This window comes from Rutilus rutilus, assembly GCF_951802725.1.
Source record: "Rutilus rutilus genome assembly, chromosome: 12".
Taxonomy (NCBI): Eukaryota; Metazoa; Chordata; class Actinopteri; order Cypriniformes; family Leuciscidae; genus Rutilus; species Rutilus rutilus.
In genome coordinates, this window is record NC_140217.1 from 10,174,178 (window position 1) to 10,316,032 (window position 141,855).

Below are 141,855 nucleotides of genomic sequence, written 5' to 3' on the forward strand. Positions count from 1 at the left end.
AGAATTTTTATGGGCCAAGTGGCCATGGGTTTGAACTGGGAACACATATATGGGTCCTGCATGGTACATGTATGGGCAAAGTGGCCATGGGTTTCAACTGGGAACACATATATGGGTCCTGCATGGTACATTTATGGGCAAAGTGGGCATGGGTTTGAACTGGGATAATATATATAAAAATATATTTTTGATTTATTTACCAGTATGTTGTGACATTTAAATTGTTTTTTAAAGATTATGTTTGTTGTTCGATGTAATAATTTTGTATTAATGTATTTTTTGGAGAGATGTTTTTTTTCAGAGATTTTTTTTAAATTAAAATATATTTTTGATTTGTTTACCGGTATGTTGTTGTGACGACCACAAAAGTGTTGTATTTGTGTTTTAAGAATATTCACAATTATTGTCTTTTATTTGAAACAAGTGATTGTATTAATTTTTTTTTTTTTTAAACAAATATCCCAATTGTTTTATTTTTAATGTGAATTTTCCTGACTTAAAGTGAATTGTGTAGTGTTTGCTCCAGGCCAGTAGGGGCAGTGTAGAGTGACGAGTTACTGTAGCTGCGTGAGTTGCGCGGGTTTTTCATTACTGCAGAGAGCTCGAAACTGATAACTGTCTCCTCGTTTCTCTCCTGTTTTACAGCTGGGTAATTGTATAAAAACACCTCAGAAGTAGCATTTATCTATGCTGAAATGTATGTGAGATATGAGTGAACTGTTTTTAGTGAAATGAGCTTCGTTAGGGTCTGTTTTTGATTTAGTTTGAAATGAGTTGAAACGAGAGGGCAAAGTCCTACAGAGTAACGATCGAGAGACATTACTACTAGAGATCAAGTCAGCTCAACACACACTTTCCCCGTGTATATATATGTACATGAAGATATTTTTTTGAGCTTGTAATGTTAACAGATATGTTTAGCTCACTGTATGTCAGTTTCCCACCATCTGTTGGAAATGTTTTTTTGCTCAATGAGTTTATACAAAAATGTTTACAGTTTAAAACGAGGTTAAAAGTTACACTTTAATCACTTTATGATATGAGTTCTGAGCATGATTTTGCAGCACTGTATTAACATGATACTGATAAAATACTGTGAATGGAAGATTCTAAGTATCTAAAAAAAAGCTGGTGAATATTACCATTGTCTTTACATTTCATTTTGATAAATAGTATAAAATACAAGCATGAAGAGTAAGTGAACATGCATTTGGTGGAAAGAGGTTTATTTTAATATGGATTTTGCACTGACATGGACACTGAAAATTCATTGTAATGTTAAAAAGACACTGAACATGTAATATGTGAAACATACAATGATACTTAACAATAGAGATGTGATTGCTGAAGAAAATTCAGAAAATAAATTACTGCAGAGAGCTCGAAACTGATAACACTGTCTCCTCGTTTCTCTCCTGTTTTACAGGAATTAATCTGATATCCACGGTGCCGTTGCTACGGTACCCGTTACATTGTGACATTTAAATTGTTTTTTAAAGATCATTTTTGTTGTTCAATTTAACAATATATTTCTTGCAGTTCAAAGCGTCAAGTGTCTTGTATTTATCTTGGACTTATATTCATTCCTCATTTTTAGTTTTTCTTAGATTGTTTCCTTAAACCACTTGGCATGGTTGGGCTTAGATAGGCCTTGCATGAATTGCCCAGTTAGGACCCACATAAGATCCTTACAGAGCCCACTTTAAGCCCATAGGGGCATTCACGGTTGAATCCTGGTGCAAGCCCATTTTAAACGCCCTTTAAGCAGGTGGGGCCCAAATGGGTCTGTCATGAATTGCCCGGTTAAGATCCCACATAACACCCTTATAGATCCCTTTTAAAGCCCATCTGGGCATCCACGGCTGGATCCTGGGTGCAAACCCACTTTAAACCCCTTTGGGTAGGTGGGGCCCCAATGGGTCTGGCATGAATTGCCCAGTTAGGACCCACATAAGACTCTTACAGAGCCCATTTAAAGCCCATCTGGGCATCCACGGCTGGATCCTGGGTGCAAACCCACTTTAAACCCCTTTGGGTAGGTGGGGCCCCAATGGGTCTGGCATGAATTGCCCAATTAAGACCCATGCAGTACCCTTACAGGTCCCACTTTTAGTATGTCTGGGCTTCCACGGCTTGCCCCAATGTGGATCCCGGGTGCAAGCCCATAATGGGGCCCACATTTGCCGCCCATGAAGCCCTCATCTGGGCCCCACATGTCATTGCTGGCTGGGAAGCAACAGTCGGTATTTTTCCTCCTACCGCGCCTCATCTTCTTAATCTCCTCAAGTAGCCAAAATGATTAGATTTCGATGGCTTACGTTTCTTCCCCACCACAGAAACCACCACAGGGTCACCAATGCCGTCAAAATTATAATCTTTTTTTTTTTTTTTAAGTGTGGATCACAAAGTAGAAGGAAAACTAGGATGTCGGGTTTATTAAAAGCGCCGCCGTTACGGTTTACAAAGCGTGGAATGGTGCGCTCACTGGGCTGTGATCAGTTGAGCGTATCGCATTCTGCAGAGAAAGGGAAAAGGAAAGGGAGAACACATGACAGAATAACACGGCGGATATCGCATTTTACGTAACATTAAAAATTGACTTTTCAACACCGACCAGATACAATACAGATTTTTAGCGGGAACTAAATATATATATAACGTTTGTCGCGTTTTGGAACCAAACTCTTAATATATTTGCTGAGTAAGATGACATCATTGACACTTTTTATAATCGCCCTCGTAGACTCATGTAAAAGATAATAATCGCCGAGCTATATCGTAGGCTGCTATAGCCTAGGCTTAGGCTATATATATATATATTGCCCCCTCATTTTAAGATGCCCCCCCCCCCCCCCCCCCAAAAAAATAAAATTCTGGCTACGCCCCTGGTAGGAAGGAAGTAGATAAAAGCAGTGTGCAGGGTGGATGAATCGTTTTGGTTGGCCCGGTCAGCGTGCGTTAAATGCGAGCTGAAAAGTTATTTATAGCAGAAGTTTATCTTCGCGTCAGGCGCAGCTTGTTAAAAGTTGGACGAGTAACTGGTCGGCGCATCGCATTTGTTCTCAATCAAAGGCAGGGACGCGGCGAGCTGGAGCAACGAGAGCTTTTCATTCATACGGGCGAATTGCTGTCGTAGCTGTAAACAGGAACGGTAATCAGCTGTTTCTTGACTGTTGCGTGCAACTCAGAGAGCTCGGTAAACGAGATCGACCTTTAATAGAGCTATCCTCCTCGCTCTTAGCTTTTTGGGGATTAAGCCGCGATGCCGAGGAGTCGAGTGGAGGTATCCTAAGTGCAAGGTAGTGATTCACTGATGTAATTTTGTAATGATTTAATATATTAATGTGGGATGTAGCCTACTGTGCCAATTGTTTGTTTCTTCCCTGCTTAAATGTGTTGCACTATTGCTGTGAGTAGAAATAGATTTTATATATTTATTCTGTGTGGTATGTTGTAAGTGAGATCTTATACTGTGTGAAACACTATTGTGTAAACCAGGGAAAGATAATACAGTTAGAAGGAAACTGGTGCAGTTGGTTTTATGCTATGACATGTGTGCTTATGGTATGTTTGTGATTTATTGCAGAGTGCTTTCGGGGTGTAATTGCCGCTTTCCCCTATTATAAATGTGAGAACTGTATTGTACCTCCAAGGTGTATTGTACATTTTGTTTGTTTTGTTTGTTGTTTTCTTTGCTTTCCTGAAGGGGTGTTTTTTTATGAATGGTCTGGCAAACAGTTTCATAACATTGCGCAACACTTACCCAAAGCTAGCCTCTAGCGTAGATTTGGGGTGGTTTCTCATGTATGATTCAGTTTGAGCTTGCCGTGTACAGGGTTTCCATATTGGGGGTGCTGTGTTAACTAAGATTGCGGTATTTGATACACTGTGTGATAGTGAGGTTTTGCTGTTGGCCATTTGTGTGCCTATGGACAGTATTATTTGCCAACCTTCAATATTTTAACTATACCATTTGTGATAATAAAGTAAGAGATTATTTTTTGTACACCAGCCTCTGTCTTCCTTTGAATCCTTTAAGATACCTGTTGAAGGGAACTAGGTAATGCTGATAAGGAAAAGTTTCATAATGTTACATATGATTTTAATAAAACTTTAAAGATTTGATTTAAACTTTTAAGGTTATGCTTTTAAATGAATTTAGTATAAAACTCTGGATGTACTCTGGAACGCAGACTAGATTTACTGATTTACTAGATTTACTGTGAGATTTACTGTGAGATTTACCCCCCCCCCATACAGACTCATCTGGTCTGTAACTCCTCCTCTAGTCTCTGTGAGGGTCTGAAGCTTCAGTTCACACTGTAGTTTATCACTGGGAGGGTCTGGGGCTGTTATATGACAACTTAAACTATTTGCTTTTTTGGATTGTTTTTATCATTGCATAAAGAACTACTTCGCCTCTCTGGAAATGTATGGTGTTTTTATTTAGCTAAATCTTTGTTTACATTTTATTAAATTATTTATTTATTTATTTAATTTAAAAAAAATGTAGTTTTCTATGTTTAGCTGTACACTGTTAGACTTTTCTGTAATTTCTACAGTTATTTACTAAATCCCCCAGTATTATAGGCTACTGCTATTTCTATTTACAGTAAATAACTGTGATTCCCATTGCATCATGGGAATTTTCTGTGACGTCTAACACCACATACAGAGACTTACTGTATTTTTTAAATTTGCTGTATACTACTGTATTTGTCTAACACCACATACAGAGACTTACTGTATTTTTTAAATTTGCAGTATACTACTGTATTTGAGGTAACAGCCTCTCTGGCTGGCACCATTCCATCGTGCTTTTTATTTCCTAATTTTTGCCTTACACCGCGTGTCTACAACGCTATAATAGCCAGAGGCTGTATATATTGGACACATTGAAGCGACCGGACCATTAATACAAAATGCAAACCTGTTTGTCCCTCCCTTGTCAGAAATAGCGCGAGCGCTTGGACTCGGAGTACCGTACGTCAGAAATAACGGCCGCGGCGCATAACTATACACTGTCTGGGATTTGTCGTGTCGCGCGGAGCATCCAGTGTAATATCACTGGGTTCTGACTGTCTTTTGTTGGACCGCGCCGTTCGTGTCTGGCCTGGGGAAGAGACGGAATTCATTTCACCGAGAGAGAGACCAGCAAGCAAGGTAAAAAACATTCTGTGTGTGTTGACAGGATTGTGCCCAGTTTAACCTATGTTATAACGTTACTCGTCGTCAACATGGCGGTAACGAACTTTACCACGGTAAACTGCGCTAACGTTTCATTTTACAGACTTTATTAGATTATTGAATTGTCGAGTTAAAATATGCCAACGAGCAACGCTTAGTTTACATTAACACTACATTAACTAATGTGAAATTCTGTTTGGGTTGTATAATGTTGGCCTACTGATGAGAACCTTTATAGTTTTAGCATTTGTTTGCAAACGAAATGTATCATTTACTTCCATTTTTATATGTGTTTAAAGGCAACTGCAACAAACCGCCAATTCGCGCCAGTGACTTTCAGCAAGATTCCGGAGGTAACGTTAGGCCATTTGTGATATATTTTGAGATAAGTTTGCTGAAATGATTAGCAATATGTGAAAAGTGCTTTGGAGCCACTGGTGCAGACTAGGTACAATATCTTATAAAATCTCTATAAAATTGTCTAACTTCATATCAAATAAGTGACCTGCATCATGTCTAACTTTTTATTTATTACACAGCAAATTAACCAATCAGAAGATGGACCATTGTCTTTGTTCAGTCTCACCAGATTAAATGTATCCAGGTAACCACTGCAGTAAAACTCTCACTAATTCATTCATACCAAATCTAGAATTCTAAACAACTTAAGTTAATATTTTTGCATTATTTTGATATTTTATTAGGCAAAATACTCTCTACCATTGCAGTCCCACCTGACCAGGAAGGTCCTAACATCAGCGCACAGGTGGGTTAACTACTGTAGGAAGGAAAACGATCATCACTCAGCATGTGTCTTACTTTGTATTTGTCTCAAACAGGAACCCCTTCACTGCAGACAAGCTGAAATGGGCTAAAATCATCGATTTCAGTCTTTCTCTCTATGGATCTCAGCATTTTTGGAGAGAATTTAGGATTTGTAAGTATTAAAATTTAATCTGGCATAATTTTATTTAGTTCTTTTGTATGCTATTTATTGACAAAAGCTGTTTACAAATATATATTCTTAAGTTTTTGTAAAAAAAAAAGGAGGTTAAAAATAATTTGACACTAATATTTCTCTCTCTCTCTCTCTCTCTCTCTCTCTGTCATATATATAGTGTTGGAACTGGGATCTCCTCTGAAGGACTGAGTACATTTGTGTTTGTGGACACGCACACAGACCAGGGAACATTCTGATGTTGTCAATCAAGTTCTGAACAGGAACCAATCTTTGGAGCAGTTCATTTATTCAAAGGTGGACAAAACCAATTGTGTTGGCTTTTTAAAGATTATTTTGATGATGATTTTTACTCCTATGTTGTAGAAAAGATGGAGGAGTAGACAGTCAGACATTGAAAATAAAAATAAATGTTTCTTGAGCATCAAAGAGACTTCTTTCAAAAACATTAAGGCAATTAAATACTTTTTTTGGCCACTAGTGCACATGAATCCAACAAATTTTTGTAAATAAGTGAAATTATTTTTAAGGTGGGGTTATGTGTCATGTATTGTGAAAAGAACTGTGTTTTGTCCTGTGTTGGACATTTCCTTTTTGACTGCTTAAAAATGTATTTATATTCTGCAGTTTTATGAATGTAATGGTTGATATTTCATTATAATAATTGTATAAGCTAAACAACCAATGACTCTACATTCATTTTGTCAAATGCTAACGTTTTGTTTTTGATTTTATGTATGTTTTTAACAATGTGTGCAGTGAAGGACAGCACATAATGTGTTAATTTAACACGTTTACACATCTTTGTGCTAACCTTTCTGACATATTTACTTTGTTAAAATCATTAACACAATGAATGAGTTAAAATTAACACAAAAAACGTTATCCCTAAACTCACCCAGGGCCATTAATGTGTAAACATTTCACACATCATTTCCAGCATTGGCATACTGTTTATTTTGTGATATATATGAAATGTTTTAAATAAAAAAAATTGTATTTTGTGATAACTGTGTCTAATTGATTTGTATGTCAGTAGTACTTAATGTACTGTAGTACACAATTACAGTACCATACTGTAAAACTGAAATACGGTTTGGTACTGTAACTCTTAATTACAGTAACTTACTGGCAACAGTGTTGCCAGTAAGTTACTGTAAAAAACCCTGGAAAAGTCTAACAGTGTACGGGATAGCTATGGAAACCACCCACCATAAAAATGAAACCCCCGCATGGACAAAAAATGCTGATTGAATCTTTTTCACATAAATGAGATGTAAGACGACTAAGTACAGTTTTTCAACACTCTAAAGTTTTGAACAGACATTGTTTAATAACAATTATACTTTAGGTCACCGTTAAACAAAATAATTGATATCATACATAAGTCTTCTAAAAGATAAATAGAAGATATGAATGTATTGAAACTTTAAAGATTTCATTTAATCAATCTTTTAAAATATCTAATGTAAACTTTTAAGGTTATGCTTTTAAATGAGAGAGAGAGAGAACCACTCTGTGATTTTGTATTATATTATATAATTTATATACTTTTAAAGAATAGAATGTTTTATGTAAGATGGATTTTATTATTTTTGTTTATCTAAAACAATTGGTTTCAGCAGATATTTTTTATATACTTATAAAGAACAGAATGTTTTTTAACTTTAGTTAGTGTGAGATACACTTCACAGTTTCACTGTTACCTCTGGAATGCGAAGGAGGGGATGTCAGAATGCAGAGGGCGCGCGCATAGACACACAGACACACGCGCGCCCCCGTCGGCCTGCTGACAGACACGAGCGGGGTCCTCTGTTTGAGAGACTTTTTTATTAAGACTTTTAATAATGTATTGAATTTAAAAACATTATTACGACTTTTAATGTATTAAATTTAATTAAAAAACATTTTATAAAGATATTATTTAAACTTTGAAATAAATTTAGCCCTAACACAATGTCTCATTCTGATCGCTGAATAAACCCTAGGAGTCAGAGACTATCAAACGCTGGTGTGAGAGAGAACCACTCTGTGATTTATAGCTCTCAACAGCTTCTTGAACACGTGTTCAAGAGTCGTAACTCTCTAAATGTGAGATGAATTTTATTTATTCATCTAAACTAAAACAATTGGTTTCAGTAGATTTTCAGCAAGATATTATTGTATATTATATTATTTGTGTGAAATATAAAACATTATTATCACTTTCACTGTGCTCAGGAATGCGAAGGAGCGGAGCAGCTCCTGTCAGATATGGGGGTCGCGCGCGCACACACACACACACACACACACACACACACACACACACACGCACACACACGCACACGCACACACGCACACACGCACACACGGACACAGACACGCGCGCGTGCACAGGCCTGGGGTGCACTGGAGAGGCATTCAGGAAAAAACAGTCTTTTCTATTACAACTGCAATCTCATTCATAGGATGTATGGACATCTATATGTTATGAAACAAATATTTTTTTAAAAGATATCATTTAAACTTTGAAATCATTTTAGCCCTAACACAACATTCACCATGTCTCATCTCATCACTGAATACACCCCTCTGAGTCAGAGACGCTGGTGTGAGAGAGAACCACTCTGATTTATGTTTTACACACACACACACAGACACGCGCACGTCTCCTTTACTTTTTGACACACACACACACACAGACACGCGCGCACCCCTACCCCTGCTTTGACACACACGAGCTGGGGCCTCTGGTTGAGAGACTCGTTGCAATTTTTTGTGGACATCAATGGTATGGACATTGTATGGACATTGATGTGTTAAGAGCTTCTTCAACTCTCTCTAAAATAATGTAAGATGATTTTATATTCTTTTTGTTTATCTAAACTGAAAGAATTGGTTTTAGTAGCTTTTTATTTTATACACGTTTAAAGAACAGTGTGTTTTAAACCTTAGTTAAATTATTTTATAACCATTTCATTTATATTATATAATTTATATAGTTTTAAAGACCAGCATGTTTTCAACTTTAGTTTAATTATTTTAGATTATATAATTTATATTATATAAATTATATAAAGGATAGAATATAAAGGATAGAATGTTTTTGTATGACATACACTTCACAGTTTCACAGTGCGCGATGTGAAGGGTGGGAGGGGGCGCGATGCCGAAGGCGTCTGTGACATCATATAACCAGACAGAAACCCATATAACCGAACCTGACACCAACTTCAAAACTACATGATCGAGGGCTAAAAAGGTTAAAATAGGTCAAAACTACATGTCAAAACTATGATTTAGGGCTAGCTAGGTCAATAGGGCAAAAGCAACTGTCAAAATCACATGATCGATAGGGAGGAAGGGCAAAGGTTAATCCCATGACCTCATTCCGGAAGTTCAACCCATCAATCATAAGGTCACCAGAAGTTCAACCTGTCGAAAGGTCAAAGGTCAAAGTCATTAATCATTTTGAAACAATGTCCCTTATAAGGACTTCTCAAGTGCCACTTTAATTTACGGCCCGCGGATGTTGCACTTACTCTGTAACTACGTGAAACAAGGGGGTAACAAGTGTCACTTTAATTTACGGCCCGCCGATGTTGCACTTACTCTGTAACTACGTGAAACAAGGGGGTAACAAGTGCCACTTTAATTTACGGCCTGCAGATGTTGCACTTACTCTGTAACTACATGAAACAAGGGAACAAGGGGGTAACAAGTGCCACTTTAATTTACGGCCTGCAGATGTTGTACTTACTCTGTAACTACGTGAAACAAGGGGATAGCAAGTGTCACTTTAATTTACAGCCCGCAGATGTTGTACTTACTCTGTAACTATACGTGCAACAAGGGGGTAACAAGTTTGACTTAAACAGTAACTACAGAAAATAGTTCTAATTTTGCTTGCCTTGTTTTCACTATAGTAGCCCTTGCCTATTTTTAATTTTGCTTGATGACCCAACAAAATCCTGTCCTCTTTTTCTTTCTTAAGGTAAGTAGCCTATATTGAAAATTCTAAATAAAACCATAGCAGAAACTCATTCCCCTGAAATTCAAGTTTTGTTGTTCAGTAATCTCAATCATGCATTGTGAAATGATAGAATATGTGCCCCATGGTCAGGGACGTGCACAGACATTTTGAGGGGCAGGGGCTCAAGTGAAATAAAGGGCACTTCTCATAATTACGTTTTTCTTTTTTTTTTTCTTTTTTTTACAAAAAAGTGTATATATATTAACGCAACTCTGACTTCCTTTTTAAAAAATGTATTTAAAAAGTTAATTAATTTTATCTTCCTCAAACTCACGCAATTGTTTCATTTTCAAAAGATGCAACTAGTTTCAAGTATATATTTAGAATAACCTAAATAACTGCATCAAGCAGAGGGGCGTGTTTTATTAATAATTTGTTTATTTTTGCACAAGGCACTACATCATTTTAATTGTTTTGGTGTTATCAGAATACATAACACTTTAAAATCAACACAAATATTCACTCTAAACTGAAGAGGGCTGTTGCTGCTATTTTGTTAACTTTACTGAAAAAAATCACTGCAAAAATGATTGACAAAATACAAAAATACAGCAATTTAATAAAATTATTACAAAAAAAAGGTCTTCTACTTCAAAATAAAATCTGTTACTTCCATTCCCTGGTTGTCTCTCCTTCCTCCCTTACAGCAGCAACCTTCTGGGGCCATGTCCCTGTAGATGTTTATGCATGTACACACACACACACACACACACACACACACAATAACTGATGGTGACTGACATGGACTTAGTTTCACATTTGAGGGAGGACTGTATCATCATCATCATCAAATAAAACCTTCAAAATCCACATTTAGATGGAGTTTGTTTTAAACCTACTACACTCTAAAAAATATTCTGTGGCTTAGTAAATATTACAGAAATATTTAACTTTATTAAAATCTCTGAAAATCTTACTTGATTGTTTGAATTAAACTTACCAAAATAATTGAGTAAAATTTCAATAAAAGCCAATGTCATGTATGTGGTTCGTGTTGTATGGAATACTATTTTATAAAGGTTTAGAGGAAATAAAAAAAGTTAAATTACTCATAAATAAAAAGTTAATTTATAAATATTATTTTTAATGTTAACTTATTTCTACTCAGTTTTATGTATTAATGTACCAGATGCAGTTACTCAGATTTACTACATTTTTTAGAGTGTATCCTCCATCTGTTTGCATCTGTAGATTTCTTCTAAATTCACCAATTTAGATTTCTAAATTTCAGGGGGAAAGACTCTTGATGTAAGTCATTAACTGGGGACGTTCTGTATGCAAATTAGGCGTCAACTAGTGATAGTTCACTTTGAAATTAAATGTTGGTATGTTTTAGCTTACCTCAAGGGCATCCAAGATGTAGGTGTCTTTTTTTCCGCAGTAGTTTAAATTTTGATATTTTTAGGTCAAACCGTTCTTGTCTGTCAGTCATATAATGATGGTCACGTCTCAAAGAGGATGCACAGAGTCCAAATTAAAACAATTCCCCATCGTCCAAATTAAACAATTTCCCATCGTAAGTACACATTGATGGCCTAAGACACGAAACGAGCGGTTTGTGTGAGAAAACAAACAGTATTTATATCGTTTTTAGCTCTTATACACAGCCACGTCCAAGTGATCTGAGGGCGCGCGCGCATCCTGGTGTGTGACGTGTACGCAGACTGGTGCATATACACTAGATGTCGCCTTAAAGACATTCGTTCCAATGACCTGCCGTAGACAAGGCGACATCTAGTGTATATATCTATGCTCCAGTCTGCGTACACGTCACACACCAGGATGCGCGCGCGCCCTCAGATCACTTGGACGGACCTGATATTTAGATATACTATTCTTCAATAAATATATTTGTTTGATAGGGAAGCTGTGCGCAAACAGGAATATATATTATTTTTCAAAAATAGAAAAAAAGCACTCCAGAAAAAAGGGCACTTTCTCTCCAGTAATAAAAAGGGCAGGTGCCCAAGCCCCCTTTGATGTCTATGTGTGTGTGCACTGTGCACGTGCCTGCCCATGGTTAAAAAAATACCTAGGCCTATAAATATATTTTAATACCTATGTATTATTCCAAAAAGGTACGTGGTGTATGATAATGACTGAATGGTGTGCGCAGGCACATTTACTATATGAACTGCTGAACACCCAGCGCACTTTACAACCATGTCAGAGGTCTCTCCTGAATCACCACAGTTTGCAGAATCCACTTGGTGATTCGTAATGATTTGTAATTTACCACGTTTTTTTTTTTTTAGCATAGTAGGTCATACATACCATTTAATATTAAAATAGTTAGCCCATGCATAGTTATAAAATACTTACTGCATATATTATTTGTATTTTTCCTGGTTGTTACCCCTTTATTCCCCAAATATTATAAATTATTCCCTTATAATTACATGTACTTTATAGGTACACTGTCTATAATTACCGAAAAGTACGCTGTAAATTCGGTGTATTACTTACACAGCTATGGTCTACTCTGGTTTAACGTTACTCACACCTTCAGTTCCACTAATGCTCATAAATCTGTTTTTATAACAGTAAAATCTCTTTTCATGTAGTCGCTGTGTTATATTGTATCAAGTTTATCAAAATAAAATGTAGTAAGTATAGGCAAATGTTGAACATTATTCTTGTACAAACAGACGCTGTGTTAAGCAGTAGGCTACCAGTTACTACAATGAAGTATTAAATAGAAAAGTATCTGAAACGTCTGTGTATTTGACAAATATTGAATTATTTCACTTCAGCTGTGGTAAAGTCTGCAAACACAGCAGCGTCACGGGAATCAGAACTGTGTCGACTTCACGTCTCCGTTTGCAGCTCCTCCCGCCTTCATGCGGCAACTCTCTCCGATAGGATATTCTTTATGGCGGCCATTTAACTTTCCTTCGAAGGGCGGAGATTCTCTTCCTCTCCCTTTCTATCTTCCTCCCTCTCTTTCCCTTTATCTTACTGTCATGCTCTTTCCGCACTCCGTTCACAAACGGATCCTCAAAATCCTACTAGACTGATCTGCATTGTTTCATAAGCCGATCTAGCAAAAGTTGACGGAGGTCAGTACTTACTGTTTACTCAGTTTAACAGTTACGTTTATATTTTTGTATCTGTGCACAAAAGCGCGCGAAAAACTTCCTGCTTCACTGACTTCTCTCCCTTTCCATCCCTCTTTCCGCACTCCGTCCACAAAACACCTGCAAAATCTAAATATATCCTACTAGACTGATCTGCATTGTTTCATAAGCCAATCTAGCACTTTTCTTCGAGTTGACGGAGGTAAGTACTTACTGTTTACTCATGCATATGTTTACGTTTATATTTTTGTATCTGTGCACAAAGCGCGCGAAAAACTTCCTGCTTCACTGACTCTACGCACTGGCACTGCGCAGTGCCCACAGTTCATTATATATATATATATATATATATATATATATATATATATATATATATATATATATATATATATATATATATATATATATATGTATGTATATGTTGCATGTTTTGGTTTAAAACCGTGTATTGGATAATATTATATTATTTGTTGATATACAAACATCTAATGATTATGTTGACATTACGGTTTTCTTTTTATTACTCTCAGATGGATGAAACTGGCCATGTCAGTAACAATGTTCAGATAAGTCAGGCTACCAAGAATGAGCAAAATAATGGCAAAGGATCAGATGAATCACAAAGAAAGAAGGCTGTAAGGTGTAAATCAAAAGTAAGATTTTCATTTAATTAAGACTAGAAATGTCCTGTTATTTTTTTTATAGATACATGCTATTTGAGAAAATTATATTTCTGAACCATTGTAATATATTATTATGCTATTAGTAGCATTGCTCTATTTAGGCTATTTATTTTTACCATATAGGGAGCCAAAGAAAACCAATGTGTTCAAAAGATTAAAAGAAAGTGCCTTCAAACCACTGGCAATATTTCAGACCATTACCCTAAAAAGAAGCATGCAGGTAAGTCATTTACAATCTGTGTTATGTTAGTAAACTAGAATATATGCCAAGCCTAGCCTTCTCCTAAACTGTCCTTATTTTCACAGTGACAAAGCAGAATGAATTTTATTCCATGTCAAAAAGACCTTGTGGATATTGTTTGATCATCAACAACTGTAATTTTGAGGATCCGTCACTTAAAGACCGGAAAGGGACAGACAAAGATAAAGGTATTTTGGGGAGTTTAAGGGATACACATTTCTAAATTTGTATACATATGTAGTGTATGCATATTGTATACAGATCCCTACTTTAAAGTAACCATGAACTGAAAAGGTAGTCTACTATTAAATATGTCAAATATGGCTTTATGACGAAGACCTAACTATACATTTGACTTTGTCTCCTAGATAATCTTACCAGAGTGTTTGAGAACATGTTTTTCGAAGTTGAGGTGCGGGCCGATTTGCGAGCCTTGGATATGCAAAATGTGATAAAGGAGTTTGCAGAGAGGGATCACTCTCAGATGGATGCCTTTGCTTGCTGCATCCTCTCCCATGGAGAGAAAGGCTCTGTTCTGGGAATAGATGGAAAACAAGTCCCGATTTGTGAACTCACACAGCCTTTTGCTGAATGCCGCACACTAGCCAGCAAGCCCAAGCTTTTCTTCATTCAGGCCTGTCAAGGTAATAAGGCCCAGGAAGGTGTGTGGATGGCAGATGGACAGGAGAGCATAACAGAAGATGAAACATTTGAGGATACTTATATTCCTGCGTTGCACAGTGTTCCTTTAAAAGCTGATTTCCTAATCGGAATGGCCACAGTAGAGCAATACCTGTCCTTTCGCCACACTAAAGACGGGTCTATCTATATCCAGGAGCTCTGCAAGCAGCTTGACATTGGCTGTCCACAGTGAGTTGTGGTCTTTATTTTGATCATTTTTGCATTTGGTGTTAACATCCATTTTGGGTGAGTTTATCATCTTGGAAACACATTGTGGTCTGATCATTCAAAGCACCATCAAAAGATTGGAGTGCATGTGGCTATATTGCATTTATGTATTGATGTGTCCACAACCTACTCATGTAACTTGTTTGTATCGTTTTCTTTTTTTGACAGGAAAAAGGATATGCACTCAATTTTGACAAGGGTGAATAGAGCAGTGAGCTCCCAAACCTTTCAGTGTTCCAAGCAGATGCCTGAGGTTCGCTACACTCTAAACAAAACACTGGTCCTTCCCATGAAGCAAATGCATTTGTGGAAGAAAAATATCCATATTTAAAACTTTATCGAATAAAATAACTACCTTTTAAAAAGCCCTCCAGTTCCTTATCATGCTGGGTCCATAGAAGACTAAGTCATAATGTTTGATAACCATTAGTTAATAATTGACCTGATTTAGAATTCCACTGCTGTATTTAAATAACTAGCTGACAAATCAGAGGCATAGAACAGCTCTGAGACAACTTAAGAGGTTAAATCAATTGGAGATTGAATACATTCTGTATTTATACGGATTTCTGTATTTTTCAACCTGGGACCCACGTGAACTGCGTTGACATCGACATTGCCGCAAACAATGAATAAACAAACGGCAAATGCTGCGTTTCCTAATGGCTTGCTTTCGGTGGCTCCATCTTGCGGCTGTATGCCATTAGAACAGTGTGAATGGATGTTTAGGAATTTCAGTTAAATGTATTGTAAGTTAAAACAACTGCTTAAAAAAAAAAAAAAAAAAAAAACCGTGATAAATACTTTCCATCCAATGCTTGAATATATTCAAACTCAATTTTTGCTGACATATTTTATCCCTTAAAGTGATATTGAATACAACAAAAACTGCTGTTTTAGCTATTATTGTGTATTTACAGAATTATTACCATGTCAATTTTGTCCCTGCCTGTGGAAATGTGCTTTGTGATCTGACATACGGTATACTGTTTCTATTGGTCCTACCCAATGGCATGTTTCTTTGTTGATGAATTTTCATTTTAACTTGATAATGTCGTGCATTTCATTGAGTATTTAACCAGGGTTTTGTATTTAAACTTTTTAAAGACTTTTTACATTTGCAGTTTGGTTAATATGCACATGTCTGGAAAACCCCTGTGCTGTAAACACGAGTTTGTCATTAAAAAATGAAAAACAAATTGGTCTCAAATTACTCATGATTCCCGTCACTTGTACAGATGTGTCAAATATGCTGTGTAACAAATCAAATGTAATACCTGTGGTAAACAATAGCTAATAACTGTTTCTGTGAAACATTTGGGCGATCGGAGAACCACTGTATATATTTATATATCCGTCACGGATAGTTCCTATAGTGCTGGTAGACCCTACTCTGAAGTATAACACGCCAACATCCAGGTACTTTTGCCAATAGTTCTAGGAACTATGAAATGGCAGGGAAAGAGTTAAGAGATATAGTGAACTGGAATTCTTCCTAGTCAAATCTCTATCTGCAATTTAATTATGGATATCTCAATCTGATCTTTGACTTGGAAGATCTTGTTTGGAGATATCTGCATTTAAATTTGATACTGGGAAAATTTTAAATAAAGATACATTAAACTACAACTACTGTGTGTACTATCATTTGATACAATGCACTTATTGTTTACATTAATGGTTTTACATTGTACTTATATTTAAAAAATATCAGAATGTAATTAAAGCTTTAATTAATTTCTGTAATTAAATTTATTATTACACTGTTGACTCTTCCTAACAATTGTACCTAATGATTTTTTTAAGTAGGTATAGTTATTAAAAAGACACCTAATATAAAACCCCTACATTTGACACATACCACTCTGGTCATCCTACCTGATGCCATATTTATGTGTAGACTTAATGTGTATTGCAGGTATACATTAAATTGCATTCCATTTTTGCATGCAGTAATACACCATATTGAAATATTATTTATTATAAAATAATTAAATGAGTGTATTTATATAGGGTACAGAAAGTGTACATAGAAAAGTATAACATTTTGTATCAAGAAATGTGTAAAACGTATCTGCAAAAATACAATAATTAACCACTGTTTATAAAAATAAAAAAAAGATCTCAAATGGCTCAAATTGATTCCCTTTAAGTAAACAGTTTTAGCCCTGATTTAAAAAAAAAAAAAGAAGTCCTTTAAGAACATGGAAGAGTAAAGTAAACATACTGTATATATATTTTTTGAGATTCCCTTATAAATGATCCTATATTAAGATAAAATATAAAAAAGACATATTGAGCCATCTTGGCACGACATAGGAGCTTTCAGTGGTTCACTGGCTGCAGGATCAGTTTCTTCCTCATGGCGACTTCATGGACAGGCATTTGTTTGGAATTGATCCCCTCACGGCTAACCTCATTATTCACACTAAGCAGGATCGTCTGGATGTCGGTACCCCTGGGGACAAAAAAATCAATAAATCATTTTTAAAAAATGTTGATAGTACATCTAGTTCTGATTTTGTACATGTTATCGATTTCAGTACATTTAACTTTCCTTTATCATTTTATATACTTTGTATAGTCAAATGTTCATAATGAACATAAAACTGCTGCATGGAATCTTTGTTACAAACTTACAGTGGACAATGTTTCTCTAGGTTTCGGCAAAGTGACTGAATAAACCAGGAGCCCACTTCTGACTGTCTATAAGAAAGGTGACCGTCAGTGGTTGACCTGGCAATGAGGAAATCCGTGTCAGCTGGGATTGTGATATCAAAATCATCACCATCCACCTCCATCTCTGATTCTCCGCCTTCTGGAGCATCCGCTTGGACTTTCACACGAAGTTGATTTTTTTTCCCACGACATGCCTGTATAAAAAACAGTTTGGGCTTGCCGGCTAGGTTTCCGCAGTAATTGCCAGTGAAAGGCTCCCGTATTTCATCTACAGAAACAACACCACCATCACATCCATAGACTCCTTCTTTTTCGCCATGGGAGAGGACACAGCATACAAAGCAGTCTCCATCTACTGTCGTCCCCAGGTCTGTGAGGAGTTTCTTCATTTCAGCTGCAGTTTTATTTCTGTGCACCACCACCTCAAACCCCAGCCAGCGGAAAACTTTGGCAAGAGACTCTGGGGTCGAAAAGAGAGAAAATAAGCAACTCCATACATTCATCGATATAAAAAATTATAAAGAAATAATATTTATAAAAATTGACAAATAAATATTATAATTTAATGAAAATATATATATTTTTATAAATGTATAAGTCTATAAATATTTATAATTATTAAAACAAATCAACTATTTTCTTTCCCGAATTATTTTCTTATAGTTTCCTTTACACAATAAGTGTAGATAATCCTGCTTATACCATGGTATTTTCCTGGCATTGACAATTTAAAGCTGTAATTGATTTTTGCAGCATCAATACTTTAAAAACAGCAATAAAGGTATCACATTAATATAGAACAATGATTAAACTGACTGGAACTAGCAGCGCATTAAACTGTTTTACTACACACCTTTCAGCCAATCAGAATCAAGTATTTAGACAGACCACCATGGTATAACTTAAAATAGTGGTTACACTTTATTTTTAAGATGTCCTTGTTACAGTGTAATTATATACATTTAAGTACTGAGTAATATTAATTAAAACCAGATACTTATAGGGTTACGATAAAGGTTTGGTATATGGTTAGTTGCATGTAATCATACTTAGTAGTACTATAGTAACTACATGTAACGTGTAACAAGGACACTGTAAAATAAAGTGTTACCAAAATATCTAATGCTAAATACCTAAATACAATGCAAAAATGTTTAAAAGACAAACTTTGGTCCTCATCTGATCCGCTTCTTTCTTTCATGGTCGTAAAATTCACATTGTTGATGATTACGCAGGTACCGCGTGGAATTCGTTCTATTTTGTATTGAGAGACCTGAAATGAAAGCACATATACACACATCAGTGGTACAGAACATACTTTAATTTACATTCATTTGAATATATGATCATTAAATATTGACGTTACCTGTACTGGAGAATCAAAAATGGCATGATCCTTTAACGTTGGAAAACTTTCCAAAATGTCACCCTTAGTTAAAAGGTCTATGAAATTGCGACAAGTTTCCTCCCCCTTTCCAATGAGTTTGTCAAGTAGGTTGATGACTCTCTTCTGTCTTTCAGAGATGTCTTTGAGGTTCATGTATTCACGATCAGTAATAAGTCTAGCCTGATGCACATGCTGCAAGATGAATTCGGCCTCTACAGATAAAGTGTCTATGAGGAAGACTTTATCTTTGCGAATTCTCTGAAGGTATTTTTTGTCCATTTTTCAAAATCAATACTGATGAACTGGAGAGAAGAAGAACATAGATGTTAGTTTATGTCAGAGCATCTTCAGGACAGTAAAATATTGTTCAAATTCACTTCAAAGCAAAGAAACATGTTATACAATAATACGAAGTTGCAAAGAGTCAATAACCTAATAATGGCCAATAGCACTGACATGGACAAAGTGAAATAAAACCTCTGTACATACATTATTAACAATAAGTAACACAAACCAGGCAAGTGGCAGCTTGTGCATGCAAGTTTAAAAGGACTTGATGGTCACAAGGAAACAATTTCATGTTACAACTTACAGCGTTCAGGTGAGCAGTAAGTTCACTTATGTTTTAAATAGATTCATCTATAGTTCGATATAGATATGCTAAATATAATACTTATTTGACAATTGCTATAATAACGTGTTTATAACTTTAATATTAAATCGTTCGTTCGGTTTAAGATTATCTGACGTAGGCTACCGAATAAAATAAATTTAGCCTACTTCCTATTTGTTTTGCTTTCATTTTCCCTTTATTGCAACGAGGTAGGCTAATAGCCTACTGTAGCTTCAGCTATTTATTTGCACTACTTACATCACATTATTACAAAACGTACAAAACGCAAACATCGATCGATCTAATTTGCAATAAAAGCTATTAGCATAGATGCTTGAAGGTATTTGTTATATAAAACACCGACCTTCTTGTCAGATGAGTCTTTCCCTCGCAGAACTCAAAGGCGGCAAGGCGCGCAAGGATGAATTAGTGTGGGGTTGCCAGATATTCTGGGTTGCCTAGTCTTCTGTTGGGTAGATCTATGTGAATTATCAATAAAAATGTACTACCCTTTAACTAACCTTTAGGAAAATATTGATAGTCAGCCTCAAGAAGTCAAGCTAAATTTTGTAGTATGAGTAGCCTAGTTTTATTTTGTATTAGTTTTTGTGGGGCACTGGTTACTTTTTTTGCTGAAACCTAGTTAGCCTAGGCTACTTTCCATGCTAGGTTAATCTATTAATTTAAAAAAATTCTCACAAAGAAAACAATGTAGTTGAAAATAAAAGGAATATGGTGTAGATGGTCATTGATATTTTATTCTTTTTGTCTCCATAACCAGGGTTTTATTGAACAGAGAACTGTTATGGATGTGGATAGCATAGGTAAGTTTATTGGTCCCTGTTTACATTAATTCAGGATGAAAATGGCAGAAAAGGTCTGTTTAAGGTGTATTAAGAATAATAAAAAATGCTGAACAGGATCTGTAAATAATAATGTAGCCTATGTATTTATTAATGAATTATTATAGGATATTGTGCGCATTTACAATGAAACCTCTTTCTCTGTGGGTATCCTCTTTTGTGTATATTGGTACAAGTACATTTATTGATCAAAATCCCATCAATTTCTTAAAAAAATAAATATTCATGTATTTCTCCCACAAAAGGTCTGAATGAGGTTCGTCCTGCAGTGTATCGAGCTGCTCTAAAGCTTCGCTCATTACAAAAACTATGTCAGAGTAAGTTTTTCTGTGTTTAACTTTTTTTGTGAATGCAGCAGGATGCTTTTATATAACATTATATAATCTCGCAAACTTAATATATCTCATTAGTGACTCTCTTTTTCAAACTCCAGTGCACCTGGTGTCACTGCAGGATTTGCGCCCAGTTTTAAATACTTTATGTGCTGGGGAATCAATGATTAGTCTTGCTCAAGAAGATGTACAGCAGCTTCTAGAAGAGCTATTCCAGAGCATTTCACATGAACTTCCTGGTCAGGCAGTACCTGAAGCCACAGATCAAACCACCAGGCTTCTCTTTAAACTGTTTGACAGGTGAGGGGTGACTACTGATTCAACATTATATAGTCTATTTTTGTGTTTATGCATGTGTGATTTCATCTTGCTTTCTTTTAGAGAGCAAACCGGGGTTATTCTGCTCAGGTCTGTGGAGGCCGCGCTGATCGCCCTCTGTGGAGACTCTCTCTCAGCTAAACAGAAGGGTCTGATCTACATTCACTTGATTTTTATCGCTTATTCCGATTCTGTCTAGCTTTCAGAATGTGTTAATGCTGTTTACGATCTTAGTTAAAGGGATACTCCACTTTAAAATGAAAATTATGTCATCATATACTCACCCTCATGTTGTTTCAGTCCTTTATGAATTTCTTTCTTCTGCTGAACAGAAAGGAAGATATTTAGAAGAATATCAGTAACCAGACAGTTTCTGGTCTCATTGACTTCCATAGTATATTTTTTTCCTACTATGGAAGTCAATGAGACCAGAAACTGTCTGGTTACTGACATTCTTCTAAATATCTTCCTTTCTGTTCACCAGAAGAAAGAAATTCATACAGGTTTGAAACAACATGAGGGTGAGTATATGATGACAGAATTTTCATTTTAAAGTGGAGTATCCCTTTAAGTGTTCAGGGTCTGTGCTTGTGTCTCTGTAGCTCTGTTCCGACTGGCTGAGAGCTACAGTGGGAATCAGGAGAGCAACAGGGGCTCTATCAGTCGAAGTGCACTCAGAGTCCTGCTGGAAGACCTCAGCCAGGTGAGAAAAGCAACAGTTTGATCCAATTAATAAGAGCCACTTCTAACAAATACAACACATTTCTAAATGAAAACGTCTGGTTAAGGTTCCAGCAGTGGTTCAAGAAAACCATGTGTTTGGCCATGCTGAAACTGCAGTGTCCTCCTGCTTCAAAGGGGTATTGTACATTCTCCTAACACACACACACACACACACACACACACACACACACACACACACACACACACACACACACACACACACACACACACACACACACACACACACACACACACACACACAATATATATATAATTTTGGTTTGACTGTGTATAGAATATATACATGCAAATATATAATGCCTTTATTTTAGAAAGGTGGTCCCTCACAAGAGGACCATCATATTTGCAAAGCTGTGGCATCAAAAAGTTTAAAAATCCCTGTTGAGGAGATTTTTTTACATTCAAAGCAACATACAGTAGGCCACACATTTTCCCTTGTAGGTATTTGAAGGTAGCTCTCAGTTGCTAGCCCAGATTTTTAACCACTAATCTCTACCAGCTACAGTGTTTGTCACTCACACACATGTAAACAGCCTAAAATCCTGAAATTTAGGGATTTTCTCTCTCTCAGGTAATCAGAGCAGATGTGAGTGAAGAGCATTTTATTAGCTGGCTACAGTCAGAACCCCGCCTGCTGTTATGGCTGTCCACTCTCTACAGGATTTCAGTGAGTGAGGCTGTACAACACAGAGTCCGCTGCCATGTCTGTAAAGCCTTTCCTATCACTGGCCTCAGGTGGGTTTTAAAAAAAATATTATTGCTATACATCCTTGCAAGGTTTGAAACTGGTTTACTGGCCCACAGCTCTGGTTGTAATTTTTATGTTTCAGGGTTCTTTTACTAAAACAAAAAATTGAAACAAAATAAATGAAACCTAAATAGTAATACTAACAAAATGACAAAAACACATAGCAAAATTACCAAAAAATTTACAAGAATTTAAACTGAAAATATAAAAATAAAAGTAAAAGTAATTTCTTTTTTACAAACAAATAAAATAAAATTTTTAAATATTAATAATTATACTAAAATGATACTGGAATGTTTGTATTGGGGCTGACATGCGTGCTGTCTAGATGAAATGGATAGTGACCTGGTACGACCGTCTCTTCTCATAGGTATCGCTGTCTGAAATGCCTGAATGTACACCTCTGCCAAAGCTGCTTTCTGACTGAGAGACGCACCCGGAAACACAAGCCATCCCATCCTGTACTGGAATATTGCACTCAGGTGTACTACCAAGCATATAATGTTTTACATACTGTGCATCTATTAACTAGGGATGTCAGTTTAATGCCTTAATTTGCTGAGTAATTAAAATAATTGATTTTAGTTTTTATTGTTTTATTTTTCATTTATTTAGACAAAATATTTTAGAATTTTAAAATGTAGGCATTTATCAATTATATCAGTATTGAACAGAATATAGTATATATAACACACATACTCTTTTAATTATGCCTTATATAATGTGTGTTATGGTTTGTTCAGCCATCCTGGAAGGAGTCAATAGCATCACTGGCCTCCAGCGCTCGACACGCTTTGGTGCCTCGACACACCCGGAGAGAAGCAGAGAGGAAGAGAGCCCTGAGAACAGGGTCCAGGTACACATTGTGTGTGTGTGTGTTTTTTGTGTTGGAAATAAATCAAACCTTTAAACTGTGAATAATACATGTTTAACAGAATATTTAACTGGTTGTTGTCTGCGATGTGTGTTTTCTCTGGATTGAATAAACAGACGGACGACAACTGGTTCAACTCTTAGTTTACTCTCTGATAAAGAGATAAAACAGTCTTATACAATGTTTGTCTTCGCCCTCAACATTTCTGTAAAATGAATTTCAAGTGCACTGCAATTAGCACGTGCTTCAAATTCACAGATGACAGCAAATTAATCAAACTTAAAGCAGAAACATGAAAATATACAAACATATATGGTAATGTAAGAAAAAATGATGTGGACGTCGAAGATCTCAAAAATGACGTTTATTACAGAGCATAGCAGTGGCAAGGTTCACAAAGCACCTTGGGTTCACCGGCGTCAGAATGAACCCAGAACATCCAAATCTTAAACCTTTTATCCTGTTACAACTCTTAATGTAAGTTGAGATGCCCCATTGTCTGAGAAGGTTCTGTGTGTCCCACACCCAGTCCCATTCCACAATTGACTATCATTTGCTCAGGATGTGATCAACCCAAATGGTCAAGAAACAATATAACTTGACTGCCTTAATCTGTATGATAATTAAGCCATTTTGGGGATGAGCTCATTCTAAAATATATTTAGGAGTGGAATCTGGGTCGAGGCAGACTACAATTTCTTACAGTAAATAATCTCATAAATATGATTTAGAAGAAGAATTTAAGTAAAGTGATTTTTAAGGAAAAAAATAAATTAGATTAATCAGAGCTTATTAGAAACCCACCTCTCCCATGCATGCAAACACAATGCTGAAAGATAAGAGGAGGTGCAAAGACGGAAATTAAGAAAATTAAAGGGGAAGATGCACACATATACAGACAGTCACTACAGGTATACATTTGAACTTTTTTGTGTAATTCTGTATATTAAACGTGTAGAATACTTTCTATACCTGTTACACATGTGTTTGTGTGTCTGCAGTGCCTCCTCTCCAGTGCTGCAGTTTGTGGAAGATCCAGACATGCATAATGCTCCTGAAATAAATCTGACTGCCAGCCCTGCTGCGGTTACAGTCGAGTCTAAAGCCCTGCAGACGGAAGAGATAGAGGTTCCTCAGGTAACTTACCTGCAATGTTTCACAATAGAGAGACCTCCCATTCCAATAAAGCATTGCAAAAATACACAATATATAAATAAAATATTTAGGCTTTTATAAAGTCTTTTTTTCTTGTGATTTCAACAAAAGTTGTATTCACTGGTGGCCAAAAGGGATTTCTGGCCTAGGAAAATTGACCACCATTTATTTAAAGTAACACGCTAACTTTTTAGGACTTTAGCTTACAGTGGGTACGGAAAGTATTCAGACCCCCTTAAATTTTTCAGTCTTTGTTATATTGCAGCCATTTGCTAAAATCATTTAAGTTCTTTTTTTTTCTTCATTATTGTACACACAGCACCCCATATTGACAGAAAAACACAGAATTGTTGACATTTTTGCACATTTATTAAAAAAGAAAAACTGAAATATCACATGGTCCTAAGTATTCAGACCCTTTGCTCAGTATTTAGTAGAAGCACCCATTTGATCTAATACAGCCATGAGTCTTTTTGGGAAAGATGCAACAAGTTTTTCACACCTGGATTTGGGTATCCTCTGCCATTCCTCCTTGCAGATCCTCTCCAGTTCTGTCAGGTTGGATGGTAAACGTTGGTGGACAGCCATTTTCAGGTCTCTCCAGAGATGCTCAATTGGGTTTAAGTCAGGGCTCTGGCTGGGCCATTCAAGAACAGTCACGGAGTTGTTGTGAAGCCACTCCTTCGTTATTTTAGCTGTGTGCTTAGGGTCATTGTCTTGTTGGAAGGTGAACCTTCGGCCCAGTCTGAGGTCCAGAGCACTCTGGAGAAGGTTTTCGTCCAGGATATCCCTGTACTTGGCCGCATTCATCTTTCCCTCGATTGCAACCAGTCGTCCTGTCCCTGTAGCTGAAAAACACCCCCACAGCATGATGCTGCCACCACCACCATGCTTCACTGTTGAGACTGTATTGGACAGGTGATGAGCAGTGCCTGGTTTTCTCCACACATACCGCTTAGAATTAAGGCCAAAAAGTTCTATCTTGGTCTCATCAGACAAGAGAATCTTATTTATCACCATCTTGGAGTCCTTCAGGTGTGCTTTCATGTGTCTTGCACTGAGGAGAGGCTTCCGTCGGGCCACTCTGCCATAAGAGCCATATACATGATTTGTATAGTCACAGGAGCAAATCACTCCGCCCAAGTAGCAGTGCTTCGCCTTCTGAGAATATAGTGCCTGTATACGGTTAGAAGATGGCTGTGTCTCATGTGACCTTGTTATTTGTATACGCTGTGACTATACAAATCACAACATGTAAATAGGAAAATGTTGGTGTTATTTTGTCACTTATTGGGAGCAGTATGCTAGCTGGAGCCGTTTACCTCCAGTCTTTGTGCTAAGCTAGGCTAGCGGTGGGTCCGTCAGACAGAGTTACAGCACGCACGGAGATGAGAAGGGTATGTATGGACTTATCTAACTCTGGGGGATACGGTGAATAAGATAAAGTCCCAAAAAGTCAGTGTGTTCCTTTAAATAAATGGTGTTGACAAGTACAAAGAAATTATGAACACAAGCAAAAACAAGAGAGAACCAACAAAATATTAAAAACTGATTATGTTGTAGTTAGTGTATGCTTTTTCCTGTGAGCTTTTTGTTTTTCTTTTTTGCATAGCAGACCAATACTGTATTTATCACTTTGAAATAGTCTTTGTTACCAGCAGACTGAGAAAAAGCAAGAAGAAACCACTTAAGTCAAGATCTTGAAACAACAACAACATGAACAACATATTCACTGATCAATGTTTACATGTGAATTAAAGCCTAAATTCAATCTGTTCATTATATAAATTTATCGTGGCTCTTTAGAAAAATCTGGACTAAACCTCTCAATTCATATGGATTACTTTTACGATTTCTTTATAAACTTTTTGAAGCGTCAAAGTGCTAGTTGCGTAGCTGTCTTTGGAGGGATAGAAAGTTCTCAGATATCATCCAAAATATCTTCATTTGTGTTCCGAAGTTGAACGAAAGTCTTACGGGTTTGGAATGACATGAGGGTGAGTAATTAATGAAAGAATTTCTGGGTAATCTATCCCTTTAATCTTTAAAGGGGTATTATGTAGAATTCAGAAAGCCTTGTTATTAGAGACACTGGTGGCCATTAAGTGAACTGCAGCCAGCAACTTACTGCTTGTGCACACAATTTATAGTCATGCGAGTGAACACCAATAGTAATAGTTACACACCAATAGTAAACGACAAAATCAAATCCTGCCCTACATTTTTTTTTTCTCGTTCTAGAAGCTGTTTCACTCATCCATTACAATAGGGAAGAAATGGTCTAATTTAAGAAAAAATGAATGGGAGAAAATGCTTGTTGCACTCTGGAGATCATCATAATGCTAAATGATCACCCTGTGAATATTTTATTTATGTTTATGATGTTATAGAGAGAAACAACCGATCTCCAAAAAGACCTCAGCGTTACCCAGAAGGCCATGAGGGATCTGCAGAGAGATAAATGGTGAGCCTTTTTTCAAAGTAAATCTTTGAGTATAGAAAAGACAAGACAGTCTTGTGTGCCATATGTGCATATGTTTGAACGTGTGTATGTTCATTTTAAATAACTGCATTTTTGTGTTCAGGCTCCTGGAGAAAGAGTTTCAGGTGTGGAGAGTTGCAGCCCAGTCAGAGCATGATTCACTGGAGGACAAATGCACTGAGCTGAAGACCATGATGGAGACGCTCAACCAAAATAATCAGCATCTGGAAGACGAACTGGACAGAGTCAGACATGTGAGAAGCGGCATAAGGAGGGCATTTAGGCCTAAATATAAGATATATGTATTTGAATTGCAAATAAAATTTCCATCCATTTGAATTACAGAGTTTTAACATGAACTAATAAACTTGAAAGTCACCATGAAATCAATATAATATCAATATCAAATAAGATTCCAATACACTGTAGAAAAAATTATATGATCAATACGTTTTGACAACATGTTTTTGCATTGCTTAACTCGTCAAAATAAGTTAAGCAATTTTCTACTTTTTTTTATAAGTTATACAAGATTCAACTCATTTTTTAAGTCAGTTTAATGTAATTTGACATCCAAGTTGATTGTACTTAAAAATTCAAGGCAGCAATTTTCTTTTTTAACAGTCTAATAGCCAATGACAGTGATCAAATCAATGCCCGATGGACAAAATCATGTCCCAGCCTACATTTTTTTCTTGTTCAAGAAGCAGTTTCACTTGGATATACCTCACGATAGGGAAGAAAATATTAACACATCTTCCATTTCTTGCTGACTTTAATGTGATGCATATTTGTTAGTCATAAATGAAACAGATAAGACACAGGTGGGATTTCTAAAAACTGAATGTGTTTTAAATACACAATAACCTGTTTATATATTTATCAGCAATAATTCCAATGTTTTAATCTCATACATTTTTACATTGAATATTGCTTATTTAACAGCCTGCCATATTTTAACCATGCTCATACTTTTTAACTGAATAAATTGAGTTGTTTTCACAATGAACAGATTAATGCTTATTCTAATATAATATATATATATATATATAAATGCATTTGACAATACGATTTTATGATTTAAATTAAATTAAATAGAGGCAAATGGTTAATAACAAACTATGGCATGGCTTTTTGAGTGCAGAAACCTTACCTGTTTCATTTATGTATGACTGACAAATATCACATTTAGTTTATGTTAAAACTGTGCAATCCAAATGGACTTTAGTAGGGGGCAATATTTTTATTCATTTATGTAAAACATGAATGTAAAACAAGTTCTTTAATTGTTGTTTGTTGTCGTTGTCACAGGTGTTGAGTCGTAGGGACAGAGATGAGCCCAGAATTGACTTTCATTCCCATTCAGACCTTCGACCAGAACATGATGACAGCATTAGTGAGAACGACTGGACACAACCAGGCTGTTTAAAACCTCATGACAGCTCCAGTGGAGAAGAGGAGATTGAGAAGGGGAGAGAAGGAGGAATAGAAGCGGAGGAGGAGACTCTTTATGAGGTATCAGAAGACATCTCTACGAATCTGGATGACACAGATAGTGTTTTGAACCAGGACGTCCAGACAGCTTTGAGGCAGCAAGAGGAATTTGAGGAGGAGGGGCTACAGGAGGAACAGGAGGAGGTTCTGCTTGAAAGACAGGATCTTTTTTTATTCCATCAGTCCATGTCTGATTTAGCACTGGAAGAGCATTCAGGCTCAGACGACTCACAGATGGACGACGAGGAGGAACTTTGTGAGCTTGTACAGCAACTTAGAAATGAGCTTTCTCTATATACAACCACAGGTTTGTGCAGTCATTTTTATTATGCTTGCAACTTTGTAGCTTTGTTGTCCTATGATCCTACAGAAATTATTCGAATATGCTGGTTTTGTGCTCAAGAAACATTAATTATTGTCAAAACTGTTGTGCTGCTTAATATGTTAACATGATACACTGCCATTTAACATTTTGGGGTAAGAAAAAAATCTTTAAAAAATATATAAATTAATACTTTTATTAAGCAAGGGTGCACTACATTGATTCTAGTGACAGTAAAGACATTTATAATATTTCTATTTCAAATAAATGCTGTTGTTTTGAACTTTCTATTCATCAAAGAATCCTGAAGAAAATGTATCAAAGTTTCCATAAAAATATTTAGCAGCAAACCCTGTTTTCAACGTTGATAATAAGAACCATTATTAATAATTGCACAAATAAGTAAATATATATATATTTAGTATCAATTATCCAGTCTTCAGTGTCACATGATCCTTCAGAAATCATCTAACATACTGATTTGCTGCTCAAGAAATATTTTTAAATTATTATTATCAATGTTGAAAACAGTTTTTGCTGCTTACCATTTTTGTCGAAACAATGAGATCATTAAAACATTTGCGGTAAGATTTAAAAAAAGAAAAGAGAGAAATTAATACTTTCATTCATCAAGGATGCATTAATGTGACAAAGTGTGACAAAGTGACAGTGAAGGCATTTATAATGTTACAAAAGATTTCTATGTTATAAATGTTTTAATTAATTGATTCAATAATGCAAATAAACGCTTGACGTTTCTATGAACTGGTTTCAACATTGATAATAATAATAAATGTTTCTTGAGCACCAAATCAGCATATTAGCATGATTTCATGAAGACTGGTGTAATGATGTTAAAAATTCAGCTTTTCATCATAGGAATAAAAATATTTTAATATATATATTCAAATAGAATAATACTATTTCCGCAGTATTTTTTTGATTAAATAAATGGAGCCTTGGTGAGCAGAAGAGATTAAGTAGTAAATATAAATGTGTTTGTGCTATTTTTTTGTTTTCTCTCCATCAGGGTCTGTCTTTCTACAGAAGGAAATGCTAATGACGGCAGCAGAGGGAGTCAGAGACACCGTTTCTCATTTAGTGACTTCCGTGAGGACCACCAGTTTGGCATGATGGCAGCCAATCATGGGTTGCAAATAAATGTTCCCTCATTTCCAACCAGTACAAGCCAATTTTGTAAGTCTCATCCCATTACAAGGCTCATAATAAATTCAAATTTACTAGCTCAATTCACAATTTAATGCAATCTAAATATAAAGAGGTTGCAACTCTTTTTCAAAATCTAAATGAGTCATTGGTTAATATTAGGCTATTATATTCTTGTTCCTACATGAATATTTGATTTTGACTGGTCTATTGCAATTCACTGGTCAAATTGTTGGCATACCATCTGTTGTCCAGGGCAACAGTGTATAACGGGCTTAATTATAGCCCATGTCAATAAATTATCATTCATCTCTAGTTAATGTGTGATTTTATAGTGAATTTATAAGCTGTTTTTTAATTGACTTTTAATACACGACATTTTGGATCTTTTTTTATTTATTTAAATAATGTCCTCATAATGTTTATTTTTTTTGGACAACACATGCATAATATTTTGCATTCAGTACACAGTAAATTTGTTATATTCTCATGTTATGCAATACATATTCATACAGAGTGTTTTTTTTATTTTAAAGGTGTCGTGAACTGCATTGTTTTTGTTTTGTTTTATGTTTCCTGGGGTGCACTTATAATGTCACTATATGATTTTTACATCAAAAATGGTCATAATTTAGAAATAAACAGCATTTTCCTATAGTCCTCTGATTTGAAGGCTCTGCTTTAAGGGGCGTGTCTGTAAACGTGTAAACGCCCACTGTTGTGATTAGCTAACATCTTTGCATATGAAATAGTTAAGTATATTATATGTGGACCCTCTCGAAAACTTTTAGCATATTTTTACTATTACAGCTCTCAAGGTTAACTAATCATGAAAAGTGTTGATTATAGCATTATTTAGATCTTGGCATGAAAGGTCGCACTGATGATCTCGTCATCGTCGATTTCAGCACACACTAACGAATGCATTTCATCATAACCATACCTGTCAACCGTTTTTCCCGGGATTCTCCCGTATTTTACCTTGCTATCCCGGTTTCATCCCGTTTAAATATTATTAATCATTAAAAGTATTATTAAAAGTATTTTTAATCTTTCTATAAAAAAAAATAAATAAATAAAAATCCCAATGGGCTCAAACCAATTAAGCGGAAATCCCGCCCTGCAGCTAATTTAATTGGTTAAGGTTACAATACCAACTAAACTACTGAAAGAAGTGTTACCTGTAGTGGAAGAGCCTCTCCTTAATATTATTAACTCGTCTTTATCTTTAGGTCATGTTCCAAGAACATTTAAACTGGCAGTTATAAAACCACTCATTAAGAAACCACAATTAGATCATAATAACCTAGCAAATTATAGACCCATTTCAAATCTTCCATTTATGTCTAAAATATTAGAAAAAGTGGTGTCCGCTCAACTGGGCTCTTTCTTGCAAGAAAATGATATCTATGAGAAGTTTCAGTCTGGTTTCAGGCCGCACCATAGCACTGAAACTGCGCTCGTTAAAATCACAAATGATTTGCTTTTAGCTTCTGACCAAGGCTGTATCTCAATATTAGTTTTATTTGATCTTAGTGCTGCGTTCGATACTATAGATCACACAATACTCTTAGATCGACTACAAAATTATACTGGTGTTCAAGGACAAGCATTAAGCTGGTTCAGATCATACTTATCTGACCGCTACCATTTTGTCAGTTTAAATGGAGAAAAATCGATCATAACTCCAGTAAACTATGGAGTGCCGCAGGGATCTGTGTTAGGCCCTCTGTTATTCTCAGTATATATGATGCCACTTGGAAATATTATAAGGAAACATGGAATTAGTTTCCATTGTTAGGCTGATGACACTCAAATATATATTTCATCACGGCCAGATGAAAACGCTAATTTATCCAAATTGACAGAGTGTGTTAAAGATATAAAAGATTGGATGACGCGTAATTTTCTTTTATTAAATCCAGACAAGACAGAGGTAGCCTACTACTTATCGGTTCAAAAAACCGCCCACAAAACCTTTCACAATACAACTTTAACATCGTAGGATGTCCTGTTACTTTATCCTCTACAGTAAAAGACCTGGGTATTATACTCGATTGCAACCTGTCTTTCGAAAATCATATTTCATGTTACAAAAACAGCCTTTTTCCACCTTAGAAACATTGCTAAGCTACGTAATATGCTATCAGTTTCTGATGCAGAAAAGTTAGTTCATGCATTCATGACCTCGAGACTAGATTACTGTAATGCTTTATTAGCTGGTTGTCCTGCATCCTCAATAAACAAGCTACAGTTAGTCCAAAATGCCGCCGCTAGAGTTCTTACTAGATCAAGAAAATATGATCATATAACACCGATTTTATCATCACTGCATTGGTTACCTATAAAGTTCCGTATTAATTACAAGGTATTGCTACTGACTTATAAAGCCCTAAACGGCTTAGCTCCAGTCTATTTAACGGATCTTCTATCGCCCTATAATCCATCGCGCTCTTTAAGATCACTAAATTCAAGGCTTTTGGTCATACCTAGGATATCCAGAACCACCAAAGGAGGGAGAGCATTTTCACATTTAGCCCCAAAACTCTGGAATAGTCTTCCTGATACTGTTCGTTGCTCAGACTCGCTCTCCCAGTTTAAAACTAGATTAAAGTCGCATCTCTTCAGCCAGGCATTCATATAATATTTTTAATCTTACAGTTCAAACTACAATCCGGCCTCTAGTTCATAAATGCCAGAGGAGAACTGGCCCCTGACTGAGCCTGGGTTCTCCCAAGGTTTTTTTCTCTCTCCATTGGGTCACCTGATGGAGTTTTAGGACACCATTAGGTCACTTGATGGAGTTTTTCGGTTCCTTGCCACTGTTGCCTTTGGCTTGCTCAGTTGGGGATATTTTGGGGATATTTAATTTGATTTTATCAATCAATAAATTCCACTAGAAACAAACCTTGTTGTATTATTTTAATTTAATACTGTGAAGCTGCTTTGATACAATCTGTATTGTGAAAAGCGCTATACAAATATACTTGACTTGACTTGACAATGACAGGTACGGTTAGGGATCAGTGTTTGGTGTAGGCAATCAGTACTGTGATTCACATGACCAATAAAATCTTTAGAATCGGCTGCAGGGCGGGATTTCCGCTGAAGTAGTTTGGGGGGGAAAACGCTTGCATTTTAGGAATGCGTGGTTGAACTTTATTTTAATGAAGTTCCAGCTCGCGTGTGTAAGACATTGCACATTTGTTCGCTTCATTTCACCGCAGATTCTTTTGTAAACAAGACACAGGTCAAGGCTGGTTGCAGACAGAATGATATTAAAAAAACTATGCTGTGCCTTCTATATTGGATCCGACAGGAGTGGTGCAACACACTTATGTGAGTAAAATGTATTTTATTTGTGCTTACTTGCATTGTTACAGATCGTTTGATGTCTACTGTGATATCTACATGATTAACGATAACTTACCACGGTGTCACAGGCTGGAGTATCCTTTGTATTTGAGGTGCTGTCGGTTCATTGTCCTGCGATTCGTGATCAGACTCTGGGTCGAATTTGTATGGGCAAATCATTGCGTTTGCCATTTTTTCACATTGGAAGTTTTCAAAACAATTCCCCACATGAACTGACGGGGGTCGAAACTCATTATAATATGCAAAACTGTTATCCAATCATAGCAGTGGGTGTTTACTTCCAAGTCTTCAATGCACATAAAAACCGAGCATTTCAGGAGCTAGTCGCTAAACCAGGGTATTAAATAGCCTATTACTTATTCATTATGTTGTTTTTGAATGTAAAAACCATGCAAACGTCATAAGTTGACCTTAGACAACAGTATAAACATTTTTTAAAAAGCCAGTTCATGACCCCTTTAACATGGTTACTTATATGTTGTCGCATTACTGTTGAGTCCATATCGGAAAAGTCTGTTTGCAAAGCCTGCGCCGAAATTGCCACTGATTTACCAAAGAATCCACAGTGAAATGTACCGAATACAAACAAATAATGCTCAACTAAGACATTCATATTGTTGAAAATAAATAACCACATTCCTAGCATTAAAGGGATAGTTCGGCCAAAAATGATATTTAACCCATGATTTACTCACCCTCAAGCCGTTCGAGATGCATATGTCAATCTTTTTTCAGACGAACACATTTTCAGTTATTTTTGAAAATGTCTTAGATCTTTCAGTGGTTATAGTGTGAAGCTATGGGGTCCACCTCTTTCAAGTCCCAAAATGTGCATGCATCCTTCACAAAAGTAATCCATCCGGCTTCCGGGTGCGCGTTCACGGAGATGGATGCTGGCGTATGACGTAGGACGTAGCGTAGGAAGCGGCGTGACGTAGAACGAACGTGACAGCGCAGCCAGCGAGCAGAGCAAAACAAAACTCTACGTTCATTCTACGTCACGACGCTTCCTACGCTACGTCCTACGTCATACGCCAGCATCCATCTCCGTGAACGCGCACCCGGAAGCCGGATGGATTACTTTTATTACTGATTACTGATTACAGTTATTACAATAACTGAAAATGTGTTCGTCTGAAAAAAGATTGACATATGCATCTCGAACGGCTTGAGGGTGAGTAAATCATGGGTTAAATATCATTTTTGGCCAAACTATCCCTTTAAGATCCTTTGGAAGGTAATGTTATTTTTAGTCCAGTGATCCCTGCTCTTCTCTCCTCGTCATCTCACTAACAAGCCAGTGGACAGGGCCAAAGTAGCAATGATGAAGTAGGCGTAGGCACATTCCACACGTCGTAAAAGTTTACTAACAAAAATGACTTTAAATGTACAGCATTCGGAACTGATAACATGTATTTGGTGTCAATTCTCATTCTTCATGATCAAAATTTTGGGATTGTACAGAACAAAATTAAGATCACAAAGAGGAAAGTTTTTTGTCAAGTTCTTTATTAGTGTTATTTGTTGTTTTGGCAATATTTCCATGGGAACATGAGATGGCTGTAAAAGGGCTCAGGGTTTAGATGATGAGTTCAAAAACCTGATGGTGCAGATCAATGATGGTATAGAAAAACACTCTTATTTCTCTTATTTCAGTGACATTTACCAAAATTAGAGCTCCCTCTACTGCAATAGCCCCATTCTATTAATAATAATAATTCATATCACAAGTGCCTCAATTATGCCGTCCCACACAGATGACAATGACATTTTAATTTTCAGAAGCTGAGATTTTCATAGAAACATTCATTTTAAGTAATCAGAAGCTTATTATAATGTCAAACATAGATGGCCGAGCATATAAAAGACTGCCTTATTAATAATCCGCTAGCTTGAGATCAATTTCATTGTTTGTCTCAGTTGAGAATTCTTTACCAAACCATAGGGTTTGTGCAATGTTTCCCCTTTGCATAGTAAGTAAATGTTAACTGTTTTTCCTTTGACATGCAGATACCTTGAAAAGCGCAGCAGGCTGTGTGGGCTCCGCCCCCAGTGCAATTACATCATGCAGCTCTCTGATTGGCCAGTGATGGCATTCAGGTCAGGGCAGATCTACAAGGCCCAGCCAGTTAAAAGTTTTTTAAGGGGAACAGTAATTGACGTCATTATGCATATATGACAGTGGTGATTTCATCATGCAGCTGTATACGCTGCTAGCCTAATGGATTGATTTTTTTTTACTTTTTCATTTGGGTTTCTTTGTTTCATTAATACTACAGAAAGTGCCTGCAATATAACATGCTGAAATAACAAAAAGAAAAACTGTAAAGTTATGCCTTGAAATGTTTGTCCGAAGAAGATATGGGTCCCTCTGATAGGACGTAGTCATTTAGCCCATCGAAACACTCATGGTGTGTTCCCCACCTACTGGAAGTTCAAATCATTTGTCTTTTTTCAATTAACAAATATGTAGGTCTTACACTGGTGTCCCTCCTCTGCCATGCGAGGTCCACAGCTGAAGCTGGTCATGCCTGGGTCGGAACCGGAGATTGGGGCGTGTAAATCGGAAGTCATGCCCCAATGAGTGGTACCATCCACTACCAGTTATCAGGGTTGCTAAACGGCTCGAGACCAGAGGGCAAAGAAATGGGGGCAGCGCTGGAGAAGCAGTTCTACGTGACTTTGGATTAAAAATGTTTGATCATTAAGTCTCTTTCTTCTCTCGCTTTCTGTCCTTTTTTATTCAAGTAACGCCAACGCTGTCGGCAACGGCGTCAGCAGCAGGAGAAGGTACAGTCCAGCGGGTTCTGACAGAACCCAGGGGCACACTAGGCAAGGATGCAGTTCTCTTAGCCTTTAGATGGCACTGGCGTTAGGGTCATATCGTCTTTTCTTGACATTTCTTGGTGATGAGGACAAACAGGACAAAACAAACGAGAGGGGGGTTAGTGCAGGCAATGCCAGATACATCAACATACAATTTGCTGCCCATCTGACTGCCTTAACCCGCAGCAACCACGTGGTTTTAGTCTCATCAGCTACTTAATCAAATCAAATCATTTATCAAAAGCTACCCGTAACATTTTAGTTTGACTCCTAATGCCGTTGGGTTGCGGCGGGTAAAAACGTCTGTCCTTCGCAGCGGCAAGGAGAGACACAGAGTGTCCCTCCGTAGACTGCGGGTGAGTATGTGTTAGAAAGACAACAAAGGATGCGGAAAAAGAACATTACCTCCTGGGAGAAAAACACGGACATAGACATAGAGAACAGCAAGAAAGAGTTGTACAACATCGAGGGTCAGAAAAGGACATCACACCCACAACATGAACGACGACGATACCACCAGGAACAACAAGAAAGGCAACAAGAACTGCAACAACACCAACAACGACAGGGGTTTGACACAACCTCCCCGTAGCGTGGCTTGATGTGGGGCATCCCAGCAGTTTAACATGCACCTGTCCATAGAGAGGTTACGTGGGAGACGCCACTATCGCTGTGTAGGGGGGGTGACTGGGGTAGCATGCAGGTGCAGTGCAGCGCGTGTGTCTGTACCAGGTCTCTGTGAAGCAGGCAGTAAAGGCAGCGGTGCCGGGCGAGTCCGGGTGGGGGGTGAGGGCTCTTGGTCTGTTCTAGGTTTTCAGGGGGCCCAGGGCCTTCCGGGAGATAAGAGGGCGTGGCAGCCAGCCATGGCACAAAGGCTGCCTACGACACAACCTCCACCCCTCTCCGCTCAAACTCTCACCCTTTCAGACAACGGAGGGGGGATTGAGAGAGAGATCACGGCGAGGAGAGCGGGTCAGAAAGTCGTCATCCCTTCCCACCCCGTCCCGCCCCAACAACCCACCCCGTTTCTCAAAGCAAGGAAAACAACAAACATCCCTCCCTTCCCTTCACTTGAGGTGAGCCCAGCCTTTGTGCGATGCTCTGATAGCACTCCGCTTTAGCTCTGGCGTGGTGCCAGTCCGCATGCAAACTTTAAATGGGCTCAGTCAAGATGCTATGTGCAAACGAGCATGCTGCGGTGAGTTAAGTCCTCTTGGATAACCTCAAGATCTTAAAGCTAGCTTCCCAGAACTTCCTCCTAGTTGGGTCTAGGCTGGCCATTAGAAAGGTTTTACATGTCCGCAGACAAACAGTTGCTAATCTACATTCAGATTCTGTTTTTGAACCAAATGCACCCGTAAAGTTACGCTAACAGCATGTTTGATGTTACACACATTTACTCGAATATTTAAAGCTACACTATGTAACTTTTAAAACGTTACTTGCAGAGGAACATTGTTTTGGTAATTACGCGAGTTGTGCTTCGGCTACGCTATTCTGCACGGTTTAATCTGATGGCTTGAGGCCAATAAATTAACCAATAAATACCAAAAGAAAAAATATTTTGAGCAGCTTACAACAAAGTTGTATTTGGTTTTAGAGATTGGCACTGTTACCAAGATAAACTTTGTTAAATCAATGTACAGCGAATGTGATGCTGCGCAAACTAAACGTATTTCTGAAAAGCCAAGCTGGTGTTGATTTGTGTTTAAGTGCGGGCACCGTCACTTTCATTTTTTGTTACGAGCACACCTTCCACTACATATAGTAGTAGCCTGACCTTCTATATATTACTTATGGATATGATGTAAACAAGCACAGACGAATGACGTAACTATACAGTTTCCCGTGAAATCCAGTCCTTCATTTTGAACAAAATAAAAGTTGTTACATAGTGTAGCTTTAAGTAATCATACAAGGTTACTTTCTCCAACAATTCCCACCTTACTACACAGATTGGTCATGGCATTACTGATATTGTAAACATTTGAAATGTTAGCATGTAATTACAAAAAAAAAGGCTACACATCATTCTTCTCTTTTATATTTTATATTATATATCATTCATAACTGTCATTAAACATCTTGCTCAGTATCCATTTTATCATTTTGCTCGCATGCATGTCAAGCGATAGGCCAGTCTGCACGAGGTTCTGCTACAGTCTACAGAGCGCTAAACCAATTAGATTACGTCTTGACGTAGACTAAAGCTGTTTTTTTGTTGTTTTTGTTTTTTTACATATGTAGCCAGATCATTTTTGAATTGGTTGTTAAGAGCTAAACATCTAGCTAGCAAATGAGGTAAAGTCGTGTGTAAAGATATTAGCATACTTAAGAAAATGTTACGTTTAAACAACTTGCAGGATGTTAAAATGGCATATATTGTTACAGAAAAGTCAAATTACACTTAGCGTCCCTTAGGATTAACATTTTATCATAGCATATAGCTCATAATTGAAGACTTTAAATGATGACCTAGTTTTAGTATCTGTTGTCTGTAGCAGAAGCCCAGGCCCTTGTGTGTGAATGTGAGCGTGTAGTGGTAAGTGTTGTGTGCATGTGCATGTGTGTGTGTGTGTGAGTGTGTGTGTGTATGTTTAAGTGTTAGTGAGCCTGTTCCAGGCTGGCAGGCAATAGGAAGCATGCGGTGCAGCTCTTACTTAAATCCCCATCCCGTCCCCCCCAGCACTATGGCTGCCATCAGGATGGCCCCTGCGATGGAGCCTATGATAAGGTTGGTGGCGCTAGGACCTGTAGAAGGGCATGATGGGAGAGAAACATGACGTAAGCTACAGGGGGCACCTGCTCAGCATGCAGGATACACACATCAAATGCTGGACTTCACTTATGTTATACACTCTTTTAGTCATGTGATTACTGTGTGACAGGAAAAGCTTGGGAATCCGTAGGGTATATAATGCTCAACTAACTTACCATTAATAGTGTGTGTGTGGGATGTTATTGGATGTGGGTATGGAGAATTTAGGGGCTGCAGATTTTGGCACAGAGAGGCACAAGTTGGTTTATCAGGTAAGATCTTAAAGCACTGAGGTGTTTTGAGCTACGCTACCAACGCAGGACTGACGAAAAAAAATGCACAGACGCGCACACACACAGACGCACAAAGAAACACTAACCTACAAACACACTCATGGTAAACTTTCACCCACTCACGCACACATCGGACCTAGTTAGAATGGAATATTTAGCTCAGCTCAGAAAGTGGGCCAGTTCTGAGGGGATTTTGTGTCAGTTAAAAATGCCATCTTATGTCAACGTCAGTCCAAGTCATCTCATGTTTTTCCACCTTCCTCGGTTGTTCTTCGTTCTTGATCCTCGCTTTGAATCTTTTGTTCTATGTAAATGCCCCACATGGACCAGAGAGTGAAGCGCCACAACACTCCATTAACACAGGGTGATAGTAAAAATATCCATGATAATAGCAGCCAGGGGAGAGGAGAAAATAAGTGATAGACCAATCAATCAGTCCAATTACACGACAAAAATTACAAGGCACCATCACATTCAACACAACGGACAAAGCCACTGGGAGAACACGTACACACAACCGCACGTACACAGGGGATCACAGGATCTCCCTCTTGCTGGGGGAGTGGCATTAAAGGGTTAAGAGGTGCTTACTCTATTCCCCACCCTGTGCCTCCAAAAATCACCCCCAGGGCCAGAATGGTCCCTGCCACTGCCCCTATCAGCCTGTTTGTGGCCACGCTCACTGTGCAGAGGAAATAGGGGTGATTCAGCAGAGAAAATGTCACTCAAGGCCCCATTAAAAAATTGTTTTACACGTACTAGTCTTTGCAAAAGTCTTGTGAGTGGGAAAAGTCACAATATCAAGATGGGCACCTACAAAAAAGCAGTGATCCTTGGAAATGGCTTTGAAGTGGATTTTGGAGATAAATTGTGTATGCAATTGAGGACTAGTCTGTAAGTTTTGTGTATGTTAATGGGAAGATTTTTATGTTAAGGAGAGGTCACGAACCCTTGGGACCCGGGTCCTCGATGACAGGCGGCTCTTTCGGGGGGTCGTGCATGCTGCAGTCTGTTCCTGCCCAGGTAGAATCACAGGTGCAGGTTGCTTCATTATTGCACACCTGAAACATGATACACAGTAGGAAAAAAATGTCAGTATGCTCTACTGTGGTGTAAGCCCGGAGTTAATATTTATAGAATAGCCAGTTTTTAATAATAGTGAATAAAAACAAATAAGCATATAATTTTGTAAGAGTTTCTACATTTTCATCTCTCTTTCCTACAATTTGTACTTGTGCTGAATCTTTTATAAATATAATCTTTTATATTTTATACACCTAACTAAAAATAAATCATATTATAGCTATGTTCACAAACCACTATAATTTGAACAGAAAAGCAAGTACTGTATGTGTGTTTTGGCATGGCAGCCAGTTTAAATAATAAATGACCATTGCATTACCTAATGCAGTAAAAAATAAGTTTTCTTCAAATTCTGAATGGATTATATATCGCCTGCCTAGAAAGTACGTAAAACCACTTTCTTTATAATCACTAAAAAGCTGTCACTCTCAATTCATCACGATCTCACAAAGTTCCGCGAATCAATTAAGCTGACTGCAAAATTAATCTCTTATTTAGCCTACATAATGTTTACACTTTGCTTGTTATAAGTTCATTTATTACAAGAGGATTTGCGAGTGTGCAGAACTGGACTGGACAAAAACGCCTGCGTTTTGAACAGTGAGTGGATTCTAACATAAACACGTCTGATTGGCCATTGCATTCAAGAAGTCAACAGATATGTTGACAAAGTACATTGAAATTCTTGGAGAGGCTGCTCACTGCAGACCTAATGGGTGGAGCTTGATGTTCTGCTCCCCCTTGCTGGAAGTAATGGGTGGAGCTAGATGATCAAACCACACCCTAATCCTACCCATAACCCTATCGTTAAACGTAACTCCACCCATTAGGTCCACAGAGGACCGGAGCTGGATGTCATTTGGCTCTGCAGTGAGCACCACTTGAATTTTTGACGCTCTCGTCTCAAGGGAGCAATCACCAAATCAGTTTCAACAATATGCTATTATTACAGAGAAAACTGATTCTAGACCAGTAGTTATGGGCAGCTTTCCCTTCTAAAATATTTAGAAGCAGCAACAGTACATGGTTTTAGTGAGAAAATTCCTTTTACGCCTTCCCCAGCCTTACAAACGTTCCGCCTATGAGTATTAACATTTTCTTTTGTTCATGTCTTACTAACCCAAAACTGTTGAATGGCAGTGTAGCTTCCATTATATTTTTGGAAGGTCAATTGCAAGCGGATTGCCATATTTGAAAGGCCTTGGCATTGAAAAGTTCAAAAACCCCATGCTTAAGTGATTTCAGCAGTTTCCTCTCACCAAAATGCAGGACATGTCAACAAACTCCCGACGTCAGCAAATCCCAAAACACTACAGGCAGAGAATGTGTCTGATTTGCTATTTTACTGACTGACAATAAGAGGCAACCCAAAAAAATGTTAAGCACTTTTATGCATAATTGAAATAAAAATCAGCCCCCTTCTTACAGATTTTGGATACCCATGACAATGTCTTATTTTTAGTTGTCGTGGAATAGATTAGAATTCCTCTGGATATAAATTGAATGCATGGGATGAATTAAATCCCTGTCGTTAACATTCTGGATTAAATTTGTAAGTGGATTTGAGTGGATTTCTGGCTTTAGTGGGTGGGAATTCAAACAGGATTATTTTCAAGGGTGACTGTTTGGGCTGTCATGGTACCAGAAATTTCAGTTGCCTGTACCAATTTCGGTACCAGAGCAAAAACGGTTGAATTAAGTACTTTAAAAAAGTTTGTCCCGTTTTGTCTCGTACCTTGGTTATCGCTGTCAATCTTTGCAGTTTCTGATTCAATCACGCATTTAAACAGTTGTCACTGCAGTGTATTTAGGAGCATAAAAAACTAAACTTGTCTTCAGATTGTGAATGGTTAATGAACAGAAAACAAGAGAAGAGCCCTCCCTTTATAATCACTTAGGCTGTCAATCTCAAAAGAAAAAGAAAAGTGCAAGCTCACCGAATTCTTCGCTCTCGTGAAGACTTTTATAAACTTATAATAATAGAAAAAAAGTCTTAATTGTACAATGAATCTGTTTGCACTTTGCTGGTTATAACAAAAAGATTTGCGAGTGTGCAGCTTGCGTTGAACAAAATCTTTTTTGCAATGTTAAGCAGATTCGGACTGACTAGCACCTCTGATAGGGCATTGCGTTCACACGCTAAACAGAAATTATTGTGATTGGCTAACAAACACGCTGTAAATAAAATACTTTGACGCTCAGAGAGCGCTCAAACAAACACGAACAAGAGTGTTTGAAAGCAGAGTCTATTAGCGGGTACCAAGTACTCAGCACTACCGAAACTGCAGAAATACTGGTTCCTTCAACTAAAAAAAAAAAAAACCCGACTGATACCAGTACGTTTGACAACCCTAGTGACCGTGGTGTGAGATAAGTCCAAGCAGCAGTGAGTATCAGATGGTGATCACTCACGCCGTGAGAAGAGCAGACTCGGCCACTGGGGCCAGACGGACAGGCTGTGAGATTCAGGGAAGAGATGGGAAGACATTTCCGCTCAAGGCACATCATAGAGGGGCCGCACGGCATACCGTCTTCCACATACCCTAGATCAGTGTCATCATCCAACAGCACATGTCCCCCGCTACAGAAGAAGAAGACACAGAAAATGTCAAAAGACGTTTTTCAGGAGATTCGCCCTGATTATTTAGTGCGAAAAGATTTGCAGAGATCCAGGAACAGACCTACAGTCCACCAGTCGCCCCTGATGGTTAAAGGTGGTGGGAGTAACGTCACCTTTCAGAGTCCCGATCCTTGGGATTCTCCCAATATTAGAGCACAGCAGGTACCCGCAGAACACATCGCTGTAAATCCACAGGATTTGGAAAGTATTAGAGATGATGATGTGATCTTGTCTAGACGGTAACCCATATTCTGCAAATTTCATGTGGGATTTTTTCCGTATTTATTGGCAAACATTTGCTGCTGTTTTAATTTCCTTACACCCACGTAGATCAAGTTGTTGCAGATATTTTCAGTAAACATATCATATTAGTATCTATATCAATAAAACAAGGTGCTTAACTCAAATAAATACCAATGCCAATCACTGGTAATGGCAAAGATGGGGTTAATCTGTGATCAATTAAATTCATCACATTTTATTATTCTAAAAACAAAACAAAAAACAAAAAAAACAACAAAAAAACAGCAAAAAAACAGCAATTGTCATATCTCGTTGAATTTGCAAAAAAACAAGTCTTGGCGTTAACGTTTGTACAAATGGCAGTGTTTCACTGGTTTATGATATTTTATATTTTAGCATTGATACTAGTTAAATTCCATCAAACAAAGTCTGCAAATTACATCATGATTGGATTCAATTTATAAATTAATATTTAGCCCTACTTCTAACATTACCGCATCAGAACAGCATTAACATTACCTGGTTTACATACATAAAACTTAAAGGGATATTTCACCGAAAAATGAAAATTAACCCATGATTTACTCACCCTCAAGCCTTCCTAAGTGTGTATTACTTTCTTCTTTCAGATGAATATAATCAGTTATATTAAAAAAATGGCCTGGCTCTTCCAAGCTTTATAATGGCAGTGAATGTAGGATGAGATTTTGAAGCCCAAAAAAGTGCATCCATCCATGATAAAAGTAAATCCATACGGCTCCGGGGGGTTAATAAAGGCCTTCTGAAGCGAAGTCATGCGTTTGAGTAAGAAAAATATCCATATTTAAAACTTTATCAACTAAAATAACTAGCTTAACTCCGATTGTATTCGTTTGAAAGAAGAAAGTCATATACACCAAGGAAGGCTTGAGGGTGAGTAAATCATGGGGTAATTTTCACTTTTAGGTGAACTATCCCTTTAAGAAGACACAAAGTTCTCAATGCTTTCCATCATTTTCAGCAGGTTTAAAGAGTGTGAAAGGCATTTATTGCAAAGCACATGCCTGAGAACTTTGCAGAACAAGAGTTACCATCTAGACTTACTTGACCTGGTTTTGTACCATGGTGCCACATATTCCCACTCTCCAAATAATTGGGGGAACTGACTCACTGTTTGCTGCAGGGCACCCATTTATCTCCATCTCTCCCACAATTCCCTTTTTCTGTCCCCTCTGTATTTAACTTCTCATAGCAGTGCTTCTCTGACCCTACAGTCTCTGAGAGAAGAGAAACAGACAGAAAGAATGCAATTAGGAAAAAGAGGAACCACAAGAAAGCATGTATTGAAAGGCAGAGCAGGTGGTTTGCAGCTTTTTTAGTGTTTTCTTTGGCAAGAACAGTTGAGTAAGTACTCTGAAAGCATCAGTTTCACTTACTTGAACCCCAGATGTATTTACACTGACTGTCCCGGGTCTTGCATTCACCACTGTAACAGCGGCCCTGGAATAGTAGAAAATAAAGTGTGGAGGGTTTGATCAAAAACAGCCTATATTTTGTTCTGCCATTCTTTCTGAATTGCTTTATATAGATGTTCTCTGACCTGATTGAGCTGACACGAGTAGCCATCTTGCTTATGAAGATTAGGGGGGCACTGTAAGAATAACAAAGATCTTTAAAAGATATTTAAATATATATATATTATTGAAGTATTTTTGCAATAAAAATGAATAAATAAGATACCCAGTATTTTTACTATTTTGTTCAGCATTATTCAAGTTTTAGTATTTCCTGATGATACTAAATGTGATTTACTTGAACAAAATGTAGTTTGTGTGTCCAGTAACTACAGCCTTGGTGGGAAGATTGTGAAACAGGTTATGTAATAGTACTTGACAAAATGAGAGACAACTGACAACTGCACTATCAAAGTTAATCTTTCAGCCCTGCACATTTTTTTACAAGTGTTAAACTGCAGGCGGGCTGTCATTTAGTGAACAACATGCCTTCTGTTGTGGCAGTTATGGCGAATAGAGGGGCTTGAGTATGACATCATTATCACTAGCTATGTTTCCATCCAAAGTTGCAAATTTAACTTATGTGCAAATTTTTTATATCGCATAAACATTTGCAAATGAAGCACTGTTTCTATCCCATGTCTATCCCAAAATACTTCCTGGGAAATTGCCGCAAAATATCTACAATAAAAATGGAAATTGCTGCAATTGGGGAAGCCACTGTGGCTCTTTTTTCTTATGTACATCATAAATGACTTGCGTCTCAGAGGTGTGATCAGTGTTTTAGTGTAGACAATCAGTACAGTGACATGACCAATTCAATCTTTAGAATTAGCTGCAGGGCGGGATTTCCGCTGAACTGGTTTTGGGAAAAAAAATCACGTGTCTCGGAGCGTGCAGATGAAACGCAATAAATGCTGTCATGTTATCTATCTTGCATTCGAATACCTGGGTTTTGGGATTGTAATCATGTGAGACTCCACATTTTTAAACAGAATTAAACCAAATCATTTTGGTGACAGACTTTGACTCTTTCATTTCTGAATGATCAAACCAACATTTGAGATGCTATGCGATGAAATTGGTCACAATGGTTTGTCCAGTTATCCAATCACATCCACTGTTGAGGCATGGAAAAGTGATTTTTTTTGTTTGCGCATTGAAGGATTTATTCGGTAAATGTGTTTCCATCGTAGTTCATTCAATTATTTTTCTGATACAAATATAATCCAAAAAAAACAAGTTTTTTATGCATATTTTAGGAACTTATGTGCACCTTGGCATTTCCATCCAGATTTTTTTATACGATATCCCAAAATGCACTTAAAAATAGGTGGATGAAACATAGCTATTGTGATTTCCATGTAGATCCTGATGCATCTTCGGAATAATTTGTGGCTCATTTTCAGGAAAACTGTGCCAGTTGTGTCCTATTGTGTAACCATGACTTACGATAAGTATTATTTACAGGAAAAATCAGATATGGGATATTTCATAGAATTAACTTTCACTTTAATTTATTTATTTGTGTAATGCATTTTTAATTGTGTAAATTTAATTTTTTAAATGTTTTTGTTCCATGGGAATATCATAAAATTTGCTTATTCATCACCATTACATTTTAATGGTATATACAGAAATTGAGCTTTTATTGAAAATAAAATATGCTTTTAATGTGTAGTTTTATTTATATAAAAAAAATATTAAGCACTTGTCCTTCTCTTTCTGTTTGGAAATGTTTTAATATATCTAAAGTCATATATAAATAATTGACATCATATAAAGAACATAAAAAATGGTGTTTAAAAAAATAAGAGCAAAACCTGTCCCGAGTCTCCTGAACAAGTCTCTGATATGTCACAATCATTTACAGCATATCGACAGCTGTATCCCCGCGGGTAGAACTGAAAAAGGGACAGAGATTGAGAGAAACAGCTGATCAGTGCATTGTAAGACACTCAATAGTTGAGGTTGGTGGAAGTCATGATGAATGGTGAGGCAAAAGTGAAGTGTCTTACTAGGCATGTGCCGTTGCAGCAGGGGCCGTCACTGCAGTGCGCTCCATTAGACAAAGAACATTTTTTACAGCAGTCTTTATAGCACTCCTGCACAACCAGAGAAAAACATGTGCGCACAGACCAAAAATAGCAAAACATGAAATTATAAAAAAAATGAAATTTAAAAAAAGTGCTTACCATTCGGGCTCCACAGTCACACTCCTCTCCCACTTCCACGTAACCATTCCCGCATTCTGTAGCCTCAAAGAGCTGCCGACACAAAGCACAAGATTTATCCAGCATCATGTCCAATGATTTTGCTTGAACTTGATTTTTGCTTTAAGTTTGCTGTCAATGACAATCAGTTACAAAACATGTAAGAACTGATGACATTTGGTGTCACTGAGGTAAAACCTGCTTCAATGTTTCAACTTCAGCTTTCTGTTGAAAACCTATTTTTTGTGGGTTGCGGGTACATGAACAGAACAAACAGAGAAAGGCAAGTAGATCCAAAAATAGATTAGTAGGAGTGTAGGATCCAAAAATAGAGCAAAACTGTAACATACATTATTAAAAAGAAGTGCACGCCAAGACAGCAGGATTTTAAAAGAGAGTAACGTTTGGAGCAGAGGTATGGAAGCTTGTTTCTGCCGTTTAAACTCGCAATTGAGAGAGAAAAAAAGTCAGAATTGTGAATTATAAACTCGGAATTGCAAGAAACAAAGTCAAAATTGTGAGAAAAAAGTCAGAGTTGAGAGATAAATTAGCATTTTTTTTTTTTTATTCTATGGCGGAAACAAGTTTCTATACAAAAGCGATGCAGTGTTTATTCATTTATTAGCTGAAAAAAATAGAAGCTGAGATGTTAAAATTATTTTACTGAAAAAGTGCTTTGAAAAAATATAAAACAATTTTTTGGATTATTTTTTTCCCTGACAATTAACGGGGGAAAAAATGTAATGAAAAAACAATGAAAACTGCATGACGAGATGGTGATTGTAAGCGTCAAGCTAACTTTGTGGAAAAACAGGCCGTTGATATTCACTCAAGGTCTTGTGCAGTTCTTTTTATTTATGCACTGCACATTTGCGGTCATGTGTGTGCAGGTGAAGTGTTGTGTTTTTATTTTATTTTACATGTTTTTGTATGTTGTCCAAACTATTCTTCAAGCCTACCTTGTTGGGTTTGTTAAACAGACATGAAGCGCCGCCTCTTAGAAGGAAGTTCCTGTAGTCAGAGATGCTGCATTTGGAAAACCTGCGTGGGTGTTGCACTCTATGGAGGAGAACAGGGGAAAATAAACCTACACGAATCAAGAACTAGAAGCTAAAATGCCCGGAAGGTAGTCGGGAGAGGCTATAGAATAATGTGTGTGTTTAACGATACCCAGTGTCTTCCATTATACATCCCACCCATGAATCCATGCAGCCGCACTCCTCTGAGAGAACACAAGAGTGAGCGAGAAAGTCTGTGAGTTCACTTTAAATCCTAAACTCATAGAGTGAACAAATAAGAAATGCAGTAGTTTGACACCAGGTGGTGAAACAGACTTACTCCTCCTGATCACAGGATCCCATTGGATACCAAGATTCTGTGCTAAACTCTGAGAGAGAGACATAGCCATTGTCCATGTGCTGCCAAACTGAAAAAGAGAAACAGATACAGCAGTGCACGACTCCAAAAGTAACGTCACTTCATTTGTCATTTGAAATTGCTGAAAGGTTTAACTTTAAAATGCCCTGTCTACCTAGAATGCTGTGTGTGCCCAACCTCACCTCATTAACACCGATTCCTCTTCCTTTGGAGCAGACACCACTAATATATGCAACACTGCTCCGGCCATAATGAAATGTCACATTCCTGCAAGAAGAAAGAGATTTTTTTTTTATTATCTTTATGTCACGTGTTCCCTTTTTCTGTAAATGCAGTACCAAACAAAGGTTTTCAGCCTCATTCATTCTTTGGAAACTGTGCCATTTGTGCCAGGGATATATTATTATTATTATTACTAACCCTAAACCAAACAGTAATGTGCTATTTTATTTTTAACCCCAATTCTGAGATTGAATAGATCAAAGATTGAATTCTGAGATAAAAGGACAATAATAATGGCTTGTTTTTTTTAACCTAATATCATTGCACTTTTGCTTTAATGTAAAAAACTGATCACTACAATGTTTTCCCAAAACAGATGTACTATTGATTTGACAAAACCAATAACGGTAAGCGTAAAAAAAACAAAAAATAAAAAAAAACAGTAGAAAGTAAACATACAGCCCAAAATATATAATGCAAAATATGCATCGTGATATATAGCATTTGACATATACAGTGAAAGCAAAATATTTTATTTTCAATAAAAGTATTTGTTTTTTAATTCAATATAACTTAAATGTAAAATATTGTATTTTCAATAAAAGTAAAAAACATTTATTTTTTTTATTCAATATAACTTATTGAAATGTAATGATGATGAATGGCGATATGCAAATTGGCTGATAGTCAGATAAAAAACAAATATTTAAAAAGAAATGCTTTATTTTAAAAGATATTTTGCATTATATACTAAACAGAGTTAAATAAAATATTGTGACTCTAGTATTCTGTTAGCACACATAAATAGCACCTTTTCCTGAGAATGACCCACACATATTCAGAATTCTACAATATCACAGAACATGAATCATCATCAAACAATGAAAAATTCACAAAAATCTTTGATCTTGTCCTGCAACTCCCACAACTGAACCGAATCCTTGCTGTTACTCTCAAACCAAGCAACTCACGTGAAGAGGTGCACTGCATCGGCGTTAATGTTGATGGTCTGCTGTCGGTACTTTGAAAAATCTCGTAACATTTCCAATGGCTTCACGCTCAGAGGAATCCGGTCCCTGTCAGTCCAAATCTCCACAGCAACCAATACCACACGCGTATTCAGCTGCTCCTTAAAAATCTAAAGGGAATTTGATTTGAATCTTAGATTAAGATGAACACAAAATAAGTGGATATTAGGGTAACATTTTGCAGCAAAAAATTTGGAAACATACAGCATCTACAAAGTTGACCACTGATTTGGCAGAGTTCCTGGTGTGCTTTTTACTCTTATGCCTTTTAAACTGTAAAAACAAGAGATTAAAATAGAAAAGCAGTTTCAAGGTTCTGCAGTACATGAAAAATATGGTAAGATTTGTTATTCAGTGCCCTCTAGTGGATCATTTATGCAGAAATTTGTACTTGAAAAAATGTACTTGTAACAAATTTCCATGCTTTTATTCAGAAATGGATAAAGACATTTTCAGACCATTTTCTGGATAAACTCACCGTGTTGTGGTCGGCGACAATCATTATTTCCAGATACTTCATTTCCTCAAAAACGTTACGTGGCATCTAAGAAAATGATTAGAAAATCCAAATGATACATTGTCGAAGTATGAGGTATGAGCATTGAGGAGCACATGGAAAAGGTTGAGGGTCATTTTCTTACAGCTCTTTTCCTCCTTCTCTTTAACCAAGGCATGCTAGCGAAAATATGTTTTTCCTCTTCTTTTTCCTCAACTGGGTCACCAGCAGCTGAGGGAAACAGACATGAAGGTAACCATGGAGATGAGGGTGGTGATATAATATCTTGCTACATGTCTTTAGGACCTTGGCACACTTACCCCAGTCACCTGGGACAGAGGTCACATGGAGCGATGATGTTCGTCGCAAAGTGTGGGGTCGTGCCTCTGTTTCCTAAAAGGAACAAACATTTTGACATTTGTAGACAAGACTTGTGAATCAAGGCCGTATGTTGTGAACATTGTTTTTTTAAGGATTAAAAAAGATTTCAGTGAATAAAGTAAAAGAAGGGGGTTGTGAAGTAATCGATTTAAAAACTATTTCCAAATAATACTTTAGTTTACACTTTATTTTAAGGTGTCATTGTTACAGTGTAATTATATATTTAAGTACTGAGTAATATTAAGCAACTACATTTACTTACTATAGGGTTAGGGTGTGGTTTAGGGTTGGTTGCATGTAATTGTGCATAATTTACTGTTATTACTACAATAAGTACAGGTAACATATGTAACAAGGACACTGTAAAATAAAGTGTTACCATATTTTATTTTAAAATATGCACACATTTAATCGTACGTCTAATATGTCAAACGCAAAACGTAACTTAGTTTTGAACTTTAAGAATCATGTAAACGATAACATATTTTCAATTCAAAACGATGAAATTTGATTTGAAAAGTTGCGTTTTTCGCATCATTGCATATTACTGTCGGTCGTTTAACATTTCTAATCTAAAACAGTTGTCAAATCATAAATGTTTAGCTACTTAAATCACACCATGCACTCTTTCACTCGCACTCGTTTTCTGTGAACAGTAAGGCCTGCCTTCTTTGATGTGATTGGCCAATCATTGGTTGATTTGATTTGGTCATTTCTAATTATTGAGAGGAACCTTGTCCTCATTAATGTGGTGGTTACGGCCCTGGTGTGAATAATGAATCCCAAAAGACGATAAGATGTAATGATGTGATCTTACCACGGTGTGAGTCAGTTTCAGAGGCTCGATGAGATAGACAAAATTACCATCATCAAACATCCCACTAGAAGAGTGAATCACAGAAAAGAGAGTCAGGGATGTCAATTGGAAAACGGATACAAGGACAGATAAAACCTCAGTGAGTCATATCGCTTATCAAGTGACAAGAAAACCAAGAAGAAAACCACAGCCACGCTTTTACAACCGAACAAACCCTTCTGCTCTTTCCCTTGACTGCTCTCTGTGACACTCAACCACACACTAACATGGTGACATTCAAATCTTTTCATGTGTACCAACTGCCATCTGGCCTCACAGTGGGTCTCCAGGTTAGACTTTCTCTCTTTATCTCACACACATGCTTACATACATACAAACAAAACAAAGGTTTCTTACTGAAGTCCATTGCAGGTGGATAAAGCTACACGGGAGTCTTCTTTTCCTCTCACGTGGCCGTGGTAGTAGCAGTGTTCACCGCCCTAAACAAACGCACATTCATCACTGCTATGTAGTGGTTATTTTCAGGGTTCTGTCTGATATAGGTATGTGCTCTTTGTGTCTTACCCTGGAGAGAACTGGCTTGTCATTCTCATAGTGGATCTCCATATAATCTGAAGAGAGCAGATCACTGAAATAGACGTGTGAGAGAGAATTTAATCTCACATTAATTATCCAACAACTAAATAATAACCTCAGCAAACATTGAGTAATGTTATGGCAAGGTTAATTATGGCACCTGTTCATTTATTATTAATAAGACATCCCAAACAATTTACAACATTATTTGATTCTATTTCAATATCTATTATCTTTAACCAAAACAAAAAACGTATCCTTGCTTAATCTCCCTCTGAAAGCAAAAAAGAATGGCCTCAGTGTAAGGAAAGTTTATTATCCAAAAACTAATTGAACATCTCTTGTAACTGAAAAGCCATTTTGTCCCACAGGACCCCTTTATTTTGTGACTAAAATTGCTGCATCGTCAGAATAAAGAAAAAGCTCCTCCGAACATGCTGCTTTAAGATAATTTATACATAAAAGAAAAAAATAAGGGACCTAAAATACTCCCTTGAGGAACTCCACAAGTAATTGATAATGAGCTGGCCAATACACCTTTAATATCAACTCTCTGGCTTCTGTCTTCAAGATAAGACTGTACCCACCTAATAGCTTTCTCATTGAAATCTATCGCCTTTTAGTTATACAATAAAAATGCATTTTTTGCATTTATAAATGCAGAATGATAACATGGAATTTTCCCCTTAATATTCACACAGCCAAAACGCTTAAAAAATTGATGTTTTGAAGGTTCATAACATTCAGAAATAATGTTTTCATAACGTTTGCAACACGCTCTTAGAACATATTTTTGTTAGCTGGGAAGCTACTGCCTCAGATCCCATGCATCCGTATCAGCTGTTGTGGGCTGTTTGTGGACCCGAAGCTGCATCATGTCATAACTGATTCTGACACACAGGTTTGTTAAGGCATGGTAAATACACAAAAATGCAATAAATATGTATTTGAAATAACAAATTGTGGCTATATTAATGAATATATTAACAACAGCATCAGTAGCTGAAGTCACAGTGAATTTTTTTTTTTTTAAACAAAGCAGTCCTTGAGTCCTTTTATCCCATGATCACAAACATTTCTGTTGTCGCAGCTGGTCCTATTTTTATAACGGTCACAAGCTGAAAATTATTCAGCCTCAATGCATTGTAGCTTGCAAAAAATGGACTTTCACAAACATCATTATCTCACGAAAAGAAAGTAGGCAGCAATAATTGTTCTTTATGAAAAAAAAAGTGTCTAAAAATGTTCTAGAAAAGTGAAAATCATGTGCACATTGGAAGGGATAAAAACACCTTGACTTTTGTTTTATGCACTAAAAACCCAAGACATTTTTAAAATAATAATTTTGTGTTCCACAGGCAAAATTGAAAAACTTCATCCCTTTGAACAGTTAAAAATGTAATCCCTGGCCTTGGCTATTCCTGGTTATTATGAAAATCGAACAGTTTGGCAACTTTTTATCAAATAACCTACCTGGTCATGCTGCTGAATTTTGAATGGAGCATATAACATTTTAATTGTGCAAAAAAACAAAAACAAAATTCGTGTAAAGCCGCCGTCCTGAAGAGTTTAGCTCCAACTTGCCTCAACACACCTGCCTGGAAGTTTCTAGTATGCCTTGTAAGACCTTGATCAGCTGCTTCAGGTGTTTATTTGGGGCTGGAGCTGAACTCTACAGGACAGTGGCACTCCAGGAGCAGGATTGGGCATATGCAGTGGTGTAAAGGAATTTATGCAGAAAAAAAATTCAAATTCTTTCAATATAAGCTGCAATCTTCTGGGACCATCACAACTTTCAAAAAACAGCTGAAGACACCTTTTCTGCAGGCACTTAAGCACTCCAAAACCAAGGCACTTACTACTCTAAAACATCCTTGCTTTTTTCTTTTTTTTCTCAGCTCTAGCTTCCCAGCTTTAAAAAAAAAAGGTCTGCTAACGTTTCTAATATTTTCCGAATGTTTTCTCAATGTTCAAAATGTTTTTTTCTTTTTTTTAGTTATGCGAACGTTAAGGGAACATTCAATTTGATCATTCTTCTAAAATTGTGGGAATGTTACTTTTGAATCTTCTCTAAACATTCAGACACAAGTAGTAACATTTAAAAAAAAAAAACATAAGACGAACGTAAGTTCCTGTCAAGGAAAGTCTGTTCACTCTGCACCATATTTGCAACGCCTCCGTGCAGCTATTTCGGGCATCCAAGACCAAGTCCTATCTATTTGCATTTGGGAATCCTGAAATCTCAAAAACTGCTTGCCGAATTCAAAATTAAATGACATATTTCAAATCAGCAACAAACATTTGACACGAACTGTCCCATAAATGTTGTTTCTTTTGCTCAAATGGCGTTAAAAGAGCTTATTTTTCAGGCTAGACGAGCCAATGCGCATGTGCAGTCCTAAGGTTTCTATGGGAACCGGAGCAGCTGCAGTGACGCAATGATTTTACCTATCAGCGATTGGCTCTTTTATTTAGAAGGCGGGACGTGTTCCGCCATATTGCACGTTGCAGTTTCATAAGTAATAAGAGCAACTGAACATTTGAATGATGTTTAAATAATGTTTTTGTGCTAACATTATAAAAACCAGATAACTTTAATGTTTAATGATGAACTTCAATGTTTTAACTATTAATGATACTGGACAAATGTTTATTTATAACTTTGAGAGAACCTTGTCAGAACATCAGCACAAGTTCTGAGAACGTTAGCTGGTTTGTTTCCTAATCTATCTTTCTACTTTGTATACTATGAATGAATATTGTTAGCTCTATGACAAATCGCTGGTGATGTTCCTCATTTGTAAACAGCCTTGACAAAAGCATCTGTTAAATGAATAAATGTAAATGTAATTACTAGGGTGGCAGTTAATCTCAAATAAAACACCTAGCACCTTATATGCTGTTAACCATAACACTGTGACGACGCAGCATTCAGTTTTTACAGGGAATAGTTTAGATGATTTAAACCACAATGTTCTTAGCTCTTCGACGAATACCTTTAACGTAAAGGTGCTGACAGACAATAAATGGCAGGGAGGAGAGGACCGAATAGGAAAGTGGCACACCATTCACACAAATTTTCGTGATAAGCAAGGAAGAACTTTAGCGAGAGATTTTAGGATTTTAATACAAAAAGGAGAGAATATAGCTGTGTTCAACTGAACACCAGAGCAATACGGTGTTCTTAAAGGCAGACCTGTCTTTTACCAGCAGACACACACACTTACTTGTTCAAAGTGAGGTCCAGAGTGAATGTGGTGCCAAAGGCGTCCAGCTGGAAACTTGCTTGGGCCAGGTGGACATCCTGCGGCCAGGGAGATAAACAGGGGCTCATTAACACTTCACAAAACAAACATATGTTGCTACATCAAATGTGCCGGCAAAGCCTTCAAATGTATGGTAAAATTTCATGTCTGTCTTGCACACACATTAACCCATATGTTCAAAAAGCAAATCTCTGCAAGGGCATCTATAGATAAAACACCTGCTCTAGTCTAGAGCATCATAAATCACACAGCTGTGCTGTATTACAGCAGAAATACTGCATTGGCAAAAGTAAAGTGAGAGTGTGTGCACAATGCAATCCCATAACGTCTGTTCAGTATGGAGAGCGAGGGAGAGAAAACTGCTTCTTTTGCGAAAAGTGCATTAGATCTGTGAGGGAGGGCCTGTGAACCTGGATCAACTCTGAGCATTGGACATGCATACTGCACCATTCCCAGCAGCTGCTAGAGGTATGAAATGAAGCAGCTTCCTTGCTTCACAACTCCTTAGCGCATGAGTGTTGAAGACCTAAATGCGGGGGGGGAGGGCTCTTCATATTTTACATCTCACCTGTCCTTCCCCGGCCTGGTTCCTCGCCCGAGTGTCCAGATCATGATACGTGCTCTCCGAATCCTCATTCAAGTAGTAAATGAGCCGAGAGGGATATGTGACGGTGACCTCATGCTCTTCCGATTTTCTTCCCGTGGAATTGCCCGGTGCCGCTGCTGTCGCTTCTCGCGGGGTCTCAGACACGTGCTGATCCCTGAGATCCTCATTCTGCACGGCGCTGGAAACTGCAGGATAGGAGGAAACTGTTTACTGCTTTACAGTCTTCATCTCGGAGAAGGATCCCGTCAATTATATATGAACGTGTGCCAGCCAGCAGTTGCAGCCCTGTGATGCTGCAGAGAAGCTGCGCACAGATCTCTCTTATGCAGATCTCAGTGTATCGAACGGAGGCACTACGGCTTATAACCAAATAAAACACTGAAATCCGATCACACATTTATGACAGTGGATGAGAGGGCGAGACATGAAACATGTAATGGCAACAGAGACATATTGACAAAACATAACCATATAAAAAAAAATTCTCAACTTTATCAGCTGGACATTTGGATATCTGATATCTGAATTGTAAAGGCATTAGACACGCATCATGTCAGCTAATGATAATCTATTGGCCAAGGTAATCGAATTAAGATTCAGTCCTTATACCACGTCCCCATACAACACCATACTAATGGGGCTGTCAACCCTTAGAGAGGCCTTCAAAAGCTTTTACCCCCCTCTGCAGAGATTGACATGTATAAACGGTCGTAAACACAGTTAAGTAATGGAGGCTGCTCAATCAAAGCCTACACAGAACCTGCGTATTTTGCTGGGAATTCCTGCCGCAACAAAAGGCGTTGGAAAAACAATTTGCGCTAAAACTAACGTACTGTAGAGCAAATATCGAATAATATTATGTAAATTATAAAGTTACGCAAGGTAAAGGTTATACTTACCCGTTGAGATTGAGGCGATAGAAGATGGCACGGAAAGAAATATGCTAGCGAGCAGACACAGATGGAATATCAGACGCATGATTCATATTTGAAGACTAAATAAAATGTCATTAGCGCATCAATTTACATCGAGTCCATTATTATGAGGGCGATTTTAATGCGTATCCCGCGGGAAGTGGGGGAAATCCTTCATGCAGCATCGGAGACTGAGGGGTGGGTAACACGGTTGGGATGCTGAGGGGTGGGGAGGACTGGGAAAAAGGCGAAGGGGTGGTAGCACGGGTGGATGGAAGGCGGTGGCCAAGCAGCTCATATCGTAAGGGAAGCCACTGCGACTGCGCAGTGCATCTTCTGCTGCGCTGACGCGTCATCCATCCTCACTTTGTACACAGAAAATCAGAGATTTACTAATGACTTCTCAATGGTTATAATACATTTAGACAACTAGAATGGTTGCACTCTAGCCCACAACCTACGCCTGAAATAAAAGCTTTGGTCTTTTATATGTTAATAAACAATTAGTTAATACGTTAATTAAAAGTGTATCTACGTCAGACCACATGGACAGACAGATCGTTCAAATGTTTTTGGGAAATACATTTTTTAAATCATTATTTACACACAAATTTTATATTTATTAATTTGCATCATATATTATTATTGCTGCCGGCAACACTTTATTTTGATGGTCCCTTTGAACATTCTGTTGACCACAAGTAACTTTGCAACTACATTTCAACTAACTCTCATTAGAGTATTATAGTAGACTGTCTGCTTAATACCTGCTAACTCTTTATTTTGTCGGTCCTCCAACTGACATTCTACTGACTATAACTTTGCAAGTACATGTCAGCTTATTCTAACCCTAACCCTACCAGTCTACTAATACTCTACTAACACTCTAATGAGAGTTAGTAAACATGTAGGCGTAAACATTATAGTCAACAGAATGTGTTAAAGGGACCATCAAAATAAAGTGAAACCTTGCTGCCTTATATACAGATGTATTTTCCTATTGCAATTATATATTTTTTCTTTACATTTTTTTCTCAGCCCACACCACTGAATTTTGCAAAAGAAATAATCTGCTAATGCACAGTACTTGTATCCCAAAACTGTAACTTGTTTGTATATATTGCTCTCTGTGAAGTGTTTTATTACGTGTCTACAGACATATGAAGTGTTGGCCTTGTAAAGACCTGTTATGTATTAAACATTTCCACACTGCAGCTCAGGAGACACTGTATTTCATGTCTTCTGCCATACAGTATAGAAATAAAAAAGTAGGTTTTTTTTTAAGGGGGTTTACTTGACTAAATTAAATGCAATACTTAAAAAAAAAAAAGTGCCACTTCTGCTCATTTTCATGGAAGATGCCTTCACTATGATGCTTTGACCTCATCCATTTGGAACATCTAAACTTTTTTAAAGGGCAGAGTGTAAAAGGCCCATAAAGGCACTTGTATTGATTGTTTGTGAGAAGGATTGAATGGCTGATTTCAAAAGAGCACATTCACCTTGTGTAGGGTGCGTATTGTTGACTTAAGCAGTTTTGCATGTGTTGTTTTGTATTATAAGAGACAATTTGATAAAGTGCCAAAACCCAAAGAGAAAAAAATGCTAATATACTTATGAAACACAAAACTATTAATTATAAATTTAATTTACAACCATTAATATCAACCTTTGTGAAAATACCCATTAGAAACTTAAAAAATATACTCATTACAAGTTAAGAAATGCGTATGACAAATAAACAAAAATATACAGACAAAAATGAACTTCAACTAGAAACAGTCAGCTGAAATTCAACTGTGCAAAACTATACAGCATTTGAAGAACAGATGACAGCTTATGCTCATGGCTGGTATCTGATAACATTCAGTCTGCTATATTTACAGTGGCGGTCCTCCCCCTCACTCTCTTCTGCTGACTGGCACTGAGCATTGTATTTATTTGTTTAGAAGAGGCTGTAATAACTGGCTGAATCGCCAGTTTAGAGGAAGCCGATGATCTAAGTGTGGCCCTAACAGGGTTCTTGTTTCTGGGAGATGTCCTACATTCTGCAGATATATGGGAGCTAACAGTTTGCCGGAGGTTGCTTTGCGATTTTCCTTTGTGCTGTGGTTTAGATGACTTCCTCTTAGTCCTGTAAGGGGGTCCTGATGGTCTCTTCGCTGGAGTCAAAGGTCCAGCCCTTCGTAAGCTACGTCTGATTGGTGTTTGGTCAACTGGTGTTTGTTGGCGGTGTTCCTCTTGTTCCAGTCCTCCAACCTTATAGGAACTGCTTGCACAAGAGTGAGAAAGTGCTTTGGAAGAATCATCCACATGGGCTGATGGAGTGAGGTGTCCAAGGAGGAAACAACTGCTACTTGAGATAGAGGAGCGGGTGAATAAGGCTCTTCGGCTGCTAGACAAAGAAGAACCAGGTTCCGAGGGGCCACCGCTCTCCAGAATAGAGTCTGAGGTGGAGGTACATAGATCAGCCATGCTGCTCCTACCACGACCCTTTCGAGATCCTCCTGATGACTGCCCCTGCTCCAGGCCCTGCCTCTCCTTATTAATATCCGGACTAAGGCTACGGAACAGCTGCCGGACATGTGAAAGAGATTTGGAATTAGAGGGTAAAGACATGCCTTTTGGTGGACTCTTCAAGATCCTATTGGTCAAAGGGTCGTAGAACTTAAGAGGTGTCTTTTTGTACTTGTACTTCGGTCCAACATCACTATCACACGACTTTCGCTTCCTCCCTGCTTTCTTAATAGGGGTGGGCTTGGAGATTCCTTGACCCCCATCTGGGGAAGAAAGCACATAGACCACAGTTTTTGGCTGTAGAGGACTCATTAGCTTGCAGTAAGAAGCAGGAAGCTTTAATGCACAGAGCCTGGTCTTCATGTCAGGGGTCCTTTCAGGGCTAGGGCATTGCTGGGGCTCGTCACTGAGTGTTGAGAGGAATGTTTCTTGTGTTGATTTGGGTCGCACTACAGGGTAGCTAAGAGGAATGGTCTGTGTACCATGGCTTACCTTTACCACCTGGCAACGTGATGCTAGTCTGTAAACTTTTTGCCTCGTTCTCCTCAACGAAACAGCTGAATGTTTGGGGTCTTCTTCATTGTGTTCCAAAAGCGGCAAGATGTCTGTAGGCTCCCATCCAGCAGTGTCTACTTGTTCTTTTTCTTTTTTGTCCTGGTTCTTGTTCTTTCTCCTTTTCTTACTGTGCTTCCCAAACACAGCCAAGGATTCACTGTCAAAATAGCAACGGAATTCGCCTTGTTGGAACTCTTTCACTATAGAGTCTATCTTCATATCATCTTCAAACATCACCTGTGTCCAAGTTTTTCCAACAAAAGACTGTGGTATGTGGGGAAGATCGGGAAACACCTTCTCAGCAGCACTCTCCTTGGTTTCTTCAGGTGTTCCTACAGAGTTTAGGGCTGTGTCCAGCTGAGTCTGGTATCCTTGGTCTTTAAGGTTTATATGCACTTCCAGTAATTCGGCTAAATTCTTTTCTTCACCCTTTGCCTTTCCCAAAGCCACCTGTACTGCATTGTCCCATTCTTCACTGCCTTCAGATTCACTCATAGACTGAGGACTCAGAAGGAAGCTGCCATCGTCCTTTTGCTGGTCGACTTTGAGACTGTAGCCATAACAGTATTTTTCAATAACCTCCTCTATCACATCTCGAATCTGGTCAGATAGATGACTGAATGTCTGTTCCCTATGAAGGCCTTTCCAATGTGGCAGTCCTGAAATCCACACTGTGGACTCCTCAGCCACTGGTTGAAAGGTAGCAGGCTGGTCCTTCGAGGTAATACTCTTTGCAACTGGTGGGGCATGGGATGCTGTAATGGAGTCGCTCCCCTCATTATCCCTATTGGTTTTCTTGTGAGCTTTCCTGTGTTCAACAGCTCCAGCCTTGGTGACTTGTGGCTGCTTTGAAGCACAGGGGTGTCCAGGGTGTGTTTGTGAGATTTCTTTCTGAACAGGTAGTGTCAATTGTGATGTATGTGGTTTTTCATTGGCAGAGCTGCCACTAGTCCTGAGCAAAAAACCCTGTGTGGGGGAATACTTTTCAGGGGGAGGTGGTTCAGGCACCATTTTTCCTATTTGGGAATCAGTTTGTATGTGTGTAGTTGCAGTGAGGTCAGTCACTGCTGGAATTGAGGCTGCAATTTGCAGCATTTGGCACGACTCTTCATCAGAGGTAGGCATCTCCTCTCTAGTCCCAACAGAGACTCCATTATCATCTGATCCACAGTACACCTCTGAGAGCACCTCCTTTGGGACAAGTGGGGTGGTTAGCAAAGGTAGATCAGCATGGGTAGGCCTACAGAGAAAAAGAAGTGTCAAAAGCAATGACTGAACTTTTTTTTTTCAATTCACAAAACAAAGTATGTAATATATCACGGGAACATGTCAACAAGGCTAAACAAGAAATCTGATATATTAAAACATGGGTAGTATACCGTGTATCACTGTAGTGATGAGGATGATGCTGGAGCACATCCTGGAGGAATCTCTCTAGCAAACTTCCAGAAGATACATTTGCTCTAGCAGCTCGTACCACTTCTCTATGTTGGGCACTCAAGATATGCTGCAGAATACAACAATAAATTGTTTACAATAAAGCCCTAATAACTCATAATAGTAATAATTATAAAAGCATAATATTAGAATACGAAAGTCACGAGATCAACTAACATGTACTATAACGTAATATATTTTTAGTTCTTATTAGCCATTGATTTGTTTAAATAGAACTACTAATCCAAGCTTAACAAACACATTGAACAAAACAGTAATTAAAGGGGGAGGAATGATGAATGCCAGAGAGTTACGCACCTGTTCCACACTATTGTACAGAACTTGACAGCAGCTGCAGTAACCTTGTCTTTGGGAGCCAGAAGGACCAGCAACAGGCTGTTCTCCTCTACTAGTCCTTCAGATGGGGTAAAAATAGATTTTGATAAATAATATTTGTTTAAATTTGCAATTTAATTACTACTGAGAATCCATAATGGAATGGCTAGTGGGTTGGTGCAAATGTTGAATTTATTTTCAGAAGACTCACCTGCCGGACATAGCAGCTGGACACCTCTCTGCATCTACAACACATGAAAAAATATTTACATGCATTCTCTGAATCAGTGGTTCTCAACTAGTTTTGCTTCAGGATCCGGATGTTGGACATCAGTGGTGACCCAACACAGTACCAAATCTATTTATCTTATAAAAGTTAAGAAAAATGGCCTTAAAATAAAACATTTAAACTTATTACTATTTATTAGGTAACTTAAGACAACAATTTCTCATTAATAATGTTCATTCTCAATATTTATTGTAGTCTTATCTTTTCTTTTGTAGTGTTGTTCATCATTTTTAAAGATAAGGACATGTCTCACAACCTGTCCATGGTGAGGCCCCTCTTTGGCTGCAACAGTAGAGAAAGGTTGGCTACATTTGAATTGGCTCTTGGTGGACTAGCACAAAAAAAATGTCCAACACTATCAGACAAGGATGTTAGGACAACTGACAGACATCTCTTAAGAGGGCAAGAAAAAGAACCCTAGTCCATGTGAAGTTTCTGGCCGTCACCCATCTTGAGACCAATCCCTAATGTTTCGATCTGGACTAGGGGTGGGCGATTACTGGTAGACATGACTACCTGGTAGAAATTTGTCAGCTGGTAGTGATTTTAGATTATCATCTCTATTGTGGTTATGCTCATGTGACGCTGCTGTGCTGTGTGGTCACGAAAGCTTGTGATAGTGATATTAAACCTGCTGCTGTTTTTAATGTTAATCAAAAAATAAAGGACAAAGAAATCACTCACTGCTCTTGACTGAAATACTTTTGTAACTTTAATAAAAATTAATCTATATTTAATTTATACAGTGAAGACTATGCACTGTTACATTATTAAGTGTTGAAATCTGGAAGTGGTAGAGGGTATTTTTATTTTTTTATTTTTTGTTTACCTTCGTTTATTAAAATGCATTATCATTATGAGGCATACGCAGCAGTCATAAATCATTACAATTCAGGTCTAATTAATTTGTTGAAACCTGGAAGCCACAGAGAGAACACATCATTATTTTATTTATTTATTCATTAAACAAAAATATAGTACAATATTTATACTTAAAAGTATTCATTTTATTTTCATTCATTAAAATGCATTATATCAGCATTATAGTGCATGGCAGTCATAGTCATTCAAGACTTATTATAATTGGTAAAACCTGAAAGCCAATGAAAGAAAACATTGATATGTTTATTTTCTTTAGACAATATACAATATCACTAAATATTACACAACGCCTATTATTAAATACTATATACAATGCTGGTTGTAATGCCGTAAATGACCTACCTCTCGCAACTTTCCCTACTCTAGTCTCTCTTCAAAAATAACACTTTTATCAAGGTAAAATCTACATATAGTTCCCAAAAAAAGTATTGTTTAACAGACTGTCGATTCATTAAATGATAAGCTATTTCCTCACAAAATTCAGCGTAGTGAAGGCTCTCCTCCATTGACAAACTTTTATTTGTTCAACAATCTTTTATTGTTCTTTACTGTCAAGGTGAAATTTGTGGTTGGTGCCCCACAGTTAAAGGAGTGTGACCAAAACACTATATACACTATACTATATAAAGTGTGACCAAAACACTAACACTATATAAAGGAATGTGACCAAAACACTATACACTTTTTTGGTGCCAGGTGTGAGAAACCCATCATAACTGTTTTTTTTTCTTTTTGTTTTCCCTTTTAAAAGTTCTTTATTAAAAAAGGTAAGTATTCATTATTAAGTATTCATTTTATGATTATTTAGTTGCTATTATTATTAGTCCCACTGGCTCTCTGGTGCTCAATGCTTTAAATAAATAAATAAATAAATCTGAAATTCAATAGTTTGAGATTAGAGAACCTTACTTTTAGCAGAGGACTGTGGTCCTTCCTCCAAGGGCATGGTACTGTCTTTAAACAATCACACAAACACAGAGAGAAAGTAGCTTGCATGGTTTATTATTGTATTGCACACTGTACAGATATTCAAAAAACTAGATCACGTGTTTACATGTTATATACGCAATTTCCTCTTGCAAATGCGTTTAATTTTTCACTTTTTTTGCATTGGACATAGCAGAAAACATTTCACTGCCAGCAATTACTGCGTTGTTGTGCATTTTATATAAATACACTTTGATTTCAACTTGAGACAGTAAAATACCCTTGTTTCAACGAACAGACCTACTAAATAAGTGTATAAAGTTACTCACCTACATGGAGGAGAGGATGCCTAATAAAGTTTCCGTGTCACATCACCGCGTTTATGTGCACAGCCACGTGTAGTAAGTCAACCGTAGTATCTAAAGATATAGAATACATTAACCAGAATTAGAAAGACACTTAAAGGCCTCTTATAAATGCACTTGCTTATTATTATGCTTGATATATAATATATATTATATTTAAAACAAAAAATACATTTTGTATCTTAAATAAGTTAATACTTCAAAACACAAATCAACTTCTCTTCAATTTGAAAAGTTTTTTTTTTCTTTACTGTGTTCAGCTTTTACTACTCGTCGTGTAACGTTACATGTGCCGGCCTGCAAACATAAACACGGCCATTTAAACAGCGCGTCCCAGAATTACCACAGAAACCCACTTTCACTTAAAATGTATTTGAAAACGCTTGAATTTTAAACACTGTATCAGGATACAAACACTGTTTAGGATCACACAAACTGCAGTTTGAACTAGCCCGCTATGCTAACTCACCTAGCAAGCTAGTGACACTTAGCATGACAACGTGGAAGGTGACAACAGGACCGTGACATGGTAAATATCCACCCTAAAAATGATCTAGAAAATATATAAACTTGATTAGGCTGCAGTCTTCAGCATGCTGTCACCTGGTTATGGATGTTATTCCACTTAGATCCCATCGGTATCCGTATTTAGCGCAGGTCTGCTCGTGGAGTGACGTAAGATTAAAGCGCGGGAATCCGCCCACTAGTAGAAGTCTGAGACGTAATTTAGTCAATGGAGCTTTAAATTCAACGCTGCCAAATAACCTTTACAAAAAAATTCTTATTGCATCCATTGATGGTAACATTAGAAATATTGCAAACTACGCAGTTTTGCAAAGGAGTTCTCATGGCCATGCTAAACCTGGCAATGTAAAGTCAAATACATGACATACTTTTTCGTTATAATTGGCTGCAACATATTAGAAGTTGCACTGTTGCACAGCATTTGATTCTAAAAATGACTGGATTAACTTCATAAAATACTTGGTCTTAAAAACAGCACATTAATACTAACAGCATTTGCCAAATATTTAAAATGTTAATTTAGAAGACAAAGTATAACTTCAAATTCAAATAAAAAAAGATCAAGAAACAAAGGTGCATTTGAAGTGCTTTTATTGGATTAATGCTTTGTGCTTTTAGATCTTGTTGAAGGCTGCCACATCCATTGACTGCACATAGTCCTCAAAGGCTGTGATGAGTTCCTCCAGCTGGTCTGTTCCAACTTTATCATCCTCCACAACACAGGCAATCTGCAGCTTCTTGATGCCATAGCCGACGGGCAACAATTTAGCTGTACAGGAGAAGTCAAGTAACAATTAGTGTATTAAAATACTAAATTTGGACAAAACTGTAATGGATCGAAAGGCATAACATTTAATCAGTTTTAATGAACAGTAGTTACAAGGGATGGAATAGATTGACTTACATTGTCCCCAGACTAAACCGTCCAACTGAATGCTGCGTACACACTCCTCAAGCTTGGCCATGTCGGTTTCATCATCCCAGGGCTTGACATCCAACAGGATGGAAGACTTGGCGATAAGGGCAGGCTCTGCGCAGACATTAAAAAGACAGTGTCAATCAGAAAGAAAACAAAGGAATCCAGCCATTACAATTTAACGACTAGTGTATGTCAGGTTAAGAAGAGTATCAATCACAAGATTCAGTCGAAAGATGGTGATGTGAAATCATCATTAAACTAGTCAATGTTGCTATATGTACACTATCGGTCAAAAGTTAAGTACAATTACAAATAATGTTTTTGAAAGTAGTAGCTGATGCTCACCCAGGCTGCATTTATGTGAAAAATAATAATAACTTTAAATTGTAATTTATTCTTGTGATGGCAGTCTTTTTGGGGTCACATGATCCTTCAGAAATCATTCTAATATGCTGCTCAAGAAACAGTGTTTAAAACAGTTTTTGCTGCTTAATTTCACAAACATTCAAAAGGTTTTTTTTTTTTTTTATAAATAAAACTAATACCCAAGCAAGGATGCATTAAATTGATCAAAAGTGACAGCAAAGACTCCTAATGTTACAACGGTTTTCTATTTTAAATAAATGATTTTCTTTCTGCCTTTTATTCAAAGAACCCTGAAAAAACCCTGGTTTACACAAAAACATTAAACTGTTTTTGCTGCTTAATGTTTTTTGCTGCTTAATGTTTTTGTTTTTTCTAAATCAGCATATTAGAATGATTTCTAAAAGATCATGTGTGACTGGAGAAATGATGCTGAAAATGCAGCTTTGCAATCACAAGAATAAATTACATTTTAAAATATATTCAGATAGAAAAGTTACTTTAAAATTTTAATTTCTCACAATATTCCTGTTTTAACTGTATTTTTGATTAAACAGTCTTGGTGAGCATAAGAGACGACTTAAAAAAAAAAAACTTTTGACCATTAGTGTATATTTAAAAGACAACAAATACATACTTTTTGCCTTCTTTGCGTTGTATGCTGCAAGCCTCTCCTCCTTGATTTTTTTGGATTCCTCATCCTGCAAGGAAATCGATTATTAATCAGGTGTGCAGACCGTGCACAAACATACAGCAACTGCCTGGACATTTTTCTACTAACTGGCTTTCAGAAACAAAAGGTGTCCATCACAACATCAGCCGAAAGATGGTGAGAAAATCATCATGTGACCAGGTAGTTGGATCAAAACACACCATCAGTCCTGCTACTGTATTTACCTCTTCCTCATCAGAACCAAACAGATCGATGTCATCGTCGTCTTCATCAGCCGCTGCGGGAGCTGCTGCAGTCGTGTCCTGCACACCAGCAGGGCCGTACTGACCGAGAGGCTTCTTCACACCTGGAAGGCTGAAGGTAAGAAGAGGAGAGTGAATCCATGTAACTGCATGAAAGCCCTTGTGACAGTCTTATATCTCCCAGCCAAATCAGAGTTTAAAGGATTGTACATCATTCACTCAGGCGAAAGATGGTGATAGAGTAATCATCATATATTGGGGGAAGTACCTGCAAAACATTAAATATTACAATCAAACATCATATTACCTGCCCTTCTCCTTCTGGTAAGACTTGATGTGGTTGTACCACCGCAGAGCGTGGCAGAGGTCAGCTGAAGGGGCACCAGACAGGGCATCAAACACTGCAATATCAGCCTGAGAGGGCACATACCTGCCAAGAAAATGTGTATTGAGCAATCAGATGTGTGGAGATATTGGTGTTTTTCATCCTTAAGCAATTAGAGAGGTTTATGAATGGAACTGATTGCAAAATGTTTATGCATGGATCAACAGTACAGCAAAGAAAATATGGCACCTCACAAAATCTTGGGGGAGGGGGAAGGGTACTACTGCAAATACAGATCCAAGAATGATCATATATGTCTATATTAGTCATAGCAAAGAAATTAATGACTTCTGCCTTTGACGTTTATCACGGCAATCAGAAATGATTATAGTATTACAGCATATGGAAAAAAGTATACATGAGTTGTTACAGGACAACTGAGACATAAATAGACTCTCAAAAGAGCTTACCCCTCGATATAACTTTTGTCTGCCAGAAACTCATTCAGAACTTTGAGTCCAGCAGGTGTTTTGAGATCACCAAAGCCCATTGTTGGAAGTTACCGGTGAGACCTCGTGTACAGACGTTGAGCCCTGAGCTTGGAGGAAGAGCGAAGGAACGAGAAAAGAACGTGAGATGGTCTTTATACGTCTGACGCCATGACTCCTCCCACGCTGACACATTTTATAAAAAATATACAAAAATAAGACATCTTTGACAGTCATTTGCGCTAGGTATGCAAGACGTACTTTTTGTAGATAATAAGGATAGCAAGATAAGCATATACTGTTTTTCACAGATACAACAACTACAGAAAAACGTGTTGACTGGTTGACTTTTAACGTGAAGGAGAGAAGGAAACGACCGCTTTTATGAGCGGAAATGACGACTATAAATGTAAAAGGTCAACACAAACCGTTGGCTTTATTATTTTAAAAATGTATTTAACATATTAATGTATTTTTACATACATGCACGCATGCATGTTCTATATTATAGAATAATATGATCCAATTAAATGTTTTTGTCATGTTTCAAAGATCGATGTGAATCGGCTATTTCCGTCATCTCCTCCGTAATCACCCGAGTCACTCACAACTGAACCTACGGCAGTCGCGCTGTTCTGGTCTAGAAGGCCAAATAGCGTCAAGGTAAGAATTAAACATTGCATTTGGTCTAGATTAGAGTGTAAACAGTGTTTTGTCCAGACATTTGCTTTGTGAATAACTGCTGGCTTTATAAACGCATGCGAAACATGGGTAATTTACAGCAACGTTCTCCCCTGTCCTTGAAGCCACTGCGCCTCTGAGTGTTAGCCTGCTAACGTAACTAGTGTGTGTAGAATGGAAATGTCAACAGCATTGGTTTTGAATTTTAAGTTTTAATCTACTTTGCCTTTACAGTGAGATATAGATATATGATATACTTTGCCTTTACATCAAATGGTTCTTTTATAAATCTTTGTCTTTGTAAGGATACAAACACGCTATGTTGCTGTTATAAAATCTGGGGTTTTGTAATCTTTGCCATAGAACTTATTGTCTGCACTCTGCAGAGATTTGAATGTATAAGGAATTTATTAAATAATACTGTTATTTGCACACCTAAGATCTGATTATAAAGAAATATTGTGACTATTTCTTTGTAATTTCCTTGTGTTACAAGGTACTGTGGCATATTTATCCATTGTTAACCTAGATACTAAGCATTGCAATAGTGGAGATCAACATATTACGTGTGCTTCTAATCGCTTGCCATTTTATTCTACAGCGACATGTTGCGTTTGCCAGCAGTAAGTCGGGCTTTGGCTGGGGCGGCCCATTCCAAGGGCTCCTTTGCCACCACCAACAATGGTAATTTGCTCTATGCATTCTTTTTTTTTAATCTTTCAAGGTTAAGTGTGATGCCCATTTTTAAGAATGCTGAGCAACTTTACTGGCTGGTCAGTCACTTACTCACACTTGCTTGTTTTTGCGACAGCGTGGACATCAGTTCGGGCCTCAAGCAATATGGTTGAAGTGTTTGTAGATGGAAAGCCTGTCATGGTGGAGCCAGGGACTACTGTACTACAGGTAATGATGCAGAGACCATTTCCTTTTAATAATTCCATGCAAGGATTGTACATTCCATGTTGTATGTTGACATGCCAACTGTGTTTAGGCTTGTGAGAAAGTTGGTGTGCAGATTCCTCGTTTCTGCTATCATGATCGTCTGTCAGTGGCCGGTAACTGCCGCATGTGTCTGGTGGAAATCGAGAGAGCGCCAAAGGTAACATGCACCATTGAAAGTATTAAGATTATGACATCATTACGCATTACTGATTATTATCAAAATACATGACAGGTCTTACTTTAAGCACGTTTTTTCCATATGTTCTTCATCAACAGCCTGTTGCAGCGTGTGCAATGCCTGTCATGAAAGGGTGGAACATTTTGACCAACTCAGAGAAAACACGAAAAGCCAGGTTTGAGAAGTAGTTTCTTGCTTTACAAATACTTCTCACACAAAGTTGTCATCATCACATATAATATTTATAAAAAAAAAATTTGTTTCTTATTGTGCTTATGATAGAGAGGGAGTCATGGAGTTCCTGCTTTCCAACCACCCTCTTGACTGTCCAATCTGTGATCAGGGAGGAGAATGTGATTTGCAGGTAAGAAAAACATTGTTTACTGCAATTTGAGAAAACGGGATTGTCAACTTGAGTATGCACTCCATCCTGATACATTTTTTATGATCATCTTGATGTTGTGCTGGATATATAGGACCAATCGATGATGTTTGGTGCTGACAGAAGCCGTTTTTCAGAAGACAAAAGAGCAGTGGAAGATAAGAACATTGGACCGCTCATCAAGACTATCATGACCCGCTGTATACATTGCACACGTTGTGTTCGGTGAGTTGGAGATCTATTATTGTACAAGCTACATAAATGCTCAAAATATATGTTGTGCAGGGCTCAACAATAAGGATTATTTTCTGATGGACCAATTCAATTATTAGTAAATGTATTATCAGAAATAAAATGTTAAAGGGATACTCCACTTTAAAATGAAAATTCTGTCATCATATACTCACCCTCATGTTGTTTCAATCCCTTATGAATTTCTTTCTTCTGCTGAACAGAAAGGAAGATATTTAGAAGAATGTCAGTAACCAGACAGTTTCTGGTCTCATTGACTTCCATAGTATATTTTTTTCCTACTTTTTCCTACAAATTTTTTTTGTGTGTAACTTTACAGTTTTGCCAGTGAGGTTGCTGGTGTGGAGGACCTGGGAACTACTGGACGCGGTAACACCATGCAGATTGGTACCTACGTTGAGAAGATGTTCATGTCTGAATTATCTGGTAACGTGATTGACTTGTGTCCTGTTGGAGCGCTGACGTCCAAACCTTACGCCTTCACTTCACGACCCTGGGAGACCAGGTACGATTCTGAGAGAGCATTTGCTCTCATGTGTACACTTTCATTAGCCTGGCTCCACCCTCCTACGTACTTCCACTCAATTTTCATTTTCCTTCAGTACTCCGTCTGGGTTTGCGGTATATTCATGGGTTTTCTCCGGCCAAATTTTTGCCGGTCCAATCAGCGAACAGAGGGAGTGGCTGAGAACAATGACGTTGAGGTCGTGCGCTAGTTTGAGTTGTAGGGTTACGTCACGACCAAACGTTAGCGATTGGTTATGGCAGATCCAGAGTGGCTCTGAGCAGATCCAATAGTTTTTAACTTTTTTTATGCTGCCTTATAATCCCTGAACATAGATGTGAAAATGCACTATCCTAAGAAAACAAAGTTTGGTCTCTTTTTAAAGAAGACACTCTGAAGTGAAACCTCTTCAAAATTGAATATGTAAAAAAGTTTTAGAAGTTTAAATTTACTGTAAAGCACTAAAGATTTACTGTACTAAAGATTTTTTTTTAAAGTCCCACTGTAGTCAATAATTGTATCCCTTAAAACTCATCTTTGATCACCAAAATTACATATTTAAATAAAAAATGTTCCTTTAAATAATTTCTTCATGCCTTAAAAAAGCTTGAATGTAACTCTACACCCTTACCTCATTTAGTATACACGGTTCTATGATGAATATGCAAATTAGCACTGCCTCCACTCACTCGCACCAGCTCAGAGATCCACTTGTTGACGATCACACGTTGATTGGTTACAAGGTAGTTTGTGACGTCAGAAACACCAGCGATTTCAAACCAAATTATTTTTACTCCAAAAAAAAAAGAGATTTTGTTTAGGCTCTGTACCAAAAATAGCCATCAGGTGTCACCCACATTCCATTGAATTTTTTCTTCTTTCATAAATTAATACATTTCTGTCACAATATCACTTCTATCACAAGACAATCACCAAATACAAAACCTTGAGTCTCAGACCTTTCCAACAATATGTGTTTTCTCAAGTTTTGATTATAAAGTAGTGCAGTCAATTTTGTAATATGAAACATGACACTGCCCACTAGGGGGGAGGAGCCTGCTAAAAGGAATTTAAGTATTGTTTCCATGGTAACTCAATGTCAGATTTCAAAATGGTTTTCACAGGATGAATACTGAGTGTGTCCCGCCAGCCGGACAATGAGAGTTCAGGGGTTTCAATAGTGAGTTACTTGAATATGTGTACACTTTAATTTTTAAAATGCTGTTCTCATGTGTCTACAGAAAGACTGAGTCCATTGATGTGCTGGATGCTGTTGGCTCCAACATTGTGGTGAGCACCAGGGGTGGTGAGGTCATGAGAATTCTTCCCCGTTTGAATGAGGATGTCAATGAGGAATGGATATCCGACAAGACCAGGTGAGCGCATAAGCTCTTAAAATAAGACAACGCCCCTCTCTTTCTTCATTCACACACACTCATGGTTAGTCTACTGTCCTGTCTCTGGCCCACCCTCTATAAGGTTTGCATATGATGGACTGAAGAGGCAGCGCCTGACCCAGCCCATGGTGAAGGATGCCAGTGGACAGTTGGTTGCCACCACTTGGGAGGATGTTCTTACACGTGTAGCTGGAGCAGTGAGTGATTGCAAATTATAAACTAGAATCATACATGTATCTGTTTTCTGTATTTGCAGACAGTAGATTTCACTGGTTGTGATTTTTGTGTTTTGCAGCTTCAAGGAGTTCAAGGTTCTGAGGTTGGAGCTATTGCTGGTGGGATGGTAGATGCTGAGGCACTAGTGGCTCTGAAGGACCTACTGAATAGACTGGACAGTGAGACCCTCTGCACTGAGGAGGTCTTCCCAATGACTGGTTCCGGGTGAGTCCTTATCCGATAAGAATGATGTCTGCCCTGATTTTAGTAATATCTCTTCTCGTTCACACTGATTTCAAGTAATTATTATTGGATTTTTTTCTAATAGTTATATCCATAATATATTGTGATGTTACTGCAAGCATTGCTGTTACTATTGGTCATCCCAAGGGTTAGAAATTTTCAACAAATTGCTTACTTTAAGGATTTGACTTGTGTAAATAACCACTTAGCAGCCACCCAGAACACCCTAGCAACCATATTTCAACATGCTAAAAACACTCAGGACACTGTTAGATCGAATGGAGTCCCCACGTCAGAAATGTCAAATCCAGCCCCGGACGCCAGATCTTGTCAAAAGATATCCGTTTTGTCTGGTGTGCAACCCAGCAAAACCTGTCAACAGAATGTCTTGTCTTTTTCCTAAAGACTCTATTAGCAGCCTTCTAGCAGCCTGAGAGTTTGATTGAGAAAGCCAGGGAAGAGCAGCAGAAGACGAAGTGATGATAATAAAAAGTGCAGAGTTTATTGAATAATCTTAGTTGCCTGTTTCAAAGCTCAGACTTGATCTAGATATTACACTACTCAATGATCTGAATTTTTCTGTCTAAGTGTTATTATACCAAATTATTGCTTTACAACATTGACCCTTGAAATGGAGACTTTCTTATCTCCTACTCGTGAGGACAAACATCCCTTTAAACCACACATTCATACGATTTAACAACAATAGCAAGTATTGCAAGAGCAAGAAAATAAGTCCATAAGACTTTTGTTTAATTTTTTATGAAAATCTGAAAGATTTCTGTCCCTCCCTTTGAAAGTCCATTCCACCTAAACTTTCAACCTTCAAAAAGTACATGAAAGTAATCGATATGAATCAAGCTATTTAATCCAGGTCTCGGCAAGAATTGTTAGATGAATAGATTTAATTTAAGCTTTTATTCACATTCATCAATACACATAGATGAACACAAATATGGTCAATGGCAGCTTGTATATACTGTCTCGACACGTAAGAACAATCCTCATTGGTTCTCGCGTGTGAAAAAAATTATGTTTGAGCTTCAATTAATAAGGATTACGATATCTTTATGAACTTGTTGAAGCTTAAATTTAGGTGTAATGGGCTTTCAGTGGAGGTACAGAAACCTCTCTGGTTTTATTAAAAATATCTTCAGTAGTGTTTAGAAGATGAACAAAAGTCTTATGAGAATGGAATTGGGGGTGATCAATTGATGACAGTTTTGGTGAACCATCTCTTTAATCTTACTATTACGGATTTAAACTAATTTTGCTCTTTTGGCTCCTTAGAACCGACCTGCGCTCCAATTACCTCTTGAACAGCCGTATCACTGGCATTGAGGAGTGTGACCTTCTGCTTCTGATTGGAACCAACCCACGTTACGAGGCACCTCTCTTCAATTCACGTGTCCGCAAGAGGTAAAACCATTGCACACTCTTGTTTGCAACAGTTGGAACCAGTTGAGCAGTCATTTCACTCCACCCCACTTTTTCTTTTTATCCCCATTCTTCAGTTGGTTGCATAATGAGCTCGAGGTGGCCATGGTTGGTCATAAGGTGGACTTAAGCTACAGTTACAACCATCTGGGTGAAACCACACAAGTTCTGCAAGAGATTGCTGATGGAACACACCCTTTCTGCAAGGTAACATTATTTAATAATGTTGGCGTTTAGCATGACATCATCAGAAGTTGACTCTTGAATGAGAAAGTATGGTTTTGTATTTCAGGTCCTAGCCCAGGCCAAAAAGCCCATTGTAGTGGTGGGTAGCTCCGCTCTCCAGAGGGATGATGGGTCAGCAATCTTTAAGGCTGTGTCCACAATTGCTCAAAATTCTCGAGCCATCAGCGGTGTTGAGGAGGGATGGAAGGTTCTCAATGTGCTGCACAGGTCAGATACTGCCATAAGTGTGTATGCATATGTGGACCTTTCTTTGAGTATCATTTCTGTTCTATATTGTTCTGTGTGAATAAAAGAATTGTGAATGTTGACCCTTTGCTTAGCACAAGTACTGACCTTTTCATATAAATGTAACCTTAGGGTGGCCAGTCAAGTGGCAGCCCTGGACCTGGGTTACAAGCCTGGTGTTGATGCAATCCGGAAGAACCCTCCCAAAGTACTGTTTCTCCTGGGAGCTGATGCTGATTGCATCACCAGAGCAGATCTTCCCAAAGACAGCTTTATCATCTACCAGGGTCAGTAACCTAACTTGCAAATTTTGTATTCTATACCAGTGATTCCCAGCCCTGGTCCTTGATTACCCTCAGCACTGCACATTTTAGATGTCAGTCTTACTAATCAAACACACCTGATTCAACAAATCAGCCTAGGGTTAAAGGGATAGTTCACACAATGCCCTCATAGTTCACTTGCCCTCATGTCATGTCGTTCCAAACCTGTAAGACTTTCGTTCATCTTCGGAACACAGATTAAGATGTTTTTGATGAAATCAGCGATTTCTGTCCCTCCATAGACCGCTACACAACCACCACTTTGATGTTTCAAAAAGTTCATAAAGAGATCATAAAATTAATCTATATGAATTGAGTGTTTTTTGGTCCAGATTTTCTGAGGAGACTTGATTGCTTTATATGATGAACAGATTTAATTTAGTCTTTTATTCACATATAAACAACATTGATCGGTGACCATAAACAGAAGCTCAACCGAACCGCATTGGTTCTTGCGGAAGCTCAAACATGCTGCGTTACACACGAGAATGAATCTCATTGGTTCTTGCAAGTCAAGCGACCATGCTTGAGTTTCTGTTTACCACAACTGATGTTTGAGTAGATGAATGTTTATACGTGAATAAAAGCCTAACTCAATCTGTTTATCATATAAAGTGATCATGTTTCTTAAGACCGCTCAATTCATATGGATTCATTTTACAATTTCTCTAATCGTTAAAGTGGTAGTTGCGTAGCTGTCAATGGAGGGACAGAAGGCTCTCAGATTTCATAAAATAGATCTTCATGTGTGTTCCAAAGTTGAACGAAAGTCTTACAGGTTTGGAACGACATGAGGGTGAGTAATTAATGACAGAATTTTCGTTTTTGGGTGAACCTTTAAGACTCTCAGACCTCAGATGGATGTCAGATAAGAGAGAGGGAGAGCGGAGAGAAACCACAGCTCTATACTCTTGTTCAGTACAGCAATCTCATGGCAAACGGCTTGCATCCAAATACAGTATATTCTTATAAGTTTAATGGTACCACATGCTTATCCAGGTCACCATGGAGATGTAGGTGCACTCATGGCTGATGTCATCATGCCTGGTGCTGCATACACCGAAAAGACTGGCACATACGTCAACACAGAGGGTCGTGCCCAGCAGACTAGAGTGGCAGTCACTGCTCCCGGTATTGCACGCGAGGACTGGAAGATTTTGCGTGCCGTTTCTGAGGTACGCTCCTTAACTTGTACTTTAACAATGTACAACCTGTTCCTCATATTGTTCATATACCTTTGCTGAGCTATTCTTTAGAAGAAAGTGTAGACTGTTCATTACAAATTCTTGTTTTTGTTTGCTCAGCTGGCAGGAATCACACTGCCGTATGACACACTGGATGAGGTAAGGAGAAGGCTGGAAGAGGTCTCTCCTAACCTGGTGAGATATGATGATGTAGAGGAAGCCAATTATTTCAAACAAGCCCATGAGCTTTCAAAGGTTTGTGTTTTTTTTTTTGTGTGTGTGTCAATTTTTGTTTTAAATCTCCACTACTTGAACTGTTCACTAATGTTCTCCTGGTCTCCTTAGGGTGTGAATCAGTCATTGCTTGCGGCTCCTATTGTCCCTCCTCAGCTCACAGTGAAGGATTTCTACATGACCGGTAGAGTAACAAATATATTATGTTGGTTTAATGAGTTATATTAAGTTTTTATGTTTAAATAGAATGCTGTAACCAGGTGTATGTCTTTGAATCTGCCATTTACCATTGCCTTTGGTTGTCTTTCTCAATAGACCCCATAAGCAGAGCCTCTCAGACAATGGCCAAGTGTGTGAAGGCTGTGACCGAGGGGGCAGCAGCAGTTGATGAGCCCTCAATTTGTTAAAACTCCTTCAGGCACACCAATTTATCTATAGTAATGCACACAAAAGTAGTCATCGTCAAGTACATGTACAAACACATACCTGGATTTTAGCATTACTTTGCTGTTTGTCTCTTGTGTCTTACATAGTCAGACTTCACCAGAGCAGCAAAATGTGTGAAATTATCATATTTAAATAGGCTTTGAAGGTTGTTGTAAAGTTTTCATTCCCATGATTAAGTTGAATGAGGTCTGCTTTGTTTTGGAAAGCTCTTATTATAATAAATAAAAATGTATTATATCAATATACTATTGTCGCCATTCACATTGCTGGTCTAAATTCTTTAAAGTAAGGGTGTAGTAGAAAACCAAATATTCTGTTTTGGTAGAAGCTAGGCTAGGATGGAAGTGTAAGGGGAAAATGTTTTCTAAAAATAAGCATCTTGATTGGGTTTCCTTCTTATTAATGAAGTTGGATTAAGTGCAGTGTAAAGCCTGTTTTCCTCTGAAAATATATACACTTATAATTTGAAAGAATTCTATCTGTTGAATAATCTTAAATTAATTTATATTAATAACAAAGTAATGGATTGTTATGGGTTTTACTCAGTTACTGATCAAACTTTACCTGCCCTTGATCTTTACTTTACTTTTTTTTTTGCTACTATGTTAGGATCATGCTGACATCACTGACTGAATAGGGGGCAACACAAGACACTTAGAAATATCAGTAACACCTGCTTCAGAGTTTATATCACAAGTCTTGTCACCTTGATGATATTTATTGATAGCAACGATGGGAAAATATGACTGACAAGAATGTTATCGTCGCACGTTAGATTGCACTGAATTTGAAGTTGGTGATGTCATTCCAGGCATGGATGAGACGCGTGAGAGGAGGCTGTCGGAAAAGACTTTGGGGGAGATCCCTCAAAACTTGAAATCAATGACTGCGGCTTAAATAAAACTTCACGCTGGTCCGAACACTTCTGACAGCTGGACACACAAATGTTCAATCTGTATTGTATGTTTGCGAGATCTGTCATCTTTCTAAAAGCCGACAATGAACATACAAAGTTGAATTCCAAAATGGTTGCAGAGGTTGTTGTTGCACTGTTGGCTGTTGTCATGTCCCCCCAGTGCCTGTAGTTGTGCTGTAAGAAGCCTCGCATCCGATGACTAAACCAACACCCCCTTCTCTTTGTGTACGGCTAGTTTTATTTAACTAATCGACAAAGATGTGCCAGTAGGATTCGTGCAAAATTATATCCACGCGTTAAAAAACTAAATCTGCTAGCGTTACATGGAAAGGTAGAGGCGGAATATCCCCGCTGAGAGGAATAGCCGTCGACCGTATGAAAAGATCAGCGTAGCTAGTTTAGCACAGGCCGCAGTGATCGGAGGCTGAGCTGCTGCCGGGAAGCAACGGACTCAAGTAAAGGCGGAAGACCGCTTATCACGCACTGCAAGGCGGGTGTCTCGCTACTCGACTCGGGGGGATTCGGGAAGTTTCACAGGCCAACGGTAACTACGAATTGCGCAGAAAATAAAGGAATGTATGTCGTCAAAATGTGTATCTGATATCAATTTTATTGTAATATTACTAAAACGTAAACTCACGAAACTAATCAAAATTTAACTAATAAATAAAACCCCGAAACTTTCAAATGTCTCCGGTCGTCGACAACGCTTATTCTCATTTGACAGGTATTTTGCTTATTATCGGTCCCGAGTGTTTCTCACAAATAAAATATTCCGACGACCGTTACAAAGTTTCAAAATACGTTCGAAATATTTGTACGACGCAACAAAGAAATACATTCTGTCGCTCTGAGTTTGACCGTATATTTCGGAAAAAGAATTAAATAGTTTCTTCAGGCGCTACACCCAACTTGCTCAATCCTTGCCTCAAAAGTAACTGATAGTGCTGCCCAAGTACATGATAGAGTAGTAGGCGGGTTGTCCACCGTCCCCTTGCGTTTTCAAAGTTGCTTTGCATGTCAAACGTATTGTACTCTGCCCAAACACTTTTACGAGCCATCGTTTTATGATTTAGTGTTTCACCTACTTAAAGCTCTGCTTACACCAGCTGTTTTTCTCAAGTGTCATTGATTGCTTGAAACAGGGGCTACTTTTCCTTCTTCCTGTCACTTTAATATTTAATGGTTTGAGCTGTTTATGCTGAGCAGCCTACACACTGCATATTTTCATGAGTGCTTTAAAAGGCAGAGTTCAGAATTGTTAGGTGTTGGAAGTGACTGCAACATATTGAAAGCTATTTTAAATCGGATGTCACTTGACCTGCTGTCATTTTTATATTCATGGTTTTATTATAGCTGTTTGACTTGTATAGTTAGTACAAATGCATAACATTCATAGTTTCGTATACATTAGCGAGTGCTAGAAACTCATTATGAAGGAGCACAATAATAATGGAAGAGCTGAGAGGTTTGATTATCATTATGTCTCTGCAAACTATGCTGTTTAGGGGGAGCTGTAGGGGAAATTGGAGCTGCAATTGAGATCAATAAAATTAATATTACAGTAAAGGCTGGAATACACTACACGGAAGAGATTTTAAAGCGCTAGGCATTATACACTTGCCGACTTTGTAAATGATTACAGAGAAAAACTGAGCATCACGTGAAAAACTGACTGAGGATCACACACTACCAGACTTTAAAGTCATTCCGAACACAAAAAACAAATGCAGAAACATGCACCTCGTTGCATGGAGACGAATGACAAAGGAGAACAAAGTGTTCAAAATCAAAATATCAAAGATGTTTGATATCCTCCGACTAGATAGAATATCGTCTGAAGCTAAAAAAAGAGTCAGAAATCTGGAGAAAAAACAACTGCCCAAAATCTGCAGAATGAAAACTAACATCGACTTCTCCAAACTGCAAAATGAGGGGAAAATCTGGGCAAAAGTCATGTAGTGTGTATTTCAGCCTTAAAAGTGTAGTGCATTTTATACCTTTATACCCTAATTGTACAACATAGACATATAAATAACATTTAAATCATTTAGAAACAGAATTACAACTGTAAATGTAAAGCACAAATGTAAAGTTTTGATTTAAAGTGAATGTCTCATTGACCAGTTGTTCTTCGTGCACTCCAAAAGAAGCTGAATTTGAATTTTGGTAGTTGACGCAATGCTTTCATCACACTTTTGTCTCATTCACATACCGCTTCTTTTTTTTTTTTTTTTATCAGCTGATGTTCCGTAGAGTTCCAGCCCTGGGATGTATGAAGGCAAACACATCCACTACTCGGAGGTGGACCACAAGCCTCTGTGTTCATACAGTCCAAAGCTTTGCAAGCAGCGCAGGCTCAATGGTTATGCTTTCTGCATCCGCCATGTGCTCGAGGACCGGACCGCTCCCTTCAGGCAGTGCGAATATGTAGCCAAGTACAATAGCCAGCGCTGCACCAACCCAATACCCAAGGCTCACGACCGCAAGTAAGTTTGTGGATTAACAAATGTTCAAAGAAAAGATGTGCATGTTTAAAATAATACTGAAAACAATCTGTTTGTCTTTTAGGTATTGTAATAGTCACCTTCAGGTTATGGGTGTCCTCCCCAAGAAGGAGCGAAAGAAGAAACAAGATACCATTGAGTCTTTGGCCCTCAAAATTACCGTTCCATCCCTGGCTCTGAAAACTCACAAAGGTCTCGAGCTTTTACCTCCATCCCCACCACCCTCCCTGGCTTGTCTACTCCCCTCAGATCCCTTCGCCTTTTGCAGGGGAGAAAAAATGTTAAAATCAAGTGGCACATTCCTGAAGAAACCCCAAGAAAACCAAGCTCTGAACCATAAGCAGAAACAGCAAGATCACAGTGTTCCAGCGTTCCCAAACCATCTCAGAACCTCCGCTCTTTCTTCAACCCTTCCACATTCTTGCCTCCCTCCTCCGCAGACTGGAAGAACCACACAAACAGCCATAGTTCCCTCCTCCCCTAACGCAGCAACCCTACAAACCCCTGCAGTTCGTTCAGGTCCATTATTCAAAACCTCATCCACACTTCCGGACAGCCATCAGGGCTCAAAAGACACAGCTCCAACTGATAACAAAATTAAACTGGACCTCAATCATGCGTTTGATAAAAAGGTTTCCCCTGCAGTTTCAGGGATGGCACCAAGCCGTGATGACATACACGGACAATTAATAAAAGTGCGCTCAGTTGCTATGCGGCAACAAGCTCCATGTTTGCAGAAGTTCCATAGATTGATGGACCAACACAAGGGGAGGTACCAAGACCTGAACCCACATTTAGGTAGGACATTTTGACCTGGGATTTTGACATTTAAAAATTTGTTTGGCTTTAGTTTGTTTTAATGACAAACACAGCTTGTGTTCTAGGGCTTGATTGGTCAGAAGACAGTGAAGAGGAAGATGGAGACTTGGGGAAGCTAGTGTCATATCAGTGCCAGAGACTACAAGAGAAGCACTTTGAAGAAAGGTACAGTAATCCATCAGTCTGACAATCATCCATCCTCCACCTAATTTAATGCCAAACGCAAAGATTAACCCATATTATAATGTAGATCTCTGGAATACTTGATTCTGATCGGTCAATTGTCGTATTCTGCAGCTACATTTTTTTTTTAATGACTGCTAAACTGCAACTTCCCGTATAACTCCATGGCTTCTTTCTCACGTAATAGAAAAAATATTCTCAAATCAATATTTATGTCACACGAAAGAGTAAAGTACAAATAGAACTTTCAGTTGTTTCAGTGATCTTTTAAAGTAATTTTTGGAAGGTAAAAACTAAAACAGTGGTTCTTAAACTTTTTGTCTCCAAGGCCCCTATTGTCCACAACAATTTTTGAAGGCTCGACATTCAAATTCTGGAATCTTGCAATTTCATCTACAGAATCTAGGAATGTTCTGTATGTTCCCACACTTTTTAAGAATTTACATGACTTTTACAGTTGTTCATTACGGATAAGGATTAATTAATAATATCAACTACTTACTAATTTCTACCCGATAAAATATTTTAGAACTTGGCATACTGCAAATACAAATGTATACATTATAAAATGCGGTTTTATGCAGCTCTAGAATTAAGGGTTGAATAAAACAAGAAATATCTTATAATACCAAAAATAGATAATGTAAGAGTCCAGAACTCTGTAAAGTCTCATCCAGCACATCCCAAAGACTTTCAATGAATTTAAGGTCTGGACTCAGAGGTGCCAATTCATGTGTGAAAATGATTCTTCATTCACCATTCTTACACAATTTGAGCCTGATGAATCTTGACATTGTCATCCTGGAATACGGCCATGATGTGTCTTCCTACATGGTTGTTTAAGAAATGAAAAGCTACACGCACCTTCAATTAGGGTTAGAAGAACTGTTGGCAAACATAACATGCCAGAAACATAATCACTGCAATAATGATCCAATCATTGACTCGTAAGCATTTGCCTATTTAAATCCGTGGCATGAATATGAATGCTTATTTCCATTCTGTGACCCATCAGTGTATCTGAACCCACAGTTTGAAAACTGCTGATCTAGAGAAATCTCTTTCCCGTCTCGCAGTGCCAGCAGTTCCCGTGCTGAGCGTTTGGCAGGCTTCTGCTCATACCTGAGACAAAAACACACGCACCTTTGCAGGGAGCAGAGGGGCTTCAGGAGAGAGAGAAGATCCCAGCATGCTCTTCGTAAAGCCCTGCTGCAGGCAGCAAGAAAGGAACCTCAACACACCGCACAGCTTATTCAGGAACAACATAATGAGACCTCCACACCCTCCAGGTAAAAAAACACATGCATTAGGGGTGTAACAATACATTATGTGTTGATGCGATATGATGTATTGATGCAATGCATAAAATATCAATAACTTTTCAACAACTAGAGTGCCTCATTTTATTGTTGAAAGTTCATGCTATATTTTGGCTTCATTTCAAATTGACTTAAAGAGGATCTATTATGCTTTACAAGTTTACATTTTCAACTTTCTTTAGAGTGTAATGTTGCTGTTTGAGCATACAAAAGGTCTGCAAAGTTTCAAAGTCCAGTCCAAAGGGAGCTATTCTCTACATCAGTAAACTCTGAAATGCTTCGATTGTAGTCTTCCAGGAACATAGACGTCACAATATTCTGCATGTAAATAATTCCCGCCAGAGGCATACGGGAAAAAATGGGACGAGGCCTGGTTGAGTTGTGTTTGTAGTGTGTTTTTCCACCCCGGGCCTAATGCGGTTATGGAAAGAATTGATCAATAACAACACATTGATCCAGCTGACCAATCAGAGCACATTAAGCTTTTTGGAAGGAGGGGCTTCATAGAGAGAGAAATTTAACAGAGCGATACTGACAGACTGGGAAGAGAGGTGCTGCAACAGTATAAAATATGTGATAAAAAAATAAAAAAGTATTGTTCAAGCATGAAAACCTGTTCTAGGTTCGTAAAAGGGCGTAATGTGTCTTCTTCTTTTTTTTTAAACAGGCGCATAATATCTTAACAATTGATATCGCAGGCCCCTGAATCTTATCAATTTATATCCTAATAGTATCTCTTCAAGATTTGAGATATCAGCAAATATCGTGTTGCTGGCTAAGAGTATTAATACCAGATCTTTCAAGTATTGTGATGCAACGTCCAATCTACACCCATGATGTGCTCGACATGCTTTCATGTTGCAGTAGTTTGTTTTCTTGTTTTAATTCCACAGCACTGCAGTACCAATGGCTGGAGATGACTCAGGTTTATGCTTGGCTATCGTGAAAGGTGAAGACTGCAGAAATTCAGCCTTACCGTTCACCAGGCACTGCTTTCAACGTATCCTCTCAAAGTTCTTAACAATAGCTGACTGCTTTTGGCTGTTCGTCTGCATTCAGAGCAATTTTTCCTGTGACTTCAACTAACCATCTGCTTTGGTGATTGACCGATCGACTTTGGTTCGTTCCCTGTGTTGTGTCCTTAATGGCACTCTGTAGATATCCTTCAGAACCGTTCACAGCAGCTGTTCTCAAGCTGCACTGCTCGCTTTGCAGATGGAGCTCAGTGTTCCATCCCTGTCTTTGACATCACGCACCAGACACCACTTTGTGATGAGCATGCCAAGAAAATGGTGAGAAACAGAAGACTGTTTCATTGCGTAATAAACTTTTTGCTAGTAACTAATATAACCATATGTGCACTAATGGTACTTTACAGGACAATTTCCTGCGAGGTGATATCAGCCGGAGAACGTACCACCACCACCAGCAGATTCAGCGGCACAGGCCACTGAAGAAAGCCAAGCCTCCAGCACTCAGTAAGAAGCATAAGAAGAAAGGCAAGCGAGGAGCACCAAAGCGCCCTCAGAAACCCATTCCTCCTGCGCTACCCCAGGGTAACCTGGGAATGCCTTCCATTTTGTGCCTGCCCACTCAGCCTTCTGGCATAAGGTGAAAGCCGAGTGTGTTTGTATGTGTGTGTTTGCGTATGTCTGTGAATGCGCACTCATTGTCTTTGTGTTTTTCAGGAGCCCTTTAACTCCTGATTTAAGTGCAGATGAATTTCCAGATGACATCACCAATGACATCAGTGACATTCCACATGATCTAGAGTTGAATCAGGAGGATTTCTCAGATGTTCTGCCTCGACTCCCGGATGATCTGCAGGACTTTGATCTTTTTGAAGGTAAAAGTGCTATAATATTATGGAAGGGTATTGATACAGGTCCTTAGATTCTGATTCATTTCTGTATATTTCAGTTATAATGTCTATTTTGCTTAAAAAAGTGGACATTATATTTTATTTATTTATTCATTTATTCATTTTTGTATAAGGGCCCAATAAATGCAGTTAAATTCCTATGTTATTTAACAGATAAACAACCAAAAAGTTGGTAATGTGTAAAGTTATCATAAAATTATAAACTCATTAACATTTAATGTACAATATATCACTGTATTATACATAAATTACGATATATATATATACACACTACTGTTCAAAAGTTAAGACGTTTTTGATGTTTTTAAAAGAAGTCTCTTATGCTCACCAAGGCTGCAAAATACAGTAAAAACAGTAATATTGTGAAATTTGATTACAATTTAATAAAGCGGTTCTCTGTTTTAACATATTTTAAAATGCAATGTATTCCTATGATCAAAACTGAATTTTCAGCATCATTACTTCAGAAATCATTCTAATATGCTGATTTAGTGCTCAAGAGACATTTCTTATTATTATCAATGTTTGAAAACAGTTGTTGCTTAATTTTTTCTTGTGGAAACCATAATGATTCTTTTGCTGAATGTAAAATTCAACAGCATTTGAATAGAATTTTTTGTAACATTATTAATGTCTTTACTGCCTCTTTTGATCAATTTAATGCATCGTTGATGAATAAATTATATTTGAAACTAATTATTTAAAATATTCCATCACTATAACTTAATTCAGTGAAGGATCCATCCGACTGATTTTTATTTTTTTACTTTTAATCTGTCTGATTCATTTGACTGATTCGTTAAGATGACAGAAAGTGTCATTTGTCCGTGATTGAGACTTGCACTGGTTTCACTGTTATCTTGTGCAGCCACAAGAACAACTCAATTGAAGCTTTTATGCTTTTTTTTTATGCTTATTGCTTTTATTTTGTGTTTTTTCTGCAAACTTGGGATAAATATGATGATCTCATTTGCTGTGTGGGGTTGCAGGAAAAAGAGTAATTCAGGCACAGAGTTAAAGATTGGGCTTTTAAGAATTGATATTTTTACCCTTATAAACTTTATACTTTCTATGTCTATTCTTTTTTCTGGTAATTCTTTTCTGACTTTGTTTAAAGTCATTTTATATTCGCTAATTCATGTTTATTTGTCATATAGGTAAGAATAGTGAGCTGTTGCCCACCTCTGAGGAAGCCGAGGAATTGGTTCGCGTTCTGCAGGCCATGAGCTCGTACCCAGAATCCCTTGCATGTCTAAGCGGAATGGCTGAGCTTGGTCCCGTAGAAGGGGTAGATTGTCGTAGCATGCCGGGGGGAGTCGTGGATCTACTGAGTGTGCGGCTATCTGCTGAAACCCTTTCCAGCCTGGAGCTGGACCCCAGTCTGCTCCCCACCTCTGAAGACGCTTTCCCCCCATCACCTCCATCACCACAGCCCCCTCTGACTCCTCCATCCTCAGTGGGGCATCTCACAGACAGCACGTACACACAGAGACAACCTCATCTCCTAGCTAAGATGGATAACTCCAAAGCAGATCTGAGTGATCTGGCCCTTTGCAAGGACGAGGACATCTCTCATGGCTCGTGGGGCGTTCTCGCCCTCCCCCTCAGCGACTCCTCACAGTTTCACAGCCTTATTGCCTCAGACGGCCTGCTGATGTCCACAGCCCTCTCAACGCCAATGACCCCCGTGCCCTCAGCCCCCTGTCAGCCCAGTTCGGCCCTCTCTGCTTTTCATCAGAGCAGCCAAACTGTCCCCGTCAGTCGCTCTACACCCGCATTCTCACCCTCATCACCATCGTCCCAAACCAAGCACCTTCTCCCCCCACTGTTCAATCACTGTGGGATCCCAGCAGACTTACAGCCGCACCACAGTACAACGGCGCCCCCTATGGACCAGGCCTGAACTGCAGGCAGAACCAATTATTTGCTATGGTCAGTGTTCAGGGAACATGTTGCAGGTGAATTTTTTTTTTTTTTTTTTATGTCAGGGTCATTGTGTTTGTCTCCTCAGTCCTCTGCATCTTTTTCCCTCACAAAGAAAGAACATCAAGCAATAAATTTCCTTGTTGGCATAAATTAGTTGCTTTTTTCAAAAAGCAAGCATAGATGGATTTTAGCCATTAATATCACTTGTATCCTTAAACACATATTTAATATATTTATAGAGTAGCAGTCTGCACAACTAGTTTTATTGATGAGTGAAAATGTGTGGTAACTGGTGAAAATGTGGTTCTTGTTTAGAGGTAATGGGCAAGTTTGTCAGTGGCAAACACAAGAGGAAAGGTGTCATGGTTGTATCACTATTTTGTCCCGTGTGATGATTAAAAAGCTCATTGTTTTGGCAGATGGTGTTTGTGCTTTTAGTAGCCGTTAAACTATGGGGTCTTGCTCTAAGTGTAAGTGCCTGCCATAAAAGCTGTGTAACACCTTTATAATTAGTGTATTGCAAATCAACAGAAATTACACTTTGCGTTGTCACTTAGTAAAAACCTGTGTGCACAAAAATACACACCTGAAAATATTTAAAGAGGCATTTATTCCCTGTTTTTGAATCCTCACGCAAGTAATTACCTTCTCACATTACCGTAAAGTTACTCAAAGTGTTAAACTTTGATTCTGAGTGTTCGATGTGCTCCTGTGTAAGGCATTTAGCTGAAGTGATAGCAGTTGTGGGAAATAAATGGTGTAAAGCTATAGTTGGTTATCTTGTCATGGCTTTTAAAGAGAGTAGTTATGATGCCTTTTCCCTCATGTCATGCCAAGTCTACATGTGCATTTTCCCATTTATGTTCTTTGCTGATGCTTTCTTACCAAAGCGGCTTCCAAGAAAGCCTCTTTTTATGTCCACAACAGAAAATATCTTTATATCAGTATATCTAACTGAACCAATATAATGAAATCATGTTTGGGCAGTTAAGCTTTTAAAGAGAACAGTTAAGTATAACCTTGATTCAGTGTCATTATAAAACGAATAATGATGTAAAATTGTGGTTTGGGTAGACTTGCCGTTTTACTGGATAATGCTGCTTTTATCAACAGGCATACTGACAGATATCCTTGCACACAGAGGGTTGTCTCATATACTTTTTATACTTATTCACTGAATGTATCAAGTCAACAAAAAAAAAAGTTTATTATAACCTATTAAAATGTTATGGTCCTCTTCTTTGTTCAAGGTATTTTTATGTCTTGACATGTTTACTTTTGTTACTTAAGTGCTTGGATGTGGGCGTGTGTGTAGACAATGTGTAAGAGAAATTCTATTTGTTTTATTTGAAATGTGTGAATTAAAACTGCTATGAACACGACTTTTTGTGCACTCATTATTTCAATGTGCTGTCAGCAGCAATTTGCAGGTTTTGTGTTGCAAAGAAAACAATGTGATGACACTTAAAAGACTATCGGTCTATGTAGGCCTACAAACTAAAATTACCAAGCACAGAGATGATTCATAACTTACTTACTCATGGCTGGCTTTCTAAACAGATTAAAACTGTAAGATTTTAAATTGTAATCTTTTAATGACTCATTTGAATGGAATATTGAGAACATTACTTGAAAAACAGAAGAGGGAGCCAAATCATTATAAAATGCTCCAGTCTTTTGCAAAGAGGATATTAGTTATGGGGATTTTGATTAGTTTAATACGCACGTGTCTTTGTGTCCATTGAATGCTTCCCTCAAACGACTCGTTAAAAGGCTTTACGAAAAATATTTGCGTTTCTACAATTCTACTGTAAAATCTCTCGAGAAATGACAACAAAACATGTTTTTATAATTCGATCAGCTGTTGAATCAGCACTAAAATGACATATTCGTGAATGAATCACTCGTTTGATACATTCGATCAGTTCTTAAGCACTAAGCGGTTTAACCTTGTCAAAAAGAGCGCTAAATGTGGAGGACATACATGTACCAAATATCCACTGGAGAAAACGAAACTGGCAAATGTCTTCAATCGATTGTCAGCGATGAACAGCTCTTTATTGCCCACGCTGCTTCTGAAAAACAAATTTAGCCTATCCTATCAAAGATGAGGACACTTTTCGGGTGGGGGAGGGAATAGTTTTGCTTCAAAACGGATTCGGTCACTAACGAAAACCTACTAAATGACAAGTTGGAGAAGGAGTAAAGTATTGGTAATAACACAAGATTCTGTCTGATATCAGAGAGCGAAAGTAAGAGATTTTTTGTGCATTTTTCCACTGCTCGACATGCAACAAATGTTTAAGAATGACGACGATACTGCTCATAATGACTGCGGATGCAAATCTACTTTCCTTCATCTCACCGCTAAGAGGGGCGCGAGGATGCTCCTCCGCGCGAGCCCGGGGCTCTGGCGTTACCTAGCAACGGCTCCCATACTGTACTCCCGCACCAAGTGCCTGGCTGCCTTCGACTCTGGCGCTGTTTCTATTTCTGTTGTAGCGTCGCAGTCTGCTAAAACATTCATAGCACAGTCCTCTTAGCATGTGGCTTCTGCGGTAATGTTTCAGTTTGAAGCACGCACTAACCCTACCCAACGCGCCGTAGAGTGATACTTACAAATGGCGCGTCAAATGATGGGTGACAGACCAGTTAATCATGGGCTGCCGTCTCCGGGGACGCGCTGATTGAGTCTGAAGTAATGGATGTTATTATGGCCAATGACACGACAACTGCGACCTCGTGCACGGACGTGATTCCCACATATAACAATTGTTAAAGCAGGTGCCGAGAAACTGATAGCGCGGTTTCTCTCACGCTTTTTGGTAAGGGGAACAAGCAGAGCTGAATGGGGGAGGGATAGACTGGCACAGGGAAATGGCAGTTGCATAAACTGTCACAGTGATGAGATCTTATCATTATGACTCTCTAGATATGCCAGGACTGCTGTTAGGCCACGACAAGGTTTAACGCCCCCACGATTCCACATGAACAGCTTCTACAAGCGCAATCGTGTGTAAGTGTATCAAAGTGGTCCAGTGCACAATGGTGCATCACACACGTAGCCTATCTGTTAACGTCAAGGACTCGAGGCCTATTCTTGACCCACGGGAACTGAGGTAAGCTGGTGAGCGAACACATTGCACAATGCTTCAGAAAATCGATCATCCTTAACACCCACACAATTTTTCACTCCAATAACCAAATGCTTTTTTAGCTGTATCAGCCTCTTTGTTGCTGTTATATCCTACTCACATATTGTGAGTTGCTAATATTTTGATTTTTAAATACATCTAGGGGCCTATTTAAAATGAAATGTTTAAGATATGTGAGTGTCATGGTATGGATCACTGTAAATTGGGTCCAGTAGGCATACACTGACTGAACTATTAACAGAGGTATTTTGTGTATTTTAAGTCACTATGGATTTAAAGGTCTGGGGGTTGATTTAAAAAAAAGAGCTGATACTCCGATTCTGAGGTGAATCGAGTCAGTCGACTATTAAGAGGTTGGGAGTCCTCAGAAGACTTATTTCATTCAACACCAGGGCTAATATTCAACTAATACCCTATATGAATAAAGCTAATTTAGACATCAAGTGTTCTCTTTTTTGCACAAGGCGCCTTACCTTAGTCAGTTCACCCAGTGTAGTCTCATTTTAACTAACCAAATTACATTTGTTTGTTTGATAAAAAAACATTACAAATCTAGTCTGGTTAGTTAACTTACAGATGCACTATTATCATGGCATAAAAGATTGTCTGATCTTTGACACTATCACTGTAAAACGTTAGTGTAGGATTTACTTTGAAACAATTTCAGAAATTGCTAGTTCATTTCACATAAAATGAATACTGAAATAGTATTTTCCTCTAAAACAGTCCAATAACCTTTGTTTTATTTACAACTTAAAAAAAAAAAAAAAGTTTGTGTAGTAGGCTATTGTAGTCTTTATTATAATTTACTAATTGAATTGAAATTTGTTCAACTTTATCTACACAATTTTGTACTTGTTACAAATAAAAACTAAGAAATACATGAACAATGAATATTATTTTTCATATATTTTCTATAATTTTCACAATTATACTTATTGTCAGTTCAAGTTTTTTTTTTTTTTTGTAGTGACTACTGCCTAAAATAGCTGAAAACAGCCATTAGTAAATCACACATCTCCCTTTAACAGACAATTTTGAAATTCCTGAAACCTGAATCGGACAGCATTAATAGCAATGGAATTTTCTATCAATCTTTCTCTTTTTTTCTATAAGTGTTTAGTAATATATATATATATATATATATATATATATATATATACTAATCAAGCCTCTTTTCTTTTCTTCTATAGAACAAGTGCTGGATGGGTGATCTGCTGCAAACTCTCTCAAGTGTATCACCCGGATACAACAAGCTGGTAAATGGCACACTTCCGCTGAAACACACCTCAGAACAGACAGCACGTTGTTGTCCCTGCAGGGAACATCCACACGAACAGAGCATCCTGTTCCTACAGTTGGATGCTGCCCTCATGTCCATCCAGCCCTCAAGCCATTATTTATCTGTGGCACATGCCATCCTGTGCCAACCTCAAGAGTTATAAAAGGAAAGTAGCTTGGGACCCTTTTTGTCCTGTGCAGATTAAACAGTAAAATTGCTATTGAACAGGGAAGGATAAGAATTCAATTTTGATCTCATGTGTACCTAACGCAAACAATAAAACCCCACATACAGTTGACCCAGGCGCCTGGAGATTCGAACCATTTTTAAAAGAGCAAAGATTTGATCGGGAGGCTGTTAACAAAGGATTAGCCTTTGTTTATCAATAATTAATGGGAAAGAGCCTTTCTCCATCTACTCCATCATCAAAGTAGTTCACTTAAATGAGAGTGATTTAATTTTCACCATCATAGAGCAGAAACAATTTAGGAACTCATTAATGGTTATTTGAAAGAACATTAACTAGCTAATCTTATATAGGATGGGATTAAATCTCTAAGTATGGAACTGATGAAATGAAATAATAATAAACGCTCCGTTTGACGTCGGGCTGCAGGGGAAGATAAATTAAAAGGGATGGCAGATTCTGAGAGCTCTCTGAAAAGAGATGAGCAGGTTACAGCAATAATGCTCTTTAAGCAGTGCAGGTTGACCTTCACAAACTCCTTCTTTTCATCCAGATCTGACATTTAGTGACAAGATAATATTCTCTGTATTTCAGCAGCTCTCTTTCAAACACACAGATAATTAGCTTCCTGCTGATAGAAGTTCAGGATATTGGTCCCCTGTGGAGAGGTAATGTGTTAATGTTTCCTAGGGATGTCGCATCGAGGGATTCATTTAACGAAGAACCGCGTGGAGCCCCTGCAGCTTGTATATCTAACGTAACTCTCACACAGATTTCGCATTGTCTCTTTCACAATTGACAGCACCATTTCATATTGTTCTGAAAGGCAAAGTAAATAACTAACATTTGACTCGAGAAACACTTTACGGTACTATGCAAGGCACGCCGTTTTGCAAAGCCGCTGGGGTACATGGAAAGGACAAACCTGCCCAGTTGTTACAGAAAGAGCTTTATAATTCCACTCAAGCATTATAAATAATTAATAATGATAAATAATTGAAAACTTGGGAATGGCACAGGTGACCTTTTTTGTGTGGCACTTCCACACAAAATTCAGTAATCTTTAGACCAGCTATTTATGGTGTTAAAGTTTTCTCCCATTACATACTGCAATGATGATTAAAAGCAGGCAGACATTTTTTGTGAAGTTAGCTTTCTCTGCATAGAAAATCCATCAATAGTAACCATGAGAATAGAATTCTCAGGGCAACACCTCCAAAGAGCAGCATCGGGCAGCAAGCTGCCAGTCATCCACACAGCTGGGTCATACCAGATCAAACTGCTTTATTTGTGGGGAAGACCTCTGCCAATACCAATGAGCTTATATGTGTCGAACATGGGCAAGTTCACCCACAGCTTTGATTCATTTTTGGACTTATTTTGTGATGAAAGTTCAGGTGGAGGTTTATCCTTCAGTTGTTTCCTTTTATAATAGACTTGTTACACATCACAACACATTTATTACAGTATTATAAACCGCTCCAAGTGCCATTCTTATATTCGTCAGAAGTAGAATAGAATGTATTGAGATAAACACAATTAGAAAACTGTAAAACCATTTGACGTTAACATAACATAAAGTACGAGATTTTTCCAGTCAGAAGTTCCACTGCAATTTATAATCTTATTGCTTCGGTTTTCAAACACAAGAGATAAACAAAGCCATAACAATTTCGACAAGGTCTTATCTATAAAGAATATTAAAACAGATATACACATCCATTGTGCTCTTTTCGGTCTTTGATGGTTTCCCTCCCCCACTTTTATCCACCTTACCCCATCGCAATACTCAAGTCATTCAGGTCAGGAAAATATTTGAACATTTCAACTAAGCTTAAACTGCTAAATGGAGAACAGCAGAAAACAATCATTGACAAAACATCATATATAAAGTCAGTTAAGTATTGGGAGCCAAATGTGAAATACTGTGCGAAAGCCTTACTCTTCCACAGTGGCTAAGAAAAGCTGTAAAAGTGGCAACCTTTTTTAAAAGCTTTCCAAACTACAATGTTTGGTATTTTACATTTGGCTCCTTATATTTAAGGCTTAATCTTTGACGTGAGATAATCTGGCTTGATCATGCAATAGATTAAAAAAAAACAAAAAAAACAAACCTGAGTCGGTTCATCAAATTTCCATAAATGCACAGCGCCCATTTCTTTAAGTCTAAAGACCACAGTAACTAATCTCTCAATGTGTTATTGTGAAACTCAATAACCAATCCACTGATTAAAAAAACCAAATGACTAACTCAGGTTATAGCCATTGGCTTCTTTAAAAACATTAGTTACCATGGATTATCAGTGAATACTGACACTGCATTCTGATAATTATATTGATATTCTATTTTAAGATATACATAATATAGGCAAGCCCTCAAAACATGTTTGGCTAACAGGCTAATATAAAAGGTATATCATGAAACTATTGTTAAATAGTGTTGAATATTGTTCTATTCTCTGAATTCTGCTTTCATGCTGTTTGCGGTAAAACATGCCAGATTGTGCAGAGGATTAGCATTAATCTAATAATTTATCCATATATAAATTGCTAAAAGTATAGATTGCAATTTCAGAGGAGGTAAATGGGCGAAAGGTGTAGATATAGAAGTCAAGTTCATTTAAAACTCAAGCCTGTGAACCTCTCCGAATTCATTTTTCTCAGTTTGGGAGGCAGATGTCCATCCATTCGTCCTCCGATTCCGATTCCACCCACCCCCCCTCCAGCCAACCTTTGCAGTTTCGGTGGCAGATCTGTCACTGATTGGCTGATGTGTTCAGTCCCGCCCACCAAGCCCAGCTTGGGAGCCAGTCTGTCCTCCATGGCACTGATTGGCTGAAGCCTCTCTTCTGCCACACCCGGAGCTGAGCTGATTCGCTGGAGTTTGACCGGCAGGTCACCCAGGTTGTAGGTGATCTCCGAGCTCATGCGCAGAAGCTTGCGGGGCATGCCGTCCCGCATGGGGGGGTCCCGTCCCGTAAGCTTTTGAAATTTGGCAGGCATTTTGGTGGTGGGCATAGGGGTTGCTATATTGATAGAGCCCGTTTCTGCATCGCTCTGAAGATCCAGACCTTCCAGAGTGCTGCTGCCCTCCGTCACCCCACCTGCGCTGTGGCATAAAGAGGGGGCCGTCAGAGGGGACGACAGGAGCAAACTCTCCTCCTGTTCTTTAACACTGTGCGGAGGTGTGGGGACCTCAAAAGTGCCGTGAAACTGCGAATAGTCGACCTTGAAGAAACCCTCCTCCAGAGAAATTACCGGGTAGAAACGGTGACCCCACAGAACCTCGTCCTCGGTGTACGAAGTGCGAGCCTGGCATGTCATACCTAAAATAATACAAAGAAACAAAACTAATTTAATGAATGAAACAATGTCAAGTCACCTTTATTTATAAAGCGCTTTATTCAATACAGATTGAAGTATTCATTACTTCAATGAGCTCATTGAATCTGCATTAAATTATTACATTGTTTAAATTAATGCATTTTAGCTAACTGTGACTTTGTATATGTACATTTCTGAAATACGTAACTTAGAAAGTTACCTCTGATAAGAGAACACTCTAAACTGTAATATAGACTCATGCACTTTCTGTAAAGCTGTTTTGAAATGATGTGTATTGCGAAAAGCGCTAAACATATAACCGTGAATTGAATTGAATTTCAGAGCAGCTTCACAGTAATAAACAGGGAAATTGAACAGAAACAATGATGCAAACATCAATAAATTCAAATTCTGCTGTAAAGCAGCTCTAAAAAGACCATAGTGTCATTATTCAGCTCAGTGTGGGTTCAGGTCAGTTCAATTACTGTGTTAAGTTCATCAGTTCAATTCAGCAAAAAGACAATACTGTCGTTATTCAGCTTGAGTGTTGATTCAATTCAGTTCAGTAACAAGTGTCGCAAAATTTGTCAATTATGAAACAAATTAGATTTAGCTATAAAGTAGGTCTACAAAAGACAATAGTGTCAATTCAGTGCAAGCTTTGTTCTCATCAGATATTGTCAGTGTAATCAAATTGATAATATTACTGAATATTAAGTGTCTCTTAGGGTGTGTTCACACTTTTCAGGTTTGGTTCGATTAAAACGGACTCTGGTGCGATTGCTCTGTTATTGCTGTTAATTTAATTAAGTGTGAATGCAGCCATCCGAAACCTAGTGCGCACCAAACAAGTGGACCAAGACCTCTGAAAAGATGGGTCTTGGTCCACTTCAAAAAGAACTCTGGTGTGGTTAGACTGAAATATGAACTCAACACGGACCAAAGACATCGAAACGAACCAAAAACATCCTAAAAAGGACAGAATCACTCAGCAGATCTTCATTTGTGTGCAATGGAGGAATTCCTGCTGCTGTTTTGTCTCCTTTACACATTTTATAAACTCTTCAAGAGTTCTCATCTGTTGAAAACATCACACAAAAATGAGCGCATTTAGCCCAGAACACAGCGTTGGTTTTGATGCTTGTCATGTTCTGTCTTTAGGTTTGGTTTTAAAAATGACATTGTGAATGATAAGCGAATCAGGACTAAATGTATTATATTCTTTTTTTGGTCCAGACCAAAATAACCGAACTACAAGTGTGAACACATCCCTAAACCTCAACTAAGCAAGCCAAGGTGCGCGCACGAAGGTGATGGAACAGCTTATTAATAAAATCTACATCAAACTTTGTACAACAACAAATATGTACTGTGCAACAATGGTTGGGTGACTAAAACTAATAGATGCGTTACTGACAGGGTACACACACACACACACACACACACACACAAGCACATTTACTGTTGAGCAACACCCACGGGAACGTCTGTTCACGGTCCATTTGGTTGCATGAAAACAAGAGCTTTATCTGTGGGAAATTCATTAGATCTGTGTATCACCCACACCAGCGAACATCCCTCCTTAATTAAAGCGTGCAAAAGCCTTCACTATAAAGAGCTCATATTTATGAACCCTCTAACAAGCGAATGGATTTGCAACATGCCGTTCTACATAAGTCAGCAGCAAGAAATCTAAGATAAGACAATTGCCGACTGAAAAACAACACCGTGCTTGACGTAGAGTACACTTGATCACACAAGAAAGGTGCGCTTTTCTCCCGTCTGCGATTGCTAAGACTGTCCCTTGAAAACCGTCCGTGCCTCCATGTAGGAGTGTGGTTCTTTGTCAGAGAGGAGAGGAGATTTGAGATGTTTGCAGGAGAGATACTATGAGGATCTAGACAGGGATTTGAGCATCTGGATGAAGATGTTTAGAAAGCGCCGGGACTGCTGTGCTGTTCTCCTGACAGAAGGAAGCAGACGCAGACTAAAAAGAGACGGTTGCCGAGTGCACATTATAAACCTCAGACCTAAATATAAAAAAGCCAGCAAGACAAAACATACATTATAGATTTTTGAAAGTCAAGATCATTCTTTTTTTTCTCACGTAATGCCGCCTACGACTATCACACACCTACACACTCTCACACACACAAACACAGGCGCGGTTATCCTCCCTTACTACAAAAAAAGCCCTGCTTTCTGAGCTGACAAATCCTGGGCTTAGCAGCATAACATAATATTATTCATCTTATGAAATATTTAACAGGCTTTCTGTTGTTTGCCGGGAGAGGGGAAGGTAAGGTCTCAGTCGAAGTTGAAATCAGGTCTGGCTCCCTGCGATTTCGGCTTACATAATCATACCATATTCTTCCATTATGCCAAATTTCATTTCTGCATTTGGGAGGACCGTTCGCGCACATTAGCTTCCACCAGGAAAAAAAAAATGGTACCGCTACACTCCAACATCTGACAGTTATGAGAACAATTTATATTTCCAAGAGGGATAATCTGTTTCTATGGTGACCGTCATCAAGTGTTCGGTTCCATTGCCACAGAGGTGCACTGCCTGACCTGTTTCTGTCATCTCTGTCTTTCTCTCTTTCTCTCGCTCATTCTCCTTGATTTTCCCTATACTCGCTCCACATTCCCTCCTGTCCATTTTAGTGTCTCTTCCTAACACACCTATAGCATTAACCATCATTATCATCGCGACTCTCTCTCAGTCCCTATCTCACACTCTCCCTTTCACTCTTGTTGTCTGTCTCTGTGGTGTGAGATAACAGTAAACTCTACTATCTGGCTGTTCTGAACGGTAATTGGCCATGCAGCTGTGCCCAATTCTCCCCTGTATCTCACCGACACACAGTGTGTGGTCCTGGGGGGATGAAGCAGTGCTTCTCTTTTGATTTGCTGAGGCCCTTTGGGACGGTTGCACCGAGCTGCCCCGTTTACTTGCACTGCTGAATGCACAAGAAATAAACTTTCTGAAATTCTGAAACCACGGGCCAGGAACTAAAAATAAAAAGTCAATAAATAATGGCAATACTTTTTTTCTTCCAAGCCTAAATGGTTAATGTTTCATGCCACTCAATATTTACTAAGATACTAAGTGAATCCAGCCTAGTGCTATTTTAGTGTCACCGAGATCCTTTTATAGTGTGAATTCGGTTTTCATATCTATTTTTTAGTTCAAGTTTTAGTGATTTTGTTTTTGTCATTTTAGCTTTTGTCAATACACATTTTTGCTTTTGTCATAGCACAATATAGTGCTATTTATCGAATGATTGTGTGATATGCGAGTGCTATTTTTATGAAATATATATATATATTTCATAAAAATAGCACTCGCATATCACACAATCATTCGATAAATAGCACTCTTCAACAGGCACACATTTCAGATGCTTTATCTGATTTACAGCGTTTAAATGTTCAATTTGTTATGTCAGGCTTTCAGAGATGTGTATTGATTGCATTTAATTGAAATGGTTTTGACACCATCATCATAGCGTCAGGCACATCTGTGTCATGTTTTTTTGTCAAAACAAGTCAAAACAATCAAGAATCTCATTACATTTTTAAGTGTTGACATGTTGAGAAAATAGTTTGAGAAAAAGCCATGAAAATTGAAATTGAAAATCAGAAAAAGAACACTTTAAAATGTAATTTGCATAACAGGGAAGTGAGTGGAAGCTCTCCACACAGCAAAAAAAAAATATTTCTTTGTCTTGTTTTTCATCAGAAATAACTAACATCCCAAGAACAAGATACATTTATTTGAGGTATTAAAACTTCAGGGAATGTATTTTGAATATATTATATAGACAAATATTCAAAATAACCTCAAAGATCTTCCTCTGAGGTTTTGACCTTTTCCATTCAACATTGCAAATTTACCTTGAACGCAAAATTGGAATTTTGCATAAAACATTCATGAATAAAGCACTGTTTCCATCCAGCGAGACGAAGAGAACAAAATCTTCCCTTTCTGATAAACTGCTGCCAAATATCACTAAGAAAAATCTAGTTGCTGCAGTAGGAGATATAGGCCTACATCATAAATGACTTGCGCCCTCAGAGCGTGCAGAAGAAACACAATAAACGGTCATGTTATCTTGTGTTCGGAGGTAGATGCCTGCTGTTTGGGAATGCAGTCGTGTAAAACAGACCTGGGAGGTAATAATACTGAACCACTTTGACGACACACTTTGGCAAAGGCATTTCAGAATGAACAAAACAACATTTCAGATGCTATGCAACGAGACTGGCCCACAATTCAGTCCAGTTATTGCGCAGTTATTTAAAGGAATAGGTCACTTACAAATCATTAACCAGACAGTTGATGTATTTTTTTCCTACTATGGAAGTCAATGGGATCCATCAACTGTCTGGTTACAGACATTCTTCAAAATATCTTCCTTTTGTGTTGAGTAGAAGAAAGAAATTCATACAGGTTTGAAACAACTTGAGGGTGAGTAAATAATGACAGAATTTAATTTTTTTAAGTGAACTATTCCTTTATAAAATGTGGTGAACAAATAGGAATTTTTTTTTTTTTTTTTAAGAAAAAAGACCGGACCATAATAATAGAACACTTGATACAAATGATAGAAATGCTTTAAAATTAAGGCTAACTTGCAGTTCACTCTAATGTTGCGGTCTTATATCGAGCAATGTTTTATTCTCAAATAGTTTTATATTCACCATACCAGTGTTTCTACAGCTCAGCTGATGGAAAATTGCTAACAATGCTGATGTCAAAGGTTTGAAACACATCTACTGATAAAATTAATTTCATGCATTTTAGGTTGAATTAGAAAATAAAAATTCAAGGGTCCAACAAAAGTGCAAGTGCTCTAATTTATTCATTTAAAGATCCTGCTTTATGAATTTACATCAAGGTTTTTATGTCTTTTGAACAAACTGCCAATAAGTTGAACTGAATGACACAAATTGAATAGAGTCTTCATATTCCAAAAATCCATTAATATTTCCAGTGGCTAAATTTATGTTAGTTCAAGTAATTTTTTCTTAACTCGCGCAGAGTTTTTGCTTAGGAATATTTTTGCTTTATTTAAGAGCGCCTTTTTTCTTTTTTCTTTTCTTTTTTGGCAGTGTAATGTGAAAAGCTGTACATAATTTGACAGATGTGAATGCTGGCACAGCTGTCATGTTTATCTCTGAGGGCAATGGATGGCTCTGGGCTGTTCCTCTGAGACTCCTTGGCCTTGAAGTCACTGCCTCTGCTTGAAGGAAATTAATGCATTAATGTCAAAATCTTCCTCCTGCCATTTTGTGAGAGTCATAGGAGACTGGGATTAGTTGTCAAACTTGTTACTCCAGAGAATATTTCTCAGGGTAGCTTTATTAAAGTCATTTTCTGTACACACCTTAAAGTCTCGGCTACAAAACAACTATTCCCACAGTTATTGTCCAGGAAGAAAGATACAGGTCATTGAACACACCTTTAGTGACAACATGCTCTAAAAGCAGTGCTGGGGACAAACAAATCTGCAAATATTGTACCTTCAGAGACACTACACTCAAAGGGACATTCTTTGTACTTTTTTGTCTTTTTTTTTTTGACTAAAAGGTTCATAGTAGTTACTTAATGGCACATATTACTACCCCAAGATGCTGATTTTTTATAAAGCTTCCTAATTTTGTTTTGGAAGTCTCCTACAACAGGTTTACATGCATCCAAGATCAAAATAATTTTTCCCCCATAATATACATGGGACATTACCAGTGTAGGGGAAGCTACTCTGAACCTGTGGCTTGAAGAATGAAGAATGTTTTAAGTAAAAGATTTGGGGTTTTAAACAATGTAATGAAATGCAATTATGATTTCAAAGAGTAGCCTATTGTTTTATCTTGTAAACTATCTACAAGATAGATACTACAAGATACTATCTTCAAGACACACACAATACTAAAATTTAGCCTATATCTCAAGCTGACTGTCAAAATTGCTACAAATGCCATACAAAATGCTACAAATTGCTAGCAGCCATATCACCCTGTAGCCCAAGACTGGTTGCCCTCTGAAGCTAAGCAGGGCTGAGCCTGGTTAGTACCTGGATGGAAGACCTCCTGAGAAAACCAGGTTGCTGCTGGAAGAGGTGTTAGTGAGGCCAGTAGGGGGTGGTCTGTGTGGGTCCTAACACCCCAGTGTAGTGATGGGGACACTATACTGTCAAAGAGCACCGTCCTTCGGATGAGACGTTAAACCGAGGTTCTGACTCTCTGTGGTCATTAAAAATCCCAGGATGTCCTTCGAAAAAGAGTAGGGGTGTAACCCCGGCATCCTGGCCAAATTTGCCCCTTGGCCTCTGTTCATCATGGCCTCCTAATCATCCCCATATACTGATTGGCTTCATCACTGTCTCCTCTCCACCAGTAAGCTGGGGTCTCATTTATAAAACTGTGCGTAGGAACCTTACTAAAAGTGTACGTGCGCCCGAAAGCCAAAAATGGCGTACGGAAAAAATATTCAGACTTATAAAACCGTTCGAACGCCAGAACCTGCGCAGAATTCAGTTTAGAAATCCCAGTCAGCGGAAGATTGTGCGCACATGCGTCTCCTCCCCGAAATAGCCATATATGGAGCTTACAACGCCTAGTTTTACTATGCAGATCCTCATCTGCATATCATTTGCATATGATTATTCATCCACGTGATGACGTTTAACGGTACAAGACACATTACATTAATAAAAATCAAGTAGTTGCCTATCCTTGCCTTGTTTTTGAATACATAAATCAAATCAAATACATTTCAGAGAAAGTTTTTGTCAATCTTTTCCACTGGCCGAATTGTATTTTTAATTGATTTATATTTTTAATGGAAACAGATAGGCCTTGGGCATTATTTGCACGAAACTATTTTCTCAGACAATCTGGTATTATCATGATAAGCAATTATCTCTGTGGTTAAAACATTACAACACAGCACGCCACAGGAAAAGTGTTCAAAAACATCGCATCCACAACAAACATTTATATTGATTGAATATAAAAAATGTTGTAACTTCTCAGTAATGATTTAATGTTTAAGTGTTTAGCTCCATTAGTTTGAATGGCATATTTAATCTAAATGTTTATATCAGAAGTAAAACAGTTTAAATCATTATTTTCTTTATTTACGGCCCAACGCGCTCGCTGGCGCAGACATTTACGAAGGGATGGATATTTGCTTCAAGTGACAGGCGATTTCAAGTGAAATTATATTTGTATTATCTTTCTGTATATGTTTAATTTTCTTTAGATTTTCTGTCTAAAAGTGACCAAAAAGACACTTAACTCCAGCTCACCATTGGTGTCGCCAAACTGCTCCATCTCCAAAACGTTCGTACGCATGGGTCAGAGTTTGCGTGCAGGTGCGCAAATTTTCCCGTCAAGTTTGTTTTTATAAAGCACAACTTATGCGTCGGAAGCGGCGTACGCCTCTTTCAGGGCCTGTTTTGTGCGTACGCAACGGTTATAAATGAGGCCCCTGGTGTGTGGTGGGCATTCTGGCGCAATATGGCTGCCGTCGCATCATCCAGGTGGATGCTGCACATTGGTGGTGGTTGAGGAGATTCCCCCTTCCATGTAAAGCTCTTTGAGTACCTAGAAAAGCGCTATATAAATGTAACGAATTATTATTATAAATGTAATCAATGCAAGAACAAAATGTATGCGAATTAAATTGGATTTAATTGGAGTAAATTGCTCATTTACTGTGAACGCGTCGCTCTGAGACGCGAATCATAAGCTGCTCGCGTGAACACACTGCGCTTCGCTCTGAAACCCACCGCAACCATTTTAATTACATCACAGTCTTTGACGTATGATTAGCGCACTCGACGCTGACAGTGTTTTAATCTTTGGTTTGAATAAATTACATACAAAAGTGTAACCTTTATAGTAGTCGATTCATGTGAAATAGCAACCCATTCACGAGTTCACACTTACATGTAATTAAATAGAGTAAAGGTTATGCGTATTTGGCGTGCTGTCTGGGGGTAGGGGCTCCAGGCTCGGAATTTTGGCCCGAACCCAGAGTATTCCCCCCATCCCAGGTTGGGATAGGAATAGTTCGAAGTGAGGAGATGGGGTGGTGGAGGAATGCTGAAAAACTCTCATAGAACAGAAGTAAGTCTGCTGTATTTATACCTCCTGATGCTAATTGAGTTGACTGGATGAGCTCCTCCCATGTTAATTGTGTTAATTATCTGAACGTGCTCCTCCCGAACTTTGTAAATAAAATATCATTCATCAGTCAATCTCTTCTCGGTGAACTGTAAAGCCGCAAGATTTGTGATGAAACAATAGATGGCGGTAATGCAATTTTAGTTTGTGATCTAATAAGATGACGCTACGCTGCTTCAATGCATTGCAGGTTTGTAGCAAAACGGAATGTAGCTTTTAGTCGTGCTACACCGCTACTTGCTGAAAAAAAGTAGTTAGCTACACTGATTTAAAAGCAACTGAGCAACTCAAGCTACTGAAAAATTTAGTTACGTTTGTAGCGTCGCTACTTGTAGTTAGCTACTCCCCAACACTGCACATTACCTAATTTCTCAAAGAGTCTGAAAATGATTTGTTCGAAGATTCAGTCTCTCTAAAGCTCTCCTTTCTGAGAGCCTACTCTGATGGCCCAGTCTGTTGTGATTGGTCTACCGCTTACAACGTGTGTCTGAAACAAAACGCCTAATACCATATCTGAATTTCAGCTCTGGATGCTTCCTCAGCACTTGATACACAGCGACACAAACAATGGCATCGGTTTTCCATATCAATTCCAGTGCGAGTCCTCATCCTTTTGAAGTGCATGCGAAGTGGAATCGCAGGACTGAAAACAGCATCTTCTAGACATGTCAACAACACAAACCAAACTCTTTCAAGCCTCAGCTACAACTACAGTGTTTGAGATCGGGTGACGCATTTTGCACATTTTACCTGACAGTGTGGGGGAATTATCAGATGGTACAATTCATAAAACATCAAAAAGATAACACCATTAAAACCATCAAACCATTATTTTGGCAAGTGGATTCAATTATAATTGAGTTATATTTTAACACATTTGATAACTTGCCCCAATAAAAAAAAAATTAACAAGCTCCTAACCTGATGTTTATGGATTTTTTTTTGTACTTTGATTCTATAATCAATTAACCATTAACTTAAACCAGTGTAGATTTATGTTGTTCCCTTCTTAATCCAAGAGCTATTACAAAAATGTGACAATATTGATATTTTAGTTTTGAAGATAGAAATCACAAAAATGATTCAAATGAGTAAAAATTTCAATGTAACTTACTGAGATGTAGCCGTTGTGACAACTATATAGCCCCGGTATCCGAAATGTGAAATATGAGCTTTCATATACAGAGAAGTGTCCAAACAAAGACTTTAATCCTGAAGATTAGAATGGATGGACACATGGGCACAAACACACATGCATAACCAATTTGTGCTGTATTCCCACATGCACGTCATAAACCTAGACATAATTACAGGGCATAATTAAAAATGTCTAATGAATTATTTGATAAGACGTAATTAGTATTTGATTTGTGAGGCTGATTAAAAACAAGTTTTGTCTCCATACTTCAAACAGCCGGTGAGACTTTACTGTATGGAGACCGCTTAAGAAGGGGCCGATTTAGTTGCTATGGAAACTGATTCACAATGGGGAGAACAGAGTGCTGACTAACTGTACATTTTTTTTTTTCCTTTTCCTTTCTTTTTTTTTTACCCGCAAATCCCTTCACTTTTTGTAGGCGTAATTTTCAGATGTGCCATCAATGAGGAGGACCGGACAGCATGATTGTGTTTTCTTTATTATTTTAATTAAATGAGATTATGGAAGCGTATGATTCTGAATCTAATTAAGTATGTACATACAGTGTGTTTGCTGCAGAGATTTTCCATTGCTGCTTGTGCGAATGCTGTTTCTTACTGTAAGTGCGTGCTGTCTCGTATATGTATGGATTGATGTGCTGCAGGGTGAGAAAGTAAAGGTGAGCTGTGATTTGATTGACAGGTGGCTTAATCTCTAAGCATGCCAGACTAAAGAAGCATGAGGCAGAGAGCAAAACGAAAGAATAACTTTGTGTATCATCTCTTATATAACATGTCTCTCTCTCTCTTTCCATCTTTACTGCAGTAGACACCAACATCCATTCTTTTCTATCATAAAAAAGCCGATTTGCACCAGCAAACTTGCTGTCTCGCACACACACACACTGAACCACACCACGCAAACACCTTCAGCCTGCACAAATATTCTATTAATATACGCACAAATAAATGACACGACATTAAAAGAAACTTGAATTAGCATTCTGTTCACTGCATTGGTTTGTAAATAGTGTGCATGATTCAATCAAAACAAACATGAGCTTAATATTATTGAAAATATATTAGCAATATGGTGGAAATGTACTGTGAACCACAAAGTGTATAATGTGAATCAAATTTCAGCATTCATGGTTTTTGCCTGTTTTTTTTTTCCCCCTTCCTTCCTTTCTTTCTTTTTTAAAATCCTATTTGCTGCTTCATGCATGTTACGAGTAAAACTCACCGGTGGTCTCCACGATTCCCTCTAGGATAACCACAATCTCAAATTGCTCTGTTTGCATGGACCTGAGCGAAAGGTCGTAGAATGGGCTCTTGGAGTCGATCACATGGCAGATTGTCAGAGGAGACACCAAGAAAAGCTGGTCGGCTCCGGTACTGAAACCAACGTCCAGCTCCAGTTGATCCAGAGGCAAAAACTCTCCTTCAGGAGTCTGACGGGACTAAGGGGAAAGGTAGGAAAAAAGAAATACTTAGGATAAATCAATTAGATTGAGTGTGTGTGTGTGTGTGTGTGTGTGAGTGAGGGAGATAAAGACTGGGTCTAATGAATATACACTCTAAAAAATAAAGCTTCTTTATTGGCATCTACGGTACCATGAAGAACCATGGAATATTTCCATTGCACAAAAAGCTCTTTATAGTGGAAAAGGGTTAATTAGATTAATTAAATATTCTTCACACTGAAAGTTCTTCAAAAAGAACTGTTCACTTAAGGGTTCTTCGGGGAACCAAACATGATTATTTTTACGGCACTGCTGTGAAAACCACCTTAATTTTAAAGAGTGCACAGTGATTCGAAAGGGAAAGTTGCATCCAGTCTCATGAAGCGGATCAATACTTTGTCCTCTGTAGGTGGACATCAAATTACAGGTCTTTCTCATTTGTCAAGGCTTGAGGTTAAAGAATGAATCTTAGCTTGAACACTTTAAATATTCAATTATACGCATTTGTTCCAAATCCACTCGTCAAGCTTGATGTTTCTATATCTCTAACATGGAAAGTCTAGTAATGTAACCCGCACATAATATGTTGTTCTATGTGACTTGGATTCGTCATTTTCTCTCTCCTGTTAACTGGTTCCAGTCGTGTACTCACTTTGAGTAGTTTGCAGCGTATTTGCGCGGAGACCATATGGCTGTTCCGCAGGTTACCCACTCGGAACATCAGGGTCAGTTTGCCGTCACGCATGGAAATAACCGCGTGCTCGCTGAACATCAGCGTCTCTGCGCGTTTCTTCGGCTGGGACATCTTGATGAACATGCAACCGATCAGAAAAGCGTCCACTATGGAGCCTAGGATGGACTGGAAGAGGAAGAGAATGATGCCTTCCGGGCACTTGTCTGTAATGTAGCGGTAACCGTATCCGATAGTGGCCTCAGTTTCGATGAAGAACAGAAAAGCGGAGGGAAAGTTGTACACATTGGCCACGCACGGTGTGTACTTGTCATCGTGGGCCTGGTTCAGGTCTCCACGTATAAAGGCAATGACCCACCACATAGAAGCCATGAAGAGCCACGCCACCGTGTAGGTAAGAATGAAGATGAATAGATTCCAGCGCCATTTGAGGTCCACGAGTGTGGTGAACAGGTCCGACAGGTACCGGCTGGTTTCTCCTCCCAGGTTCCCGTGCTGGACGTTACACCGGCCGTTCTTGTCCACAAAGCGCTGACGTTTCCTTTTCTTCTCGGGGGCCTGGTTGAACCCTCCGCCGCTGGACGAGGTGGTCACCACCTGATAATCATCCCCAAATTTTTTCCGCAACGCTGACATCCTTCACGCTTATTAAAGTTGTCCTAGATATACGAGAAAGCTTTGCGTGCTTGTTCCTGAAAAAAAAAAATGCTGAAGGGTTTCTTTACACTTCAGATACACCAGTCTCCCACATTTCTGAGCAGATCATTTTAAAAAAAGTTATTTTTAAGGCTCACCGCAGGAGTTTGTCAATAACAGCGCGTTTGTCCAGGGATGGAGCGATGCAGATCTTCTTGTCTTCTCCGAATCCGCATAACTAAAAAAAAACCTCATTCAGCCGAGGCTGTAAAATGTGGTGAAATATGGATGCGAGTAATTTGTAATCTCAGATTGGCTTGGCGCAGTCTAGCACTTCCTCATCCACCTTCATCCACTCCTCCTGTTTCCCCAGGTGTATCGCACCAATTTGATAAGATGGTAGTTGGTAGACGCCCGAAGGATCCTATCCAAGTTTTAACTCACCGCCTCTGCTGTTCCTCTCAGCTGACAAGCGTTGATATCTGATTCTGTTCGTCCTTTCACTGTTCTCGGTTCCTGCGCACTGCGCGTCTCCTGCTCTCCAACTCCATTTCCAGCCCCGACAAATAAGAGAAACTTCTCTGAGAGGGTGGTGGAGATGGGAGGTGGGGGAGGGATGAACACGTGTTCTTGTGTTGGATACATCTTTTTTTGCTGCACTTGTAACATGCTTCTCTGAACAATAGTGCTGCATCGAAAATTCCTTTATTTTTTATATTGCAGTAGGCTATTTATTATTATAAATACATTATTGTTGTTGTTGTTATTATTATTATTATTATTATTATTTTACGAATTCATGCACCCTCCTAATCTTTACTCATAGTAACTTCCCCTCCCACTTGCAGCGACATATCTTCTCTGATGACGTGTTTACTGGCGTGAGGGCGGGACAACCTGTCACTCACATGTGATCACACCAATAGCAAACCACAAAGCACTTTTGTACTTCAACAATATATATATATATATATATATATATATATTTTTTTTTTTACGAATTAATGGCATATTTTTCTGTTATTAATCAAGATGAATCGCACCTAACATTAACGTTTTTAATATATATTTTTTCACATTAAATCTCCAAATGAATGTCGAAACAACATAAAGACAGTAGCCTATATGTAACATTTTGTGTGAAAAAGGCCAGTATCAACGATACCAATACTACTGATGTCTCTATGATCTTTTGTCAATTTTAGCCATTCAATATTACAGCATAATTAAAAACTATCAATTTTAACATTTATTAGGCTTTAGAAAATATACCAAATAATTTAAGTTAATTTAAGGGAACTTGAAACAATCTTCACATAATACCATTATAATAAATGCCACATTTGCCGGTGCCCTTCAATATACCAGGGCTCAATCTTTACTTGCCCTATCAAAATGCACAAAAAGTTATTGTTTTCGTTAAGATTTTCAGGTAGGCCTAACAAGTAGGATATATACAGAAATGTAATAACATTATCAAACACGTTACAGTCTTCATTGCATAAATTCTAAATTAAATATACATTAATCCTTATTAAAGCTACAAAAGTTATTCAGTCAAGAGCAGTGAGTGATTTTCTCTTTTTCTTCTGTTCTTTGATTAACTTTACTGACAAACAGCAGCAGGTTTATTAGCCTGTCACACATGTGGATCTGACACGCATCCCATTTTCTCACAACTCTTTACTTTCATTTAAGTCTTCATTTAACTTATTTAAGACTGTGCTTGCAAGGATGCTGACAAAACAGTGCACACGGGTCGAGACGACAGGAGGTTCACAGACGCGCTTCACCGCACTGCGTTTTCTTTTGTGTCTTATTGGGGTTGTATGGTTTAAAAGCATTTGCAAGAATAAGAGCGTGATATAATGTAATGCTAAAGGATGAGGAATATATATATATATATATATATTTAGTGAGAGAAGTCTAAGCAATTCTGTCCCGAAATGATAACTACTATAATCTAATTTTATAAACAAGACAAAGCAAGAATAACACATTGAAAAGACAGAATTTGCCCCAGGTTTGACGTCAAAACGTAAACAGACATGCTCACCCTGAAGGTCATCAAATATTTTGCACCAACATACAATTGATCATAAAATAATTCATATCCAGCCTTTAATATATTTGGCCCTTTATGTGTCAGAATGATGGATGAAGAAGATGCAGGTGATGAATATACTGTCACATCAGTGCCAGATAGAGCAGGGGAAACAAGCTTTCTTTAACAAAACACATTCTTCATTTGATAAAGCTTCTAAAGCAAACTGTTATGACCAGCAATACTTAATCTTGAAGAAAAACACTCACTCTGAACTCTATTTCACACCTGTGTGTCCTTTTCCATCTCTTACGGTTTCAAGCCAGGCAGGGTGCTGGAAGATAAGGGCGCAATAAGTGTGCTATTTTGGAGTCATGCAAATGACTTCCAGTCTGAAATGGACTGACTGTGCTGCTCTGCAAGTGTCAGCACTATCCACAATGGAAGACTGTAACAGAACTTCATCAGGAATATCTCTTCATTCACACATGCACAGTATAAGCTCTTTTGGAAGCAAAGACAAGCAGGATGTGGCTATTTTGAGCTTTTGCTAAACATACATGAAAATAATTATTTAATGGGTTTTAATATAGATATTCTTTTCAATTGAATGCCAAAAGGTGTTATATATAAGGAGAAATGTCTTAAAGTGCCCCTATTAAGCTATTTTAAAGGTTCCTAATTTTGTTTTGGAGGTCTCCTACAATAGATTTACTTGCATCCAAGGTTAAAAAACACTTTAATTTTCTCATAATTAGATTGTACATCACCTCATTTCTCAAAGAGTCTGAAAATGGTTTGTTCAAAGATTCAGTCTCTCTAAACCTTTCCTTTCAGAGAGCCTTCTGTGCTCTCATTGGTCAGATGGCCCAGTCTGTTGTGATTAGTCTGTGTCGGAAATTAAACACCAATTACATATTTGAATTTCAGCTCCGGGGGCTTCCTCAGCGTTTGACGTCGTTTTTTTAGCATATAAATTCAAGTGCGAGTCCTTATCCTTTTGAAGTGCATTCCAAGTGGATTCGTACCACTGAAAACAGCGTCTTCCAGGCCTCAGCTACAACTACAGCGTTTGAGGGCGGGGCAAAGAAGATGTCGTGAAGACCAGAAGTGGGCATTATGCAAATTTGTTACATAGGTATGTTACATTACAGGAAGTAAGACTGGAATTGCTGATGACTTCTTTCCACAGTTCAGATTCCATTCTTTCCTTTAGGAGGCAATAACTTTGTCAGGCAATTTGATGTTTAAAACTTTGCAGACATTTTACATTCACAAACAGCTATATATATATATAAAAGCATAAAAGGGGCACTTTAAATGATTGTATACTCTCATGTTTCTAGTGATAAAGTATGTTTGTGAGCTGTTTAAAACATCAAATTTAATCAAAATACAAAATTAATAACATTCAATTCGATTCACGTTTATTTGTATAGCGCTTTTCACAATACACATCATTTCAAAGCAGCTTTACAGAAAGTGCATGAGTCTATATTACAGTTTAGAGTGTTTTGTTATCAGAGGTAACTGTCTAAGTTAAGTATTTCAGAAATGTACATATACAAAGTCACAGTTAGCTAAAAATTTATTAATTTAAACAATGTAATAATTTAATGCAGAAACAATGAGCTCATTGAAGTAATGAACTTGTTTGCTAACAAATGATTATGACATTTAGGAAATATAGCATTGGTGCATGTTGATTCAGTGTTTGCGTCATCTAAAATCTTCGCTGGACTTGGCGCCGTCTCTTCATAGGTGTTGGGCATCTGAAGTCTTCATAATAGGCTGGATCCAAACTAGAGCTGACATACTCTCTAGTTACCTCAGGATGGGCATCCCAAGATAAAACAGAGAAGCAAATCGAAAATAAATAGCGTAGCTGCTGTTCGTAACATCAAGCAAGAATAATCATGTGCGTTTGATCTGATATAACAGCATATGGGTAGGAGATGCATTATACGAATGCTAGGCTAAAGAGATGCGTCTTTAATCTTGATTTAAACTGGGAGAGCGAATCAGGAAGGCTCGAACATTATCAGGAAGGCTATTCCAGAGTTTAGGAGCCAAATGTGAAAACACTCTCCCTCCATAATGATGCTATAATGCTATATATATATATATATATATATATGATGCGCCTGCCAGAACCCTATAAGGTTCTATAATTCTAAGAGTGCATTCTAGTTTAGACTATTTTGTTTTTGGAAGCATTCAAATCCAAGTGCACATTAGGATGCTCTGCTTGTAGTGAAGTATCAGGTTAGTGTAGAACAGGCTTAAGGGTGTCTGCGCCAAGGACAATCCAATACACAGCAAACACCAACGGCATGCTTAGAACAAGCATCAGACACAACATGCACTTGTCTAAACGCTGCAAAAGCACATCCTGACTGTTAGCGTAGCACAACTGCTTCACGCCAGTCGAGGTTTTCCTCAAGACACATGCTTCCATGCCTTAATGACCTACAGATATAATTACACCGCTGGAGGAGGACTGACGGAGCATAATGAAATGTGATGAAACGTGTCCAGACAGCTTCTAATGATGTCACTGGTGAGAATGACACATAACAATTGGAATAATGCGAGAGGAATTTTACCACCACCGGCACTGTAACTAAAAACGCCCTCTCTGACTCTGAAAGTCGGACTATTTGTTTACTAAATAGATTCATCGGCACAGCGGGATGCTAATGACAGGTTGGGAAGGTCCAACCAGTAACTGCTATTCCTCTCATGTGATAATCACTAGATGGCAGAGTTCGTCAGAGTGATGCTTTTAAAAGCCCTGACATTAAACATTCTTGTCCCCAGAGATTAGAAAGAGAAGTCTGTACCAACAGATAAATATCAACCATCCAACTTGCCTTTTAACTTCCAATAAATAAATCTGAAGCATATCATACATTTTTGGTTTAAGATCATGTTTTAACGGAACTGCTCTCAGATATTTGTTAAGCAAAATGCATCCTGTTATTTAACAGTCACCATGATTTTGCCAAGTTAGATTCCTGGACTGATCCTGGAACAACATTCCTGTCAGTCCCTAAAATCCGAGGACAATGATAGGTGAATAACACTGGTGTAGAAGCACCTATCTCGACATAAGCTGTAAACTTGTCCCTCAAATCTGATTGGTTGATTGGAATGATGTTCCAGGAACAACAAAGATGTTAATCCAGGAACATGTTGTACTTAGTGAAATCACGTTCACCGTTATATAACTAAAGACACAATATATTATTTTTAAATGAAAAATATAACTGTTCATACTGACAATATACACAATCTGCCTGGTATTTGTGTAAATCATGTTAAAATGCAAGACACGTTTTAAAATATGCACAGCTTTTAAAGAAAATGGCAATTTTGTTCATAAAAGGAAGATATTATATTACATCAACGCACAAATTTAAATGTTATTGCCAGATGAGTCATGCATCATAGGTATTTTTAACAGATTTTTAATATCATAAGGCTGAGACTATATTAGATACTTTGCAATCATTTCAAAGTATCTATCATTCTATCAGAGGAATCATTTCAGATTCCTCTTTTGCCTTGTTTCCATCTTTTCTAAATCTCTCCATGTGTTTCTATCTCCCCTGAGTCTCTCCATATGCCACATTTATGTACTCTTCCATATAGCTTTTATTCATAATACGAAGAGACAAATATAAATGTCATTGCCAATAGGAATCGTGCATCATCACACTGTAGAAAGCGATTTTTCAAATACAACAAAGATTGTACGTTAGATAATACCATTTCGTTTTTTCTACTTCAAAATGTCCTATTTGATTCAATGTTACTTGCTGTTTCTTTGTGAAAATTGTTTCTACACCAATTTTTTTTTTTCATCATAAGGTTAAGGATGTATTAAAATACATAGACATTTTGCTTTGTCGTTTTTTTAAATCCTGCAATCGTTTCAGATTCCTCTTTTGCCTTGTTTCCATCTTTTCTAAATCTCTCCATATGGAAAATTTCTGTACTCTTCCATCTGTAGTTTTATTCATTATTATGTTACATTAATGCACAACTATGCTATTGCCATAAAGTCATGCATTATACACTGTAAAAAAATTATAAAATTAAAATTAAAATTTCACAGTTTATTTAAGTACAATTTACAAGAAAACGCTATTTCCGTTTTTCATGCTTACTTGTCATTTTGGTAACACTTTACAATAAAGTTTTAAATGTTAACATTATTTAACCACATTACTTAAAATGAAAAACACTTTTACAGCATTTATTAATCTTAGTTAACATGAATACAACAAAAAGTTGTATTAGTTAACATTAGTGTGAACGAACATTAATAAAGGTTAATAAATGCTGTAAGAATAACTAATGTAGTTTACTAATGCTAACAAATGAAACCTTATTGTAAAGTCAGTGAAATTTACTAGCAATTTCTGAGTGAAAATGGTTTCTACTCCAAACAGGCATATTTTCACTTCTTGATTAACATCAACATATGGTTGAGCTTCTATTAAAATACCCTGACAGTTTGATTTTTTTTTTATCTCTCTGCAACTGCTGAATCTCTCCATGCATATGACAAATTTCTGTATACTCTTCCATCTGTAGCTTGTTCTACCCATAGCCACCCACACTACTTCTTCTCTCTCTCTCTCTTTTTGCCTCCATCCCCCTCCACCACTGAGGGAAGCAAGCGCTCAGTGAAAGCATTTGAAGAGAGCGCATTTCAATGTGCACAGTAACACCCAGACAGGAATAGAACTATGTCCTGAGAGCATCTCTCTCTCTCTCTCTTTCTCTCTCTCTGATAAGTCTGATGATTCATATACACATATGGTGATACAGGACAGAGAGGACATGTAAAATAGTACTGCTCAAAACAAAAGGCCCTTGTTTGACGGACTCACTCCATGAGGTGCATTGTGGGATGTGTGTACATTGCACAGACCCTGTTTACCTGGCTGTTGATTAAAAGGGCAGGTTTGAGAGGATCTAAGCACCCTCCATGATCGATTCTTCCTCCCACCGCTGAATGCTTCACAAAAGGGGCTTTTAGGACTTAATTCGCCTGATATCTAAGGGCTTTGATGCTGTTAAGTGCATGTTCAAGACACATTTAACCCTGAAAGAGCATGAAATATAACATGACTAAGATGTGGTGATTTCAAAGCAAAATGAATACTATAGTTGAAGGACCACTATTTATAGTGCAAGTACAGTCAATTGCATGGATTTTCACCTCACAGTGTAAACAGAAGTATATTAAAAAGATTATCTATAACTGCCACGTTGCACACCCCCTCAGTGGCGTCTAATGGAAATATTGCTCCCATATATTTCCATGGTAATCCTGCTGTTCTATATCCATGTTTACATGCACAACACTCATTCCTGAGGGTTTATGTGGTTTCATTAATTATGGATTTCCATTTTCAAGTTAAACCCAACTGTGAGCCACAGCACAGTGCTTCAAATGTAACCACATTGGGTTGATTGGGTTGTTTAGCTTGATTATTTGATTCAAATGTGTGAACCAGATCTTGTTTAATCAACATGGCTGTAATTATTACACTATTCCTGCATTACATGTTCACACTACAGTAAAGAGAACAACCAGTGGGACCCCCTTTATTTTGACACATTTCAGGAGCAACTCTGCCCTCTGCTGCATGTGTGACTGCAGACTAAAAAATAGGCTCAATTCTGTTTTCAACTAATTAGTCTTTAGTCATTGCGTGCAAAACACATTTAAAAAATAATGAACATCACATTTAATACCTCAAAGACAAATAAAATAATACTAATTCAACTAACTAATGCAAAAGATATTTAATTAGTTTTCTGTTGCGCCAAGCCATTTCAACATGTATTCTGACCTAACCAACATCTAGTTTATAGTGCTTATTTTTAATTACCAGTAAGGGATCTATTAATGATTAGTATTTTTTCTTTCTTTCAATTACACTAAAAGTTTTGATTAAATAGTTGCAATATAGTCCAATAGTGGCACTATTAAAGGATAATTCCGGTATTTAGCACTTTGAGTCTCTTTTCTGGTTTGTTATGGATGAACTAGAGTGATGGACAGAAATTTTGACAATGACTTTGATTTTTGACTCGTTTAGAATCGCCTTTGACCGCTTCAGAGTGGCTGGCTACGGGCATGCACGAACATGTCCTTAAAACAACCCTTAACGTTCGTTTTCAAAACCGTGCAACTCACCGAGTGGTTAGTGGTGTTCGTTGATGATTAAAAACAAATATATCGGCGCGATGTATGATTTCAATCCGTGTTATTTGCTATAGTGGAACTATTTTTTCAGATACCTCACAACCGCGTATAAACTTCCGCTAAATATTTGAGTCTGAAGCGCAGTAATATCAACGAGCGATGAGTCCTCCAATCGAAATCAATGTGATTTTACAAAATGCCAAATAAAACACGAGAGAAACTGTATTTCGCTATACTTGTTTTTAATCATAACGAACATCACTAACCACTCGGTGAGTTGCGCACAGTTTTGAAAACGAATGTTAAGGGTTGTTTTAAGGACATGTTCGTGCAGGCGATTCTAAACGAGTCAAAAAGTCGAGACAGGACCCATCGTCAAAATGTCTGTGTCCACCACTCTAGTTCATCCATAACAAACCAGAAAAGAGACTCAAAGTGCTAAATACCGGAATTATCCTTTAATTCCACTAATTCTGATAACTATTCCAGTTTTACTAGGCTATAATATTATTTTGGGTACGAATCTCTTATTAACTATTCAAATAGTTACACTTAAAAAAAGAAAAGAAAAAAGATTGCTGCCTTAAAGTCCCACTGTGGTGAAAATCAAGCTTTTAATGTTGTTTATGTCTGTGGCGTTTTTAATGTGCTTTAGACAAACCCAGTGCAAATGAATAAGTCAACACCATTGCTGAGTATTTTCTCCTTAAAACTGCAGTGAACCAAAGACGGTATCAAAAACGCGTTTTGAAATAGCTGGTGTTTCTGACGTCACAAACTACCTTGTAACAAATCACATCAACTTGTGATCATCAACGAGTGAATCTCTCAGCTGGTGCGAGTGAGTGGAGGCGGGGCTTATTTGCATATTCAAAGGACCGCGTATACTAAATGAAGCAAGGGTGTAGAATTCAACCTATTTTGAGGAATTAAGTTTTTTTTCAGAGAAAAAAATGTAAATGTCATTTTGATGATCAAATATGAGTTTTGAGGGATACAATTATTGACTACAGGGGGACTAAGTGCAATCCACTTGGATGTTAAAGCTATTTCAATTTAAACTACATTAAACTGACTTTTTTTTTTTTTTGGTCGAAAAAATAAATAAATAATTTGAATCTTGTATAACAAAGTTGAAAATTGCTTAACTTATTTTACAACCTATTCAGTATTATGAGAGGGTATTATACAAAACTTCTTTCCCAATTTTTACTAGTAACATTTCTTATAGTTACTAATAGCTTTTTTACTTGCTATAATAGTAAGAATGGTTACTTTATAGTTCAGTTAAAAATCTTACTAACATTAAAAATGCAATATACATGTTAAATGTCTAAATAAGTACTTTTGAATAGTTACAAGTTATAAAATAATAAGTACCCTATTATATAATTACTATGTAGCTTCTAGTTACACTTGGATTACATAACCCAAAGTGATGTCTGAATCACATTCATACGTTTTAATCTGGCAACATTTCCATTTTGTTCCTAGTAACAATATAATAGTTATTTGTCACTACTGATAAAGTGACAAGTAGCAAAGAAATAACTAGCCTACTAGTAAGTGATTAAGTATTAATTAACTCAGTTCACATTCCTCACTATTGGAATGAATATGAACAGTTACTACTGACTATTAAAAAATAAGTATTGCCTACTAGAAGCATACAGAAAGATAATAGTCAGTTCAAATAAATAAATATTACGTGACTTTAAATGTGGTTGGTAACAGACAGTTAACTTTTCAACTAGTTCATACCGACCTCGGCATCGTTTTCAGATTGTGTCAAAGGGGGCGCAATACGAACGAAAAGCCCTGTAAACACTGAACTTCTCAGGAGTCATACCCCTGTCCTCTGCACACCAGAGCCCCTAATTACCTCCACAACAGGTCCGAGAACAACCATCCTCTCCACTGCATGTCGGCCGACAAATTCTGTCAAGATCTTGTTTGCTCTTGTGACTTTACAGAACTGAAGGAAACTTCAGCCGGTGTTTTTGTACGCACCTGCTCCTCTCTTCCAGGGGAGCCCGGAGAGTAGTTCAGAATGAATTCAACAGTTTTCAACGACACGGAGAGAGCTTTGTTTTCCAACAGAAGCAGCGAGAGCTTTCTGTCGTGCTGTAACGTGTCTTCAGTGGTAACGGACAGCGGGTTTGTGTCCACGACGCTGGACGAGCGCAGTGTGTTCATCATGCGCGCGGTGCAGATCGCGGTGATGTGCGTGCTCGCGCTCACCGTGGTCTTCGGCATCTTCTTTTTAGGCTGTAACCTGCTTATTAAGTCCGAGGGCATGATCAACTTTCTGGTCACGGAGAGAAGACCGTCAAAGGATGTCGAAGCGGTCATCGTTGGATCGTACTAGTGCGTAAAAGTTTGATGGTCAGATGGGATGCAAGCATTGGTAATGTGCGAAACTGTCCGTATCGTCCTCCTGAAACGAAGAGAGGTTATTCCCTGACGGTAGAAGACACTGGCACATTGCATTTATGATTCAGTATTTACCTTTTTCACTGGGAAAAGTGCAGTTTGTGAGGAAAGTAAAGGTGAAAGTGTGCCGTGAGACCTGGTGACTGAAATTAATATAAACTATAAAAGTGTAAAATCTCTCTTTAACATGGACTATTTGGCCCACTTTATGGACCACATGTGATTATTAATGCTTGTAGAACAAACTGCTGTTTTCAGAATGCTAATTTATGTGGGTAAACAATGCATGCATTTTGAGTGATGTATTTTGTGCAACATTCAGTGACAGATGTATTTATTCTACTACAGTATGTTCTCCAATTAATTTACTGTTAAATTACATTTGGAAAGTTTTATATATTGTCCAGCAAAACTGATTTGCACTGTGGTTTATGGGTGAATACTGTATTGGTATACTGAATTCTGTTGAATAAAATAAATAAATAAATAAATAAAAAAACCTTATGGAACTTTATTACAGTGACATAAATTTGAAACTGATAAATGTAATGTGTCAACTGTGACCTCAAAAGTTTTTTTTTTCTAATAATAATTATATAAAAAGACAAGTATAAAACAATTGAATCATTATTACATTGTTGTCATTTTCTGCAGAAGCAAATAACACTATACGTGTGTGTCATCAGATGGAAAGGGGAATATGGACTAATACAGTTATGTTTATAGCCTTTGGCAAATAATCTTGCATAAATCAACAAAATCAGATCAATAGTGGTTCATCCATCATGCTTCCAGTTTCGTTCTTATATATATATATATATATATATATATATATATATATATATATATATATATATACACACACACACATACACACACACACACAATTTAACAGTTATATTATCAGTAAAATAAAATAATTTAAAATAAGTGAAACAATCTAATTAATAAATTAATCTTAAATATTCATATTCATTTTACACCGAGGTTCTCTAAAAGTTTTCTATATCCTAAAACTATATCCAAAAAAATCCCAGATATGTAATGCAGTCTGACTTTTGGTCCCTAGTGTAGACACAGACCACACCTTAGTAATATTCCAACAAGACCCTACCTTTCTTTCAAATATTTTATTTTCATTAGAAAAAAAAAACAACCTCAAGAATGCATCTGAACTCTTATAGCAACTTGCAGAACTACATCATTTAGTTAACTTAAACTAAGGTGACAATCAGTTTACTTACACGGCACACATCTGTTAACCTGTACAGATCACCCCATTACCTTAACCTTGTATGTCCAGAGCAGTGTTTGTATACCTTAGGCATATTTTCACTCCTCTACACACATCAGTGCGTCAAACAGCTGTGCAAATGATAAACACCAGAATGCAAAAAGTGTCATGAATGGGGCCAGCGCTCACTTTTTGAGTTTTTACAGAACTCGCATATCATATGAACTAAACTCTAAAGAGTTGACAAAACTCTCCTTGCCTGTGTTTGCAGGGTTGTTGAGCTGCTATAACGGCCAATCAAAAATAGTAATTTTAGTTATTTTGGTATGTGCTTTTGTCATTTTAAATATTGCTATTTTGGTTTATTTTTTATTATTATTATTTCTCATTTTATTTATTTCCAGTGAATAATTTTTGTGCTTCAGCTAAGGCAACATTTCTCATTTATATTTTATTTTAGCTTTATTTAAAATAACAGAAATGTGTGTGTGTGTGTGTGTGTGTGTGTGTGTGTGTGTGTGTGTGTGTGTGTGTGTGTGTGTGTGTGTATATATATACATACATGCGTGTATATATATATATATATATATATATATATATATATATATATATATATATATATATATATATATATATATATATATATATATATATAAGTATTAGACTCCTTGTAAACTAAAACAATCAATAGACAGCCTGAAACCAGTAATATTATGTGGAGTCTAAACTTACTGCTCTGATTCTAAAATTTGGTTCCACGGAGCTCTTCATGTGGAATCAGACCAAGGCTAACATCAGATATTTTTATCTCATTCTAGCCAGTATCCAAGCAACAGACACAATCTCTGTTTTCATTCAGCTTGTCCAACTCCATATCCAACACAAAGCCAAAACGAGGCAGATTCTAGGCTATTGTTGATTGAAAAAAAACGTGAGCTCTCTCTCTTTGTTTGGTTTGGTTTTGTGATGGCGGAGTTCATGGTGCAAAGACTGAGATGATTGCATTAAAGAAGTCAGGTCTAATGCCATCACCAGATCAGTGGGTAAAGAAAGACAGATGGGAAACACTAAGCGAGGGGGAAAAGGCCAAACACTGAGCTGGCCCATTAACTGCCTTGATGGATTTGCAGACTAAAACTTGGAAGAGCATCTGCTGGCTTAATTCGTTCCATGGATTTGTCACCTTATACAAAGCAAGCCAAATTGACTGATATTAAAAATTTCAGCTCATGCTGTGTTGTCGTCACGTTGCATAGTTTCAAATACTTCCAGCAAAACAGTATATTTTTTCCCTCTCGGATCCAAAGCTATTTTTCTTATTCACTCATCTTCTTTTCTTGTCCTTTTTACAAATAGAGAAAGTGTTATTACTATTTTATACTATAATTATACATTTATTGAGGGGACATTATATAAAAGTTAAAGTTAATTATATAAGCTAAATGTTTTAAATGTAAGTAATTTTGTTATGTGCTTTTATCAGTTTATTATTATCCTTTTTTTTATATTGCCCTTTAGGTTTAAGTTATTTTTATTTCAGTTTAAGCTTTTATTTCAGTTAATAATTGCTTCAACTTAAACCTATTTCAGTTTATTGCCAAGGAAACATTTCTAAAAACTAATATTTTTTAATTTTATTTTAGCTTTATTTCAATGAGTTTTAGTTAATGATAATAACCCTGAATATTTCCCAGTGGCCTGTATACAAATTCAGACATTTGTCAACAGTCTTGCATGCTAACATCAGATAATTCACCATTTTACATATCAATAATCATCAACCACCGATATGTTTGTGATGTCATGCTTGCAATTCCATGAGTTTAAGCCCAGGGCTGAAACTTCATACACCTTTCTGAATTGCAGCACTGTTATTAGTTTGTATTGTGTATTTTCATTATTTTTTTATTTATTTTTGTCCTCGTACGACAGATCAGGTATCAATTTTGTTAGACGCACATAGCGAGCCGTGAGTGTAATTTTTTTATTCCGTAGAATGATTACATGTCTCGCTGCCCTTTCATGAAAACTAGCCTTGAGGGTGACAAGTAAAAAGGCGTCAAAGTGAATGCTTCATATTGACTGCCACTCACATTCACGTCTGCTCTCTGTAACACTGCGCCCTTAGGCCTTACCTGCGATCTTTATAAGCGCTCACCCGCAAACTGCAAAACAGACGTTTCTATTAGGTTCATGTCTTTGTGAATTGCAGCACATTATGATTTTATTTGGAGGCCTTTTTCCCCATTTTACGAGAAAGGATATAGGCAAGCACACATAGTGCTAGTGTGAAAAATGAAAAACAAAGCAGAAAAAGAACAATTTATTATTTAAACTGCAAATTTATTGCTTTTTGCATAAATAAATTCTTACAATATTCATTCTGCTAGCGTTATTTGACACAATATCCCACCTCTAAGCAATGAATATTCCAGTGTTTTGTTTTAACATCCCTGATTATTTAAATGGAAGACAAGCAAGCAAACCGGTCAACCTCCAAGTAATGTGGTTTTAGGGTGGAATATTGTGCATTGTCTGTGACGGTTGCACTGCACGGCTGAAGGTGATTGAGATGGTTTACTTCTGACAGACCTTCACCTCAACAGAAACAGCATTAAAAGAGACACATTGTTACAAAGTTATGCAAGAACATGTTTTGTAAGGCTAAAAAACACAAACACACGGAGAGAGTGTATTCAAGCATGCACACAAAAATCTCTCTTTTACCTTAAAATACCCGACTAATGAAGGTGCAACAGGTTTTGAAGTGGATAAAACAACAAACAAGAATTAAAGGGATAGTTCAACCAAAAATGAAAATTCCGTCATTAATTACTCACCCTCATGTCGTTCCATACCCATAAGACTTTTGTTCATCTTAGGAACACGAATGAAGATCTTTTTGATGAAATCTGAGAGCTTTCTATCCTTCCATAGACAACTAAGCAACTGACACTTTGACGCTTCAAAAAGTTCATAAAGAGATCATAAAACAAATCTATATGAATTTAGCGGTTTAGTCCAAAATTTTCTGGAGACACAATCGCTTTATATGAACGGATTGAATTTAGACTTATTACATGTTATACAAAAACATTCATCAACTCACACATCAGTTGTGGTAAACTGAAACTCAAGCATGTTCGCTTCACGTGCGAAAACCAATGAGGTTCATATTCTCGTGTGTTACCATAGATATGGACAAAGCGTCTGTGACGTCACCCATAGACTTTCTGAAGAACGGTTTTGAGGCCATTTATGGGGGGTATGGGCGGCGCCATCTTGGTACGATATTTCAATACAAATGTTCAGAAAGGATACAGAGGTGGTATGATGTGTTGTGTCAGATCATGGCCGAGACGTCAAATTTCAGGAATTCCACTCGGCGCAGCCTATGCTCATTATCAGCTGTCAATCAAAGTTAACCACGCTCGTCTAAACTAACGAGTTAGAAAAAAATTCACCCCCCTCACAGTTGTCAGGCACTCGGAACCTATCGAAAAATTCAATAAAAGTCCATGGGACCAACCTGTAAAACCATGAATTTATGCTGTGAAAACAGACATTTTAACATGGGGGTCTATGGACATTTGCTCCCTTTTGGGACCTGCCCCTAGCGGATTTTCGATGTATTGCAGTTTTTCGCACTTCCGGGTAGGCTTCATTTTTCAGATTAAAATGTTGCCGCTTGTGTGTTACGCAGCACGTTTGAGCTTCCGCAAGAGATTAGTTCTCGCGTGTCAAGCAGGTTCAGTTGAGCTTCTGTTTATGTTAGCGGATCAATGTGTATGTGAATAAAAGACTACATTAAATCTGATTAAGACTGATCGAGTCTCTTCAGAAAATTTGGACAAACTTTTAGACTGTCAAAGGAGTTCAAAAAGAGATCGTAAAACTAGCCCATATGAATTGAGGCGGTTTAGTCAATTTTCTGAAGAGACTCGATCGCTTTATATGATGAACGTTGCATATGGACTGTAAATAGAGGGACAGAAAGCTCTCAGATTTCATTAAAACATCTTTATTTGCGTTTCAAAGATGAACGAAAAATCGCATGGGTTTGGAACGACATGAGTAATTGATGACAGAATTTTCCTTTTTGGGTGAACTAACCCTTTAATGTCTATTTAAATGTACTAAAATGGAGATGGAAATGTCCTGTAAAGGAAAACAAATTATCAGAGCCACATACACATAGGCGGCAGTACATTAATACTTCATATTTACAAGAGACAGATCAGTGCATTAGAGCTAGCTGAAATGAGTCGCTACAGGGCCTGCTAATCCAATGAAGAAGAAAAAAGTAATCATGGCCTGGCAGAGTCTGCATCAAATAATTAAAGTCATAAATTAAATCCACACTTCTACACTCTCTGACCTTCTCCCAGGCTCTCAACAAAGCCTTAACACGTCACTCTCCATCAACCCCAAAACAGCTATTGTATTAATGATTTCCCCCATTAAAATGCTCAATAGAGCAGCAACTTCCAGCTTTAATAAAGCATGACAGCAAAGGGACTCTAGTCTTTGCTAAGAGGAGGTCATAAAATGCACATCCAATTTATTAAGAAAGACTTAAATGGCATCTACTGTATGTTGTGTTGTCCCACTGAATGAATGACATCAAAAGGGCAAAAATACTTAATGCACTGCTATTATAATGGTAAAAAGCTGCTGCAACAGGATTCTGTAATAAAAGCCTTTTATCAGACAAAATATCAGGGTAACAAAGAGACCCTGACATCCATAATGTTATTTTACTGAAATGTAGTCCATTAAGAAAAAGTCATTGTGCGTTTATTGAATTTGTCAAATTAACATATATGAAAATGAGAAAACCTCTATAAAAAATTAATAAAAAAACATTGGACACCAAAAGTGTCTCACACATCCTGAAAAGGTGAAGCCAAAACATTTACCCCCTAATCGTTGGCTGCAAAAACCCTGCCCTCTCCTATGTAATCGAATGGGACATGAGCCAAACTAAAAAAAATCCAATTACACTTTACACAAATCAATTTTTCCCAAAGATGGTTTCTCTTATTTTAGGTAGTTCTTATCACGCTGATGCATGTCAAGTGTGTGTAAAAAGGAGTGTAACGTCATGATTGACAGCTGTGCTTGCGATTAAAGGAGTAGTTCCCTTTAAAATGAAATTTACCCCATGATTTACTCCCCCTCAAGCCATCCTAGGTGTATATGACATTCTTCTTTCAGACGAATACAATCGGAGTTATATTAATAAATGTCCTGGCTCTTCCAAGCTTGAAAATGGCAGTGGATTGCAACCAACAGATTGAAGCTCAAAAAAGTGCATCCATCCGTCAAACTCCAAACGGCTCTGTTACTAATAAGCTAGTTATTTTACTTTATAAAGTTTTAAATATGAATATTTTTCTTACACAAACTCGTTTTGCTTCAGAAGGCCTTTATTAACCCCCCCGGAGCCGTTTTGAGTTCGTTTATGATGGATGGATGGATGCACGTTTTTGAGCTTCAATCTGTTGCAATCCACTGCCATTATCAAGCTTTGAAGAGCCAGGACATTTTTTTATATAACTCAGATTGTATTCGTCTGAAAGAAGAAAGTCATATACACCTAGGATGACTTGAGGGTGAGTAAATCATGGGGTAATTTTCATTAAACAACTCCTTTAAGTCTGCGGGAGCGAGAGTATGTGGCGGGTTCTCCACTGGGCAGACACTGGCTCCAAATTACATCATCAGCGCAAGATGTCAGCAGCCATTTGTGGGACATCTTGGTTTAATTTTTCTACAGTGAAAGGAAGTAGAGACACGTTGTCCATTTTTGCCTAAACGACTGAGAAATTTTAATGTAATAAAATTTTAAACTAGCATTTATTTATTTATTTTTAATCTGTAGTTGTATTATATTAGTCAAATTATTTGACAGTTCCTCCAGCCATTAAACTTGGAATTGCCTCCTGATAATTGCAAGTTAAATGACAGTTGAAGTCTCCGCAGTTGGGCGGTAGTTGAGACGCATCAGGTGAGATACCATATAAAAGTGAGAGTAGCCACTATTCCATTGAGTATTGCCATACTGTAGCCCATGTGGAAAGAGTGTCCGGTCATTCTTCTGCAGAAACAAAACAAAACACCCAAATGGCATTAGTCCACATCGTGACTATAACAAAAATCTGAATTGTTGCTTATTGTCCTTGATGTTGTAAATTATGTTTAAAATAATTTACATTAAAATACATATTTTTTGTTGTACAACTGCATGGCGTGTTCTTTGCGTAGCCTAAACAACTAAATCAAGTTGAGAACTGTTCCTGCAGTCTGAACACATAAAACTGTTAATTGAATAAATTATACTTCGAAAGCGAGAAACAACAGTTAGAACGGGGTGGGAGCATTCTAGTATTACTAAAGCAGTCACTACAAATGTACAGTTTTAGGCAACTGTTTGAAGGCTGGAATACACTACACAACTTTTATTATTATTTTTAAAACACTAGACATCGTACACTTGCTGACTTTGTAAATGGTTAAGGCCCTTATATATACTTCAAGAGAAATTAAAGAACAAACTGGTGTGAACAAAATAATTTCAAGAAAAATCAGGCCATCAAAGTTCGCTTGGAGTTTGTTTCAGTTGCCAAAGCGAACTTTCCGGAAAAGCTTACTCTTGCGGGTAAACACCTTTGAACTACCACTGGTCCATGGCAATTGTTCTCTGGGCCTCTGCCTTCTTTGATGTGGAAATCTTCTCTGGTTCATTTCGCACAGAACATATTTACATATTCATCTAATCTCAGCAGCGTTGGGATGTTCGCTGCTGAGGTATTTCGAGCTTCTATTTACCCCTAAAGAAAGGAATGAAAAATAACTTTGCTGTGAGTAAATTGGGGCCTTTACAGAGGGCATCATACACTAAACGACCGAGGACCACATAGTACCAGACTTTCAAGTCATTCCAAACACAACAAACTTGCGCAAATAAAAGCGCCTTGATGTTATGGGACACATTAAAGATGAAAACCTGTTCTAAAATTGCCTTAATCTTAAACCCATTACCATTCATAATTTTTTTTTAAATTGGTAAATTGCCTAAACTCTGCAGACTGGCTCTGACTTTTCAGCAACTAGAATAGGCTGTAGTGTAAATCATGTAGTAGTGTATTCCAGCCCTTAGTTCAGACGCATCATTGGTCTGGACTCCCACAAAATCTTCAATATAATTAACAAAGCAGTTTACTTACACTGTTTATTCCTCAATGATCATTATTGTTAATGGTTTGTTGTGAATCCAAAATAGCCTCTTGAATTCTAGTGATTCAAAGTTTTTTGTAAAAATACTGCAAAAAGCAAGCGTCTTTAACTACTATGTACCAACATTTAAAAAATAACTGTATAATTTATAATCTATAACTATAATTTAATCTATAAGTATATTGTTGAGTCTTGACCCTTCCCCCACCCTTAAAACTAAACATGCCCCTAACCTCATCCGTATCCCGGCTCAATAGCAGCGTGTTTTGCAATACAATTTGAACACCATAAGTACACTGCACATCATTTTTCTTTATATAAGTAAATAGTAGTTTTGTGATAAAAAACACAAACTAGAAGTCTCTGAAGCAACAGAAGTAGACATAAATCAACACACTTCTAATCATAACAGCTGTAATCATAATCTAAATTATTTATCTGATTAATCGTTTGGCTACATGATGTACTACCCCTTTTTACTTTGCCACTCAATCGATCTGTTACTCTCGAGAGGTGTGTGACTAATGCAGGAAGTTTAAAAGCACACGGAACAAACAAAACTGAGGACCATGTATGGAACATGGACAAGGGTATTGATCATATCAGCTGGCCATTACTCTACTCTAGTAAGTGCAGAGGCCCATAAAAATCCCATTATGAGGCATCAAGATGTCCCATGTTAACCACTCCCATGAGTTCTCTTTAATGGCTGATTCAAACAAGTTTAGAGTAGAAGATCATAAGCCGAACTGGCCAACGACATTCATTTTTTTTTGTTACTCTGTTCTGTTCAAGAATACAATAAAAATGCTATATGACATTTTTTGTGGTGGGGTTGGAGGGCATAAAGCCAAAAATGTGATACAACTGTCCTGATATCATAATAATCATAAGAAAGAAGATCTGGAATTATTATTATTAGTATCATCATTATCATTAGTAATAGCTTTTGTAGTATCAGTATTACCCTTATGTCAAGGTCAAAAAGTATTAACATTTTTACGACAAGGCAAGTATAGTTCAGGCTGTAAAATGCCATGTGTCCGAGTCCACATTATATTATTTATTAGTAAATTTGTAAAAAATAAAAAAAAATTATATATATAAGAATGTTACTTTCTACTTGATGGTTAAACAACATGACAAATATGTCCATAAATTGAAAGTTTTCTTGAAAAAGCCCAAAGTTTTCTTCGTTTAAATATGACACCAACATGAATAGAATGAGTACATCTGAGGCACAAGCATGTTTAAAACGATTTTTTGCCACTGACTCAAATAGAAATCTCATTCTCTATAGTAAAAATAGACACACACACACACACACACACACACACATGCACACACACACGCACACGCACACGCACACGTGTATGTGTATACATATACATACACACACACCAATCATATGGGTTTTCACTGGTCTTGGTTATTTCTGAATCACATCAGCTTAACTAAATTACTGTGACATGTTATTTTTCATTGTAACAATTCTCAACCAGGCATATCACATGCTCATATAGGGCTGTATCAGCTTGTGTCTGTTAAATCTTTTTTTTTTCTTTTTTTTTTACATCAGGAAACATTAAGGTTTATCTATCCGAAAGACACAACAGACTTACTGACACACTTTGGACAGACGGCAGCCTTGACATGGAACATTAGGGAGCCAGACACTTCCAAACATATCAATAGGAAAAACAGTTTGGGACAGATTATAATTAAGGCCATCCATTCAGATAATTTACGGATGTGAGATCTAATCAGGGAACGACTCGACTAAAAATCCAAAGCACCGAAAGAGACTAAACTAATTTCTATTAGCCAGTTAATTCACCAAATCAATTGTTGTGGCATGAACTCCCTGAACCTAACCTACAACGGAAGCAGATAATGCAAAGCTTATCTGCTGAAGACGGAGCCACCAACAACTGACTGTGACCATATGCCCCAAATGATTCAAAGGCTGGGTTTCTTTGGAAACAAAGTGATGAGAGCATTATACTAAGTGTGTGCACGTCTGGAAACAACCGAGGAAAGCTTCTATTATCATCCAAGTCGTTTAAGGATAATCCTAGGGGCTAATTGCTAGAGCAGTGCTGTGACATACAGTGAAAATTGACATGGAGAATGCCAATGGGACAGGGTCTGTGTCTATCACTGCTGTTGAACTGGAGCTATGCAAGCATGAAGGGAACAAGCAGACCCAGTCACAGTTCTGTGGGGGTCAGTCAATACCACCCCATCCAGTGCTAGCTGGTCGATAGCCTGTTTGCGTTTTGAGCCGGCTGTGCAAGTTGGGTTTAGGACAGACATCGTCAGAGCACCGCTGTGTGATTAGATAACCAACTCGCTCGCCGATGGAGTGACCCTGGGTTTTATCGCCAAGCCTCCAGACACAATCAATAACGATCCTCCCAAACAGCCAATCAGAAGCTGGCTCATAAATTCATAAATTGGAACACAGCCTTAAACTCATTTGCAAACTCAAACTTAGCAAAGGAGACACGTTTTAGCTGGCTTCAAATGGGGTCTTTTCATCACCTCAAATGAACAAGAAGCTCAGAGGTGCCATCCAGCATGAATTAAGTATAGTTGAAAAACAACTTCAAAGAGCTCTGCTACAAACTTTGTTCCATAATGTAACAGAATGCATTATTTTAGTTAAGTTTTAGTTCACTACTCAATATTCAATATATTTGATGTTATCATTTGAGTGTCCTCTGAAGACTTTCAAAGCTTAGGTCTTCAAATGACTGGCTCATTAAATCCAAATAGAGGTAATTTCTAAGTATATAAAATCTGCAAATGGCAACAGCTTGTCACGACATTCCCACTCTACACGTGCTTCCTCCTACCTTGTGTACACCAAGCTCCTGGTAATAAACGTCAGAAGTACTAAGGTCACTGGAAATAAAACTGAATTCTCAGTCTGATGGGCTAACAGCAATTCCTCACACCTGCCAAACATTTCCTTATTTATGCAGTGGGTAAACCACTGAGAAAGTATGACTAATGCTTCCTGCACCTACTCTCATTATTTTTACCTTGTCATTTGGCTTATTTACTAGCCATAGAGATGAAAGAGCTTCTGTGGTTTTACCAGATCCAGTGTGCACCCAGCTTCATTTGCTAAGATTACAGATGACGGCAAATATGGATGGACTTACAAGACTGACATTAAATTGTCCTTATTTTGCAAACACAATGATCACAATATGTATTTATTGCCTTAATAATGCATTGAAAGAGCATAATTTTGGCTGTCTAGCTGAAAATAATGACTTCTACCATCTTTAAAAAACAAGCGTGGAATCATGGGAGTCCACCTTCACAGCCGCAATCCGACAGGATTCTCAATAAACCATTATTAAACATTACACTGTAAAAAAAAATTACATCCCCAAGTCAAATTTCAAGTGACCGTTAACATCAACACTTTTTAATTAGTCTGATGTATTATTTCTCATTGAGCCAATGTTAACAGACTATTGCAACAAGAATTTCACTTGGGCCAATTGAAAAATTTAGATGTTATCGGTCACTTGAAATTTTTGATTTGGGAGGGTTACATTTTTTTTACAGTGTAACATAATGATCACTGAGGAATAATTAAAAGATTCATCACAGTGTAAACTGCTTTGTTAATTATATTGAAGAAATCATGTTCATGGATGAGCTAATGATAAAGGTTGCTCAGCTGTCTAATAAAACACATAGTATATTAACGCGTCTTTGGAGTTTCAATGGTTTCTATACAAGTAAAACCGGAAATCGAGGGTAACGCAAAGAACATAATTGACAGGCGATGCAATGACACTGGATAAAATTGCTGATTTCTCTGGAATTAAAGGGGTCATATAATGGTACATGCACTTTTACAAGTTGATTGTACTGAAATGTGTGTTGGCAGTGCCTGTACACAACCATCATAAAATGATAAAAATCAATCCAGTGTTTTTTTTTAATCTCCTTATATGTTTTCCCCTCTCTCAAATCAAGCCGTTCGCTTTTGTGACGTCACAAAATTGACGCCCCTCCCACGATTGTTGATTGACAGCAGCGTTTCAACACAGACCCGCCCTCGCACGTGAGCGAGCTGTCTGTCATCATAGTCCGCGCAACAGCAATGCTTTCATGTTTGCGCGAATCATTTCACCAGACTGCTTTATAAATGAGAACATTGAAAAAGGTATTAGCTCCTGTCTGAGTATGTGTTGTTTATGTGCCTAATGACTGTCATAGTCTCACAGACTGGTTATTTTTTAAACAAATCAGTAAAATGTTAGTGCTTCAGCCATAAATAACGTTACGCATCACGGACAAGCCTACATTTACCGGAAAAAAGTTTTTCATGACCATTAGCTGTAACATCAATCTGTCAATGAACTAACGTATACATCAGTAAACACATAGCGTTCGTATCTCACTACTCTACCCTGCCAGTACACACAAAGATAGATCAAAGTGACATTACGTTAACCAACCATTCAGAAACGTCCTGTTTTCCAACTCCGGTTCAAATTGATACGGTTGCACAGTGTCCTCAGAGACTCCCGCTGCCATTCTTCAAAATATAACGTTACCCTCAACTGTTGTCAAGGCAACACTCCACGTGTGTTGTGGCAAAACGCCCCAATTTAGACCCTAAAGAATCATATTAGCTTGTACAAAAATGGCATTATATGTTTATACATAGTTTTTAAACATAGTATATATACATAGTTTTTAAACATTCGGGATAATACAAGTACACAGGTCAACAAAATACTTTTTTTATTTTTATATATTTGAATAAAAAAAAATCATACATATTGTGCCTTTAAGGGGCGGTCACATGACCAAAACTTCAGCGAAGGTCCACTGTACATTGTCAATGGTGTAAAAATCCCAGCTCATGTAAAAATGGTGTAAAAATCACAGCTCACACAGAAGTCATTTTCAAACCAAGCAGCATTGTGTTGGTCGACTCACTAGCAAAATTCCTGATCGCGGAAACCCACTGAAATGACCATTTTGACCACGAAAATATGCAGAACAATGGTAAATGTGACCACACCTTTAGAGCAATATATTATTTTCATGTCATGATTGGCTCTAGATGAGCCTGGTTCCTTTAAAGGTTTTTCTCCAACACCTCACCACTAATGGCTTTTTCTCCCCCCTTGACCCAGTCCCTTGTGACTGCATTAAATCACAAAATTTCTGTTAATGTCTTTGAGCCCCAGAGAGCAGAGTGCCCTGTTCAGTAGGGTCAAATTACATTGCAGTCCTGAAATGTGCATCTTCTGTTAGATCTGTTAACTCCAAAAAGGTCTAAAACATCAAGAAAGTGCAGTATGATAGCATTCTCATTCATCTCAAATGCAGTTGCTTGACTAGTGTACGCAACCTTGGCAGTACACAAACTGCATGATGCTATTTCTTTTCTCAAGCACACTCAGTTCGGGAGCCATAATTGCCTTGTAGCTAATTACTCAACAGGAAAATAACATCCTATCTAGGGATGCATCAATATTAAAAGCTGATGATTATTTTCATGGCATGGCAGATAACTAATAAATGGTAATAACCAATAAAATTAATTATATACCGTTTTCTCTAAATAAAAAATACTAAAAACTAAAATCATTTTAATGTCAAAAGTGAATTCACAACATTATATCATATACAATATTAAAAAAATGGATATATTCCAGCAAAACAAATATTTCGATGTGTAGATTCAAGCAAGATTTAGATTTATTTAGATGGAAAATTCAGATCTGATGTGCCCATACTAGGGGAAAAAAGCTCCATAAGCCTTGAGGAGTGAGAAAGCTTGCTTTGGTGCTCTCATATGTAGGTCTTACTGAGTTGGTTGTGGTATTCTTTCTGTGGTTAACACTTCCTGTTACCAGCGCAGATATAAGTAACAAGAGGGGACATAGTCACGAAAGTTTGCCTAACCATTACTAGGACTCTGAATTAATCTACAAAACAGAGGTTTGGAGTTGGTTTAGTTCACCCAAAATAGAAAATTGTGTCATCATTTACTCACCCTCACATCCTTCCAAATCCATTAGACTTTCGTTTATCTTTGAAAAACAAATGAAGATATTTTTAACAAAACCGAAGAGGTTTCAGTCCCTCCACTGAAAGTCAATTCTTTTTCACGTCTCCCTGTGCTTAAACGGAAAATTCACACAAATTTATCTCAAAACGCCTGCCATCACGAGTATCCAAGTAAACATAGTCGGTTATGCTATGTTAAGCATTAAGCTGGTTCAGATCATACTTATCTGACCGCTACCATTTTGTCTATTTAAATGGAGAAAAATCGATCATAACTCCAGTAAACTATGGAGTGCCGCAGGGATCTGTGTTAGGCCCTCTATTATTCTCAGTATATATGATGCCACTTGGAAATATTATAAGGAAACATGGAATTAGTTTCCATTGTTAGGCTGATGACACTCAAATATATATTTCATCACGGCCAGATGAAAACGCTAAATTATCCAAATTGACAGAGTGTGTTAAAGATATAAAAGATTGGATGACGCGTAATTTTCTTTTATTAAATCCAGACAAAACAGAGGTACTACTTATCGGTTCAAAAAACCGCCCACAAAACCTCTCGCAATACAACTTTAATATAGTAGGATGTCCTGTTACTTTATCCTCTACAGTAAAAGACCTGGGTGTTATACTCGATTGCAACCTGTCTTTCAAAAATCATATTTCATATGTTACAAAAACCGCCTTTTTCCACCTTAGAAACATTGCTAAGCTACGTAATATGCTATCAGTTCCTGATGCAGAAAAGTTAGTTCATGCATTCATGACCTCGAGACTAGATTAGCTTTATTAGCCGGTTGTCCTGCATCCTCAATTAACAAGCTACAGTTAGTCCAAAATGCCGCCGCTAGAGTTCTTACTAGATCAAGAAAATATGATCATATAACACCGATTTTATCATCACTGCATTGGTTACCTATAAGGTTCCGTATTAATTACAAGGTATTGCTACTGACTTATAAAGCCCTAAACGGCTTAGCTCCAGTATATTTAACGGATCTTCTATCGCCCTATAATCCATGCTCTTTAAGATCACTAAATTCAAGGCTTTTGGTCATACCTAGGATATCCAGATCCACCAAAGGAGGGAGAGCATTTTCACATTTAGCTCCAAAACTCTGGAATAGTCTTCCTGATACTGTTCGTTGCTCAGACTCGCTCTCCCAGTTTAAAACTAGATTAAAGACGCATCTCTTCAGCCAGGCATTCATATAATATTTTTAATCTTACAGTTAAAATTACAATCCGGCCTCTAGTTAATAAACGCCAGAGGAGAACTGGCCCCCGACTGAGCCTGGGTTCTCCCAAGGTTTTTTTTTTCTCCATTGGGTCACCTGATGGAGTTTTAGGACACTATTAGGTCACTTGATGGAGTTTTTCGGTTCCTTGCCACTGTTGCCTTTGGCTTGCTCAGTTGGGGATATTCTGGGGATATCTAATTTGATTTTATCAATAAATTCCACTAGAAACAAACCTTGTTGTATTATTTTAATTTAATAATGTGAAGGTGCTTTGATACAATCTGTATTGTGAAAAGCGCTATACAAATATACTTGACTTGACTTGACTTATGGCTTAAGTAAACAAAAGAGAAAGGACGCATGTGTATCATTATTTTATTTCCGTGCATTCGTCTTAAAAGTGACAGCAGCCTAATATTCCTGCTGATATCTGTCATTAATGTTAATTAAAACTACAAAAGACAAAGAAATCACTCCCTGCTCTTCACTGAATAATGTATTTGTAACTGTAATAATCGTTGACCTTTATATAATGTGTACAGTGAAGATTATATGCAGTGTTATTTTACATTTGATTTCAGAACTACTAATAGGCCTACCAGAAAAACGTTAAAAATAACTACTTTGTTCAGTTGTATTTATTTATTTATTTGTGTTATTGCTTGTAGTTTAATTATTTGTTCTTTTATTATTAATGACTGTTTACTTTGAAATTTATACAAGTAGTTTTAGCTGTGGTATCGAAATTGTAATTGAGAATAGTTACATTTCACTGGTGTCTACAATTTTGGGTGTCATAACATTATTTATTCCAATACAAGGATACATTGGTCAAAAAAATTATTATTTTATTAATTTATAAAAATTGTGGTGGGGCCAGTGAAAACTGAAGGCTGCACTCCGCTACTGGTTATTTCTGAGATGTTGGATGAGTACGATTATTCGCGTGTTTTGTTATTGCCGGAGTACCCGAAGCTCGTGTAAAGTATCGTCCGTCTTCTGAACGGGTGCAGGGAGCAGCAGATCATTTGCATTTAAAGGGACATACACAAAAACGGCGTGTTTTTGTTCCCACCCAAAAAGGGGCAAATTTAACAAGCTATAATAAATGATCTAGGTGGTATTTTGAACTGCAATTTCACAGACACATTCTGGGGACACCATAGATTTATATTACATCTTGTGAAAAGGGGCATAATATGTCACCTTTAAGAATAATAAAGGTTTTACCGCTTCAGAAAGCAAGCAAATTTAAAGTCAATGACTTTGGAAAGAGCAATACTAAAAAGTTCAGGCAAATTCCCCTCCTTCTCTCTTCTCTAAGAGCATTAGAAGTTGGGGTAAAGGACATTTAGACATATTTGATGGGGCTTTGAGCCACACGAAATCCCTGCAGACCAATTCTGGGACAGTTTTTGAATGTTCCGCTTGGCGCAAGTATTCAGGTCTGAAGATGGAAAGCAATTACAGGAAAATTGCTTTTCTGTTCTCCTCTGAGTCTGTGCTCTCAGTCGAACCAGCACAAAGTGATAGGAACCATTTTCTATTTTACCAGCTGACAAGCTTCTAAGGCACTGACAGCTAAAAACAAAATAGGAAAAATGGGTGAATAACCTCAGACCGGAGGAACAGCCTCGATAACATGTTCTTATAACTACTCTCTTAGAGTATTACACTACTGAACAGAACTGGCCATGAAAAAAACAGATACTTGTAGAGACAATCAGTCATCAGGCTGTCTGAAATAAATGAATAGTGCTCACAGGATCAGTAGGATGACTGTTGCAGATGCTGCGGCAGTAAATTAACTCACTAGCATGAGTCTAGACCATTAGCCTAAAATGATCACTTCTACTTGGAATTGGAGTATCTCTTGTTGAATGTGAACTTTTGATTTCCAAGAAGTTTCTTCTGATTTCATTAGTGCGGATCCTGTAAGAAATGATAGTCTGCCTCGACCCAGATTCCACTCCAAAATATATATGTTAGAAAGAGCTCATCCCCAAAATGGCTTAATTATCATAGAGACAGTTTGCTCTGGTCTCAGTAATATTAGAATATTACCACCGGAATGGTTTTAAATCAGTTATATAGCGAGAGCAGCAGAACGACATCAAGAACCATCCTGTGACAAAGAGTTTGTTTGTGATTACCAATCATAAAGACAGACGTCTTTCTGAGTATAATTCTTTCACCCGACCCCTTTGGTGATCACACCTGTAGCAACATCAGTGATGTGGGAACGGAAGGTAATCACTTCAATTGTTGTCCTTAATTTACATTTAAAACGAAACCTTGTTTACAAGATGAGAGGGATGACTAGTGTAGAAACAGCATAAAATGTTTGAGCCTGTATTGTTCAGGGTTCATTCCAACTCCATTGAACCCAAGGTGCTTTGTGTACTTTGTCATTTGCTATGCTGCAGTAAACTTCTTCATCGAGATCTTCAACATCCTCATCATTTTTTTTCTTACAAGCCCCACAAAAAAAATACACCAATCCCCCTCCCCCTTTAATACTTTTGGTTGCTTTTGAACAGTAACAAACTTAGCGCCATCTACGAAATATCAGTTTGAATTATTTGGAAAAGGGAAGTTGTGCGTTTCCTGAAACTGCCGGTTTGCCACCCAGACAGTCAATAACACTGTTTTCATATAAAGGCCATTTCACACAAAGTACACGATAACTACAAAGACAACGATAAAGATATAGTTCTAAAAATCATTCAAAATATAAAAGAATAGCAGTCCACACCAAAACTATAACGATAATGGCACAGAGGAACTACATTGTTGGAATCACGATACCAACATTGACAGCCAATCAGAATCAATTTTGCTTTAAAGAGCTCGAGCATTTAAAACAGCAGACGACAAACCTGCAGCGCATGCTTAAAATGAAATGAGTGTTATCGTTTGTTGGTGTGGAAACTAATATAGTTATGGTTATCTTTAGTTATCGTTCTTGATGTGAATGGGCCTTAAAGGTCACTCCGACTGATTTCAGATCAGCTTCCAAGGAACCATAAGGTCACATCTAATGAGAACAAATTCAAGTGAGCTTTACAGATAACCAAGCAACTATCTAATGATTACTATTGGTCCATCAGATGCAATCTATCGAATAAATCTATGGTGCCATCAAAAAAAAAAAAGATATCAACCACACTTAGACAGAAACTAACCCAAACTTTAAGATATGCCTTAATTTTCAGGTTTCAGGCAGAGCTTCTTTATTTTGGCCAACTTTTCAATACAATGGCACAGTCTATTAAAGTTGTCACGAAATCAAAATTGACCCCATTTACTTTGTTAGCGCACATTACTAGTCTTGAGAACAATTAATCTGTGCAGGTTAATACACAGGGAAAAACATTGTTTGTCGTGGTAATCTTTAATAAAAATCTGACAATTTGTTTACGCTCTGGAATGACGTTCCATTTCTGATGACGTCAGTTTGACGGTTTGGGTTGAAAATCCTTTACCACACCCCTCCAACTGTCAGTCTGCTATGAGCGAAGGATGGAGAGGAGGTGCGCTAAAGTAAAACCCTGTCCTCTATTCAATATTCTGTTTCACTTGAAAATAAGTCACAGCAATGAAGTAAAGTCGGTTGCAACTTCATGGGGACTTGATCATGGAGCAGTTTCCTGAGGTGTAAAACTATTTTCTGAAACTATTTTAAACTACTAAATCTTTTTTAGATTTATCCTCTAAAACTTGTCTAACTATATAACATCTAATATTAACATAAAATTATTTGATTTAAAAATGGAGAATAGTTTGAGCCCCAGAGAAATAGTGCCCAGAGAAATTTCCCCAGAGAAATAGTGCCTAAAATGTAACATATAGTCATATTAATATAAAAAAAATATATATATAATTTTATTTTGACCTTGAAAAAAGGTATTGGTATAGGTATTGTTTTATATCCATATATTGGGAAGGGAAGCATACACAAAGAAAACACTGTGTAATATGATTGTGCTTTAGAGAATATGGTTTGGTGATTTAATTGCACAGTTATTATGATAAACAGACTCACTTGAATTTGGCTGAAGAAAGAGGAGTTGGAGGAAACATTCCTGGCTCAAAGGAGTCAAAGTAGGTTAGGGTCCAGGAGAAACTGCAACACAGAACTCCAGCCACAGAAGACAGGACCAAAATACTCCAAAAACCTGCAGGGGGGGGAAAGTATGTTACCAAAGCATCCAACACGCAGCTAATATCGGTTTATTCATATTATGTAATACAGGTGCAATTTGGACCTACCCAGGAGTCTTACTTCTGATCCATCTTCACTGGTTATCCTCTCTGCTCTTAAATCTACAGATCAGAGAATTATTAATTATCCATATATGCCATTTAGGTATTGCACATACTGGAACTTCAAGAGAAGAATTCCAAGAAACAGATAACGTTATCATGAAAGTGTTTACCTTTTAATACGATGTACAAGAATGAGATCAGCACAGCGATAAACGAGACGATGACTATGCAGCATATCACAGAGAATATACGAGCGGGCCACAGGTGTGTGTCTTTCCAGTACCGCTGGCGTACGGGGAGCCGCCCAGGAGTTGCCCTGCCGTTCACGCTGCTCTCAGGTGAAGCTTCATTTGCTTCACCCAAAGAGGCTCTTCTTCCTGTTAATGCAGTATTATCTTCATCTTCAGAATAAATGTCTAAAGACTGGACATCTTTATCTCTGGAAGACCGCAGCATGGTCGCCAGGAGAAAAGTTTCTAAAGTTGAAATTGTTGGTTCGTGAGTCACATCCTGCCCCCTTAGTTTGCGCGTTTCCGTTTCCTAGACAACACGGAAAACTGGCTTATAAATTAGCGCGCTACATGTACCCACTCTTCATATTATTATTACACTCGATTTGTACAATGCATGCATGTTACGTGCGTTTCATACAGTTCAACGACAAATACAATTGATTTAAATGGGATTTTTCGATTAAGACAATGTGTATTAATGTCAAAATTATCAAATGGTAAAAAGTTTCAAAACATCGCGGTTTGTGCTTCCGTATTGTTAAGCACCGCCTTTATTGTCGTGTTGTCCAATCGTAATTGACAATCCATGCAATACGACCATACGATTGGGTGCAATGAACGTCATTCAAGAAATTCAGACGGTCTGCCTGACAATGATATTTGAAACGTCTTGCTTTATTGCTTCCAGACCCCAGTGTTGTGTTTTATATTTGCAAAAAAAGTGTAACAGTTGACAGCTATTGCAAAAAGACAGCAAAAAAGTTGACAGCAGGCGAAGCTGTAACTGCTGTCAATATTGTACAGCCCAAAATAATCTAAAAGATTAAACACACAAACTCAATACACCTGAAGGCATAATGAGGTCTTTATCTGAAGAGATAACGAGGAAGATTTTTGTTAAACTTACTGAAATATTACTTTCACGAACAGGCTACATGAAATTCTTGGCTCGTTTGACTATAGCCTACTTGTATAAATGTTTTCTTACAGAAAAATAACTGCAGCAAACAGCAATTAATATTTCAAGTTAACTGCCATCTATACATTTTTCTTTCAGTAATATTGTGCTATAATAAGTATAGCCAGTTCATTCTGGGCAAACATGTTAAATCAGGGGTTTCAAAGTGGGGCTGCAAGGGACAAAATATGCAAATATAACATAATATAAATATAAAATAGGCAAAATAACAAATAATGCATGCTATGTAATAATTTACAAACAAAATATTTTCCAAATAATATTGACATTATTATATTATTACTTTTCACGATATAAATTAGAAATTAGGCCTTTACACAAGAAACTAAATAGATGCTTTTAAAATTTTAGGATAGTGATCCCTTGCACAACGATGATCATATTATTATTTTGGGGGTCGTGGCATATTAAAGATTGAAAACCCCTGTGCTAAATTACTTACAACTTGACTGCTCTTTTAGTGTCTCTAAGCAACTATCTTTTGTATTCATCATTTCTTGTTTTTTGGTTCTTTCATGGAACACTTCTCCAGCACTCTTAAAGCTTCTGACAGTTGGGAGGTCTGCCCACACGTTCTCCGTAGCGTGAGGAGCTGCCAACTTTGATCTTTCTCCTCTTTACTTCTGCATCATAGACTGGTCCCCAACATTTTGTGATGTCCATTAACCAGAAGACAGTAGGTATCCCACTGTGACCTGGTGGAACTGTTGAACTGAAGTCATTGCAAATGAGATGAGACATATTGCATTATCTAATGTTCTTTATGTACATTCATTTTTAAATATAGAAAAGGAAAGCATTATCACATATTTGAAAATAAGGGTCTAAGTTTCAGTGTTAAAGTATTTTGAAGAATTTCATTCCTGGCTATTTTGAATTCATTGAAAGTCTTTGGGATGTGCTGGAGGAGTGTTTACAGAGTGCTGGACTCTTGATCGTCAAAACAAGACTTTGACCAAAAATGAATGCACCTCTTGATGTAAATAAATGTTGTGAAGTTATTATTTCCATCAAGAGGTGCATCAAATATTGGTCAAGCTCTTGTATTGCAAGAGTTAAACACTCTTTTAAGTCTCCTCCAGCACATCCCAATGACTTTAAATGAATTTAAGGTCTGCCAATTCATGTGTGAAAATGATTCTTCATGCTCCCTTCCCAACCATTATTTCACAATCTAAGCCTGATGAATCTCGACAATTTCATCCTGGAATATGGCCACGATGCGTCTTCCTACATGGTTGTTTAAGAAATGAAAAGCTACACACGCCATCAATTAGGGTTAGAAGAACTGTTGCCAAACATAACATGCTAGAAACATAATCTGCAATAATGATCCAATCATAAACTCTTAAGCATTTGGCAATTTAAATCCAAACAGCCACTCTTCTTTTTTTGTTGTTGTATATATATCTATATATATTTAGGGCAGTGTATATCATATAACGAAATGGTACTGACATTTTGTGTATTATTTGCATTTTAATTATTGCAGACCACAGCAAAGGTTAATTTTAGTATAAAACCTAAATTTACTCCACATAAATGTACTATGATTTTTATGACTTTTTCCGACAGAGAGCTAAACATTATTTATATAAATCAGTAACTGTAATCTGGCCATGTTTAATTGTACAAAAGCCTGTTCCACAGACCAGGCGCCACAAGGGACCGCTAAGATCCTGGCACACAAGGGGTTGCTACCACCTTGTGGCAGAATTAGGTTACCACTGCCCACGCCACATTTTATTTTCAAGTAGCTCCAATAATCACATGCATCCTTGAGCATTCTCATGTCAATCCAGATCTTCAGTAAAAATAAAAACCGCAAGAATTCATGTGAACATTTCACGTCGACCACACAAAAGAATCACTGTTTTTAACGGTGCTGGTGTCTTTGCTTTATTTGCACACAACCACTGATTCCAGTTAAAGAGATCAAAGTAGAAAAACGTTATATGTGCCACTAGTGTCAGTTCAAGCTTTCAAGTGTTACGTGCAACCACAGACATTTACCATATGCAACAATAGTGATGAGAGAGCAATTCAGGTCACAGAGTAAGTTGATTCACTGTCTTTACCATCGAATTAAATAATACTGTCATACTAAACAACATAAAAAGTTAATACCATTCCAGTGATATTGCAGGACAAGTTGGTTTGTTTCAACAATATGTACAGCACCACAATGGATGAACAATGTAAAAAATAAGAGGCTCAATTTTGTAGCAAAATATCTGTACATTTAAAAAAAACACTTTTTGTCCAATGAAATGTCTTTTCTTTTTTTTTAAAAAAACAGCAAACTTTTTTTTCTTTTCTTTTTTCACAGCTCACAAATGCCACATGAGATAAAACCAGTAGGAGAGCAGGTCTGTGTTTAAAAATGAGATGTATTGTACATAAAATGTCAAACTGGTTGTGGATGTTTGGTAGTAAACATTTCATGGGTTTTTACTCAGTAAAGAAGAGTCTTCCTCAATAGCAGTAAGAAGTTCTCCTTCGCGTTCTTCATCCACTTTTTTTTTTTTAAATCAAAAGTTCAGTTTTAAGATGATCCAGGTTCAATGCTAAAAAATAAAAATAAAAGTGCATCTTGTAAATCTTCCCCTCAGAAAAAGCTGCTTAGCTTGGAGTTTTTAAAACAAGAGGTAAAAAAAAAAAAAGACACAAGTGGGCCACACCAAAGTCTTTTCGCCATTTCTGCTGCTCCTTGTGTGCAATACACAACGTCTCAAAGTTAAACATAAAATACCACACTACCTCATCTTCCTTCACAATGTCCATTTGTAGAATCCACGACATTTGACTGTATAGGTCTGACATATGGCATCCAACCTTACTTTCTTTAAAAGAGATTCCAGGTTCCAGGTAAGCAGAAGTATTCAATGTCACATCCTTCCATTGTCCTAAGTGTGCTATTTTTTGTTCTTTTTTCAGTAGTGTCATTGGCCCACCCTCTGTCCTCAAAAGCTGGCTAGCAGGTGGTGATCTCCATGTTGCGTAGCTGAAGGTGCTGAACCTCCAAGTTCCTTCTCCCACTCCTCCTCAGGGCATCGGCCCGTCGGAAGGGTTGACTGCGCAGGTCTGAAGACAAACAGGTAAACCGTTATACACCGAACACAATTACAGTCTGGGCCTGCAGATATGGATGGGACAGGGCCAAAGATGGGTGCAAAACAGACAGGTATGTGGATGTTTGGTTAGTTTTAGATCAGTTTAGTAGGAATGCACAATATTCCGGTACCATAACGGTCATTTTCCGATATTAGAGGTTTTTTTTTTTTTTTTGGTATTGATTGATATTGGATATACTGGCTGATATCGAAACATATTGAGCATACTTGTATTATTTTTACATTTACAGACAATTTTATACCTAAATTCTAAATTTATTTAGACAAAAATGGGATGGAATTTTCTAATATTGCCCATGTATTAGTATCATTTGATATTAGATATAATAGCTAATATTGAATATTTAATTGTCCATACTCATTTCCCCTAATTTTACATGATAGTTATGATAAAGTTAATCTCGTAAAACCTTACAATAAGGTCTCATTTGTTAACATTAGTTTATGTATTAAATAACATGAACTAACTATGAGCAATACATCTATTAATCTTTGGTAATGTTATTTAATAAAAATAGTCATACATTTTTTTTGTTCACAATGCATTAATGTTAACAAATCCAACTTTTCAT

General features: G+C 37.6%; 11 protein-coding genes and 1 long non-coding RNA gene across 24 annotated transcripts in view; 5 read left to right on the forward strand and 7 right to left on the reverse strand.

Annotated features, from left to right (window-relative positions):
• The first annotated feature begins 4,739 nt into the window (after window positions 1–4,739).
• LOC311300496 lies at window positions 4,740–7,079 on the forward strand. Its single transcript, XR_014629335.1, has 4 exons — window positions 4,740–5,791; window positions 5,892–5,953; window positions 6,027–6,124; window positions 6,306–7,079. It is a non-coding gene; the product is annotated as an uncharacterized lncRNA (long non-coding RNA).
• Window positions 7,080–13,012: 5,933 nt separating this feature from the next.
• On the forward strand, window positions 13,013–16,249 carry casp8l1 (caspase 8, apoptosis-related cysteine peptidase, like 1). Of its 2 annotated transcripts, XM_084426697.1 has the most exons (7): window positions 13,015–13,216; window positions 13,382–13,436; window positions 13,765–13,887; window positions 14,041–14,137; window positions 14,224–14,346; window positions 14,527–15,028; window positions 15,236–16,249. In XM_084426697.1, exons 3-7 carry the CDS (start codon window positions 13,765–13,767, stop codon window positions 15,396–15,398), a joined length of 1,008 nt encoding a protein of 335 aa, XP_084282823.1. In that variant the 5' UTR covers window positions 13,015–13,216; window positions 13,382–13,436; the 3' UTR covers window positions 15,399–16,249. The 2 variants fall into 2 exon arrangements, with proteins under 2 accessions (XP_084282822.1, XP_084282823.1); XM_084426696.1 differs by lacking the exon at window positions 13,382–13,436 and having other exon boundaries at window positions 13,013–13,216.
• Window positions 16,250–17,013: 764 nt separating this feature from the next.
• On the reverse strand, window positions 17,014–20,179 carry casp20 (caspase 20, apoptosis-related cysteine peptidase). Of its 2 annotated transcripts, none has more exons than XM_084427114.1 (5): window positions 20,111–20,179; window positions 19,113–19,435; window positions 18,914–19,019; window positions 17,708–18,206; window positions 17,014–17,525 (listed from the first exon to the last, which is right to left on the reverse strand). In XM_084427114.1, exons 2-5 carry the CDS (start codon window positions 19,410–19,412, stop codon window positions 17,393–17,395), a joined length of 1,038 nt encoding a protein of 345 aa, XP_084283240.1. In that variant the 5' UTR covers window positions 19,413–19,435; window positions 20,111–20,179; the 3' UTR covers window positions 17,014–17,392. The 2 variants fall into 2 exon arrangements, with proteins under 2 accessions (XP_084283240.1, XP_084283241.1); XM_084427115.1 differs by lacking the exon at window positions 20,111–20,179 and adding an exon at window positions 19,726–19,917.
• A 310-nt stretch (window positions 20,180–20,489) lies between these two features.
• On the forward strand, window positions 20,490–30,560 carry dytn (dystrotelin). The gene is made up of 14 exons (XM_084425440.1): window positions 20,490–20,570; window positions 20,855–20,926; window positions 21,043–21,241; window positions 21,323–21,408; window positions 21,862–21,962; window positions 22,048–22,119; window positions 22,575–22,738; window positions 23,122–23,233; window positions 23,495–23,607; window positions 24,627–24,762; window positions 27,171–27,244; window positions 27,366–27,516; window positions 28,574–29,063; window positions 30,109–30,560. The coding sequence occupies exons 1-14, from the start codon at window positions 20,552–20,554 to the stop codon at window positions 30,210–30,212; spliced, it is 1,893 nt and encodes a 630-aa protein (XP_084281566.1). The 5' UTR covers window positions 20,490–20,551; the 3' UTR covers window positions 30,213–30,560.
• Window positions 30,561–35,113: 4,553 nt separating this feature from the next.
• adam23a (ADAM metallopeptidase domain 23a) lies at window positions 35,114–57,176 on the reverse strand. 3 transcript variants are annotated; one of them, XR_014629353.1, is made up of 27 exons: window positions 56,819–57,176; window positions 55,881–56,104; window positions 55,274–55,350; window positions 52,035–52,098; window positions 51,867–51,949; window positions 51,471–51,534; window positions 50,593–50,665; window positions 50,418–50,503; window positions 50,255–50,320; window positions 49,981–50,049; window positions 49,720–49,886; window positions 48,709–48,793; window positions 48,488–48,575; window positions 48,320–48,371; window positions 48,109–48,208; window positions 47,132–47,203; window positions 46,955–47,041; window positions 46,760–46,840; window positions 45,023–45,073; window positions 44,859–44,922; window positions 44,594–44,699; window positions 43,262–43,381; window positions 42,993–43,161; window positions 40,447–40,558; window positions 39,107–39,197; window positions 37,176–37,366; window positions 35,114–36,522 (listed from the first exon to the last, which is right to left on the reverse strand). XR_014629353.1 is itself a non-coding variant. In XM_084425014.1 (26 exons), exons 1-26 carry the CDS (start codon window positions 56,895–56,897, stop codon window positions 36,477–36,479), a joined length of 2,376 nt encoding a protein of 791 aa, XP_084281140.1. In that variant the 5' UTR covers window positions 56,898–57,176; the 3' UTR covers window positions 35,119–36,476. The 3 variants fall into 3 exon arrangements, 2 of the variants coding, with proteins under 2 accessions (XP_084281140.1, XP_084281139.1); XM_084425014.1 differs by lacking the exon at window positions 37,176–37,366 and having other exon boundaries at window positions 35,119–36,522; XM_084425013.1 differs by lacking the exon at window positions 37,176–37,366 and having other exon boundaries at window positions 35,119–36,522; window positions 46,955–47,203.
• Window positions 57,177–58,463: 1,287 nt separating this feature from the next.
• Window positions 58,464–64,875, reverse strand: zdbf2 (zinc finger, DBF-type containing 2). Of its 7 annotated transcripts, XM_084425350.1 has the most exons (8): window positions 64,611–64,822; window positions 64,393–64,438; window positions 64,106–64,195; window positions 63,759–63,803; window positions 61,890–61,923; window positions 61,661–61,757; window positions 61,285–61,412; window positions 58,464–61,145 (listed from the first exon to the last, which is right to left on the reverse strand). In XM_084425350.1, the coding sequence occupies exons 4-8, from the start codon at window positions 63,793–63,795 to the stop codon at window positions 58,700–58,702; spliced, it is 2,742 nt and encodes a 913-aa protein (XP_084281476.1). In that variant the 5' UTR covers window positions 63,796–63,803; window positions 64,106–64,195; window positions 64,393–64,438; window positions 64,611–64,822; the 3' UTR covers window positions 58,464–58,699. The 7 variants fall into 7 exon arrangements, with proteins under 7 accessions (XP_084281476.1, XP_084281478.1, XP_084281475.1 ...); XM_084425352.1 differs by lacking the exon at window positions 64,393–64,438 and having other exon boundaries at window positions 64,110–64,195; window positions 64,745–64,875; XM_084425349.1 differs by lacking the exon at window positions 64,393–64,438 and having other exon boundaries at window positions 64,745–64,875.
• A 365-nt stretch (window positions 64,876–65,240) lies between these two features.
• On the reverse strand, window positions 65,241–68,062 carry eef1b2 (eukaryotic translation elongation factor 1 beta 2). Its single transcript, XM_084425484.1, has 6 exons — window positions 67,659–68,062; window positions 67,171–67,293; window positions 66,846–66,975; window positions 66,586–66,649; window positions 65,571–65,696; window positions 65,241–65,435 (listed from the first exon to the last, which is right to left on the reverse strand). The coding sequence occupies exons 1-6, from the start codon at window positions 67,736–67,738 to the stop codon at window positions 65,281–65,283; spliced, it is 678 nt and encodes a 225-aa protein (XP_084281610.1). The 5' UTR covers window positions 67,739–68,062; the 3' UTR covers window positions 65,241–65,280.
• Window positions 68,063–68,108: 46 nt separating this feature from the next.
• Window positions 68,109–76,813, forward strand: ndufs1 (NADH:ubiquinone oxidoreductase core subunit S1). The gene is made up of 19 exons (XM_084425485.1): window positions 68,109–68,339; window positions 68,959–69,041; window positions 69,169–69,260; window positions 69,349–69,456; window positions 69,576–69,652; window positions 69,760–69,841; window positions 69,954–70,084; window positions 70,431–70,616; window positions 71,858–71,992; window positions 72,096–72,210; window positions 72,309–72,454; window positions 73,763–73,891; window positions 73,987–74,116; window positions 74,202–74,362; window positions 74,513–74,667; window positions 75,703–75,878; window positions 76,008–76,142; window positions 76,233–76,305; window positions 76,437–76,813. Exons 2-19 carry the CDS (start codon window positions 68,963–68,965, stop codon window positions 76,526–76,528), a joined length of 2,202 nt encoding a protein of 733 aa, XP_084281611.1. The 5' UTR covers window positions 68,109–68,339; window positions 68,959–68,962; the 3' UTR covers window positions 76,529–76,813.
• Window positions 76,814–77,639: 826 nt separating this feature from the next.
• On the forward strand, window positions 77,640–87,502 carry ino80db (INO80 complex subunit Db). Of its 2 annotated transcripts, none has more exons than XM_084425577.1 (10): window positions 77,640–78,028; window positions 79,727–79,973; window positions 80,056–80,789; window positions 80,876–80,975; window positions 82,070–82,282; window positions 83,206–83,312; window positions 83,471–83,604; window positions 83,691–83,923; window positions 84,001–84,158; window positions 85,352–87,502. In XM_084425577.1, exons 2-10 carry the CDS (start codon window positions 79,756–79,758, stop codon window positions 86,095–86,097), a joined length of 2,643 nt encoding a protein of 880 aa, XP_084281703.1. In that variant the 5' UTR covers window positions 77,640–78,028; window positions 79,727–79,755; the 3' UTR covers window positions 86,098–87,502. The 2 variants fall into 2 exon arrangements, with proteins under 2 accessions (XP_084281703.1, XP_084281702.1); XM_084425576.1 differs by having other exon boundaries at window positions 77,888–78,028; window positions 80,864–80,975.
• A 4,513-nt stretch (window positions 87,503–92,015) lies between these two features.
• kcnj3b (potassium inwardly rectifying channel subfamily J member 3b) lies at window positions 92,016–106,753 on the reverse strand. 2 transcript variants are annotated; one of them, XM_084426261.1, is made up of 4 exons: window positions 106,350–106,747; window positions 105,517–106,247; window positions 104,645–104,861; window positions 92,016–94,070 (listed from the first exon to the last, which is right to left on the reverse strand). In XM_084426261.1, exons 2-4 carry the CDS (start codon window positions 106,189–106,191, stop codon window positions 93,361–93,363), a joined length of 1,602 nt encoding a protein of 533 aa, XP_084282387.1. In that variant the 5' UTR covers window positions 106,192–106,247; window positions 106,350–106,747; the 3' UTR covers window positions 92,016–93,360. The 2 variants fall into 2 exon arrangements, with proteins under 2 accessions (XP_084282387.1, XP_084282386.1); XM_084426260.1 differs by having other exon boundaries at window positions 105,517–106,753.
• Window positions 106,754–123,986: 17,233 nt separating this feature from the next.
• Window positions 123,987–137,696, reverse strand: arl6ip6 (ADP-ribosylation factor-like 6 interacting protein 6). Its single transcript, XM_084425015.1, has 4 exons — window positions 137,108–137,696; window positions 136,941–136,994; window positions 136,714–136,846; window positions 123,987–124,228 (listed from the first exon to the last, which is right to left on the reverse strand). The coding sequence occupies exons 1-4, from the start codon at window positions 137,391–137,393 to the stop codon at window positions 124,135–124,137; spliced, it is 567 nt and encodes a 188-aa protein (XP_084281141.1). The 5' UTR covers window positions 137,394–137,696; the 3' UTR covers window positions 123,987–124,134.
• A 2,205-nt stretch (window positions 137,697–139,901) lies between these two features.
• fmnl2b (formin-like 2b) overlaps window positions 139,902–141,855 on the reverse strand; it is a 27,098-nt gene continuing 25,144 nt past the window's right edge. The window contains exon 23 of the mRNA XM_084426248.1: window positions 139,902–141,233. Coding sequence (XP_084282374.1) covers window positions 141,124–141,233 — 110 coding nt within the window. The 3' untranslated portion in view covers window positions 139,902–141,123. The remainder of the gene's footprint in view (window positions 141,234–141,855) is intronic.

What these genes read in the sequence shown, in the direction of transcription:
- casp8l1 (XM_084426696.1), top strand. Translation starts at nt 13,765, where the DNA reads ATGGATGAAACTGGCCATGTCAGTAACAATGTTCAGATAAGTCAGGCT. An exon ending in CCCTAAAAAGAAGCATGCAG is followed by an intron (nt 14,138 to 14,223) that starts GTAAGTCATTTA and finishes TTATTTTCACAG; the next exon opens with TGACAAAGCAGAATGAATTT. An exon ending in AGGGACAGACAAAGATAAAG is followed by an intron (nt 14,347 to 14,526) that starts GTATTTTGGGGA and finishes TTTGTCTCCTAG; the next exon opens with ATAATCTTACCAGAGTGTTT.
- casp20 (XM_084427114.1), bottom strand. Translation starts at nt 19,412, where the DNA reads ATGGACAAAAAATACCTTCAGAGAATTCGCAAAGATAAAGTCTTCCTC. An exon ending in TTTTTGATTCTCCAGTACAG is followed by an intron (nt 19,020 to 19,112) that starts GTAACGTCAATA and finishes CTTTCATTTCAG; the next exon opens with GTCTCTCAATACAAAATAGA. An exon ending in CTAGAGAAACATTGTCCACT is followed by an intron (nt 17,526 to 17,707) that starts GTAAGTTTGTAA and finishes TTTTGTCCCCAG; the next exon opens with GGGTACCGACATCCAGACGA.
- dytn (XM_084425440.1), top strand. An exon ending in GATCTGCAGAGAGATAAATG is followed by an intron (nt 27,245 to 27,365) that starts GTGAGCCTTTTT and finishes TTTTGTGTTCAG; the next exon opens with GCTCCTGGAGAAAGAGTTTC. An exon ending in AACTGGACAGAGTCAGACAT is followed by an intron (nt 27,517 to 28,573) that starts GTGAGAAGCGGC and finishes TCGTTGTCACAG; the next exon opens with GTGTTGAGTCGTAGGGACAG.
- adam23a (XM_084425013.1), bottom strand. Translation starts at nt 56,897, where the DNA reads ATGCGTCTGATATTCCATCTGTGTCTGCTCGCTAGCATATTTCTTTCC. An exon ending in TTGTCGCCGACCACAACACG is followed by an intron (nt 50,050 to 50,254) that starts GTGAGTTTATCC and finishes TTGTTTTTACAG; the next exon opens with TTTAAAAGGCATAAGAGTAA. An exon ending in GGGACGGGATGGGGATTTAA is followed by an intron (nt 36,523 to 39,106) that starts GTAAGAGCTGCA and finishes CTCATCACCAAG; the next exon opens with AAATGTCAAGAAAAGACGAT.
- zdbf2 (XM_084425352.1), bottom strand. Translation starts at nt 63,795, where the DNA reads ATGCCCTTGGAGGAAGGACCACAGTCCTCTGCTAAAA. An exon ending in ACCACAGTCCTCTGCTAAAA is followed by an intron (nt 61,924 to 63,758) that starts GTAAGGTTCTCT and finishes CATGTGTTGTAG; the next exon opens with ATGCAGAGAGGTGTCCAGCT. An exon ending in CATCACTACAGTGATACACG is followed by an intron (nt 61,146 to 61,284) that starts GTATACTACCCA and finishes TTTTCTCTGTAG; the next exon opens with GCCTACCCATGCTGATCTAC.
- eef1b2 (XM_084425484.1), bottom strand. Translation starts at nt 67,738, where the DNA reads ATGGGCTTTGGTGATCTCAAAACACCTGCTGGACTCAAAGTTCTGAAT. An exon ending in TACCAGAAGGAGAAGGGCAG is followed by an intron (nt 66,976 to 67,170) that starts GTAATATGATGT and finishes TCTTACCTTCAG; the next exon opens with CCTTCCAGGTGTGAAGAAGC. An exon ending in CGGTTTAGTCTGGGGACAAT is followed by an intron (nt 65,436 to 65,570) that starts GTAAGTCAATCT and finishes TCTCCTGTACAG; the next exon opens with CTAAATTGTTGCCCGTCGGC.
- ndufs1 (XM_084425485.1), top strand. Translation starts at nt 68,963, where the DNA reads ATGTTGCGTTTGCCAGCAGTAAGTCGGGCTTTGGCTGGGGCGGCCCAT. An exon ending in GAGAAAACACGAAAAGCCAG is followed by an intron (nt 69,653 to 69,759) that starts GTTTGAGAAGTA and finishes TGCTTATGATAG; the next exon opens with AGAGGGAGTCATGGAGTTCC. An exon ending in CAGCTTTATCATCTACCAGG is followed by an intron (nt 74,668 to 75,702) that starts GTCAGTAACCTA and finishes ATGCTTATCCAG; the next exon opens with GTCACCATGGAGATGTAGGT.
- ino80db (XM_084425576.1), top strand. Translation starts at nt 79,756, where the DNA reads ATGTATGAAGGCAAACACATCCACTACTCGGAGGTGGACCACAAGCCT. An exon ending in CCCAAGGCTCACGACCGCAA is followed by an intron (nt 79,974 to 80,055) that starts GTAAGTTTGTGG and finishes TTTGTCTTTTAG; the next exon opens with GTATTGTAATAGTCACCTTC. An exon ending in CACCAGGCACTGCTTTCAAC is followed by an intron (nt 83,313 to 83,470) that starts GTATCCTCTCAA and finishes GGCACTCTGTAG; the next exon opens with ATATCCTTCAGAACCGTTCA.
- kcnj3b (XM_084426260.1), bottom strand. Translation starts at nt 106,191, where the DNA reads ATGTCAGCGTTGCGGAAAAAATTTGGGGATGATTATCAGGTGGTGACC. An exon ending in TACGCTGCAAACTACTCAAA is followed by an intron (nt 104,862 to 105,516) that starts GTGAGTACACGA and finishes CTTTCCCCTTAG; the next exon opens with TCCCGTCAGACTCCTGAAGG. An exon ending in GGGAATCGTGGAGACCACCG is followed by an intron (nt 94,071 to 104,644) that starts GTGAGTTTTACT and finishes GTATTATTTTAG; the next exon opens with GTATGACATGCCAGGCTCGC.
- arl6ip6 (XM_084425015.1), bottom strand. Translation starts at nt 137,393, where the DNA reads ATGCTGCGGTCTTCCAGAGATAAAGATGTCCAGTCTTTAGACATTTAT. An exon ending in ATCAGAAGTAAGACTCCTGG is followed by an intron (nt 136,847 to 136,940) that starts GTAGGTCCAAAT and finishes CCCCCCCTGCAG; the next exon opens with GTTTTTGGAGTATTTTGGTC. An exon ending in CTTTCTTCAGCCAAATTCAA is followed by an intron (nt 124,229 to 136,713) that starts GTGAGTCTGTTT and finishes TTGTTTCTGCAG; the next exon opens with AAGAATGACCGGACACTCTT.